The following is a 144179-nucleotide window of genomic DNA, read 5'->3' as shown; positions in this document are numbered from 1 at the left end:
AAATCTGAAATGTATTATGTGCTTGAAACATTTTAGAAGATCCATCTAACAATCTGATCTTTTTTAGGCCAATTGCTTGAATTAATTGCTAGGAATCTAATTGCATTATAGCCAGCCATAAATGGAAAGGTTAGTATTTTTCCAAAATAAAAATAAAAATCATTGCTATTGAACAACAAAGCGGCTGTGTCTCATTAGGTGTACGTTTTTATACTATTCAATATACTCTTGGGTGGCACCAACCCACCTTTATCAAGGTGGATCTATGATCATCAAATTCCATACTCCACTTGAACAGAATGGGGAAAAAAAAAAAGTTATGCCTCTTGGTGATTCCAAATGACCATTAGTAGTGAATCAGGGTGGAAACATATGGTGTGTTAAAAAATAAGTTTTGCTTTTCCGTAATTCTAGTGACCATTAGTTGTGAATCATGGTGGCTCTCGATGAATGTAGTCTTTATTTTATTTATTTTTTATTTTTTATTTTTTAATTCACATTACAATGGGGAGTTGCCATCAAACGAAAAGACATCATGAATATCTCTTTTCATGAAAGAGAAGGTGTCCTTTGTGAATTTATCAAAATCTATTTTTGTTTCATTTGGAACATCACAAAAATTGACTCTCTATATTCATCTGTACAATTTATTTTATTTTATTTCTTTATTTATTTTTTGTTGGTTTTCTAGTCTTTTTGAAAACTTACTGAAATTGTAAAAAATTCATCTACTAAATTATAAATACAAAAAAAAAATAATAATAATAATAATAATAATAATAATCAATGTGTAAACTACAAAACATAAATTAGTCAGGGAGTACAAATACAAAAATATGTTCAAAATACAAAATTTCAATTTTATAAACTATGCCCACATTTCTCCAATTTGTGAGAGGATGCTTATTATATATTGGAGGCAGATTTGCCGTAACATCTTATAATTTGGTTTAACCACCTATATGGTGCAAATCTCACCTTAAAGGACATTATAATATGATTTTAGCTTATGATCCTTAAACATATTTTTATTTAAAATTTTCATATCACGTATGCCATTCCTCTTTCCAAGGACAAATTCACATCTCTCAAATCCTTCGTTCAATAGCATTTACAAAGAAGCTATCAAAATTGTAATTTCCATTCTTATATTAGCTCATGTCAAGTGTTTCGCATATAAGTTGGAAAGAAAATTTGTAACTACATCTATTTCTAAAATAGGTGGAATCATAAGTTATTTAAGTAGCCTATGACGCTTGATACACACGGACTGAGAAACCATAGGGTGGCATATATCAACTAAAATTAAATTGACTAAACTGTGGAGCTCGTTGATGCTAAATCACATATCTAGAATCAAATTGTCCGAATAATGATTTGTTTATACACGTATGTTGAAATTGGACCGTTGGATATTCTCTTCATTTTTAACCGTCCACTAAAATGTCCACCAATCTAATGGTAAATAGTGAAATAAGCATGATATATCGAGACAATAATTTCAATAATTACCAGAGTATCAATCTTGAGCTGAGTATGCAGTTTTAAATAGGGCCGATGGCCCGGCCCAAAACAGTTCAAATTAAGGGCCGAGACCTACCCCTGACCTGGACCGTTGACAGCCAAAGGGAGGAGAGAGGTGAAGGCGCGTGGTGCTTTGAGGTGTATATTTAGTGAATGAACTTGCCACCTAAGTATGGGTCCCATAGGTGTGTCCAACGCTTCAGGGATTTATCCATGGGTCTTTTGACTGTTGAGGAATCTCTACCCGTCATTGATCTTGTGGCCCTTGGATGTGTTGATTGCATGATTTATGGATATGCGTGAGTGGAAAGTATATCACTGTATGCATTATGGTGTATGGAGGTGTACGTGAGGTGTGTACACGTGCCACACACATGTGGAGAAAACTATGGTGGCCCACCATAATCAGGTGGCACCATTGGTTAGCTCGCGTTGGTTAGGTTATGGAAAAAATACTATTTAACTATAACTATAATGGGCTTGTGATGACGGTGATTTGTCCTCCAAGATTGGTCACATATTTAATATACATTAAAAATCTTTCAAGAATATGTATCATACAACCAGGATCATGATAGCACAATAATATAAAAATTCAATTGCAATCATAACAATCATAACAATTATATCATCTATCTTAATCATACATATATAAGACACGTAGGGATTCACTCACCAGTTATTTATAGAGCCAAATCTACCGAACAATCGTATGTTTTAGAGTTCAAGACTCAAATTCCTATTAAGATGGTTTAAAATATTAAAAAAATGAAGTATTCATGTCGTGAAAGCTATTAGAAATGAGTTTCGAAAAGGAAAAAAGAAGGAAAATCGCAAGATGAAGAAAGTATGGACAAACATTTACAGTGGCACTATGGGAACTCTTAATGAGTCATGGTGGCACCGTGAAGTCCATGGTAGCACCATGTGACCCTGTTTCCAATTACACGGTTTTGCGAAGTTTGCAAAGTTTTTAGGGAATTTTGTTTATTTTCTTATTCGAATGCATTTCCTTCACACATGGGTCAAATCTAAAGTATCAATTTATTTCAACAATCATTAAATTCGAGAAAACACAAGATTAAGTGGATTTGGATAATTCATTGTTTGTTATACGACAAGATACCATCTTTCGTTGTGAGGAATCCAACGGTCAATTCATTGTAATATTCGGGGGCCTTATGTATTTTGACCTCAAGAAGTAAGAGATCTGAATGGATTTGAATCGACGTCAATGGATATCCCTACTTGGTCCTTACAATAAGAGGTTTCGCGCAAAGGCTGACTCCTCAAAACTTCCATAGATTGAAACAATGAACATAGGGTAGATCCACCTCGTTCATCATGTAGATTTAGAATTTTTAGAACAAAATTTAGAAATTTTTTAATAAAAGAAGTTAAAAACCTATCGGCAAAAGCTCTCTTGCTCCATGACACCCCCTTTGCTCTTGACTTAGAGTTTCTATAGGAGAAATTCCTACATCTTCCCTCCTTTTATAGAGAAAAGGCCCTGGATCGAAAAGCTTCTTTCGTATATATATATTTTTATTTTTTTTGCAAAAAGTTATTTATTGCGGTGCTAGGAATCATTCCTCCTACCTATCCTTCCACTGAGAGTATCCCTAACAACTATGAGAAGTGCTTGATTTTGTTAATAACAACTAAATTAAATTATTAATTTGGTTAGTCCAGTTCTTATATGGCTCATAAAAATGAGTGTCGCTACATTCTATACTCTAAAAGAAAATTCCGTCCTCAAATTTTAATATACTCAAGTTAGGGTAGTATGGTTACAAATTGGCGTGTCTTGTGCTGGTACTTCTTCTAATTGTGGTTCTTCGTATGTCTACGATGGTAATGAGTACGGATAATGTTGTTGGTATTTTCATGAGGTACAAGGTATAAAAGCCTAGTACTACAGTTTAAGCTATAATAGTTTTAGATGTGATTTTCAATGGCTATTGTTTCCTAAAGGTTTTAATTGCTAGTATGAGTGGTCATTGTTGTTTTCTATCTTTAATTTTATTGTGAGATAGTTGGTGTAATATTGTTGTCGACATCTTGGGAAGGGCTATAGTGCTCCCTATGAATATTGTGGAGATAATCTCAAGAATGAGGATCGTACTTTAAAGTAGGGTGGGGATGGTAGATAGTGACACATGTTACTAAGGTAATTTGAAAACTTAAAGACTCATTGAGATAACAGTCCTTGACTCTACGACTAACAAGGATGAGGCACGGATAAAAACTTAGGTGAGTCATATGACATAAAACAATGTGTGATTAGTGTTGGCGAAAAGGTGGATATAATGTAAGTATGGATAACTCATGTTAAAATCAAATGATTGACTAACGTGAGTGGTTTATGAAAATATTACTGACGGTTTAGATAGAAAGTAGATCAAACATGTGTCTAAGCATTCATGTATTTTAAAAGTGGGGTTTATTGGTTAGAAATTTTCAATGGTTAAATGATCACGTATAAAGGTGGTAGATAAAAAGATCAGGCTAAATTTATAAATAAACATATTTATAAGCAGACAAAAAATTTTCAAAGTCAGTTTTAGATGATCGGTCATAGACGTGCAATGACTTCGAACCTTTAATTGTAGTAGGCCTTCAGAACTGAATGGGGCAAATGATGCGGATTCTAGTGGTCTAATCCTTTAATCGATATTTTAATGCTTAACTACTTAACTCGTCCGAAATCCATCCTTAATGTACTACGTTTAGGCATTCTCTATGAGGCGTCATGATTTGTTTCATTATAATGAGAATGTACAATTTTGGAAGGTTCAATAAATGACGAGGGAAAGATTCGGTGGTCGAGCAGAGTATATATGAAGTAAACATAAAGTTTTCAATTAGGAAGATTTTCATATTAATTTAGTCATGAATGATTAGATGCACAGCTATATTCATCTATCTCTAAGTTTTAGCCATAAGGAAAAGGATTTGAGTTTAATAAAGATGCTTTCTATTGTCCATCTCTATTTAGTAGATCGTTGCAAATGAAAGTTTTAAATTTTATCTACGATTCAAGCTATCACATAACATACACACATTAGAAGGTTAGGTACCAAAAAAACTTGGTTTCTAAGATTGTTAGGCATAAGAATCAAAGGCGTAAATCCTAAGTATAGAGTTTTTTATTTCAGGGATCTACCAATTATGTAAGTAGGTATAGGGACATAACCAACACGTTACTCTAGGTTTAACGAGAGCCTCACTTTCATACCATTTTTTCATGCTCCAAATTTGGATACAAAGTATGCACCCTTAGACCCGAGTTATGGCGCATGACTCGTGCACTGAGTGTACTTAATTCCTTTCTTCATACATTTGTTTGGAGGTATAGTTTTACGGTACAATAAGTTCACACTGAATTACCATCCATACATTCATACAATTACATATTTTTTACATTACCATATCCACCACATTCAAAATCACATGATTAAATCCAAAATTTCAACTATGTCCACCTTTTGGGACTTAGTTGACTTGTGCATTGAGTGTAGTTAATTGCATTCTTCATACATTTGTTTGGAGGCATAGTTTTAAGGTATTCTAAGTTCACACTGAATTAACATACACAAATCCATACAATCATATATTTTTACATTACCATATCCACCACATTCACAATCACATGATTAAATCTAAAATTTTAACTATGTGCACCATTTGAGACTTTATTAAACTATAATATCAAACACCATTCAACATAATCATGCTCATAATCAGTTCTAAATCAAACCTAAACATCAGTAGAAATAATAAAGAAACTAAATCTCCTAATATTTAATCATATAAACAATTCATCCATCCATTGCAGCGAGTTCTTCTTTCACCAGATACAACCAATATTGGTCCAGTGGTTCATCCGCCAACCAGCCTAATTCTCTGGCACTTGATTTAGTTTATCTGTTTGTTCATCACTGTATGGTTGTCAATCCACAACATTAGCAGCCCAGGATAGTGAGTGAACCTAACATGATTCATATACAACACAATGTAAGATAACGCAACGAAAATGAAATGGTATGTATACAAGCATGAATATGAATGTTGAGATTTCATGGGATGCATGTAAAGTGGGATGATCCTCCACTTGCTTGGGTTGGATATCTGTCAACCCGAAACTGTACCTGTTAAACATCTTCCATTGGTAGCAATAGGTAATCACATATATACTTCGTGAATAGGCTTCCACTATCATGGGCATCTGACAACGAATCCACTAGGAGTAACCATACAGGGAGTGTTAATGCACTAATTTATTCACCGTATTTAACAATCACATGAATCCTTATGTCATGTAGTCAATTCAGCCCTTGGAAGTTGAAGATTGAAGATGTAAGTGAAGGTATATCATCAAGGAGCAAAGAACAAGTAAATGTGGAGCCTTTGTGACCTTAACCCTTTACCCAAAACAACCTAAACCTTAAGATAATCATAACTCTAGTAGGTAATTTTTATTTTATATCATCCCTTAAGCATAGGACTTAAATTGACCATCCTTGGAATGGCTTTAAAGGTATCGTGTTGCTGAAAAAAATTATATAGTTTCAGCAACTTTTGGTCCCACCGCACCTACTTAAGTCCAATCTAAAATGGCTAATACATAATAACGTGTTAGGAAAAAATTTTGGGTAATTCGGCTGCAACCGATTGTCATCTTCAGTCCCACCGAAGACCACTTTTGGTGTGAATGAAAGTGCCTAAATTTGTCCAGTGGTTTCCCTGTGTAATTCGGTGCAACCGAAGTTCAAACATTTTTGCTTATTTTATGACTGATGGAACTCGATTTCTTTATATATGAGATCTAGTATTTGGGAATTCAAGAGGGTTTTTTGTACAAATGAAGTTTAAGTGAATCCCCAATCATATCCCATATCCTAAGCCTCATATTCTATGAGATTTGATTAATCTTATTGCGCTTTACCACTTTAACAAGGTTCCAATGTCAATGTTGAAGATGTACTCAATCTCCAACATTCTTTAGAGTTTATACCCAACCTCTATGGAAATATTTTTGTATATATAAATCCTCTAGAAGACCCATTTAGGTGAATCCTCTAGGATTTACAACTCCCCATTAGTTATAGGAAGATTCACACTATCTCTCATCACCATGTCACCGCATCAGAGCATCGTATTCAAGGTGTTTGATCTTGGATCTGAAGCATTAGCAACGCATCAACATTATGATCGTGGGAGAAATTGAGGAGCGGATTCTAACATGGGAGAGCTTTGAAGACATGACTCAAGAACGAAGCATCAAAAGGGCTTAATTTAATAAGTAAGCATGATAAAGTGAGTCCATATTCTCTTTTCTTATGTAGGATTGATGGTAAGAGTTTGTGACCTAAACTCAAATATGTTCTTATGTAGGATCTATGCTCTTGTATAAGGTTGAATTCACCGGACGTGGATGCATACGTGTTAGTATCCATGGGAGCCTCTAGAGAGAGTAAATGTAGGTCCTTGAATTAAGACCGATATTGTTGGTTAGCTTATGAAAAACCAATTAAAGTCTTCTATGGGAGCCTCCGATGAGAGTGTGCATTAGTAGGTTCTTATGAAGGACTAAGATTCATAGCGAGCTTATAAAAAATGATGTAGAGTCTCTTGCGAGAGACGATACTTGTGTAAAATTGTAAAGGTTAGAGGTGGAACCTGATTCAAAACCTTTTATAATTCAATCCGGTACACTCATGGGTTAAGTATATTCGTTGGGAGTGGAGTAGGGAAACCGAACCACTATACATACTTGTGTTTGAGATTATTATTTAAGCACTTTTTAAATTATGCTTATGTGATTGAATATTTAATTTTATGTTTACATGATTAGATGAATGCTAGGAGTTGATAGGTAAATATCCCACACACATGTACATTATCATGTTTATAGGCTTGTTGCTTAATTTTCACATCCTTTGTAGTTTATCTGATTAGACCCTCTAATGGCTTGGAAGCCTTAAAGTTAATTGTCTTAGTTTAATTTGGATATTATTTTAAGTAAGCAATTGTGTTTTAATTGGCTAAAATTTTATTTGGTCCTAATCAACCCCCCCTCTAGGACATAGCTTTCATTCTTAAGCTTCAACAAGCTTCCCCGCATAGCCCGTGGGCCTGTTACACATAATTTCAATTGGTATTAGAGTGGGTAACTCTTGAAGGGTTTAACCAGCTTGAGTTTATCCAAGAGGCTTAAGAATGATGTCTACCCAAGAGGCGTGTGCTGTCACATGACCGTCATATTTTGACGAATCTAACTACGCTTATTTGAAGGCTATGATGAGGGCCTTTCTAAGATCCATTGATACTTTAATTTGGGCAATTGTTGAACAAGAATGGACAATACCCATGGAACAAGTCGTGGTTGATGGTATAGCCATTAGAGCTCCCAAAGATAAATCCAAACGGAGTGCTGATGAGAGAGCGCAATATACCTATGATACCAAAGCTCTTAATGCTATTTACTGTGTGATTTTTCTTGATGAATTTAAACATATATGCACATATGAAATGGGGAAGGAAGCATACGACATAGTGGAAGTTTCTCACGAGGGAACTAATATAATAAAGAGATCGGAGCTTCAACTCTTAATGACCCATTTTGAGAACATTAAAATGGAAGAGTTTGAAACTTTCATCGAATTTTACTTAAAATTGAATGATATTTGCAATTTCATAAAGGGTTTAAGAGAGAAGATTCTAAAATGGCGTATATGTTGGAGAATACTTAGATCCCTATCGGATAGGTTCACTTTCAAGATAAGCTCGATAGAAGAGTATATGAACATTAGTGAGATGAAAGTGGAAGAACTCTTCCGTTTCTTACAAATATATGAACTATACTTTAAGACCCCCTCTAGAGTAATGAAACTTACCATATTCAAAATATCTCATAGGCATTCACATAGGCTTAAGACAGTTAATTCTCAAAGTGATAGTGATGATAATAATAACGATTTTGAAGGAAAATTTAAGAAATTTCTCAAATTGAATAGAGGAAAGAGTTGTGACAAGAGGGACAAGACGGTTGAGAAACGAAAGGAAAAATCTGCTAAACAACCTAAGCAAGTCCAATGTTACAATTGTGAGAGTTATGGACATCTTGTCCCCAATTATCCCAGCAAAATAAGATCTAAAGGCAGGGCTATGAAAGCAACAAAGGATGATATGGAGAAGTCTAAATCCTCTTTAGAAGACTCTTCTAGTGTTGAAGACCTTAGCCACTTACATGTCTTAACAACCTACACCACCATATCCCTACTTAGAGATTTGAGAAACTATAACACATTACGAAGGTGATCATAGAAGGTCCTTTTGAGGTGAATTGTTAAATTTGAGGATCTTTGTCTTATATTATGAGTTTAATTAATGAATCTAAGAATTATAGTATCATATTATGCTTAATAGTTAAATCTGATCATTAAGTTTCCTTTATTTTGATAGTTTAAGCTTTAAAGTTGCTGAACTTCAATATCACATGTTTTTAGCTTAGACTATCATTGATCATTCATATTTTAATTGATATATCCCTTGAATGACTATAATTAGTATGCACTATGTTTTTAATGATTATATGCACCCTTTAAACCCCTGTTAGTATGTGCCTTCTAGTTGGTAAATTTATGACTTATAAACTTATTCTATTCTATGTTTTTGTTGGTATATTTATTGGAACTAACTCTTGGTAAAATACTGACAAAAAGGGAGAGAAATATTAACTCCCACCAAAACAACTTTAATTTTTTTTTTACAAGATTGGTTTGTTGTTTGCAAGAATTCATCAGATAAGGGGAGCAATTAAGGAGCATTATTAGTGTTACATGTCTCGAATCCTGTATTTAAATTTATAAATCATTGTAATCTTAGACATTTTATATTTTGTGTTGTTTTGTTATTTCATTGGTATGGACCATGACATGGTGTACATAGGTTTTTATCACATAATTGATAAAAGGAGAGATTATTAGTGCATTGATTTATGCAACTTATTTGTTGCTCACGTGAGTCCTATGTCATATAGTCGGTTAAGCCCTTGAAAGATGAAGATCGAAGACACAAGTGGAGGTAAAGCATTAAGGAGTAAAGAATAGGTAAATGTGGTGTCGTGGTGACCCTAACTCTTAATCTAAAATAATTTAAACCTCTAAATAATTTAAAACCTGATAGGTAAACCTTTTTAAATCATCCCTTAAGTCATAGAAGCCTAAATTCACCATCCTTAGATTGGCTTTAGAGGTCCCATATGGCTGAAAAAACTGCACAATTTCATCAAGCTTCGATCCCACCAAACCCACATTCAGTCCAACAAAAAATAGCTAATACAGGATAACTTGCTGGGGTAGAATTTCAGTTGATTCGGTTGTAACCGAATGCCATCTTCAGTCCCACAGAAGACCATTTTCAATGCGACCGAAGACCACCTTTGGTGTGACTGAAAGTGCCCAAATATATCCAGCAGCTTTCATGTCTAATTTAGTGCGATCAAACCTAAATTCATCCCATTTTATTACCATTGGAACCTGATTTCTTTATATATGAGACCCGATCTTTAGGCATTTGAGACAATTTTTGGTGTAATTGAAGCTTAAGTGAATCCCTAATCATATCCTACATCCTAAGCCTTATATTCCATGAGATTTGATTCATCTTCTTAAGCATTACCACTCTAACGATGATTTCAACCTTAATGTTGAAGATGAACTTAATCTCTACCATTATCTAGAGTTTAGACCCAAATTTTATGGAAATATATTTATCTAAATCCTTTAAAAGGCCTATTTTGGTGAATCCCCTAAACATTATAATTTTGCACCAGTTGTAGGAAGATTCACTCTAACTTTCATCACCTTGATCACTACATCATATCATCATGCGTAAAGTGTTTGATCTTGGAACCAAAACATTAGCAATGCATTGGCATCATGACCGGGGGGGTGGGGGGGTGTAATTGATAAGCAGATTCAAGCACGGTGCATCAACAAGGCTCAATTCGATAAGTGACATTGAGTGATTTCATATTTTCTTTCATTATGTAGGATTGAGGGTAAGAGTTTGTGATCCTAATTCAAATAGGTTCTTGTGTAGGATTTAGGCTCTTGTTTAGGGCCGAATTCACCAGACACCGGTGCGTACATATTAGTCTCTATGAGAGCCTATGGTAGGACTAAATGTAGGTCCTTAGATTAGGACCGAGATGGTTGGATAACCTATAGAAAACCAACTAAAGTGAACCTTCGACGAGAATATATGTCAGTAGGTTCTTGTGTAGGAACAAAGTTCGTGGTGAGTCTATAGAAAATCACATAGAGTCTCTTACAAGAGCTTGTCCTTATGTAAGATTGTAAAAGTTAGAGTTAAACCTTATTTAAAACATTTGATAGTGAAACTGAACCACTATACATGCTCATGTTTGAAATTGTTATTTGAACACTTGTTTAATTATGTTTGTGTGAATAAATTTATAATTTTATGTATGCATGATTTGATGAATGCTGGGAGTTGATAGGTAGCATATCCCACACACACATGTACACTATAATATTTACAGACTAGTTGCTTAATTGCCACATCCTTTGTACTCTATGTTATTAGACCCTTTAATGGCTTGGAAGCTTTGGAGTTAATTTTCTTACTTAGTTTAATTTGCATATTAGTTTAAGTAGATAATTATGTTTTAATTGGCTAAAATTTTATTTGATCCTAATCACCTTCCAGGATATATCCTTCATTCATTAACCCTACCAAGCTTCCATGCATAGCTCGTGGGCCCGTCACGTGTAATTTTAGGAAGATCCCCTGGGAACCTAGGCATGAGGTGTGCATGCGGTCATCTAGAGCATACTTCTAGGAATCAGTGTAAGAGTGTTATGGATGCATGTATGAATGTTCAATGTTTATGCATCAACATGGTTAGTCAACAAATACATCTCTCAGTGAGAGGAAACAACAAATTCATGCTATCAATGTTTGGTATGTTCACAGATTCAATATATGTCATAAATATTTGAAAAACATATATCATACAACTAGAATCATGATCGCACAACAATAACAAAAATTTAAGTGAAATTGTGGCTAGACCGCTAATTGAAGTATGAATTTATGTTTAAGTGTCCTAGAGGGGGGGGGGATAGGACTTTTAAAAAATTATTTAGCTAAAAAAATGATGCCCCAAATTAAATTGATTTACTAATTAAACTAAGGCAAAGTAACTATAAGGCGCTTCCAAACCAATAGAGGGTCCCATCACATAAACTAACTACACATGATTTGCAAGTAGTTAACCTATAATGTATATGAGTGTGTGGGATGTGATTCCTATCAATCCTAAACATTCGTTCAATCATGAATTATAATAAAAATTTTAAAACCACATAAGCATAATTAAACAGATGTACAAAGACAATCCCAAACATAGTGATATATAGTGGTTCGGCTACATGCCTACTCCACTCCTAGCAAACACACTCTCCTAGAGTGTACCGAATTTCACTTTGGGAAGTTTTAAATCAAACTTCAAACCTTTACAGCCTTATACAAGGACTTTAAAGTTTATGCACTACGAAAGAGCAAGGGTCCTACAGAAAAACCCAATGCTTTATACCCTACAAAAAATTAAAGGTCTTACATAAGAACTTAACAATTTAGGCCACACAGGCCAAGGTCCTACACAAGAACCTAACGTTTAAGTCTTACACAAGGACAAAAACATGTAATCTCTAGTCAGAGGCCTACAAAAGGTCTTAGCAAGTTTGTCAACTTAAACTCTGAATCTCAATCCTACACAAGGAAAGAGGTTCAGACTTGATGGACTCAATATACTTACAAGTAAGTGAGTGAGCCCCATTTCAGCACATGTTATTGAAGATCTTTCAAGTAGTGAAGAGTCTTCAGCTCCCTTGAACCACAACCTCTTGTAGATGCTCCAATCGAGGTACTGAGGTTGTTGGGTTTAGGGTGTGGTTGATCTACTTTAATTAATGATATGCATTTAAGATATAGAGAAGATTCCCATGAGCAAAGCCTTTAAAGATCCCAGCACAATGATTTGTATTTAAGAAGTGTTGCTGGATTATCAATGAAGGTCAGAATTCATTCTTCAATCTAAGTTATGATTATACCAATACATGCATTTAAGACTTAGATTGAATGATGAACTCCTATGGGCGGGAAGGATAATAACTCTCTCAAAGCTCTCTTTAATACTTGCTCATCTCTCTAAGAAGCAACCCAATTGATATATAAAGGTAAAATCCCAACGGTAAAAAAATGGGCAGAAATCTGTTTGTGTCGATGCCATTGAAGAGTCTTCGATTCCATCGAAGTTTCCTTCGATGTCATCGAACCTTCTTTGATTATATTAAAACTCTACACTGATTTTTAAATAAGTGCAGGACAGATTCTACTTAATGCTATCGACCATCCTTTGATGGCGTCGAAGCTTACTTCGATGACATCGAGAGATGGTTCAATGCCATTAGGATTTTTCATTTTAAAAAATACACTTTGGTTGCTGAATTAAATGAGCTCAGCTTCGATGACCTCGATTGTAAATCAATGGCATCGAGAATAAAAGTGATTTTCCCATTAAAGCTCACTCGATAGTTTGGACCAAAATTTGGTTCAATCGATAAACCTTCGATGCCATTGATAGGGATTTGATGCAATCGAGATATAAGATTTTCCTTGTAAGCTTGCTGAATAAACTGGTCCATATATCAATGTTATTGAACGATCTTCGATTGCATCGATAACTTACTTTGATGTTATCGAAAGAGGTTCGATCATATCGAAGAACACTTTTTGTATTTCAATATTGGTGGAGGAAAATTACCCAAGGTCGATGCCATCGAAACATAAGTTTCGATGTGATTGAACTACGTTTGATGCAATCGAAAATACCTAGAATATGTTCAGTATGTTGTTGGACTATTTAGGCTTGGATTTCGATGCCATCGAAGCCATCCTCAATTGCACTTCGATGCAATCGATAGGGCATGAAATTTAACTATTTAATTCATCTTTCCACTAAATCTAGAACCATTCTAAACTAATGCTTACCAAAGATTTTGAAAATACATTTTGGGTAAGATAATGTTTTTATAAGAGGGGTCATATACCTTAGGGGTTTGGTTAGGGAAGTGAGGTTTTGTTTACCTATATGAACACTCAAACTTCTTCAAACTGGCTAAATCTTTGGTTTTCTAGTCTTCAATTTAGGGCTTACTTAACTCATAGACTCAACATTCACGTGTATTAACAAATAAGGATACTTTCACTAAGTTAATCATGTCAATCATAACATTCACAACAGTCACATTATCTGTGAGACATGTTGGGATTCACTCACCAGTTATTGGTAGAGCTAAATCCATTAAGCGATCATATGCTTTAGAAATTAGGATTCAACGCCCTATTAAGATGGTTTAAAGGATTAAAAAGAATAAAGTTTTCATGCTATAAAAGCTATTGGAAATGAGTTCCGAAAGGGAAAAAGAAGGAACACCGTAAAACAAAGGAAGTATGGACAAACATCCATGGTGGCACCATGGAACTCTTCATGAGTTACGGTTGCATTGTGAAGTCCATAGTGGCACCCTGCATTTCTATTCCTAGTTGCATAGTTTTGTGAAGTTTGCGAAGTTTTAAGGAATTTTCCTCATTCACTTGTTTTAGTGGGTTTCCTTCACACATGGGTCGAATCTAAAGTATTAATTTATTTCCATAATTATTAAATTCAAGAAAACACAAAATTGAGTGGATTTGGATCATCCCATATGGCAAAATCTGGTACTATTTTGACTAACCATCGTTTGGTGTGGGTAGTCCAATGGTCAATTCATTGAAATATTAAGGGCTTTTATGTATTTTAGCCTTAGGAAATAAGAGATCCGAATGGATTGGAATCAACATTTTTGGATACCCTTACCCAATCCCTAAAACAAGAGGTTTCATGCAAAGGTCGACTTCTCCTTAAAACCATCCATAGATGGAAACAATGAACGTAGGGCTGATCCATGTTGTTCATTGTGTAGATCCAGGATTGTTAGATCAAAGTACAAAAAAAATAAAAATAAAAAAGAAGTTAGAAATTCTACTATCGGAAGCTCTCTCGCTTCATGATCTCCTTCTCTTTCTCCCTCCTTTGCTACCAACTTAGTGTTTTTGTAGGAGAAATCCCTACGCCGCACCTCCTTTTATAGAGAGAAAGACCACGCTCTAGAAGCTTCCTCCATATTTTGCAATTTTCTGCAAAAGGCTAATTATTGCGATGCCGTGAATCAATCCTCTATCATCCTTCCACTGAGAGTACCCTTACCAACTAACCTAAGTGCTTGGTTTTGTTAAAAAGCACTAAATTAAATTATTAATTTGGTTAGTCTGATTCTTATATGGCTCAAAAAAATTAGGGTCATTACATTTTGTATCTCTTTGAATTGATGCATAGATTGGTAGTTTTCTTCTATAATTAAGTTTAATAATTTTATTAAAGCCACTTATGCATTAATCATGGTGAATTTTTCATGAATTCTTGGCTTGACCCATATGAAATCCATCATTAGACAAATCTGAACCATTCATGTTGATGATGTGTTGATGGATTCAGGCCACCTAGATGGCTCCTATTAAAATCCATTTTTATTAAATAGGGCAATCGAGTGAGCTATTGGATTTTGGGATTTTCCAGGCATCAAATCCTATCAGTCTGGTAGAAACTGTGCCAACGTATATGGTCATTAGCCTTCTTTAGCAGAAAGAAGAGAAATTATTGTCGGTTGCCATGGGTGACGATAAACCATTTGACAAACATGTTACTAGCTTCACATCCAAACCGGGCAAAGTTTTTAGAAATCGTAATCATACCTTTTCTGGTAGCAGCGACATGGGTAAAACCCCATTTGGATCAATAGTAGACTAGTTTTCATCATTGCTGAGATGGAGCACAGGCAATTATTAATGGCGGACATGATGACCAACTACAAGGAAGGGATTTTCTTATCACTGGAAGAGGGGTAGCAGTTGTGGAACATGGCAACAATATTAACAAAAAAAAAAAAAAAACTAATGCTACCAATGGTGAGCTAGCTTCTTGCCACCAACAACCATGTATGCCATTTCCATTTTTATGGGATGACGACACCCAATGTTTTAACCACTGATGGGTTCTCAAGAATTGGAATTTCATCCATTCGGCTCTGCTTCTTCCTCATGGCCCGTGATTGAGAGATGTTTTAACGACAACCATGCATACTAGCAACATCCTTCCTCGGTTGATGCTTGCATCGGTATCAATGGGTATCCCGGCCACCTATAGCAACAAGCCAGAAACCATGCATTAGTATGCCATCGCCTCTTCATCACATTCCGGCGTACGATAGTTGGATTCCTCTTTTTAGCATCGGCATATGGTAACCAAATTCCATCTCCAATGGCATGTGGTTGTTGGACTCATCCAGATGCAGTGTCAGTGGTTAAGGATACGAATAAAATTTCTTTAGGCCTTTTTCAAAATGGTCCTTGTTTGTGCTTGGCACTTTTAATATCGAACGAGCTAGAGTTTAGGCTTGTTTAGGCCCGAAGTGTAGCAGAAGTTCGTGATTTTAAGTCGGTTTCAAATTGGTGCAGTATTTGCTTGTTTAAAGGGGTGTTTTGGATTGATCTAAACATGAATTAGGGTTCCAAGGCTAAAATAATTCTTAGGATGAGACATAGTGGGTATAACTCATACAATATGGTGGCCCCATGGTAATATTCAAGAGTAACATTCAACCTCCATACTTCTTGCATGTGTGGCTTGCCTAAACTTTAAGTCAGTTGATTTTTGAGTCCATAACTTAAAATGTTCTGATCTTTGGGGTACATGTGAAAATGGTCTAGGGCTGGACCTGTAACACCCTGTACTTTTCAGTACTCGGGTGTTACCGCATAACCTAATTAATATAAGAACATTTACCTTCATTAATTATAGCCGTGTCAAGGGAAATTTCAGTAGAATTGACCATGGATCTGAAGAATGGGCTATGCTTCTACACCATAACGACTAAAGAGATCAAGAAGGACCCAATCTACATCTATAAGAGATTTGACTTCTGAATTAAACCTATTATAAACATCCACCTCCAATCAGTAAACATGAAAGTAAGTTTAGACGGTTTAAACATTCCTAACCGTTGGATCAAGATCAAACTAACAATATTCATAGATTTGATCCTCAACATTGGGTCATATGACCCTAAAATTTATTGTAGACTATCACTCGAAATGGAGCCTAGAACACTTGGACTGTCGATGTTCAAATTTAGTTCCATCTGACCATTAAAACCACTAATAATTATCACCTAAACAAGTTAACAACCTTTTGTTTGGTGCAGAACGGATCTAAAGATGATCTGACCATTATATTGATGAGAATCCACTAAGAAGACCTAAATCACTTAGTGTGGCCCACCCGAGCTTCAGATCTACATCATCAATGGACTGTCAACCCTAATAATGTATGTAAAAGTGGGTGAATGGAGTAGATATCTTAAAAAAATTGTTATGGACCCCACGATCATGGTGCATGTCCACTAAGAGCGTGTCAGCACGCAGAACACGGGTTTAGCTGCCTGGTCAAACGAGCATTGATTCAATAAAAGAGGAAATTCCTCTCTTCACGTTTTTCTTCTGCCAGCAATAGATAGCTGTCTGCTATTTTGATTAGCGAACCACCATCCGTGATCCACTTCGATGATCCAAACCATCCATTATGTGTAGACCTCAAATTCGATTAAATCCATAAAATTTGACATGTTGGCGTAACTATACGTGTGAACAAGCTCGTGCACAAGATGAGTTGCTTGAGAGCAATCTTTCAAAAATGGAAACTCTCCGTTACTGCCAAGATGGCTAACAGCATGTGCGATTCTCCCTCAATCCTAACCATCGGTGCAGAACATTCCTAACCATCCATTCTCTCTATACGAGTTAGGGCTTCCATCGTAATGAAAGAACCACCGTAACTTAGAATCTAAGAATCCATTAATTTTTCGTGGCTGTCCATCTAAATGGTGGGTCCCACAAGGTCTTTATGACCTATCTGAACCTTCTAAACACATCAAATCATAGGAACATCCACCCATTGAAGAATTGACATTGACAGTGGAGTTATCTTCCCCGTCTGGCCGACAAATGTACCATCTGATCATGGACCCCATTCCTAGATCCAAGATGATCATTTAATGGGCCACTGACTCAGCAATCCATCCCTATGGTCCGATCACAACCATACTATTAGAATACCATCATATCGACTCAAATCCTATCGGGTTAGGCAACTGAATCTATAACTAATCCGTGATTAGTTGCCGATCCTTCTAGATGTCTAAGAGGGTATAAATAACCCTCTTTCCTTTTAGGGCAACGAATTCAAAAAGGGAGAAAAGAGAAAAATAAAGAGAGAGAAATAGAGAAAGAACGTTGTTCGGAGTCACATCGAGTCAACTCAATTCATTCCTGCAAGATCGGGCTAAGTCTAGTACTGCTTCCGATCTTCCTAATAGAGTGAGGTAGAAGAGAGAAAGGAGAATAGAGAGAGAGAGAGAGAGAGAGGGAGGGAGGAAGAAAGGAAAAAGGAGGAAGAAGATGGAAGGCGAGATGGGTGCCGAGTTGCTGTCAGGCCTAACTCAGTGGAACCGAGTCAAAGGTACTCTTTTCTAAATGAGTTGGTTCGAGCATGAGTAGGTTCTCAGTGGTTCAGAGAGATTGTGAGCAGAAAAAGAAAGGAAAAGGGAAGAAGAAGAAGAAGAAGAAGAAGAGAGGACTGTCCATCAGTTGCCACAACTGAGTCATTCGACTCAGCTCAAATCACGGCAGGTCAAGTCAAGATCATCAATCAAATTGTTGGACATTAATAATAGAGAAATGGGAGGTGGAAGGAAAGAGAGCAGAAGAAAGAAAAGAAAAAGAGATAGAGAGGGAGAGAGTGTGAGTCAAGCTGAGTTGACTCAGCAAGTCGACCCACCATTTCAACGTCAAGTCGGGCCTAGCATGGGTTGAGTCTAGTTTAGCTTAACATGTGTCATTACAGCAAGAGCATGGAAGTGCGTCACGATAGAAGCTATGCCAATGCCCCTTGGGTTTTGCCAAATCTCACCAAATCAAACCGAAGTGGATTCGAGTCGATTGGGTAAGCCATATTATATCATTTTAAGAATGGAATTAATTTATTAGTCTAAGCTTCTATGTTTATGTTGAATGTGGGAGTTAAAATCCCTAAGATTCAAACTTAGGACTAAAACATAGATGGAATATCCTAATTCTACTTGATTGAAGCATTAAGGTTGATCTTAACCGATTGTAGGGCGTAATGTCGTGGTCTAACCACACAATTCTTGTAATTTATGGTAGGATTCGACACCAAAATGAGAATAAGTAAATCTAACAATAATGAGAGAGGGATTCGACTCTAAGGTGAGGATCACCCTTCATGCTTTTCTACATTTTGATAGTTAGCGTAGCTCATTTATTTTATCTATTGCGTAATATAATACTCAATGCGATTGATGATAAATGCTTGTTTCTATTTGAGTATTTCGTTATAATGGTTAATGGTTAGATTTACATTCAAATATGAACATGCGATAGATCTCAAATATCCCTCTTTACACATGTAATTACTATTGACATTATGTTCACTCCCCAAGTATAGGGTTGCGATGTAGTAATAAACTCGGTAAGACCGAGGTCGAATCCCAAGGGACTGATACCTGTACGTTATCTGAAACTAAGTAGAACGAGAGTTAGATTAAGATGAAATCTAAATCGAATGATTTTTGAGGAACAATAGTGAAATATTACTCTAAAACTTAAGGAATTCAGAAGAAGGAAACCAGAGGATCCACTTGTAGAGATCAGGGAGATCTTATGCCTGCATCAAGAATCATGGAAATTAAACTGAACTTACTTGATCTAGTTTTCACGAAATGAAAGGTGTATGAATTAGAATGGATTCCATCACCAAACCATGCCCCGGAGACAAAGCAAACAATAGAATTAAACTAATTACCAACCAATCATCATGCTATGAAGGTTAGGAAGGGTACCGTCATCCGACCATGCCCAGGAGACGATGGTGAACAACATGGCTTCCTGACGTCATAAACATAAAAGGAAAGGAACATGCTCAAAGCTATCGCAGACCCATTGTAATTTCAGTCACAACAGACCATTAAAAACTAAAAACATTCCCTTAATAATCAAACCACAATCAAGCTCAATTCACAATTTAATAGTTAAATAAAAAAATAGAGTCTCCCATCTCACTACAAGCTTCACCTCTTAGCCCTAGCTAAGAGGTTTAGCCGATCATGGGCATGATTAGGCTAAATCCAAAATAAACAAAAAGAAGAAGAAAAGAAAAAGAAAAACCAAATAACTCTCTCTCTGTGCTCACGTCCAGCCGTAGATCCCTGCAAATTCCCACTGCCCCCTCACGAAATCTCCTTCTCTCCCTTATAAGCAGCAGGGAAGGTCAAGTGCCAAAGGCGATGGCTCAAATTTCCGCACTCCATGCGGAGGTTTTACGCAGCAAAACCTCTTATGCAAGCCGTTCTTGCACTGAACCTTGGTGGGGCCAGTTATTGAGCTTAGACGGGAGATCCACTCCCTTCACCTGCTTCCCCTCGAGATTTCGACCGGAGATGGCTAGTTTTGAAATGTCATTGACGTGGCCATAGGTAGTAATCACGCTACAATTGGCGTAGGGCTATCCGTTTGTGACCGTTGAAACTAGCACATGTGCGTGCATGAATGCACAAGATCAACATGTGTTTGACTAGATCGAGGCCCTCTGCACAATGGACGGTGTGGATCGGAGAGCTAGCTCGTGATGGTGGCCCACAAATAAAAATCACAAGCTCTGTTGCGAAACAGAGCTTCCGCGTCTTCGCTGTGATGGTTGGTGGGCCCCACATTGATGGTTGTGAAGAAATCCATGCCATCCAATAGGTTCCCCACGAAAAACCGTTCGGGAAGACCAAGTCCAGTTTGATTTCGGTGTGACCCACAAAACTTCACGTTACACCGTTCATCCTGCGTTTTGGATGAGCACTCCACACATTTGCTTGCATGGTGGAGAAGGGACACCTAGGCGTGGGTTTTGGTTGCCCCACGGGACAAATGAACGGTCCAGATTGTGGATTCTAATGAGTAGTCGGCCCCATTACTGAAAAATGGACGGACAACGTCCGTCCGCTGTTGCTGCGGAAGAAGAAGACGGGTCAGCCCGTCTTTGACCGGGCTGACCATCCGGCGCACGGCCCGTGCGTGTACACTATGTACACGCTCTGTACATGTAGGGTCCACTGTGATGTTCGTGAGACATCTGCTCCGTCCATTTGCTGTGTCACTCCATTTAAGGCATTGAGAACAAGATTGAAGCATTTTTAGATACCAGGCGGGCCCCAAATCACTGATTTATGGGCTGATCTGTCCGTTGGGCCACTTCCAGAGGGATCCAATGGCTGAATTTGACATGTACGGTTAGTTTATGATCATCAGGCCATATATAAAGTTTGGAGCTGATCAGATGGTGGGAACCCTGTGATCTTGTATTATGGACGTCTTTCAGGCCTGTTTGAAGTGAGTGGCTGGAATTTCTCTGATCTCTGGTGCATAAATCCTCAATCTTGGTCCCATGGAGTCCCGTCCACTGCCTTGGTGATGCCAGAGTATCAAATCTATACCTTTAGCATCCTTTTCAATCCATGCTCGTCAATTCTCCTTGCATCACAAACACGATTAAAATAGACCGTTAAGCAGTACCATGTTCATAAATCCAGGCAACAACTAGGGTCTGATATACAATATTTGACCCTCAACACATTGTGCTTGGCTTGTTTTGCCACTTATGGTTATTTAATGGTGTTTGTAGAAGTCCTTGAACTAGTAGCCTTCCTACCAAATAGATTAAATAGAACTTCCTTGTCATGGACTTACCATCTTGTGGATCGCTTGTGCCTTTGTGGCTTTTTTGAGACGATCCCTTTTATTAAACTCTTAAATGGACTATTTGCCTTATATGGCTTTGATTGACTATTTTTCCACTTGCGGCTTTTATGGATTATTTTCGTATAACTTTGTGATGGTAAGTTTCACTCATTAAACTATGATTGATCACTAGTTGAAGATGTAACCATTAAACATCTTTTTTGTTAGTCTCATGAGCCAGGGATAGTGAAATGGGACACTATACTTGAGTTATCGGCCTATGCTAGGTGAAAAACCCCCCATAGTGACCTTTGAGCTTTCTTAAAATGGTTGTTTAAAATTGGAATAATAATGGTTGAGCTAATCATGTATCTTCATAGCATATGGACTTTACGGGCTGTACTGTAGAGTAGTTTACCCGCTGATCCTAAGTTTTCGTTGCATGCATTCGACTACCATGGGTTGTCCTTTTTGCATGAAGTTTTTCGAGTGTCTAGTTTTCCTTGGACGTATCATAAAATACTTTTATAGGAAGCTAGCTTACCTTGGGTGTTCTCGTTGCATTGTCTTTTTCGGGTGGCTAATTCTCCTTGGGCGTACTTTTTTGTTCTTTTTCGGGTGACTAGTTTTCCTTGCACGACCTTTTTGCCAGTTGGATGTGCATGCATTCTTGCATTTAAACAAGATTATCTTTGTAGAATTTATCTGATAAATGCATATCTGATGAACCTTATCTGATTTTTATGATAATCATTATGAAATATTTGTTATACACTGTTCTTGATAGCTATGCTTAATTATCTTGATGATACGATAAATCTTGAGGGTTATTCCTCACTGGAACAGCCATTGACACTATCAAACTGTATTCAATATGCAGGATACACGAATGATGTATGAGTTGACCCTAGTGCGTCGCATGGAGAGATCGATGGCTATGCGGCTCTGATTTTTAGACTACTTTTATTATTTTGTTATTCAATCTTTAGTTATGAAACATTGGTTTGTATAAGTTTTCGGGTAACCACACAAATGTTTGGTTATGTATATTTGGACTCCCTCTTATACTTAATTTATTTTTATTCTGCTAAAATGTTAACTCTGAATAAAAGAAAAAAATGTACATGAAATTTGGGCCACTGTTAAAGATTAACACTGGCTTTTTGGAAAATGAGTAGTGTACTCAGGTTTCGGGAACCGGCGTGTTACAAGACCTCTTTAGTAAGCTTGCCACTTGGACAGTTTGGATTAGAAACAAACATCATGATGGGTTCAGATTTGGACTAGACTGAAACTTGTATACCCCTTTCCTCTAGGAAGTTGTGATCCTTGGAATAGGTTAGATGGCTCGCACTACGCCAAAAATGCCAATTTGCGATGGACCAAATCCATCATAAAACCAAATAAACAATGGATTTCGTCCGTTGCTCAGTTTGTCATTGTTTATTGAGTCGTTTTTTTCCCTGATGGATAAAATCCGTCGTTTAATCTGCGACGGATAATGTCCGTCGTTTCACAGCAACGAATAAGATCTGTCATAAAAAATAAAAAATCCGTTGGTAAAATTGAAGTGGTGAGTAAAAACATTAGCGACGGATAAGGTCCGTCACTAATATGAGTTAGCGACGGAGTGACGGACCACACATCCGTCGTCATTTAACACGTTCAGAAATTAGCGACGGATTTGATCCGTCGCTAAAATATCTGTAAATAAAACAAAATATCAATAAATTATTATTATTATTTTTTTTAATCTTGCACCTGATAGTCATTCAAAAAATAATTCACACTATTGTTTGATAAGAATCCTATTCACAAAATTGGTAGCAACTCAATTCAATAAAAGAGGAAATGACCCAAGTGACCCACTCCAAAAATTGACTTTTAACCCTCCTAACTAAACACTTCCCCCTCTTAAACTAGGACCCATACAAAAGAAATTACCTGGAACTTCAATTGTTGGCTATGCCTTGCCTTGAATTGGCTACTTAGTATCTGCTCTTGTTCAACCTTCTTTTGAGCCCTTCTTACATATATTACAAACAACCAAATTCAATCCAAGAAAAGAATAGTTTAGTCAACCCTTCATATATTACCAATAACCAGCTCAAATCCATGAAATGTGAATAGTCTTTATACGACATAGTGAAATGAGATCTACCAATCTAATGCATCACCTTTAAGGGACATTTGAAATAAGGGGGATTAAAGCTCTATTATTCCTTGCCACGACATAAAACTCGCCATAGAATGCTTACACTTCTATCTTGTTTTAGTTTCTTTCTTTTACTTTACTTGCACTTTTACCTTGCCTTATTTCCTTAAGTTTCCTATTTACTTAAGGCATATAGGCTAATATAGTACTAGTCAATTACATAATTTATTAAAAGACCCCTTAATCCTCTTTAATAACTGTACAACCCACTAAAGTAGAGACCATGTGTTGTGCGTGCAAAAAATGGTGCCTAACTATTTCTTTATTTTTGTAACTGAGCCCCTTACCCAGAATCAACGGTGCAGATCAACTTAGGAGTCACTTGAATTCTTCAGATTTTCACTCCTAAAGAGATTCTACGGACTCTAGCTGACTGTGGATTCTGAGTCCTTGTGTTTGGCTTGTGGTAACTCTAAAATGATCAAACTATCCAAATACACCATTTTGCAAACCTTAAGAAATGTATTACAAAACCAAAGAAAAAAAATGAATCAAACATATCCATTTCCCACCATCGAGAACAACATACATCAAATTTTGAATTGAATGGGCCGGCTGCCACGGTGTGCACAAGTGTTCACGATCTAAAATTCAAGTTGGCCATATGGTAGGAAACAATGGAGATTGAATAACGCTTGTTCGAACACTTGGAGCCCACTATGATGTTTTTATGAAATCTATGCCGTCTACCATCTTAGCCAAATAATTTTAGGGGTGGGCTCAACAATGAGGCAGATCAAACAATTAAGTGGGCCATACGGTAGGAAACACTAGGAATTGAATGTCCACTATTGAAACAGTTGTGAGGCCCACCATGATATCTTTAACAAATTGACCCGTCCATCCATTTCTCTATCCCCTAATATGGACTCAAATAACAAGGCAGATTTGAAAATTAAATTGGCTACATGATAAGAAATAGTAGAGATTAAATGGCTGTTGTTCGAACACTTGTGGCCCACTATGATGTTTTAGAGAAATCCACTGTGTCTACCATCTTAGCAAATGACAGGAAAAGCCCAAAAATCAGGCAGATACAAAACTCAAGTAGGCCACGCCACAAAAAAAAAATGGATATTAAAATGCCAACTATTGAAACATTCATGGCAGTCATGGACCCACAGGCCCACAGAAGTTTTGGGCCAGGGTTTTCAGTTCATCCAATTGGGAATGACCTTATCACGGCATTGATGGCATATAAACGACACCATCGCCCCATGAAGGTTTCAATGGTAGGCATTTTTCCTAATTGTTTCCTTTGTATGGCCACTTGACTTTGGATCTGCCTCATTTTTAGGCCCACCCTTTAATAAGAGCTGTGAAAATAGATGGACCAGGTGAATTTATCAAAAACACCTACGTGGGCACCAACATCACCAGTCACAAGTGTATGGTTAGTTCAGTAAGGTTGTTTTCGTCAATATGAAAATATGACCAAACCATGTATAAGACTAATGACCGGTGGACGGTGGTTGCTTGATCAATGGTTTTAAAGGTAGATCGTTCCATGAAAATGGTTCAAAGGTAGCCCGATTTCCATCAATAGACCAAAAGTAGGCCCCTAAATGAAAAAAAAAAAACCAAGTTTTTATGGTAGATGCCACCCTCGAACGTCTCCAAAATTTCTATTTGGTGTGTCCCACTTGAATTACTGATCAAGCTTATTTTTTTCATACATGCCTACCATGTGGAGATGTATCTAATGGACAGATTAGATGGTATGTAGCGGAGTGAAAATCCTGTGAGTATACGGTGAGAAATTTTCTGGATGATGTATCTTAAGATTTTCAAAATCTCGACGGATTTTTAAACATTGCGTTTTTAACCTGATGACATGGTGATATAAACTCAAAAAGAAAAAAAATAATATTGCAGAAAAATTAATAAAATTGTTATTTAAATGTTATTTAAAAATTTATATTAAATATTTTTTAGTATTTTATTTTCAGCCAGAATTTACTGATAATATCTCATGAAAACCCTCAAAAATTTTAAATATCACCCGGAATTGCTGAGAACGAGATTTGTCACTATCGTAAAAGTACGCAGATTGCTCACTAGGTAATCGAATGCCACAAACTGCTGTTCTTCTAAATAAAGAGGGAGCTGCCAGAGCACTTTTGGCTATTATTTTATTTTACTTTTTAAACTTACAATACTTTTGTGAGTAATGCAATGGCTATCAGTTGCCCACTCAGTGAATCTTCTGTTCTCGCCCAATGTTAGCACGGTGGCCATTGTGTGCCGTGTAAAATGTGGGGCCTACTGTGATATATGTATTTTATTCAAAACATTCATTTTACCAACTCATTTTAGGGAAAAAAGCCAAAAATTAACCATATCCAAAGCTCAAGTAGATCACACCATGCAGTGATTTGAACGCGCACTATTGAAAACTTCCTAAATGTAATGAAAGTTTTAAATCAAGTTGATATTTGTGGTTTTCCTTAATCCATGTCCTTGCAACCTTATGAACAGGTAGGAAGACAAATAAACATACACATAGGTTCTAAGAAGGTTTTAATGGTTGACATCATTATTCCTACAGATTCATGTAGTGTTAGTACAATAATTGGGATTTTTACCGGCACTTTCAAGCGCCGCTAAAATCCCATAAAGCGCCGGTATATATAATAGTGGCACTAACCAAGCGCCGTTAAATAGATATGTCGGGAAGGCGCTAGGTGATTTTCCGGCGCTTGTATGAGCGCCGCTAGTTGTTGTTTTCCCAACGCGAATAAGCGCCGGTAAAAGTCGCTCCAAGCACTGGTAAAAGTGGTTTCTAAACACTTTTTCTCACAAAAAAGCACCGTAAAATTTCTACACAAGCGCCGGTAAAGGCTTTTGTATAGATTTGAAAGGCCCTAGCATGCCAGTAAATTTTTTTATATTATATATAATTCAATCGAAACCTATATTTTTTAAATATTTGAAACATAAAAATGATGGCATACAAATAAAACTGAATATTAAACAAAATTTATATTACTAGACAATAAAAAAATTATAATATTTATTATAATAAATTGAAAATGGTTTTGAATATAAATAAATAAATAACAACAACCAGCTCTTCGACTCTAGCAAGGTTTGTGAGTCCATCTTTCATCTCAGTTGGGGTGAGGAAATCTTCTAACGTCATATTGCCTTCATGCACTAGCTAGGTACTTCCTATACGCTAATACTCTCATCATCTACTGTTTCTGAAATACGCAATGACTTGGCTGAGCACCGAGTTCGATGACATGCAACTTCGAAATAAATTGACCGGCATTCATGGTCTTTGATGCAAAGCAAATAAGAGTAGAAGGATTCTCATTTCCAGCAACCTGCATGGGGACAAGTGATAATATTAAAAGTATATAACAGGGAGCCTGTAGTAATCGTGAACCAAGTGAAAGAGGTTGTTCAGATGTATATTTTTACATGTAAAGGGATATTTGTGAAACTCACTTTAAATGTTGCAAAGGCTGCAGCATGTGCTTCTAAAGCTTGACTACGTTGCTAGTCTACGGAAAATAGTTGCATGTTCCCCTTAACAAGTTGTGGCCTCTGGACATACAAATATTCCACAGAATAATCATAAGTGTCGCTTCAACAACATAGCTTACAGATCATAAAGAGCAACATAAAAGAACAAATACAAACTTTCCTGAATGGAATGGATATTAGATTGTAAGAACAAATACAAAGAACAACTGAGAGAGAAATCTTTTCCCACTACAACATTTTCAACAGGAATACATAAATAACACGTTCTTCATAGATATACCTCAGGTGCACCAGGAGCAATGCCAATCATCACTAGAGAAGGAACCATATCAGAACTAAAAAGAGAAAGAAACAGCATGAACTACAAATAATAGTAAAGAAAGCTATGACCTTAAGTCTTCAAATCATTTGCATATAGTGCCACTTCTTAATTCTGCTTTTGACTAAGATACCTTGACATAGCTTCCATTAACTCTGCTTTTGACAGAGAATTGCTTCCACTTCTTAATATTTCTTTCAAAACAAATCGCTAAAATGTTCAAAGATTTTGGAGAGGATGACCTGTTTGATGTGGATAACGAACTTCTAGAGGTTGTTTGCTTTGGGATAATCTTACAATGCTGCAAGGCTTACTTGTATGTATTCTGTTAGCAAACAGAGAATATTAATCAATATTAAATAGACTGTAGACAATTCTGACATTGTTAAATTGAAGGACTAGTAAAACACAAACATATATCAAACACATGGAAAAATAGCCTGCTTCGAAAGGTGTCCATTCATCTCGATAGACCACATCTTCTGAATCAATCGAGTGGTTATAAAAAAACGTTGAGGGCCTCATGCAATATCTAGTAGGTGTTAAATGGTAGGCATCCCCATCCAAACTATTCCTTGCGGTGTGATTCACCTGCATTTTGTATCGACCTTATTTTTGAGTCCCTGCAATAAAAATAGGGGACACACATGATGGATGGATTGGATATCATGAACACATCACAATGGGCCCCACACATTCAAACCTACAAAGCTTTGAAGTGGTTCCAGCCTCAAAAGTTTTAAATGGTCTTTGTAAGTTGTAAACTTGCTCTCTTTTTTCATTATTAAGTGATCATAAGAAATCCACGAAATTCCAGAACGGTCATGTTATTGTATTTGAATCTAATTAGAGTCCTGTGTATCACATGACCATGAGCACAAGAAGCTATGTACCCAAACAATGGAAATCCAAATCCCAATGACATGGATTCCATGATCACTGAAAATGCTGAACCGACTTCTCTGACAGTGAAGACATGGATTCCACCACCCATTTGTTGCTACTTGTACCACCACTCTCACCATCCCTAATTGCCAAAGATGGGCCACTAACCTGATTTGCTTGGCCTTCCTTATTGATTAATGAGGTTATTGCCGCAACGACGACGACTGCAAAGTTCGGGTCCGAAGTGATTCCACTCATGTTTTCCGATAATGACTTCTCTTCTAAGATCTAGGAACTTAAAGACATCTGCATGCCATGGCTCCAAATACACAGAAAATGCACCTACAAGAAGCATAAAGCAATTAGAGATTACACTGTCAACAAAATTTTGGATCAACCCACTTCTCAACCTATGAAAATGCTGAAAATTTCAACATAGCATTGCTGCATTAAAGAAATATGGAAAAAAATGATACAACTCACCTTGATGATCAAGCCTTTCTCTCTCCTCTTTTACCGAGCTTGGGACCAGCAATGCAAATAGTTGCATTGGCGAAGTTAAAAAAGGGGCTTAAGATCCATTTGGTTTGATAAAAAATTATATTCATAAAGATTGATGTGATGACCAAATGGAGCTTAAGACTTATAATACTTACATAAATGTAGTTGTTCTCCTTCGCTTGGCTTCCATCATGTAACACTGCCTCAAAAAACATTCTAAAAAAGGTAAACACCCTCTTAATAATGTTGTAAAGAAACATGGAAAGAACAAGAGTTGCATTGAGTTATAAAGAAAATTGATAAGAACAAAAGTAAATCATGTTGGCTAACTTGTTGATTTAGTTACCCAACCTATCATATGCATTGGATCTTAAGTCAATCTAAATTGCAAAATTAGAGTTAAATACTTTCTATCCAAAACCAATCACACATCAGTTCTAAACCCATTCATAAAACATAAAACATTTAGAGGGCCAAATCACACATCAGTTCTAAACCCATTCATAAAACATAAAACATTTAGAGAGAGAGAGAGATCCTTTCATTTAGCTCAATCCATCTCTCCTTAAACCTACAAAACAAAGCAATAAAAATAAATTAATTAGTACTTGCATTCTTGTACAAGAAATTCTATTGTATATGGAAAAAAAAATCTGACCTTATACATAATAGAGGGCTAAAACAATACTCATTCCAATAACATCCCCAATTATTTTACATCGTCTATAAGGTCTTATTAAAACCTCCTCCCGTACTATTGCCACATGAATTAATACTTCGCAAAAACCAATTCCAAGTTCATGCCCCCTACTTTTGTGAGCGGATCCTTGCTCAAAACAATTCCTTTAGCAATAGTAACCCCGGGTTTGACAATACTTGTAAGAAGAACTCTAGTCACATCCTACAAAATAAAATTCACTATTTGACAAACTGTATTGTATTAAATAAACACTCATCTGTATACCACATATAATTAAGAACACAATAACATCAAAATATAATGAAAGAACTATTCACTTGGTATAAGGAATTACCTCAGCACTAGTGCAACTCGTGGTCTTCCCCTTATTCGTCGAGTGTTTCTATAAATGATAAATTAATATCAATCATTATATATCAACTAAACTATATATAATCTAGGACATAGTGCATATGTAAATAAATACATGTATATAATATAATTACCCGAGAGATCACCTAATGGCTTGATGATGAGGACGATTGGTTCATATTAGAACTAGCTGCAGCACCAAATATTGTGGGTGGGTTATTGTTTGTATTATTCATAGTGGATATCAATTTCATCAGAGTTTCTTTTAAGGAAGAAATTTCAGTATCTCTTGTGGATGAGATTTTAACCATAGTTTCTTTAATGGATGACATTTCAGCTTCTCTTGAGGATGAGAGTGCAAGTATATTTTCTTTAAGAGAGACTATATCAGCATGTAGTTCCTCATATCTTTCATCTCTCCTCTGATCAATGGAAGCCATCCTTTGTTGGCTGGATGTTGCACCCCATAAATCAGATGGAGATGGTCCTAACCCATAAGTGCGGACACGACCATACTTGTCCTCTCCCATGACTTGAGATAATAGATCATTCATTGCCGTGCTACTCTGTGAGGCCCCGGGTTGTTGAGATATTTCTTCATTAAGTTTTGTCTGCAATAATAATTATCACATGGTAACAGTTAATGTGTAAATACTCTAGCTACTGCTACACATTTATATGGAGCTCTTCTTGCATGTAAATACATTAACATACCATTACTACTGATGAGGCCTCATCCACAGGCTTTCCATCTTTGCATGTATGAGTTAAGATAAACATATCTGCCTAGCTCAGATCCTCCCCATTAGCCATTTTCCTCTATTAATATGTAAACAAGTTATATAATACAAATATACTAACATGGTTGGTTAGGTTATTAATAAAATTTACTTCTTCCTCGCGTATTCGCGCAAAACTCTTCGAGCCTGCCGCGTGGTTAATCAATTGTTTCTTCTAATTCTCTTTATTTATTTTTTTGAACAAGCCTATATGTGACACACTGACAGAGTAAATTATAAGATATCAACAAAAGATTTTGTATAATTCTATAATTGAATGAGGCATACCTTCCCCTCTTTAGAGTTTCAAAACTGAACGAGAGTCTTCCATTGATCCTCTTGAACCCACTCATCAAGATCTGTGAGCCGCTCCTCATCAGTCTCATGAGAAGAGTAGTAGAGTTTCTTTAGCTTGCCCTTCCATTCCCTCCATTTTTTACCAAGTGACTTCAGTACCCAAGCCTTAATATTACCGTCAAACTCAAACTTGGACTGCATCACATGTTAAAAGCAGACAATCACATAATGAACAAAAAAAAAAAAACTAAAAAAAAAGCATCGTAACCATTACCATGACAAGCCCCCACATATCATCTTTATTCACATTTGGCACCACCCTCCAATCATTAAATGTAAGGGGAGCATATTCCCCATTGCGTGCTATTGTCCCTATGAATTTGTCAACTTACTAGCACTATCACAATCAGGCTGCCCTAGATCGTTGATGGAAATAGAAATTTGTTGACCTTCACGCATTTTCCAAACATCAAAGGATCGTGTGGGGCCTTGAGTCTTTGTTTTCTTGGATGTTGAATCTGTTGAAAAAAATCATAATGGTACATACAAAATTAATTAACAAAAGCAAATTACATGGTAAAACACATATTGTCCACGGGAGAAGAACACATTTGGTTATACCACTAGTAGCCTGAGGTAGTTGAGGTTGGGTATGACCAACATTAGTTTGGGGCAGCTGAGGCTGGCTAGTACTATCAGTCATAGGGCCTTCAGATTGCCTAACCCTGCGTCTAGTACTCATGTTTAACACCTGTATATATCTAGCAATATGACAATATGATAATCAAATATTTTTCATTTAAATGGAGATTCATAAAATGAACAACTTGATTTGTGGACAGTTGCATATTATACAAGCCATACAAATTGTGAATCCCCATTATCAATGGAACATATTCCAAAATCATCATATCAAGCTAAAACAGAAGCACATATTCTAAAATCATCATATCAAGCTAAAACATATTCTAAAATCATCATATGGAAAAAGACATGTGAATTTCTCTTTCATACTTTAGGAGAATCTAGTGTATAAGAAATCAATTATTGTACATAATGTCAATTCCATCACGATCAGAAAACTCAGTATCATCTGTTTGGTCATCTACCATTGTCTGGGTGGGTCGTAAAGGTGTGATAATTGTTGTACCATCGATATTGTCATTTCCCAACTATCAATGTCATCACTCGAATCCTCCAAACTTTGATCATTGCATGGCGAGCTCCCCAAGTATGCATCAATATCATCTGCAAACTCCTCCCCATGCATCTCAAACAAGTCCATAGGTTTTGCCCTCATCACAACATGCCAATCCTTCTCGACAGGGCCTTGCACATAGAACACCTACTCAACTTGAGATGCAAACACAAACGGTTCATCAGACAATTGTCAACCAGAATGCAATAACTGTTTCAAATTCACGAGCGTGAACCCCAACCCATCCTTCCTGACACCCCTGCCCTGAGATAGAACATCAAACCAATCACACCTAAATAATACAACTTTTCGATCACCACAACTTTCCGATCTTGCATTTGATTCCCATGTCAAGTATCCACATAATGTGAGGATATTTGATATTAGAAATAAATATAAGAAACGTAACCAGAAAGAAAAGGACAGATACAACGCAGAATTAGCATGCGCATTTAAATCAGGGAACCGAAAGCATTCTAATCTATCCAACCTTGAATTATCCAAACGTGGGACAATTTAAGAATTTTTATGCCTCCAAAAGTACACTATATCTATGCTTGGCCACATAAAAATTTCCAAATGGGCAACTGATTGTCATATACTTAAACAATTACATAATCAATCACAATTGACATTCATCATCTAGCTAAATAATAACAGAATGAATTTTAAACTAAAGAAATGAATTTTGTTTTGATAACTTGACATTCAACCAACTCTATATAATAACTTGCAGCTTAACCTACTGGGAACCGTTATACACCGTAATATCTTACGACAGAGCGGGTTCTGAGGAGTTAAAAGTTGGGCCTCTAGGAAAACATATAAATAAAGCGACAAAAATATAAATTAAGCAAGATCAATTATTTATGGAAGAGATTGATGAATAATACCTGGCAAACAAATGGAAAGAAACCCGCTAACTTACTTTGTAAAGCTATGTAGGAAGATATTGTTTGCATTGGTTCTAAGAATCAAAGATATACAATTTGGAAGATCATGTTGAATTTCATCCGAAAAGGGAAAAAAAATCTATAGCTGAAATTCTAGAAGATACTAATATAGAACTTGGAAATTTGTTTGGAAATTTAACATATGGACAACAACTTTCAGTTTTGCTCTCCATTGAGCACCAAAAATGACAGAACAACAAATAGAGAATTGTAGTAATACCCATTAAAAGGATGCTAATCAGTTGACAGTCCTTTTTTAAGTCTTGAGTAAATCAATGTGAAGCTTTAAAGATTCTCTTTACTTGCATAAATTGCAGTTTTCTATTTTAATGTTGATTTTTGGATTAAGACTGACTCTTTGCAAGTAAATAACGGTGCTAACCATCAAGCTATATATAATAACAGTGCTAACTATTAAATATGGATGTCTCACACAATGCAAGAATGCTACATATACAGCGGCAAATACAAATAGCAAGCTGATTGACACCAAGAAAAAGGTCAAGATATGTAGTGTTTGATCTTTGGCATATGAAGATGCATCCCATAAAAGCGAAGAGCACTGAAGATGCAGCAAGGAGCGACATAATAGTGGAGAGCAGCAACTTCCAGCAGCAATCCAGAGCTTAAAACGGAGCAGGGGAGAGTAGCAACTTGTAGCAGCAAACCAGAGATCAAAACAGAGTAGGGACAACTGCTGGAGGGGCTGAAACTGAGGCAGATGGGGCCAGGGCACAGGTTCATCCCATGCCTTCTTATGGAAACTCTTGACTTTTTTTTCTTTTTTTTTTTTAAAAAAAAAACAACAAACCTAGTAAATTAAAAAAGTGTAGAAAGATCTCTCTACACCATTTTATTTATAATATTGCGGGTGAAAGAACCACTCTAATAATACAATCCAGGCCCACTTAATCTAGTCAAAAAAAGATCCACAAATATATTATAAATAAATAAATAAAATTGCAGTAAATAACAAAAAAGATGGAACCTGAAAGGAAAAAAATGTTTCATATCATGCAAAAGTCCTGAAGCACATGCCAGGATTCCATTGATTGGCATTCTTACCAGCACATAGATTCCAAAAACTAAAAAGAATGTTCCAAGTAACCCAGAAACTCATTGGATCGTGACCTCTTCATCCAAATAAAATCCACACATTCAAAGATGTGAGTGGTTCAGAAAAATGGGAAGAGGTATTGCATAAATAAGATGTTCTTCATGTTCAATACTTAAAAGGTGGAAATAATACTGATAATAGTACTCACAACAAACTATGACAGTCTACCTTCTAATAACTGAGATGCCGCATAGCCTTTTACAAAAATCCACCCCAGTATACACTGATCCTGCATTCAATAAGAAAAATAAATAATAATAATAATGTTACAAAAGTGTTCTCCCTGTAAATCAAATAGTGCACATATCTACTACCATTTGACTTTCTGTAAGACATACTTGCCATATTAAAAACATCCTCTGAGGAGAAAAAAATTCCAAACATATTTCTTTAATGTAGAACACTTGGATTTTGAAATGGAAATGCTATTGACATTTTACTTCTCCAAAGGAAAATTCCCTAGACAGATTTTTATTTTTTATTTTTTTTTTACTTTTTAAATAGCCATAACAGCCGATATGGCCATTATCATAACAACAATTATAGTGGTTGTTACCGTTACCGTTCCATGCATGTATGATCATATCTCTTAAGGAAGGGGTTGAATAAATGTTTCTGAAGATGACTCTTCTTACCTTAAAATTATTATTTTTTTTTTTTTAAAAAAGAAAGAAAGCAAGAAAAAAAAAAAGAAGAAGAACACACACGCATGGACAGAAGGGGAATGGATATTTGTTTTTGGTTGGTAGACTCTATTGTATTTTGGGTTTCTACTAGTTTGGGGCAGCAGAGTTTATCTTCTGTACTAGTTGGCTGGGTGATGTTGGTAGTAGGAGTTGGTTCTTTAGGCTTCTGTACTTCAGTTGCTGGATCATTTGAATCAACCATGCTGTGCTAGCAGCTGTATATTTGAGATAATGTCAGCTATGCTAGCAACCGTCCTTCAACTGTTAATTACAAAATTATAACAATCAACTACAAGAAATCTTTATTATAAGACTTGATAGGTCAAAAATAATTTCTTAATATGAAACTTGCAGATGTTGTTATTTTAGGGAAGAAAAACATTCAACATTCATCTTTATTATATTGCTTTGATACATGTCATGCACACAGGAAGACTAACGAAGAAGAATGATTTGTTTTCCAGAATGGACTATCTGTTGGTGATTCGTCTCAAATCCTAAAACAGTTTCAACAAAAATAATGGACAAGATACAGACAGGAACAATATATGAAGGTTTTAGCTAATACTATAAGCCCCGTATCCTAGACTGTACCATTCCATAGACTTCCGCAGTCTTCCCGGTTGAATTTCGGCAACCTTCTACCCTTAACCAGTATTTGCGTGCGACCCTGATTCTCATGCCGTCAACCCGAGTCGACTCAACCCAAGACTTGTACCATAGCGACCGCACCATCGCCGCGATTCCGATGCCGCGGCTCGCTCCCCGAGGCGATACCCTGGTCGGGAGATGTGGGCCAGTGTTCGGTGCGAGGAAAACGCCGCGCGTTGCAAAAGCCAAGAGAATCTCTACAAGATGTCACCTCAATCAATCAATCAATCTATCCCATCATGTCAAGTACACATCACCTTTCACCATTTCCCAAGCAAGCCCCAAAGTCAAAAAGTTCTTATACAAGCCTTACTTTTCTTACAACTTTTGCCACAAAAGTCAAAAAGGGCTCGTACACCCATCACTCACCACATCAACACATATATCACCCATCCCTCTCTCCTTACAAGTCTCTCTCTCTCATTTTCAAAGTCATTCCTAAGCAACTAAGAGCCTCACGTCCAAGCCCTCCCATGGTGAGAAAAATGCATGTGTGAGGCCCACCTTTTCATCCCTAGATCTCCCATCCTAGCCATTCATTTCTCATCTTCCTCCATCAAAGAGAAGCACAAGGAGCTAAGGAAGCCAAGGGAGCAAGAAGATCAAGCGGTGGGTGCTTTGATAGGGTAGTTTTAATGTTTTTAAGATGGGTCAAGTGAGGCCAACCGATCAATGGTTTGGATCTCACTTTGGACCCTAAGATGTGGCCGATGACCCACTTGGATCATCATGATCATTCCATGATGGGGCCATTCTCCATGTACCCCATCATGATGTTTATTTTCCTTACATACTTAGGGTCATCTAGACCGTCTAATTTAGTGGAGAAGGGATCTCCACCATTGGATTTTGATTTAATGGGTCATATGTAATGGGACCCACTTGATGTATGATTTAGTGCAAGAGAGGGCCCATAGTGCCGGGGTCCCTCCATCACGTGGGTCCCACTCTATATCTCTCTCTCCCTTTTATGTTTTTTTTTGTGATGATAATGAGGTTGTGTGGCCCACTTAAATGGACCCCACCATGAAGTAAGTAATTTATCCAAGCTGTCTATGAGTGGGGCCCACCTTATATGTACTGTACCCACACCATCCTTCATGAGGTGGCCCACCTAAGCAGGGCCCACCTCTAATGTATTGCTAAGTCCAGCGTCAAGGGATGCTGGACGTTTGTTGGAAACCACAAATATTAGCTTGGTTCCAAGCCAATGGGGGAGGCCCACTTATTTTGGCCCCACCTTGATGTATGTCTTCAATCCATGCCGTCCATTCCGTTCCCAACCTCATTTTAGGCGTTGAACCGAAAAATGGTGTCAACCTAAGGTCCTGGCGGGCCATACCGTAGCAAATGAAGGTTTTCACCACTGAAACCTTCTCTAATATTTTTATACGCTGAAATATGCCCAATATTGGACTTCTTTTGCTTGTTTGGAGCCATGGAGGGCCATTGGACGGAGTGGATTCTCTAGATGTGGACCCCACCTGTGAAAAACCATAGGAATCAGAAAAACAATATATATATATATATATGCACCAGCAGACGGAGGGACTGGCGGACGGCCAGTAACCCACGGCTGTAGCCATGGGCCCCACCTTGATGTTTATTTGTCATCCAATCCATTCATATGGTGGGCCCTCAGGGCAGTGGACCACCCTCCAAATTTCAGGTCCATCCAAGACTCAGGTGGCCCACATTATAAGAAACAGTGTGAATTGAACTCTACCATTGAAACCCCTTTTAGGTCCACAGAAGTTTAGGATCAATATGAAATTTGTTTTTTCACTTCAATCCAGGTCTGCGTGACCTTCTCAACAGGTTGGATGGCGTATCAACATTATGGTGGGCCCCACATGGAGCCCACAGTGATATGTGTTTTATTGCCACCGTCCAGGCAGACAGTGGAGCCCGCTGTGATGTTTGTGTTCTATCCCCACCGTCCAGGGACGGTGGGCGTGTTTGTGTGCGTGTGCGTGTGTGTGGGTGTGTGTGTGTGTGTGTATATATATATATATAATATTATATTATATATATAATATTGTATATACTATATATAAAATATATATTATATTATATAAAATATGTGATGGTTGGCCTTCATGTGGACCCCCCACCATGAGGCAGGTGCTACATCCAACCCGTCCATCCATTTTAAAAAGGTCATTTTATGGCATGGGCTTAGAGAATGGGCCAGTTCCATAGTCCAAGTGGACCCCAACTTGGCATGTTGTAAGGCCCATTAGATGCATTTATGGCCCATGGGTTAAGGCCCATTAAGATGTATTGGGGCCTATGGGTTGAGGCCCATTTGATGTACATATAAGGCCCAATTGGTGTGACCCATTTGATACACATAAGACCCATGAGATTAGGCCCATTTGATGCACTCTAAGGCCCACGGATTATGGCCCATTGCAATGTACATAAGGCCTATTGGTGCGGCCCATGATGTGGCCCACTTGATGAATATAAGGCCCATGTGATTTGGCCCATTTGATGTATTTAAGGCCCAATGGGACGTACCTAAGGTCCATTGCAATGTGTGATCCCAACATGGTTTATGTAATGATGTTTATGACAGTCGTGCCTTGGGAGCAATGTTGGTTTGACATCCACATTGCAAGTATAATATTGGTTAAATGTCCACATTACGACCCTCCCTAGGGCCCATTGATATGCCTGTACTCATTGTGTGTAGGCCGTCTAGGCCATCTGCGTTGTAAGGATAATGCATTACTTTATAACATGTGTAGTATAGCTCCATAACTCATGATCATACGCATCATATGTATGCTTGATATGAGAAGTGACTGATCATGGCATATGCCTTCGGGCAGATTGTTTAGGGGCTCCCGGATAGGGGGTGTTGCCCTACATGAGCGCATGATACGCGCAGGATTGCTGCATGACTGGATAGTGTGATTCATGCATTCGCATTGTGTGATATGGTTACTGTACGCCCTAGCGACATCAAGGCCGTAACCTCCACAGGCGTATCGTGGTTGGCAGGATTGGATACCGAAAATCTTGTTCTACATGAGTGCTATAGATATCCATGGGTGAAAGTCCATAAACCTTTATGGTACCAAGAGGTTGCTCTAATGTCTAGATCGAGTGGGTGCATGAGCACCGAGTGCCGATTACCAGACGGTTGCGCTTTCTACTGTGTTGTGGTCAATTGGAAGGGGGTGCGGCCTTACCCGCCCGAGAGTAGGGGGCAATGCTGGGCTGAGTCTGACCAGCTTGAGGAATGGGTCCGCTATTGACGAGCCGAGTCCGATATTGGCAGGTAGATAGTGAGGTCTTTTCCACTCACCTTATTGCGCGCGATGGGGCGACAATCTGGCTTGGAGTGTACTAGACCCTGGTGATATTCCAGATTTTGAGCCGTATCGATATGTGGACTTAGATGAGGATTTGTATGCTTGAGTTGCATTTCGCATTACATGGTCTTGGTATAGCCAACATTATTCATGTTTTGCACCGCATGGCCTTGGTACGACTAATGGTATTCTTGGCTTCTCATCAGCATGTTCCGCATTACTCTGATACTCATAACTGCATTACCACCTTGAACACATACTTTCACCACCCTCTAAGCTTTCTATAAGCTTATGCACGACCGTTGCGTGCAAGTGACGTTGGATCGCAGCAGCGCTGAGGCTTGAGCACGTAGCAGATCATTTTGGAGCTTTTGGTCTATCATCATTGTATTTCCCTTTATGCTCATTATACTTGTAAAGTTTTTGATCATAGTGAAAATGTGATGGAGTTTTTGGTTGTTATTAGTGGGTTATGCCTTTGGTTATGCTTATTATAAATCAAACTGATGTTGAAAATCCTCCTCATAGTATCCCAGGATCGGAACCTGGCGAATGGGCGCTGGGAGCCGAGAATGGGGTTCTACGGAGGCTGTCGGCGCCGGATTCGGCAATCGAAAATTTTGTGAGCCCGGTTTCTGAGTTTGGGGCGTGACAAATACCTTTGAACTTGTGAATCGGATCAACACCATCAACAACCCTGGTTCGAGAATCTGCAGATGTAATAAGCACTTCTAAATTAGGGATTCGACCATGCAAATCCCAAAAAATGGATTCGACAATGCAAATCCCTAAAAATGGATTCGACAACGCAAATCCCTAATTAGGAATTTGTATTCAACAAAGCATATTCCTAATCAAGTATTCTAAATTTCAGAAAGCAACAACAAGAAGAGAAGAGCATTACATCATACCTGAGAATCTGAGATTCACGAGCAGCAGAAGACCGAACTGCAGCAGAGGGTCGAGGAATAGGGTTTTGAGAGAGATAGATAGGGAGAAAGTCCTTAAAAATACATAAGAAATCCACAGATGAAAAATGGAAAAAGAAAAAACATCTTCTCACTTGAATTTTCTGAAATCCAAACCCTAGTTCTGGATCTAGTAAATCCCCACCATAACCAGTCAAAAAACCTTACAATGCACAGAAAATAGATCCAAAACCCTAGGAAACAAGAGAGTAGCAGATCTATATACTACGGTGAGATCCCAAAGCAGGTTGCTGCAGCTGGAGAGATCCCAAAGTAGCCATGAGAGAGAGAGAGAGAGAGAGAGAGAGAGAGAGAGAGAGAGAAAATAGGAGAGAGTCGCGCTGGCCAGTAGGTTTTTATTTTTATTTTTTATTATTTTTTTTATTTTTATAGTAAGATATCCGTCGGGTAGGTCTTACATAGCGCCGATGAAAAAGTAGAGCAAATGACGTGTAAATCTCTTTTTGTTGTAGTGTGTGAACCACTTGAGCTTTAGATATGCTTGGATTTTAGGGCCATGGCCTAAAATAATCTGAAAAAGTGAATGGACAGCGTGTATAAGTCATATACATCCATCGCATGCAGGCCCGTAGATTTACTCAGTACGTAGTCTGCTTCCATGCAAACAGCGGGTGAGAAATGAACATGCACCAATAAGTGCGCAATATATTGGCATTGCGTCCCTCTTCACTTTAAGTACAAAAAGTAAACTAGAAAATGATCAAGTGCGCCTTGACAGCTCGGACTTTATATAAAGGACGGCCTTTTTTGGCGCATTTGAATGAGGGGATATATCTCAAGAAAGCGGGATGAATGTGGGCAGCTCCCTCTGCCACTATCATTCTGGGTTGCAATGCTAACCGCTAATATGCGTACCGAAAAAGCTCTTGATAAGGTGGGCCGTAGTGCATGTTTTTTCTTGGGAAACTTTAGTCCATTTTGCTCGTCTTGTAGAATGTGGCGGTCCACTTTTGTAGATATGTGGTAAATACATGGGCCAGCATAGATTGCGTGCTGAGTAAATTGTGGGGCCTATTGTAAATCCGTCTTATATATTCATGTTGTCCATCCATTTATCCAATTCATTTTAAGGCATGAGCTCAAAATTAAAACATATCCAAAGCTTGAGTGGACCACCTTATAGGGAACAATGGAAATTAAAGGCCTAGCGCCTAGCATACAAAACTTTTTCTGGACCACAAGAATTTTTGATCAAGTCAGCATTTGTATTATCCATCAATGTCTGTCTGACATTATTATTATTATTATTATTTTAACAAATGCACTCACACCCCCACAAACCCATGCACTCACGCCACAATGTGTGCTCAATCCCATGATTCCATGTTGAAACTCCTGAAAGTCTACCAAAGGCATAAGGAGCCCTGTGTGACCATAATTTTGACCAGGTTGGATGACAAACATCACTATAATTTGTGGATGGATGCTAGCTTCATGACTTGGTGATCGCATTCATACCACACTGGCTAACTTTTCAAGCATGTGGAGTCTAGGATAGCGTGTACCACAATGAATGAAGCTAGGCCCAAGAGGCTATAGCCGATTGCGTCCTGCCCTATGTGGACGATAATCCGTCCAGGCATGGGCTATATGGGGCCCATCATGATGTATGAGTTTTATCCATGCCGTCCATTCATTTTTATAGATTATTTTCGGATATGAACTCAAAATAAAGTCACATCCAGGCTAAGTAGGCCATGATGGCACCCAACATTGAAACCTTGCTAGGGCACACTGAGATAGTTATTTGCCATCCAACGTGTTTATAAGGTCATATGGACCTGGATTAACGGAAAACCCAAATATCTGCTTGATCAAAAACTTCCAAGACTCTTAAGAAGTTTTTAATGGTGTGCGTTAAATCACCACTGTGTGCTCTAATTAAGGCTGGAATCTGCCTCATTTTTGGGTTCCTACCCTAAAATGATAGAGGAAAAATGATGTATGCTGTAGATAAAACTCATACATCACGGTCCACCCCAGCAAGGCTCTGTCTGGAAGGATTACCGTCCAAACTTATCCACTGATCAGGACGGCGGACGTGCGAATTGAACAGGGGCGTTAGTTATTTTATGGTTCACGTGCTACACAACTAACGAGTCGCTGACACACACACCGAGGTGGCATTTGTCTTTTCAGAAAGATGAAAGGGACACGGAGAAAAAACAAACAAAAAAGGAAAGAAAGATTACGATAGGTAAGACACGGTACCCCACATCAACGCTACTTGACTTCCTTTCGGAGACACGGATTGACTAATTATTAAGGGCTAGAATAAGGAGTGCGTTTGACATGCCTTAAAGGTTTCAATGTTTCAAATATCAGCCGATACGTATAGTGAATCGGCAGTGACCAATTCAATAAATCAATACTTATTATAAATCAAAGAAAAATAATTCGAAATAAATAGAAGATAAATTTATAATTACTTAATCCTTGAACTAGATATTAATGTCAAGTATCAATATATATATATATATATATATATATATATATATATATATATATATATATATATATATATATATAATTAAAAATAAATATATACCAAAATGTATATAAAATATTATTTCAATATTTTTTTACCTTAAAATTTTCATGTTAAGGTGATAGTATTATATATGCAAAAATGTGTATGAGTTTCCTTGCCAAAGAGATTGAAGGTGAGAGTGCTTTTACCGACTGGGCTAAGTGATTGGTTCTATTAATGGCCACCAAAACAATTTATTAATTTGGTTAGTCTCATTTTCACATGAGTTTGAAAAATCAGGGTAGTTACAAGGAAAGAGATAATGAGTGAGGAATCACATAGGCTCTAATTACACCAAAAACTCATCATTTTAATTTGTCCAAGGTTTGAATGGCTTTGCCTTTTATAAGAAATCGATTTGCAACATATATAAAAAGGGCAAATAACAACTCTATCGATAAGATCGAAATCCCTTCAATAAGATCAAAGAATTCTCGATTTATGCAGTTTTCTCACTGGTCAATTTTTACATGTTCTTAGATGTCATCGATGATGACCTTCAATAAAATCGAATCCTATTGATGGCCTATCGATAGGATGGAGATCCTATCAAAAATGCCTAACGTTTTATTATTTTGGGCTATATATTTTACAGTAGCTCTAAATCTTTAAATGATATCTAGGCATGATCAAACAAGGGCTTACCTATTGGATAATGGATCATTTAGAGGTTAGGTTGTTTTGGACCTAATAGAGTCTAAAATTAGGTCCCCAAGGCACCTCAATTGACCTATTTCTTAACTCCTCATGCTCTAAGTTTTCATGTGTCTCTGGTATTCAACTTCAAAGGGCTCAACCAACTCATTAAAACATTAACACATGTGATTGACAAATGAGTGCACTTACAATATAACAAATGACTAACATAAACTATGGACTGACTTTTAAACACCCATATAACAATCTGTCTTGTCTATTTTATTAGCTTATATATATATATATATATATATATATATATATATATATATATATATATATATGCTCTTCTAATAACAAGTCAAGAGAACTTGTGAGAACTTTTTGAGAACTCATCTCACATAATATGATCACAAAAACTAAACAAGTCATGTCATGAAAGGCCGAATAGTCCATCTCACATGATGTGAACAAAATATCTGAATGTTCCACTTGTTAAGTCACGTCATGAAACCCTTGAGTTCAAAGAGTTAGCTTGATCCTAAATTTTGGTGGTTCACAAAAAAGTGAGAGGAAATTTTCACTCTTGATTTTCACTGGCCCCACTTGAGTTACAAAACATTTTAATCTATTATCGAACCCTTCATTTAAGTTAGATGAAGAACATGTATGCCCAGATTGTATATACACATGACATGAGAAGAGTTTTCAAAAAGTCTCAAAGAGTTTTCATGGGAACCGGTTTCCCTCTCTCCTCTCTTGTGTACTGCATATTGGTTGTGACCCATACGGTATTGTTTAAAGAAAAATCACATGAAAATACATACATACATACATATATATATGTGTGTGTGTGTGTGTTATTTATGTAATCCTTAAATGAAATATTTATATAGTTTACCAATATACCAAAGGAGTTTTAATTGAAAAAACGAATATATACAGGATATAGTATACAGTACTGTTTTAATATTTTTACCTATAAAAATTTCACCCAGATATGCCTAATAAATCAATCATATTTTGTGTCGGCATCATTGGACACCAACAATGGATCGATAAGTTGCACAATGATTGAACCATGACACCAACCAACTTAGGAGTTTGTTTGTCACTGTTGGATGGTTTAGATCATCCCACTTGCACCATATCTTTTGAGGACACAATCTCGATATTTTGGAGAATATTTCTAAGCTTCGTCACCCAAAGAGAAAATGTGCCGAGTCAACTGCAATTGACGGGTAATCAGTTGAGACACTAGGAAGCTCATTACAAACATTCTTTATAAATTAGTTACGAAACACCAAGTTGGGTCGACTGGCTGGGTATCCATTAGTCCGGTTTTTGGGTTTTTAAAGTATCTTTTGGAGTACATCTATGTCATCTATATATAAAGAATGAGTGATCATCTTTAGTAGTAGTGCAAAACGTTCATGGTATTTCTGTCTTTTGAAACACTTGGTTTTCTCTAGCTATCGTGTGGAATCCTGAGCTTATATTCCTGTATGCTTCTTCTTGGCGTTCTTCTTTGATTCCTTCCTCATCTAACCCATTATTTCTCCACATATATTTACGCATGTCTTGATCGGTTTCTTTTCTACACGCAGGAAATTTTTTATAATTAATGGATTAATTTCTATTGAAGGGTGTTTAGAGGTTCATGGAGAAGTATCTCTATTGAATTTGTAGCTCCCCGAGTAACCATTGGTTGGAAGGTATGTGCTTGTTAGGTAATTCCATTCTGTAAAATGGTACGATACAGCCTGCTACATTTTATTCTGGTATGCCTCCTTTCATTGATGGACAAGTGTGATATCTACACCGGCTGGTTGAGACTGAGATTGTCTGCAGCCCTAAGCTATGTGGGCGTATTCTGATGTATGTGTTCCGTCTATCTATTTGGGAAACATGATCTTAAACATAATGCAGATTGAAAGCTCAGGTTGACCACACCACAGGAGTGGGGATTCAACGGGGGCCTGTTGAAAACTTCCCGGGGCCATATGAAGCTGATATTTGTTTGTTCCCTTTATCCAATTCGGAGTCATCTTGAAGGTGTTGGATGGCATACAAACGTCAAGATGCACACTGAAAAGGTCCCAATTGGTGGGTGCTTTTATTCCTAAACTGATCTGGGATATTACACATAAACCAATGTGCCCCACATTGCTTAGGACAGCACGAACCCCTGCAGGGATTTCTGCTGAAGGCTTACGCAGGAAATTACTGCGCAAGGACGCTGGTTGGGGCGCACTGAGTTGCTTGTGAAAATTTCATTTCAGTAGTCCGTATGAGAAGAAAGCTGGGATTCAGTGAGCTCCGTTGAAACATTCTTGTGACTATAAATATTTTGTATTAGGCTTTATTTGTAGGCTTTATTTATTGCGACCTTATAGACGGTTTGGATGGCATGTAAACATCACGGTGAAACCGAGGAAGGCTTCAACAGTAGGAATTTCTTTTCCCAGTTTTTCCTCTCGTGTAGACCACGAACATTTTTTTATCCATCTCATTTTTTATTACATCTCCTAAAATGAGGTAGAAAAATGGATAGATACGTGGATTTCTCTTAAACATCACAGTGAGCCCCACCCAACATCCTTATGCAGGAACTTCTCGCGGAAAGGCTGCAGGTAATCCCCATCCCTACACCCGATTTCCATTTTTCTTTTCTTTTTTCTGGTTGATTTGACAACATTTTCATATTTTGGAATAAAAGTATTATACCCGATTTTTAGATTTTTCTTGTTGATTTGTCTACACCCGTTTTTCATATTTTGGAATGGAAGTAGTTAGCATCCATACACCCGATTTCCATATTTTTGCTGGTTGATTTGCCCACACCTGATTTCCATATTTTGGAAATGAATTAGTACAGGAGTACTGCAAAAATGAACATGAGCAAATGCAAGTCAATTTGAGTGGAGATACCTCGTTTCAACACTTGAGGTCTTGTTATCTGGCGCAGGGGAGGACGTGAGATCGAGCACCCTCTTCCTCAAGAGGATAACTACTCCGAATCCACGGAGCTTCTCTGGACTCGTCGCAGAGACTTCTCGAATCCACGAGGAAAGAACGCAACAAAATAGAAATAAATTCTAATAAATTCGAAATTGATTAATTGATTAATAAAAATGAGTTTACAACCCTTTAAATAGGGGTACCAAGCAATGGGAAAGAAATCATAATCAAACTACAACTAAAACTCCTAGAATTCATGACTTACTATAAATAGTAAACTTACTATTTATAGACGATCGTGATGTCTACTAGTGCGCAAAGTTTTCGGCCAAAAATAGTAAGTGTCCTATTTGGCTTCACCAAACCGTTCTCGTAATTATTCTAAGCTCTTTTCACATTGGGTGCAACTCCTAAAGCCTGATGGATGAAGAGTTATAATCAAACTAAAACTTATTATTTATAGTAAAAACGAACAGGGAAACGACCGTCGATCAAGGGGTTTTTTGCAATTCCGGGCTGCGCAACCCGGCGTAGCAGGGTTGGTTGGCTAAAGTAACTCGTTCTACCCTAAAATCATATATTTTACGTCAGATAACTCATTCCGGATTGTGAGATACGCTCGATCTAAGGTCCGACGATCCGGATCACTTCTGTCGTCGACCGGGCCTTTCTGATCCATCTTGGCCATGAAACTATCCGCGACCCGCTCTACATCAGTCCCCTCCACTTCAAAAGAACTCGTCCTCGAGTTCTCATCCTGCGCTTGGTCATGATACTCAGTCAGGTCTGCGACGTTGAAAGTCTGTGAGATCGCCATGTCATCTGGAAGATCAACAATATAAGCGTTATTATTGATCTTTCGGATGATTGGTACGGTCTAATCTTTTTATTCTTTAACTTGTTGTACGTTCCGGTAGGAAATTGTTCTTTGCACAGATAGAACATTACTTGGTCGCCCACCTCAAATACCTTTTGTCGCCGATGCTTGTCCGCTTGCTCCTTGTACTTTTCGTTCGAGGCATGTAGCTTGGTTTGTACCTCCACATGAATGCCCATGATCTTGTCAGCCATAGGTTTTACTGCAATGCTCATGCCTAAGAGCTTGGGCAGAGAGACCAAGTCTAGTGTGAGGCGAGGTACTCGTCCATAAATAATCTAGAACAGGGATTTCCATGTCGAGCGGTTCACCATGTTGTTGAATGCAAACTCTACTTGATACAAAGTCAAATCCCACTGCTTTGGTTTTTCTCCTGAAATACATCGAAGGAGGTTTTCCAACGTGCAATTCATAACCTCAGTTTGACCGTCAGTCTGTGGGTGGTAGGCGCTGCTAAACTGAAGTCGTGTATCGAATCGAGTTCACAAAGTCCGCTAAAAGTGGCTTATGAACTGCGTGTTATGGTCAGAAGTAATAGTTTTGGGAACCCTGTGTAGTCGCACAATTTCTCTGAAGAATAGATTCACCATCTGTGTTGCATCGAGAGTCTTCTTGCATGGAATAAAGTGCGCTATCTTGGAGAAACGATCTACTACCACAAAGACCGAATCTATGCCGCGTTGTGTTCGTGGGAGACCAAGTACGAAGTACATAGATAAATCCTCCCAAGGGTCGTCAGGCACAAGTAATGGGGTGTAGAGGCCCGTATTATGAGATTGTCCCTTGGAGGTCTGACAAATATAACAACGTTGGACTGCCTTTCCCACATCACGTACCAATTGCGGCCAGTAATACTATTCTTCCACAAGAGATCGCGTCTTGTCTCGCCCAAGGTGTCCACTGAGGCCACCTCCATGTAGCTCTTGGATTATCTGTTCCATTAGCAAACTGTTTGGGATGCATAGTCGATTTCCCTTGAAAAGGAACCCATCTTGCATATGTAAGTCGTCGGGGTGACCTTCTTGGCATCTAACTCATGCGTCCTTGAAGTCGTTGTCATCGGCATATATGTCTTTTAGGCGCTCGAATTCGACAACCTCATTGCTCATAGTGACTAACAAAGTTGCACGGTGACTCAATGCATCTGCTACTTTGTTCTGTTGCCCTGACTTGTGTTTTAGTATGAACGTAAATTCCTACAAAAGCAAGATCCATCTAGCATGCACACAGTTAATATTAGCTTGGCTATTATTGAATTTGAGAGCTTGATGATCCGTGTAAAGTATGAATTCCCTTTGAATCAAATAATGTCGCCAGTGTCGTAGTGCCTGGACCACCGCGTATAGCTCGATTTCATATGTAGATCACTTCTTGCGTGCATCACTAAGTTTCTCACTGTAGAAGGCTACTGACCTACCTTCTTAAGACAAAACTCCCCCAATTCCGACATGTGAGGCATCACATTTGACTTCAAAGAGTTTGTCGAAGTTGGGAAGTACAAGAACCGAGGTCATGGATAATCTACACTTGATTTCGGCAAAGTTCTTGTCGGCTTCGTCAGTCCACTGAAACTGCCCTTTCTTCATGCAATCTATGATTGGTGACATAATGGTACTGAAATTTTTCACGAACCGATGATAGAATGTCCCCAGTCCATGAAAACTTCGGACTGCGCGACTATTTGTAGGAACCGGCCATTCTCTGATTGCCTTTACCTTTTCCTTATCCACCTGAATGCCCGTGTATGTTACAATAAAACTCAACAATAATAGGCTATTTGTCATGAAGCTGCACTTTTTAGCACTTGAAGGACCTTCTTGAGGTATTCCATATGGGTGGTTTCGTCTTGACTGTATATCAAAATATCATCGAAATAAACTACAATGAACTACCTAATGAAAGGTTTCAGAAATTGGTTCATCAATCTCATAAATGTGCTAGGCGCATTCGAAAGACCAAAGGGCATGACCATCTATTCGTATAATCTTTCCTTGGTCTTAAAGGCCGTTTTTCACTTATCACCCGACTGTATTCGAATCTAATGGTAGCCACTCCTTAGGTCCAATTTAGAGAATATTTTTGCACCCTCTAGCATGTCCAGCATATTGTCCAACCGTGGTATAGGAAACCTGTATTTTATGGTGATTTTGTTGATGGCTCGGCTGTCGACACACATGCGCCAACTCCCATCTTTCTTTAGAGTTAATAGAGCTGGCACAGCACATGGGCTCATGCTTTCTCGAATAAGACCCTTACGAATCAACTCCTCTACTTATCCCTACAGAATCTAGCATTCATTCGCACTCATTCGATAATGAGGACGATTAGGTAAATTGGACCCAGGGAGAAAGTCGATATGATGTTGGATATCCCTCATGGGGGGTAACTCATTGGGAAGGTCATCTGGTCAGATTTCTTTGAATTTATGTAGCAGGTTGTAGTCTTTCAGGGATGATGGTAGACTCGAGTTCTTCCCCTTTTATAATTAATGCATAAGTCTGTCTTGTTTCTTTAGATTCTTCCACGAAATCCCGTATGGTTAAGAGAAAATGGCCCTCCACTTTAGAAGTTTCAGGTGGTCCCTCTGGATCTATAGGGGCCAATATGGTCTTCCGGCCGTTCTTGATGAAGATATATATGTTATCTCACCCTTTATGAGTGACGTCACGATTAGATTGCCAAGGTCGACCAAGTAGTATGTGACATGCTTCCATGTCAACCACATCGCATACTACTTCATCCTTATAATGTTTGCTAATTGAAAAGGATATGGTGTACCATTTAGTTACCTTTGTTTTGCTGACCTTCTTGATCCAACCGATTGAATATGGAGAGGGATGACGCTTCGTTTTCAATTGTAATTTTTTCACCATGACCTTGGAGACAATGTTCTCGCTACTCCCACTATCAATGATCATGTCACAAACCTTTCGATTCACCGTACACCTAGTGTGGAAGATGTTATGCTACTGTGGATGCACTTCTTTTCTTGGCGCATATAATTGTCACCTCATGACAAGCGACTCGCCGTGATCTTGCTGAACTCAACCTGAATTATCTGCCTTATCCTCGGTGGTATGCTCCTGTTCTTCAATATTTAAATTTTCATAAGTATTATCAGCACTACCATCAGTGATGGCAAGGTTTGCCACTTTTCACTGGGGACAAGTATTTGATAGGTGGCCCGGTTGGCCACAACGATAACAGTTATCGGGCCTTTGCCGAGCATAGGAGTTCGAAATTCTACTTAGACCAGCAGCAGTCGATACGCCCCTTTGGGATTTAGCTTGCCTATTTCCCTGATCTCGGTTCTCAGATGTAGGAGGTTGAGTGCGTGCTCCTAAAGGCTCCTTTCCCTTGGGCTGTGCAGTTCCCTGGGGCAGACCTGCTACAGGAATCCTTGCAGTAGGATAGGTTCGTGTGTTAGGACGTTCAAGTTGTGTTTCTGCCCGAGTAGCCAACTTGATCGCACCATTCATTGTCCAGACGGACTGCATCTGGACCCGATCCTAGATAGCCATACGCAATCCACCGTTGAATCGGGCGACTTGCTATGATTTAGTCTCGACCAAATCGTTACGCGCCGCCAGGTGATAAAATTCTTCTGCGTATTCTCTCACTGACCGACTACCTTATCGACAATTTTGGTATTGTTGGAATAATACCTGATCGTAATCGCTAGGGAGAAATCGGGCACGTAGTAGCTGCTTCATCTGCTGCCAGGTGCGGATTGGTGCTTTTGTCTGCCTAGTTCGTGTGCGTTGCAGTTGTTCCCACCAAGCTGAAGCTCCTCCTTTCAGCTTGTAGGCCACAAGCTTACTTTCTTTGCTTCAGGGATGTCCATATAGTTAAAAAATTGCTCAACTTCAGAAAGCCAATCGAGGAAATCCTCAATATGTAGTTGGCCATTGAAGTTAGGAATATCAACCCGCATCTTGAATTCTCGATCTGTTCAATTTACTCGATCGTCACCATGTCTGGGGTGTTAAAAGATTATGTCATCGATTTCCTCCTCACTGGAGCCCCCTTCCTTAGGAATGACCCTTGAATGCATTGCCAGTACTATCATGCGATCGGGGCGATTACGAGTTTTAGCAATTGGCGATGGAGGATTACTACTAGGAACACGGAGTTGCCATAGGTTTTTCGCCAAGAGATCCACTATTCGGTTGATGGAAGCCTTCAGCCCTTGCATGACTTGCTATTTCTCTCATTGCGCTACTTCGAAAGATGTCGCCGTTAAAGGTAAATTCCCTGGAGCATCGCCCATGAGATTGTTGCCCGACCCGTTGTTAGAAGTCATCGATCCAAGGAGAAACCTCGCTTTGATACCAAACTGACACAGGGGAGGACGTGAGGTCGAGCACCGTCTTCCTCAAGAGGATAACTACTCCGAATCCACGGAGCTTCTCTGGACTCGTCGCAGAGACTTCTCGAATCCACGAGGAAAGAAAGTAGCAAAATAGAAATAAATTCTAATAAATTCAAAATTGATTAATTGATGAATAAAAACGAGTTCACAACCCTTTAAATAGGGGTACCAAGTAATGGGAAAGAAATCAGAATCAAACTACAACTAAAACTCCTAGAATTCGTGACTTACTATAAATAGTAAACTTACTATTTATAGACGGTCGTGACATCTACTAGTGCACAAGGTTTTTGGCCAAAAATAGTAAGTGTCCTATTTGGCTTCACCAAATCGTTCTCCTAATTATTCTAAGCTCTTTTCACGTTGAGTGCAACTCCTAAAGCCCGACGGATGAAGAGTTATAATCAAACTAAAACTTACTATTTGTAGTAAAAATGAAATTAAAACAGGGAAACAACCATCGATCAAGGGGTTTTTCACAATTTTGGGTTGTGCAACCTGGCATAGCGGGGTTGGTTGGCTAAAGTAGCTCATTCTACCCCAAAATCATATATTTTACGTCAGATAACTCATTTCGGATTGTGAGATACGCCCGATCTAAGGTCCGACGGTCTGGATCACTTCTGTCGTCGACTGGGCCTTTTCTGATCTATCTTGGCCATGAAATTATCCGCGACCCGCTCTACATCAGTATTGATCCTTAGCGAGGGGTGGCTAACATGGAGTGTGTACTGACATGAGTGTGTACTAACAAGCTAACCTCAGAAAAAACAAAAACAAAAATAAAAAAATGCAAGTCAATCATGGACGAGCACGTAGAAAATAGCATGGCTTTCAATCCTAATTATTGTTTGTTTGATTTTTCATGATACATGTAAATCTTGGTAAATAAGTAATTATTACTTTTTCATCTTGCTTGAAAATGTGAGAGTAATTCCACCTTGAAAATCGATATAAAAGTGTACATTTAAATTTATGGACACCATTGTAATGTATATGATATATCTATGTAATGTATATGGTATATTTGCACCGTCCATCTATTTTATTGGAACATTTTGGGGAATGAGCTGAAAAATTAGGTAGATCCAACACTAAAATGGTCCACACGAAAGGAAACAATGGCCTTAAGTCATCCACCATTGAAGGTTATTTCCTTCTCTGGGCCCACATTGAGATTTTTTCATCATCTAACCCGTTTATAGGGTCACACAGACATGGATAGGGGGAAAACACAAATATCAGCTTAATCCAAAACGTTTAAGGGACCCAAGAAGTTTTTAATGATAGGTGTTCGATTCCCGCTATTTCCTGTGGTATGGTCCACTTGAACTTTGGATCCACCTCATGCCCTAAATTCAGCTGGCATAACAAATGAGTGGTGTAGATAAGTCACATACATCATGATGGGCCCTACATTGATTTTATAAATTTTTCGATTTAAGTGTTAAAAAAGTAAGCTGTCACATCCGCATGGGAAAGATGTGGTAATTACCTAGGTAAATAATTATTACCCATTTACATGGTAATTACACTTGAGGGTGGATGAAAATAGCCTAAGGGCCGACCGACATAAATGGTATAGGTACTATTGTACCATATTTATAACTATTTCAAAAAAAGTCAATAAGAGGGTACGTGACATGTGACATTGTATGAGAAATAAGAGGTAAATGAAACTATCCTCAAGATATTTGGAGTATTTTTATGGAATCATAGCTCTCATAAATCCAATTTTACTTGTTATTAGATGGTCGAGGAAGTGATGTGGCCGAGTTATTTAAAAGTTTAATGAGCGAAAAGAGAATTGCAGTTGAGTAATTCAAGATATAGAAGGCGATCGAGAAATGAAACAAAGTTTGGCCGAAAGAAGATGAACAATCACAAAAGATAAATGTAAAAAGAGAAGGATAGAGAGAGTCCCTTCGACTACTATAACCGCTGGATTAATGAAAGAAGCTTCTGAAAAATTAACCTACAATAGAACTCTATAAATAATAAAGGAAACCAATAGAACAAGATATCTCACACGAATCAAACCAAACAAATCTATCAATTTACTTTATATCAGTTATCCTTGGACTAACGATAATTAAGTAATGGTAATTCTTAGCTATAGTCTTTTAGTTGTAATCTAGATCTATGTTTATATGCTGGGTTGCTGGATTTGTTCTTTATATCACATCGTTCTTTTAAGAGACATTCTTGTTATCGCGACCAATCACCAATTATGAGGTTTTTTTTTCCCCCATTTGTTTGATTGCACTAGTTTTTTTCAAATGTCCTTTCATGTGGAAGGCACAAAGCAACCCATCTTCGGATGAAGAACCCCACTCTCTGATTATTGCTTGATTATTATAAAATTCTACAAGTGGCTAAGTAAGTGGTCGATCTTCTCAGAATCGAATCATAAACATTCATATTGGACATATCTACTTATTTCGGTGCTTGGGGTCAAAGTTGATCAATTTGGATCAAGGCACTATATCGATTCTAGCATGCGCACACACATTACATGTGACAAGAAATAAACCGAGCGCCAATAAATTTGGCACGCCCGATGGGAGTAAAAAAACTACTTGGTTATCATCAATATTCATTTTGTAGTGATCGTGCAAAAAGAACAATTTTGGCATGCCCAGTGGAACTTAATTATGAAGTGTACTTACTAGTGTAGTAATTTCTCATAATTTTGAGCCAGAAAGGGTGATCGTAATGCTTCACCAACCGCTATTAATGTTTTTATAGCCAAAGAGCCTCCTACCCATGAGAAAGAGTTGCAAGTTCAATATGTGCCTGATTAAGTAAATCAACCACCTAGTGTGGTGCCTGTTTCAACAAATTCAAATAGATCATCGACATCCCGAGTTTAACCTTTCAAGATTATTCAACCATGATAGTTGATGTGCAATGGGGGATTCAATACATCACAGAATTATGGCAAGTTCAGTGTAACACCCTAGTTTTCAGAACTTGAGTACACGACTCGCAATCCAAAAACCCAGGAGTTAACTAATAAAAATGGTAATCCATAGGTAATTCAAAGTGCAAATGGCGAAAATGAAACATAGCATAGATATAATCCAAAATGTGAACAATATCCTGGCCCACTCAGCTGGGGGCCACATACAAAACTTCAAGTTCAAATGTAACAATTCTAAATAAACTATCAAAAGGAAAACTACTAGTTGAGGCCATAATATGCCGCTGCCTCCTAATACGGCTCCTCTTCGCAAGGCTCCTCCTCAGCTCCAACCTTCTCTTGATATACTGTGAGTCTATCTGCCCTTATATCCTCTGTATGGTTGAATATTGATGAATGAGTGGCCAGCTCAGTGTGATCTCCCCTCAAGATTACACACCGCCACCATAAACAAGAAATAGCATAAAACATCTAGCCAAATCAAAACATGACAGATGCAGTCTTATTATATGCATGGATGTGTGAAATGCAATCATCGCCCCGAGAATGCTCATCCGTACGAACAGTGGGCTCGTCACCCATGCAATCATCGCCCTGGGGATGCTCATCCATGCGGACAGTGGGTCAGTCACCCATGCAATCATCGACCTGGGAATACTCATCTAGTTGGACAGAATACGTACATCACGTACGATAGCAATAGATATTGATCTGTGCCATGTATGTATGATTAGCTAATTCGTCATTAGTCTAATTACACTAAGCCAATTTAATTAAGCTCACGGTCACTATGGGGAGCTCGTGGCCTGGCGTAGGCCGACGGCTCGGGCATAGTGTCCCATGACCACCATCCTTGACCCATGAGACTACCACCTTAGGGTGTGTGTAGTACCCACCAACACGTGGTCAATAAATTCAATGTGAAGGAGCCACCACCATTGCTAAGTGGGAATGAAATGTCGAAATTTCTAAGTATGACAATTAAAATATGACGACATGAATGGTTCAAAGACGAGTAAGCAGCGATATTTAAAAGGTTGCAAAGTTCATCCCAAGTCAGTTAGGTGAAACCACACATGGATGGTAAACCCCATAGTTAAATGCCAACAACCAAAACCTCCATGTCAGGGGCCTACTTGTATTGCAACCAGTCTAGTTACACCCTAAGTACGGACTCTCCTTTGTTAGAGTTTCCCATGGAGAGGTTTCAATAATGTGTGTATCATAACAGCAGCATGGATCCTACTATGAGTAAGAAATAGAGAACAATGCATGTATTCATTGACATTTCAATTACAGACTAAATGAGCTAACACATGGCGCATGTAATGAGTAATTAATTTAATCATTTGGATAATCCAATACACATGCTCAACGATCTAAACAAGTGTAAGGCATGGGAGTCATCAATTTAAATAAGTATATCAATTAAATGCAGTCTATTCCCACATAATTTATCATAAGCCTAACTAGCCAGTAAATCACTATAACCACTACTTTTAGTCTAGTAGGAAGTGGAAAGCCCATGGGGAAGAGAATCATTACCAGACAAGTTGTAGGGCGTCCCTTGATACGAATTCCCTTGAGAAGCTAGTGGTCCCACTCTGCTCAAATAGTTCCCTAGAGAAGTTTGTTTACATTAGACAGTAAGTTCTTAAAGCATCAAGTATATGGACAATTGGTTAATGTGGAAGGTTTCATGTATAAGGCTATCTGGGCCCGACTTAAGGTAGTTAGGCCCATTAGACTCTTGTTGAAACTGGTGACCCGGCTTTGGGCCTAAATGCATTATCCATTGAGAGTCAAACTGGGCTTAGGCCAGGTCCATCCACTAGCGTGTAGTAGGGACTCTGAAAAATAGGTCATTACTAGGCCAGATTTGGCCTGTCGACTAATAACGTGCGGCCCACCTACCCTTAGTGTGGTGCGGCCCACCTACCATTAACGTGTGGTCCACCATTATATATGGTGTGGTCCACCTATTTCAAACTGGTGCGGCCCGCTGTTATATATGGTGTGGCCCACCTATTTTTAAATAGTGTGCGGCCTGCTATTATATATGGTGTGGCCCACCTATTTTCAAATAGGGTACGGCCCACTGTTATATACGGTGTGGTCCAACTGTTTTCAAACAGGGTGCGGTTCGCTGTTATATATGGTGTGGCCCCCCTGTTTTCAAACAGGGTGCGGTTTACCAGTGCATGGGGCGTGGCCCTTCCATCAACATGCAGGGCCTGATTTTGCACAGGCTTGCCGCCTGATTACAAGCCCACCCTTAGGCTGATTTCAGCCCATTCCTAGGCCGTCTCTCAGCCCAGATGATGGCCCAGACAAGAGGGTTGGTTCTAGGCCTGCTTCACAGTCGGGTTGAGGCCAATTTTTAGCCTGATTGGGAGTCTTTAGAGGGCATCCCTCAGCCCAAACGTGGCTGCTATCAACCCTGATTGATAGTCCAACCAGGAGCTCTCATCGGCTCGTCGTGAAGTCCTTGGACATTGCAGCCATTTGATTTGCTAGGCACAACTGCGGCCCACTTGTGTTGCTGGAGGTCTGCGTCATCACTTGGCCAGACCGGCAGCTGCAATAGGGTCACTTCACAGCCATACGAAACCTGTTACAGTCCCAGGTTGAAGGTGATTTTAGCCCAACCTGCTTAAGTGTTTCACCCTAGGATGTGGGATGATTTTTTTGGGCCTACAACTTCAGCAGTTGGAACCATTTTCATGGCTTAAACTCTGCCTCCCTTCTTATCTAAATGTGAGGTCGAGCTTGGCCCAGGGCACCGGCAGTTTGAGAGCCGACTTTGGCCTAGTTTTTTGCACAAAACAGAGCTACTGTTAGGCTTTGTTTTTAGCTGCTATCTTAGGCCGTTCCCTACCACATTTTCAGCTCAGAGCTCAGCCATTAATTAGTTGGGTTCTAACCTGAACTACACCTATTGTTTGGCATGTTATCTGACCTCTTCATTAGTCTGGAATGTAGTCATCGCAAGCGCTAGAACTGGCCCTGACTTGTGTCCGGATGTGGCCCTAGCAGCTAGGTGCTATTTGGAATGGAAATGAGATAGGTTGGCACGGTTTCTCAGTCCCACACGAGGCCATTTCTTAGCCTGCCTGAGCCCCGAGACCAAGCTTCTATCTTGGCCAGACTTCAGCTCGAACACATCCATTGCTTGGCTTAGTTCCAGTCTGGACTCACTGGCTCTTTAGAGTTCGGCACGGCCTACCTTCATGGTCTGAAGGAGGTCGACTTTAGCTCCTCAGGTAGCAATGGTTGGAGAATATAAGGTGGGAAGGGGATGGCTCGTACCTGGCTAGCTCCCAACCCTCTATTTCTGCCCTCACTCTCTCCTTCCTTTCTCTCTCTTTTCCTTTCTCTCTCTCACTTGGGTGCAAATCCTGAGGTCTACAGGACCCTTTTTATAGCCATGGAGGAGAGAGCTCCAATGGTTGGAAGTGGCCCATCTTGCAATGCTTGTGATCTAAGGTTTCCCTTGCATGGGGCCCATCCACATGCTTGGATGGGCGGCTGATGCCCAGGCCCACTAGAAAAGTAATTTTTTAGGCCCTATAGGGCCCATCTCATGATTGAGTTTTGATTGTTTAATGGGGAAGATGAGAGAGCATTAATGTTAAGTTTCCAAATATAGCCTATTACTAAGATCTGGTCCATGACCAGATGAGATCTCTGATCAATATGGGGTCCACTTTTTGGGCCCCAAACGTTAGTTTCAAATCATCTCGTAAGAACATCCGATTTTCTCCGTTTTCTCATGAGATGAGATGCTCCCCTTATTCATCTCGTACTATCTCTCAAAGGAGGGCTAGGATCTTTCCACGTGGCTAGGAAATGGCTGAGATTGAGCCAACAATTGCTTCCCAAAAAGGGTAGTTCTCCTTTTTTACTTCTTTTGGTGCAGGCTATTGTTTGGCCATTTCTGGAAATGGGAGAGCACGCATTTCCCTGAAAAATGGACGGTTGGGATGGCACAATCGGTCAAATCGTGAGCCACCCAATCAATCCCAGATTGGTCCCACACCTCAGATCCTAGCCACTTATCAACCTTTGGACGGCTCCATCTAATCTTTCTTATCCCTTTGTATAGGCTTAAAAGAATATACCGTTTTGGTCAGATGAACCCAATGAGCTTAATGAACAGTTTAGATCTTTCGGAAAGTGCCCAGGGTGGGCCACTTTAGAAGATAAAGTTCAACAGATTTGAAATATCCGTCAGCGGGAAGGAGTTTTAGGAATTTTGAGTTTTGGGTTCGGTCAAAACCGGTTTGACCGGCTAGGTGCTCCCAGTGCACGTCGTGTACGAGCACACTAGGTGCACTCGTGCCTTGCGTGGGGTCCACTATGATGCTTGCGACAAATCTACTCCTCCCGTTCATCTTGGGATCCTCATGTAGGGGTCCAGGCCCAGTTTTAGGCTGATGGTGAGGCCCATGTGGGCCATATAATGCCCTTCAGGGCTCCACTTGGCCCATACATTGCAACCCAATGGTTGGATGGGTCTGAGACTTTGTTTTAACGGCTAAATGGGGATTTGAGGGGCCTTGAGTGCCTCTTTGGTCAGTAACTAATCCTCAAGTGTTGATAACAAGTGTGTTGTACTATCAATATCTTTTGATATAATGGTTTTAATTTGGAGTATTTGAATAACCTCACATTCTTGACTGATGTAGGGTGTGTTTCGGTTCCTAGAGATCTTGATGGATGGCCTCAATTTCGACTAAAAGTCCCAACCTGTATCGATTTGATTTATTAGTCGAGTGTTGGTACCCTTAGTTACGATTTAAATAGTAACACCTCTGTACCAAGAGTGCGGGGTGTTACATTCAGGCTGAACACTTAAGAGCTCAGACTGAAGCCTTTAATATGTGGATAGTCAGCCATACTTATAACATAAATCAGTTGGTGGCTTTATTTACCGAAAGAGCACCTGCTGTACCTTAGCAACAGGTTGATATTAGTTTTGTTGGGAATTTGGCACCTATACCACCAACCTAGCCAGTTCCACAGAAACTTCTTTTATCATGAAATACATCAACTGTTCCTATCACGGGTCCAATTCAAGACTTGTGAAATTTACCAATACTAGTAGATTTTAGATGTCGTGAATGTATTTCTATCCAAGACATGCGAACTTCAATACCGCCAATAGATTTCATGTGTCATAAATATGAGAATAAGAACTTAATCTCTAAAGCTAGGAATCAAGGCATACCTGGAGGGCAACTTGTGCCTAGAAATCAACCTTATAATGAAAAACAATATCAAGATGGTCCAGAAATACCTCCAGTTGTTGCACAATAATATAGGGCGTGTAATTAAATTTTGCAACTAATTCAAGAAGTGGTATGCCAAATTCTCGATTGAGCTACTAATCCAATTTATCATGAGCCATATCCTGACCGGATCAATCGGCAATATCCATTATTGAGGAGTTATTGACCTGATTTTACACTATTTACAGCTAACATAGGTCAATCAACCGCAGAACATTTAGGTCATTTTACCATACAATGGGAGAGTTCACCAATAATGGGTATTATAAGTTAAAACTACTTAGTCATTCACTTACACGGATACCTTTCACTTGGTTTTCTAATTTTCTACCAAATTTTATATAGAATTGGCAAGAGATGGAAGAAAAGTTTAATGATTAGTTCTTCTATAAGAACAAAGAAATTTCTATGCTCGAGCTTACTCATTTTCGGCAAATACTAGGAGAATGGGATGAAAATTATATTGCTCGGTTTAAGATAGTAAAAATTTGATGCAAGATAGTCACGACCATAGAAGAATTTGTCCATGGGCTAAAATTTTAGCTTTGAAAGAAGTTTATCAGGATGGAATTCACATATCTATATGATTTGACTAGAAAGTTATGTTGTTATGAGGCTCTGTTTTAGGAGTCAATGTGACAAAAGAATTTATTTGTAGAAACTTATTATTATTACCCTAATTATGATGATATAATGGTTGAAGTAGTGGTTAAACAACCATTCATATGCTTGGTATTAGTTAAAGCAAAGACAATGACATCTTTTAATCAAAATGTTCAAAGAATGTACACCTTTAATATTGCTAACACTGATGAAATATTTGATATCATGTTATTCAGAAAATTTATCAAAATTCATATTAATCATAAAATTCAAACAATTGAAGAATTGAAGAAAATTAATTACTATAATTGTCATGAAACTCGGCCGTATTCCAGTAACAAATGTGTTGTTTTCAAATATGTTATTTAAGATAACATCGATCAAGGGTTATTGAAATTCCTTGAAATAGAAAAAAAAAAACCTGATGTTAATCAATACTGATCCGTCTTCATCAATACATGGAGATCAATATGTCCATCATTAATCCTTAAAGACTGGTTTAGCCATGATAAAAATTAATATTGGAATACAAATAGATCAAACGAATAAATGAAAGGATGGCAAAAGGAGAATGAGGCCTAAGCCTACTGTCAAACAGACTGAAGCATGTTTGTAGGCAATAATTTCAAATAATCATTACCTTTATGAGAAATGTACGAGGCCAACTCGATCAAACTGAAGATTTTATTGACCAATATATCAAGCAAGACAATCAATCATTTAAAGCTACAAGGAAGGAAATTCATTTTACCCATAAAAGGTTAAACATGTCAACGATTACCCTGGACCTATCATAGGATAAAGGATGGTTAAACCTTAGCCTGTTAGGGAAAGAGTTCAGAAAAGTCTGAGTCAACCAAAATTCCTAGCAATACAAGAAGAGATGACTCATACTTATAAACGACGTTAGCAAAGGTAGTAGGTAGCGAAGAGAAGATAATTGGCCACTATATGGGATGAATCTCGAATGAAGTACCTGCCAACCTGATCAAGATTGATAATACCAAAGTTAAACGAAGAAGAACACATATCGGTTAATATGGCCGAACTTCATGTGAGACTTGATTTAGTTAAAAATCATAATTATGATAAGGCAGGATTGGATGTGGAAGGATCAACTAATTATTTAGGTGATGAAGAGTTTTTGAAAGATCTTCTGATTAAAAATTTGCTTGCAAAAGAAAGAACATTAGAACTAACCTCTTTTAAACCAAATGAGAGAATAAAAAATTAAGCTGCAAATAAACTGGATAAGCAACCAAATTCAGAGACACCTAGGGGAAATGTCTGAATTTAATAATACAGTTTGGCTCATTCCACCAATTTCTATTGGATAGTAATATAATACTAACACTGCCATTTGTTTTCTAAGGTAAACCATCTCAACTAAACAAGATGGAAGGAGATGTGAAAGAGTTAAGTCCTATAATTATACAACATTGTTCCTTGGACTCCGAGTACGAAGTACGAAGCCCAAAAGATATCGAACATTATGATTGAGTTAGGATCTCCTTTTATAAAAATAATTATTAATATTTCGACTCTTATAATGACCTAACACTTGAAGCCATTATATATTTCTGTACACGTGGAATGGTGTTTGATCACTTGAGTTTTGGTTGATAATTGAGTTGCTTTTAACATTCTCGTAACCAGAATGATGGTTAAATTGGGAAAAACTAAAGATGACCTTATTCTGATCGAGGTCATAGAGTAATTTTACTAGAGGAGTAATGTATTTGCAATTTGTTTTACTAGTTGAACTAATGGTGGGAGCCAAGTGTTGGCCGATTTCTTTGTGATTGATACTTTATGAAATTACAATGCTTTATTTAAATGAGATTGGATTCATTTAGTCTTATGCATTCCATCATCACTATACTAATATATAATCTTCTAGAATCAAGACACAATAGAATTGCTTTTGACTGATAATAAACCATTCTTAGCCATGTTTAACGTGGCCGAGGCTTATTTCTATGAAAATGAGATTAGACCAATATGATTTATAGGACAATATAAGAATGGAAAATCAACTGGAATTGATGCTAGACTTAACCCAAATAATATCGTACAACAAATTGATACCATGACTTGATTAAACGAAGAGTTATCAAAGATTTTAATTCATTTCCGTTTGACTACAAGCTACACAATAAAAGAAATCCCACGATTGGCCCATCTTTAGTCAAGGTCATGTTCACAGCCAAAGTATCATAGCTTGAAGAGAGCTTATGAAAATATGATAATGGATATTTTGTTGATATGGCCAAAATAATGGTATCAAATGATCAGATAACTGAAGATTGTATTAAATGAAGGATTTGAAACTAGCCCAAGAGAAATTAGGGGAATCTCAAGATCAGGTTGAAGATCCTCTTATAAAGATTAATTTGGGAATGGAACAACACCATACGCCTATTTTTATAAGTGGATTATTAGATTTCCAAATACAGGCTAAACTTATTGACTTGCTTAAAGAGTTCACTGATTATTTTAGTTGTAGTTATCATGAATTGCCTAAATTAGACTAAAATATACTTAAACACAAGTTACTTATGTAAGAAGGTTATCAGCCACATAAATAGATGCCTAGGTAGATGACAGGCAAATTGACATAAAAAATAAAGTAATAAATTGAGTAGCTTTTGAAAGAAAGTTTTGTTGAAGCGAAAATTTGGGTGACCTTCCCGTGACCTTTAAGTACCTGCATAGTAAGCGAACAAAGGAGACACTGGCTGCTGCAGGGGACCCTCCAATGCCTAAGTCAGGAAATCTGGGTCTGGTCATAAACAAGGTTTTTGGTCTTAAGATTATGTACCTCTCACCATTAGGGACCATCCTATTTATAATAGGAGAGGGTAATGGAGTAGGAGGTGGTCTCCTTGTTTAATAGGTGCGTATTACAATGGGATTTAGATCCCAAGCGTATTGTGAGGATCTCTGAGATCTTTGGCCGAGATCTTGGGCAGATCCGTGTTGTGGTTGTCTTCCCAGATCCTTGGTTGGAATCTCAGGTGGGCATTATCGGGACCAGGTTGGAACTAGTCAAAGAAGAGTCACGCCAAATTGGGGTTATGCCGACCTGGGGTTATGTCGAGCTAAGGTTATGCCGACTTGGGGTTATGCCGACCTGAGGTTATGCCGACCTGACTCCTTCAACGGGCTATAGATGACTTCTTTCTTGGATTGAGACAATAAGTAGAATTCTCGATCTCCCACTGATATCAGGAAGTCAAGTCTGACCTCGATCGTTTCCTTCTTGATTTTGGGCAGGAAGTTGGGCCTTCAAGCATGTTGGTTATTGGCCGACCTGGCCAAGTGCATAGAGCCCCGACCCGACCTTATCTTTTTGGACGATCTATTTTCCCCATAACAATTAGCCCCCCTAATTTCAAGCTTACAAAGCGGACTTGAGAAGTAGGTCGGTCTAAGTCAGGTCGAACCATCTTGTACCTGGGGTGTTGAATTTTCTTGTCATTAATGTCGAGTAAGGCGGTGTGCATAGGAATCAGAGCGTATCTGTAATCATAGTAAACTGCGCTTGAGGTGGCGTGTCACGGCTCGAGGTCCCATGCGCTGTTAGGGAAACTTATTCGAACCTTAGTTTATAGGGCACCGACACATGGCCTATCCTTGGTCATGGAGCTGTGCGATGAGTAGCAGTGCTCCACATGTCCAGGTGGGAGTGTCGAGGAGCCGTCCTTGGTTGTACATTAAATGTGATCATTGAATGCCCACACGAGTTGGCTCGCTATAAAAGGGGTGAAGCCCTAATCGTGCAATGTTTATTTGCACTGTTTCCCTACCCGTTTCTCTGCTCTCCCTTCCTTAGTCAATTTTAGTGTGATTTCCGATGACCTTTCGGGTGTTCTTCTTTGGTAGCCTTCATTTTTGCCCTTATACCTCCCCCACTCTCTTTTATTTTCTTTTTCCTCTGGTTTTCGGCTTCTGGTGATCTTCCTGCCCAATGGATATGTTTAGATCATCTGATCAATGAGCCGGGGGGGGGGGGGGTGTAATAATGTATAAATTGGATGCTGTAAAAATTGCACCTTATTTTTTTATCATTTAAATCACATCCAGATACGTTCACGAGAACAAAATCGACTATATTGATTATTTCATCAAAGTAAAAGAATTTAGTAAATAATCAAATTCCCTCTTAATGAGAGCTTATTACATTTATCGAGTTTGTAGCAGAAGTATAAAACTAAATCATAAGACTATCGTCCTATTCTTTAAGTATAATCTTCTATAGGGAGATGACCCTCTAGTAAATTTTCAATCTGTACGTCACCTACATCATCTGTACGGTTGGAGAGGGTCAATGCTCTAGTCATAGTGATGGTTATCCTTTAAGATTAACATTAATTTAAGATATTCATAAAAGTAATATAAGGGTTCTGATACGTCACGTACTCCGTAACTATAGGAAGTATTAGTATGCATAAACAACTTACATGAGATGCATGCTTAGCAAAGTGTGTATGGCTCATCATATGCAGTAATCATCAGAATGTGGAATACAATTCATAGAAAATCCGATTTAGCCCGCATCTCATAACTACGGATATTCGCCGGTATGACTAAAACTACCGTAGATTTACGTGAACACCTCAAGGTGCATAACATATGAGTCAGATGAATTAAGTTACACGATTTGTTCATGGAGCGACTATTTGTGACATTCAATCCTGGAAGTGATGTGACACTGCATTTGCGAATTACACCCAAGGATTTGTGCACCACTACCCAAAAACTCATGGAATTACATGACGACCAAGAGGGTCTCTACCCAGAACATATTACGTCCATGATATAATAATTGAGTCACAAGTTGTGATAACTCTTAACACATCACTTGCACTTATAGGAAATATAAACTAAATCACGAGGGTTTTAGAATATCAAGACATATTCACAAACCTTAAAGATAAACAACACAAGGCTTAAAAAAAGGAGAGTAGCAATGTCTAATTCAATATAGAGAAGAGTGGCAATGGCCAACTCAACAAAGAGGAAAGTAGTAATGACTAACTCAACAAATAGGAGAGTGGCCAACTCAATAATAAGAAGAGCGGCAATGGCTAACTCAATAAATAGAGGAGTGGAAATGGCCAACTCAATAAAGAGAAGAGTAGCAAGGGCTAACTCAATAAATTGATGAAGGTAAGAGCAAGGCTTGTATCCATTGCCTCACGTAAATTCATGAAGATCATGTGTAATATCGTAGTTCTCAAAAGGTACATAAATGATAGTAATAAATCAATCAATTGAAAGGATAATTCTCAGTAATATGTAAATATGAAAAGGCAGGATAATTCACATCAATTAAATCAAAGTAAGCTTAAAGGATAAAAACCCCTACCTTAGTTATCTTTTTGGATGCCAGGGACACCTTACAACCTAACTTTACTGTAATTCAAATGTTTTGAATTTGTTAAAGGTAGGCTAAGTCCTGACTTATGATAATGTTAGATCTAACTAATTGGAATGGGAATACTGGTTGGGGTTTGATTGAATGTGCTATAAGCTTATATGTTTCGTCTCGAGGTCATGAATTTCGGTGTTTCCTGAAAAAGCCGAGCTCTAAGTCCTAAGGGGGGGGGGGGGAGGGGGGGGTGAATAGGACTATGCCAAATTAAAAAAATAAATACGGAATACAAAGATATATAGCACAAATAAAAGCAACCTCAAACGCACAAGTCTTGAGAGGTTGATACAAACTGAGTTCTAAGGACAACCTAAAAAACCAAGGCTTATGGTAGGACAACCTTAGTAGAACGTTGGTAAGTATCAAAAACTCAAACTTAGAAAGAGGCAAAGGAAATAAACTAAGTTATTATAACATTCACCACAAGTGCATAAAAGGAAATTACAATATTCACCACATATACATCAACATCAACCTCGACCAAACACTAGGAATTATAGTGGTTCGTGTGTGTACACCAACTATTCGTAAATAGCCACACAACTATTCCACTCCCAATATCCACGCTCATGGTATATTGGCTTTCGCTAAGAAATAAGGTTTTTCAAGTTTCACCTTAAACCCTTCACAATTGTGTTTTTTAAATGGGCTTTATACAATTACAAAAACCCCACAATGAGTTTTTCCTAACTGAATCTCACAAACCAAAAATGCAGAAATTGAAATTGTACTTATTTGAAGACTCTTCTTCTGATGTAGCTCAGTAGAACCATTTCGATGTAGACGAAGATTTTCAAAGTCCAATCTCACAAATGAAAGGGTTCTAGTTCTAATAGATTTTAAATTAAATTAACTTGGGCGAGCTTGATTTGATTTTGATCTCAAAAGGGTATTTACAATTCCCCTTTTTAATATAATAGAATTGAATAGAGATTACAAAAATCAAATATAAAAAGCTATAAATAGAATCTAAAATGAATAAGTAATAGCTTCACAATTGCAGAAACTTATCTCTCAGAGGGATGGCTTGATTAGGCTTGGAATGAATGAAAAACTTTGAGATTCGTCCTCTATTTATACGTTAAAATTCTATTCTCTCGACTGGTTTAAAGGTCAGTTTGACTGGTCGAAGCACTAACCAATTTTTAAATTTTCTAGCGTGATAAGATAAACTCATTACTCAACTGGTCGAGTGGCCTGCTCGACTGGTCGAGTGGGACCAGATGAGGTTGCTGGAGTTCGAGTCGAGCACTGTTCACTCAACTAGTCGAGCTACAACCAAAAATTCCCAAAAATTCTCAGCAAATCTTGGATTGGTCAAGAAATACTTTGGATTGGTCAAGCCAGTGCTTAGACTAGTTGAACAATGATTAAGACTAGTTGAAGAAAAGCCTATAAACTTGCACATTGACCCAAATTCAATATGCAATCAATATGACCTATCCTGTGGTCGATCTAGGGTCATCCATACCTTGTTTGTGATTTTGAAACATCGAAACATCGATCGCTTTACTTGAAGTACATGAAGCTTCTCCTTGAAGTGTTGAACTTGAGATAGACTTAAGATAGTAATCTTGAACTTTAGCTTGAGCTTCGAACTTCTGTTCTTGTACTTGAGTTTGTAGTCTTGAACTTTGTCAACGTTCTTCAACTTGAATATGCAGAAAAGTTTGACGATGATGTGGACAACTTAAAATGCATGAAGTTGATCTTTCCAACTTATCAAAACACAATACAGATTTTAAATGGTTTGGCACAACAAAATTTGACAAATCCGGGTGCTGGATTTCCAATATAGCACTTACGTGTCCTTCCATCGAGTCGACCCTCTGACGACCGAGTGGAATTCCATACCTTGGTTGCTGAAAATAGAAAGTAATAGAAGGTGAAAGAGATGGAAAGAGAAAGTAAGAGAAAAGAATACCTATGAAGCTTGGACTTGGACTATTATGGATAGTAATTTGGAAGGTTGTTACGTCTAACTTCTACTTCTTCCCCTTTGTTGCTATTGGTCGGTCGGAGTTGTTTCGACAGCCAAGGAATCCTTTTGCTGCCATGGCTAGCTGTCACTCTCTCTCTCTCTCTTGTTTCTCTTCTTCTCCTCTCTCAATTCTTCCCTTTTTCTTTTCTTTCTTTCTCCTGGTGGTCAGATGTAGGGGCTTTTATAGCCTTCAGTCCTTACGAAAGGCCAAGTTTCGGATCGGACAAAAATTTGTTCTCAACACTCTATTTACGCAAGGGACTGCACAACAAACTTGTGCATGGGTCTGAACTACACTCCTTTCACTGCAACAGATCTGATCGATCAATTGGGGCAAGTTTCTTTGATGGACGGCCATCGGGTGAACGTCCCCGATCTTCTTCTTGATCATCTGTTCATGTCTCTGTTGCCCCGTGCTTGCTCGAGTAGGTGAACATGGTTTTTTAATAGTAGATCAATCCACAGCTTCCCTTGATTTGGATCTTTCTTTTGGACGGTTTGTAGAGGCCTTCCGATGACCATTGGCCCATTGGTTCTTGGTCTGATCACGTTATTATCTCGCGAACACGATGTTTCGAAGTTTTTGGAGTTATGGTTTGTGTGAGTGAAAAACGGTGGAATGCTATATTCAACTCCTCTTAGAGTTCCTTTTAAATGGCTTGGGTGGAACCAGAATCTCTCTTGAAGTTCCTTTCGAATGGCGTGGGTGGAACCATAATCTCAATCTTCTAGGTCTGGATGGCACAAATTAGTGGATCTAATTATTACATCACGATGGTGGGTCCTCTTTACTTTCGCAAGCTGTTTCCTAGTTCAAAGCCTCAAAGGCGGAAGCATAGAAAGTGGAAGGAGATATATTTGTTTTCTTGATTTGGGTTTGGAGTGAACTGATCTAGGATTTCGTCAAATTCATTCCACAAGTACGATAAATGGTTTAGATTGTCCATCTAATCATTGATGGTGGGCCCCAACACATCCCACACAGATGTTGCTCGTCCATTGCGACCGAGAGTTTTTGAAAAGGAAGGAATTTCCTTCCTGGCTCGAGTCAGCGCCTTGCAGACCACACTTAAAGTATAATGCTCTGAAGGGGTGCGTGCGCTGTGTGCGCACACCACTCAAGGTGGGATCCATAGTGGTGTTTTTGAGGGATTTACTCCGTCCATCTATTTTTCCATCTAATTTAAGGGGTTAATTCCAAAGTTGAAGCATATCTTATGATTAAGTGAATCATGCCACATGAAACAACGGGTATTATGGTTTCCAACATTGAAACCTTTCTATGCCCTTCAATGACGTTTATTTTCCATCCAACCTGTTCATAAGATCATACAGACATAGATGAAAGGAAATAGCGTACTACGACTATCCGTGCCCTTTCTAAACAATTCTTACAAATGAACTCACATCTAGATCATTACGGAGGAGTTATTTGTCAACTCATTTAAGGAAAGGTACATATGTTAAATCACATGATGGAGGGTCTTATCTTGAAATCAATGGTCAGATGGCTTGATCTATGGAATGGAGGTCATTCCCAATGGTTGGATTCGTGTCAGGGAATAGATGTAAGGTTAGGATAGTTAGTTTGGTATCATACACATGTACGTATTATGTTAAATTTCATGGTAACATTCGAGAACTTTCAATACTCGGGTATTGAAATGCTCGAGGTGTTACAGGGGGTCTCGACTTGATGGTGGGTCGGATGATCTCCACCTTATGCTAGACCCATCATCACCGTTGATGATGATGAGTGACAGAAACTTCCGGGTGTCCTATGAGTTGCAGGTGGTGGAACGGTCCTCGGCCGAGCGGCCGGAGGATGCAAAGGCTGTTGCCCTGGCAACAAAGGAGGCCAGTGGGTCCTCCTTGGAGGTTAAGGAAAAGGGGCAAGTCGAGTCGACGTTAATGGAGGCCGACCTGGTACGAATCAGGTCGGGGAATCACATTCAAGACTTTGTGATACTCTGAACTCCTGTACTTAGCAAGCTTCTAAACGAGCCTTAAGAGGGAGAGGTGGCCATATTTCTGTTCGCCCTCTAATGTGGGTTGGGGCTTTCTCTACAATGTATAGTGAGGAAAGTCCTCTTGTATATGGGGTTAGCTCTTGGGCAATTAATCCCCAATGTCTGAAGGGCACTGGTGGGGTCATTCATCTTCTTGTCCGAGCTTGACCAACTCGAGCTGACCATGAGTGAGTTTCTCCACCTGTACCAGGTAAAATTTAACCCCTTCCATGAGGGCTAGTATTAATTTGCTGCTTGGCTAAGGACTAGTAAGGCCATAATCACAGACACCTCGATCTCCAATAAGAATTGGAAGATTAAGTGGTTTTGAGTGTCGGGGGACTAGTAGGCTCCAGGAACTTCCAGGCTGCACTCTTGGGTCCCAACCTACTTCACAAACGTAGGTTGAATATCCAAACTGCTTTTCACTTAATTGATTTTGCTTTCTTAGTTTTTGACCAAGGTCACCTTTGGCAATTTTGCCCAAGTATCCTGCTGAGGTAGGCGAGGACGAGCGTGCTCGGATAGCCGAAGCGAGGTTGGTAGATGCCAAGCTCAGGTCTTGGAGGCAGTTGATTACTTTTGAGTTGCTTCTCAACTCAGGTCTTTCTTTATTCCCAACAGCTATACCCTTAGTAGATGGTTGAAGATTCTTTCTCCCTTATGTGTTTACTGACTACTTCCTTTTGTCATGTAGAGATGCCTGAGTAAATTCGATCTACGTGAAAGGCTCCTTCTGCTGTCAAGATGGCCCAAAAGAAGCAGAAGCATGCTTCGAAGAAGAAGGCTGTTGCTTCCTCCATAGTTGGTCGACCGGACGTGGCTGCCAATCCCACCACCATTCCTACTACTGCTCCTTCAGACCAACTAATGGTCCTAGGAAGCGTCGAGACTGTCGCGGGGGTGACCTTTACTGTTGAGGCCCAACCTTCCAAGGTATAGGAGAATTTTGGCTATGAGGTTCAGTCCTCTGCACCTCAGTTAGACAACCCGACTGGGGGGCTTCTCAAGTCAGCCACCACCACGACAGTGGGCCTCATGCCTTGGATAGCTCACCATGTCTTGGATGATGAGTTCACCATGGTGATGGAGCTACATCTGGGGCTGTCATGGGCCAATTGGCAACACTTTTCTATAGGGTAATTCGTCTCTTTTATGATGAATATTTTCCACTACTTAGTAATTCTTCATGTCTTCTAACGTGGATTTATTTCCAGTTCTTCCCCTCCCTTTTGAACGTCCATCACGAGATATTGCATAGCGAGACGAAGTGCAAGGAGGTGGAGGTGGCTCTACTGCAAAGAGGGTCGAGTCTGAGTAGCTCCGCTCAGAGAATGTCGCTCTGAAAGTCCAGGAGGAGGGGGAGAGAACCGAGCTGGAGGCATTGAGGACGCTTCTTAAGGAAGCTCTAAAGAAGGGTGCTCAGTGGAAATCTGAGTTAGGTGAGCTGAGGTATAGCCACAACACGAAGATGAACGAAGTCCAGGTGGCCATCCTGAAGGCCAAGGCAGCGACCATGGAGGAGTTTAAGGCCTCCAAGGAGTGGGAGAAAGAGAGGGATGCACTCTATAATGCTGGGTACGACAAGTTCCTAGAGGACATTAAGGAGGTGAACCCCGAGCTCGACCTGTTTGCTTTCGAGGTCATCCCTACTGAAGGCTCCATCCCGACAGAGGTTAAAGACCTACCTTTCGAGTAGCCTCTTCCAGTGGAACCCTAAACATGTTTCCTGCTCTTATATTCTTTCCTTTTTTTTTCTCTCGCTATGTACTCCTTTTCCGTTTCGTAATGAAAAAAGAGTTTTTTTTGCAGTAATGATTGTTTGTGCGAATATTCTAAGTAGACATCTTAAATCACTTTATTGTTAATTGAAAACTCGGCCTAATCGGCGTAGTTGCAATGGTCACCTCGTGAAGGGTTGAACGGTTCACTTTGGGGGACTACTTCCCCTCTTCTTTAGGGATTATTTATTTGTAGATCGTATAACTCGAGTAGTGTCATTAATTAGTGGTTTGATCTCTTCATTAAGGGTCAAACGACTGGTGAAGATTGTTCTTCCCTTGTACTAAGGGAAGTCCTCAGTAGGCCATGTAGTAGAATTGATTAATGGTCCGATCTCTTCTTTAAAGGTTAAACAATTAGTTAGAGGTTATTTTTTTCTTAGCTTAAAGGAAATCCTTAGTAGACTATGTATAGTAAACCAAGGTAAGTAAAAACTTCCCAGCCTTGGGATTTTAAGGCAAACTCCGAACAAAAACATGCAAACTTCGACCTCATAGGTCGTTCATTGTAGTTTCCGGGCATTGGGCATGTAGGTTTCGAATTAATGTCTGGTCATCCTTTACGGAAAGTAGATCTTAATATGTTCGACATTCCACAAATGTGGCAGAGATTGTCCTTCCATGTTCTTGAGTTCATAGGTTTTAGGTCAGGTTGTACTCATCACATTGTAAAGTCCTTCGTAGTTCAATCTGATGGTTCCCGAGCCGAGCTCCTTAGTGTTTTGGAAGGTTCTGCGGAGGACCAAATCTCCTGCTCGAAACCTTCTCACCTTTATGCGAGAATTGTAGAATCAGGCGGCCTGCTGTTGTTTTGAGGCTGCGACCTTGAGCTGGGCCCTTTCCCTTTTTTCTTCGAGTAGATCTAGATTCAATGTCATCTACTCAGCATTCTGAATTTCGTTGTAAGAGCGGGTTTGAGCTGTTGGGAGTCTGGTTTAGACTAGGACGATGGCCTCAACCTCGAAGGACAGGGAAAAGGGGGTTTCTCCTATGGTCATTTGGGACGTTGTTTGATATGCCTAGAGAATATGGGGAAGCTCCTCTGCCTAAGCTCCTTTAGCCTTCTTAAGCTTGGTTCGGAAATGGTTCTTTATGATTTTGTTGACTGCTTCGACCTGGCCATTAGCTTGGGGGTGTTAGGGTGTTGAGTACACATTCCGAATTGCGAGGTTCATAGATATATTTCAAAATTAGTTGTTGTTGAACTACTTTCCATTATTAGAGACGAGCTTGTGAGGGATCCCGTAACGACATATGATGTTCTTCTAGACGAAGTCAGTAATTTTCTGCTTGGTGATCTTAGCCAGGGTCTCAGCCTTGGCCCATTTAGTGAAGAAGTTGATTGCAATGACAACGAACTTAGTCCGTCCTTTGCCAGTTGGTAGAAGATTGATGATATCGATCCCCTACTATGCGAAAGGTCATGGCCTGATCATGGGAGTCAGTTGCTCAGGCTGCTGATGAGGTATTTCCATGAATAGTTGACACTTGTCGTATCTCCGAGTGTATTGCTTGGCATCTACCTGAATGGTTGGCCAAATATATCCCTACTGGATGACTTTATGGGCAAGGGTGTAGCTGCCGGAGTGGTTGCCACAAATGCCTTCATGAATTTCTCTTAGGACGTACTTGGCCTCATCAGGTAGGAGGCCCCTTAGGTAGGGGAGAGAGAATCCTTTTTTATACAAGGTGTCCCCAACAATGATCTATTGAGCTGACTTGCATCCCAGTCTGCGTTCCTCTAGTCGATCTTCTAGTAGCTTACCCTCCTGAAGATAGTGCTCAGATCGGATTCGGAGTCCATCCACCTTGGCTTCACATCTATCGAGTGGACAATGCTCGGATTGGATTCACTGATGCTCAGCTCGGCCATGAACTCGATTGGGATTGACTTTGATATGTCATCTTCGGCCATTGTGGCTAGTTTTACTAACATATGCTTTGGAATTTTCTGACCTAAGGTTTAGGCTAATGTTGCATTTAGGGAATTTATTGATAAGTTCTTGGGCCTTTTACTGGCTATCATTCTCTCTTCTTTGGCCTGGTATTCATTCGTGATTTGGTTGAGACAAGCCATGAGTCACTGTGGACTTTCATGCTCTGAGTTCCCATTGCCATTGCTAACCTGAATCTAGCCAATAATGCTTCATATTTTACTATGTCGTTTGATGTTTGGATTACAAATCTTAAGGCATATTGTATGTAGGTCCAATCAGGAGCTTTAAGAACTATCCCGGCCCCGCTACCTTTAAAATTAGATGAATCGTCGACACATAGTGTTTATGATGGCAAATTTAGCTCAGCAGTCTAATTTTCAGGTTGATCGGTCCTTTTACTCGTACTAGCCTCTCGATTTCTTTCGCACACGAGCTAGACAATGAAATTAGGCACCGTTTGGCCTTTCATAATGGTTCTGGGCTGATATTTAATGTCAAACCTGCTGAGCTCGATTGCCTATTTTGTAAGTCTACCTGATATGTCAGGTTTCTAGAGTACCTGGTGGAGATGTTGGTTGGTCAGGACTACGATGGTATGTGCTTGGAAGTAAGACCGAAGGTGGTGGGATGATATGACCAAGGCCAAGGCGAGCTTTTTGATGTTCGAGTACCTAGTCTCGGTTGGGACCAGGGCTTTGCTGACATAATACACTGTAGCTGCTTCCTTTTCTCTTCTTATACAAGGGTCGAGTTGATTGTTGTGGTCAATACTAATAAGTATAACAGTTGCATCTCTCCTTGCTCGGGCTTTGAAAGTAGTTGTGGAGATCCCAAGTACTGTTTAAGCCATTGGAAGGTTAGCTCTCAATCTTCGGTCCACTCTGTCTTTTGTTTTCCTTTCAACTATTTGAAAAGGGGACACATTTGTCCATGGCTCGGGAGACAAAACGGTTGAGGGTGGCTATTCATCCTGTGATTTATAGAATTTCTTTAGCTATCTTAGGCAAGCTCATATCTAGCAGAGCTCGAATTTTATCGAGGTTCGCCTCTCTCCCTCTCTGGTTAACAAAGAAGCCGAGGAACTTTCCCAAGCTGACGCCGAAGGCACACTTGCTTGAACATATCCTCGAGGTCGGCAACGTGGTTTGTAAATTTGATGCTTTTGACGAGCATGTCATTAATTTAGACTTCCATAGAGTGTCGGATCTGCTGGGCAAACATCTTGTTGACGAGCCGTTGATATGTGGCTCTGGTGCTCTTCAGGATGAAGGGCATGACTTTGTAGCAATAAAGCCCTTTATTAGTGACAAAGGTCATCTTCTGCTTGTCGTAGGGGTGCGTGGTGATTTAGTTGTAGCCCAAGTAGGCAACCATGAAACTAAGAAGCTCGTACTTGGGTGTGTTTTCGACCAATTGGTCGATCCGTGGGAGGGGAAAACTGTCCTTAGGGCAAGCTTTGTCCAGGTCAGTGTAATTAACACAGACCGACCACTTGCCATTGGACTTTTGTACTAAGACGAGATTTTTGTGAGCCAAAAAGGTAGCATATCTCTTCAATGAAACCTACTCTGAGGAGCTTGTTGACGTCTACTCCGATAATGGCGTAACGCTCTGGTTCAAAGGCTCGTTGCTTTTGCCTCACAGGTTGGTGGTCAGGGTTCACTTTCAGCTTATGGACCATGACTTCTGGGTTGATGCTAGGCATGTCCTGATGGGACCAGGTGAAGATGTTAGCGTATTTTTAGAGGAGGCTCGTAAGCTCACCCTGCAGAGATGGAGCTAGTGATGAACTGACTTGAATTGTCCAGATTGGGTCAAAATCGGAGAGGGGAATGGCTATGAGATCCTCGACTGGGGTCCCTCTTTCGATTGATTCTTCCTGGGGATCAAGTGAGGTGATGAACATCGTCTGATGTTACGTCCTTAAGGCGGTAGAATAGCATTGACATGCTTGTTTCCAATCTCCTTTGACCATCCCCACGCCCTGCACGGTCCAGAATTTCATCGCAAGGTGGTATGTGGATACGACAACGCGTAAGGTATTAAGGGATGGTCGTCCAAGGATGATGTTGTAGACATAGGGAAAATCGATCATAAGGAAGTCAACCATTTTTGTTGTCCGATTTTTCCATTCCCTGGCCATGATAAGAAGCAATATGGACCCCTGGGAGGTGACCCTGCTGCTTGCAAATCCAAGCAAGGGAGTCTTGACAGGTCGGAGTCGGGATCTCTTGATTCCCACCTTGTCAAAGGCTTCAACGAAGAGGATGTCAGTTGAGCTGTCAGTGCCCACCAGTATCTAAAATACCTTCCTATTAGCTATACTCATGGTTATAACTAACGCATCATCGTGGGGGTGGTGGACACCTCGAGTGTCCTCTTCGGTGAAAGTTAGCTCACAGAGGCTACTTTCTACTCTTTCGGAGGCCTGCTAGTGACATAGTCATGATGTTTTGAACTTTTATGGCTAATGTTGTATGCATGAGTTCTTCACACTCAATTCGAGTCTCTTCCTCTCACAGGTCCGTCGAAGATGGTGTGGATTTTCCTGGTGGCTTCGTTGTTGATGGGCTGTTCGGTCCTCCAATTTGACCATTCTTCCTTTTTGTTGATGCACTCTCGCAAATGCCCTCCTCGGATGAGGGCTTTGATTTCTTCCTTGAGGTTAAAGCAGTCGCTTGTGGAATGTCTGTGGTTATGGTGGAAGTGGTATTACTTCCGTTTATCCCACTTATCAGTGTTGGACTTCATCTTGTTTGGCCACTTGAGGAGCAGCTTGTCTCGGACTTCCATGAGGACTTATTTGAGAGTGGCATTGAGAGGGGTATATGAACTTAACCTGTACTTGGGTTGTCTGCTCAGACACTAACCATTCATCGAATCGTCGTCTCGTCTTCGCTTGTTGTCATTGGTTGAGGCAGGTTCTTCCTTAAGTCACTTTTCCTTGGTTGAGTTGCCCTTATTCCAAGTAGCTTTTCACAAACTGAAAAGCTCCTCGGCATTGAAGTATTTTTTAGCTCAATTGAGGAGATTGGCCAATGTTGTTACCAGGTTCTTGCTAAGTGAGAAGAGGAACCTCCCCTCCCTTAGGCCTCCCATCATGGCAGCCAGGGCGATCTCTTCTGAGTGCCCCATTACTTATATCATTTTCAGGTTGAAGCGTTTAGTGTAGTCCTCCAGCAGTTCGTCTTCTCTTTAGGTGATCGTGAGGAGGTGAGTAATGTGTTTGAGCCTTTCCTTTCCATCGATGAAGTTAATGATGAACGCTTTGTTGGGTTGTGTGAACGAGCTGATGAATTGTGGCTTTAATTGTCGAAATCACTTCCGAGCTGGTCCTGTTAGGGTTAGGGAAAACACTCAGCACATAATCACAATTGATGCACCATGAAGTTCCATTCAGGCCCAAAACTACTTTAGGTGTTTGGTTGGGTCAATGGTTTTGGAGTAAGGGGCAATCTGCGGCATTCGGAACCTGTGCAAGAGTTGGGCATGCATGATGTCGGCGGTAAACAGGGGCTCAATTTCTTCTAGTATTGCCTTTACTGAGTTCGGAGCATGTGTGCAGTAAGCCTGCCGGATATCACCGATCTGGCCCCACAACTCATTGAGCTCAATCTCCTAGGGGTCTTCGCTCTCGGCTACTGCCTCGGCCACAACTTTGGGATCTTTGTTGTGTCTCTTCTTCCCTAACTCATGACATAAGTTAAAGGCAGCCAGCACGACAATGTCTGAGACGTGGAAGGGTGCCGACCTTGATACTCCGATCTGTCAGCTTCTTCAAGAGTAGGCGGGCACTTCAGATGGTGTGGGGATTTATGTTACTGCTTGAGGTGCTGCTTCCTAAGCCCCCTACACGGGGGGAGGGTTCTGTTGCATTAACATTCATTTTATTATGTCGATGTGTTAGTTAATGCTTCAATTTGCTGCTCGAGAGAGATAAGTTGACCTCCCAATTTCGGGATCATTACATTAGTCCTGCGGGTGCAAAGTCAGCCTGAAGTTGAGAAGATGATTCTCAGTGGTTAGAAGACTGCTCTGGCGGCACAAGATCGGGTGCAGCGGTGGAGGTCTGAGCATTCTTCCTTCCCTTTTCCATCGTTAAAACACCACAGATGGGGAGAATGATTTTCACTGTTATTCCTACAGTTGACATCAAATTGTTGAATTGGAAATCTAGGTGACCTTCCCGTGATCTTCAAGTACCTACACAGTGAGCGGGCAAAGGAGACCCTGGCTACTGCAGGGGACCCTTCGATGCCTAAGTCAAGTAGGGAATCTGGGTCTAGTCGTAAATAGGATTTTTGGGCTTAGGATTGTGCATACATTTCACCATTAGGGCCCCTCATATTTATATGTGGGGGAAGACGGTGGAGTAGGAGGCGGGCTCCCAGTTTAGTAGGTGCGTATTGTAGTGAAATTCAGATTTCAAGCATATCGTGAGGATCTCTGAGATCTTCGGCAAATCCGTGTTGCGGTCGTCTTCCCAAATCGTAGGTTGAAATCTTAGGCAGACATTGTCAGGACCAGGTCGGAACTATTCAAAGAAGATTCACACTGACTTGGGGTTATGTTGAGCTGAGGTTATGCCAATATGGGGTTATGCCGAGTTAAGGTTATGCCGACCTGGGGTTATGCCGACCTAAGGTTATGCAGACCCGGGGTTATGCCAACCTGACTCCTTCAACGAGTGGTAGATGGGTTCTTTCTTGGATCGGGCATATCAGTAGAATTCCCAGCTTGCCGCTGATATTAAGAGGTCAAGTTTGACCTTATTTCCTACTTGGTTTTGAGGCTAGAAGTTGGGCCTTTAGGTGTGTTGGTTACTGGTAGACTTGGCCCTGACCTGACCTTATCTTATTGGACGATCTATTTTCCCCATAATAAGTTTTATTAAACATGTTAAATATGCCGAATGGATTTCGAATACAGTGCATGTTATCAAGAAGAAATGGTAAGCTTGGAGTATGGATTGACTTATGGAATTTAAATCAACCCACACCAAAGGATGAGTATCATATGCTTATAGCCGATTAATTGATTGATTGAGCTCCTGGACATCAAATGGTATCCTTTATGGATGACCATTCATGATATAATAAAATAAATATTGTAGTAATGGATGTCCCAAAGATAGCCTTTAGATGTCATGGTCCTTGAGGTATATTTTATTGGATCGTAATGTCATTTGGGCTAAACAATGCCAGAGTTACTTATCAAGGAGATATAAATGCCATTTTCCATGATATGACTAGCCAATTCATGAAAATTTATATCAATGATATGGTGGTCAAATTGGCTAATTCAACTGAATATTTTGACCACTTATGAAAGTTATTTGAAAGAATGATGATTCATAAATTAAAGATGGACTCTCTTAAATGTGCTTTTGGTGTATCAGTAAAAAAAATTGAGATTCATGGTACATCAATGAGGAATTAAAATTAATCAACATAAGGTACTACCAATAATAGAATAATAAAAGCTCGGCTTTCAGGAAATAAAACTAAGTTACATATGTTTATTGGCATGGTTAACTTTATGCGGTGATTTATTTCTAGCTGTGCTGGAAAAAAATAATGTATTTTCTCCTTTATTGGAAATGAAACAAGGAGAGGAGTTTAGATGAGAGGTATAACATCAATTTGCTTTTGACAACATTAAAGATTATTTGTCCATACAACCAGTGTTGATGCCACCAGTAAAGGGTCGATTGCTCATGTTGTATGTGGCGGCTTTTCTAAAATTAGTTATAGATCTGTTAATACAATACGACAATGACTGAAAGGAGCACTCGATTTATTATTTTAGTTGAACATTGTTAGATATTGAGAGACAATATTTCATTGTAGAAAAGTTCTGTTTATTATTATACTCCACAACTTTAAAATTATGATATTATTTATTTGCCAAAATAGTCAATGTGATTGTAGTAACTAATTTAATAAAATATATGTTAAATCGGTTGATTCTGAATGACCGAATTGTCAAATGGGTTCTTGCATTATCTGAGTTCAATATAATATATGTGTCAAAAGGACTATAAAAGGCCAGACTACAACAAATTTTTCTAGTTGATCATCCTTTAGACATAGAAAGTTGACTTCATTTTGAAGCATTAAACTTATATGTGGTCTCTTGATCACCCCAGGACTGATATTTGATGGATCGAGCACCAACAAAGGATTGGTAGGAGGAATTGTCCGAATCGATATAGATGGTAAAAAATAAGAATTTGCATTTTAACTTGAGTTTAATTGCACCAATAATTAAGTCAAATACAAAACTTTGATAATTAGTTTAGAGATGTTGGCTGATTTAGGAGCATAAGATGTATTGCTATTAAGCGATTCATTATTTATAATAACCAATTAATTGGTTTGTTTAATTTTATAATTGTTGCTCTATAATTATATCATCTTTTGGTGACACAATTCCTAAGTAAATTTGAGAAAATAATATTGATGTAAATGAAATGGCATAGTTAGCATCGGGGCTTAAAATTTTCAAGGGATTTGAAGGAAGAATGGTGATTATTAAAAGGAAGTCATTACCTTTGGTTTTTTATGGGGAACTGACCGATGAAATTTGCCAGGTCAAGAAGAGCAATGATGATTGTAGAGCTCCAATCATAAAATATCTTCAGTCCCTATAGATAAAGGTCGACAGAGACAGTAGAAGGTCGACTATAAATTATGTATTGATCGATAAAGAACTATATAAAGAAGGGACTGATGGAGTATTATTGTTATGTTTGATAACAAAAATCTATGTTAGCTATGGATGAAGACCATGAAGGAATTTGTGGAGCACACCAGGTTCGAAGAAAAATGAGGCTTATACTTCGATGTTATGGGTATTTCTTAATGAGCATGTCAATCAATTGTAATAAATATGCTAAAGGGTGCAAAGTATGTCAAAAACATGTGTCGATTCAACATGTGCCCGCAACTGAATTGCATTCTATTGTTAAAACCTGGCCATTCTAAAGATGGCTTATTAATGATTTGATAGAAAAATTTATCTTCCTTCATCTAAAGGATATACTTTTATTATTATAGCGATGATTACTTCATAAAATGGGTAGAAGTAAAACCTATGTTAAGAACATATCATCAAGAATTATTGAGTCCATCAAGACTCATATATTTTATCGGTATGGAATTTTTAATTCAATCACTATGGACCGAAGAGAAACATTTTCATCTAAGTAGGTCATGGCAATGGTCGATCACTATAAAATCAAACTATTGCATTCATCACTTTATTATAATTATGCCAATGGCTATGTCGAAGCTAGTTACAAGGTCATCAAGAACTTTTTGGGAAAAATGATTGATTGAAATGCCAAACAATGGCATATTAAATTGTCAGAAGCTCTTTGGGTTTATCATAACTCGTTTCAAACAATCATTGGGATGAGTCCATTCAAAATTGAATATGTATATGATGTTGTGTTACTGTTGGAGGTGATTGTGCCATCACTATGGGTAGCCTATCATGCTAACTTGACCTCAACCAATTTCACAAAGGATATGTCGGTTGAACTTAAGGACCTAGATGAAATACGGTTAAAAGCCTTAAATTCCATTATGACAAACAATGATAGATTTGCTCGAGCATATAATAAGAAATTAAAAAAGAAGGCTTTCAAACAAACCGATATATTTTGGAATGTGATATTACCTCTCAACACCAAGGATGTTGAGTTCCTTAAATGGTCACGTATATAGGATGGACCAGAGTGATAAAGGTTCTCTATGGAAGAGCTTTAATCCCTCATAATATTGATGAAAAGATATAAAAAAAAATTAATAAACTATCAATTTTTAAAGGCATAGAAAGATCAGGCTAAGCGATGGTTAGAGTAGTCACAAATGATGTACAAGAACCAAAATCAGTCAAAAGATAGAAGTAAGAAAACATATATATCTTATTATAAAGCCAAGAATAGTAACAAAATGCGACCGAGGGGCCAATTACATATCTTTATTTAAATAATAAAGGAAGAAAGTGAATAGGAATGGCTCCGCCGGAATGTAACTTAGGCACAATGTAACACCCTGGATTTCGAGGGTCGAACAAAGATCAACCCTTAAGATCTAATGTATCACTTATGCAACATGGATGATGATGTTTAAATGTTGTCCGTATCAATGCATTAGTCATGAGTGGGATTATACTAAAACAACATATCATACTCCAGATATAACTAAATTGAGCAAGTGGAAGACTGAAACATATATATATCTGAACAGGTAAATGTTTTACCACTTCCAGAGTATGATTATGTAGCTGGGCTGAATATGTACATGTATTGTTTCAAAATAGATAAAATATCAAGTCCAACTAATCCTTGTGTCCCTGTAATCCCATCGAATCAGTGCGAGGTCTACATAGACCCGCCTGATAACTGAACATAGGAGAATTCCTCCTCCTCATCTATGAAGTCCAACTTAGCTGCATAGACTTTATCACCTGCATCTACAATAAAGTCTGGTTGGTGCTTTAAAACACCGTCCTAGAGTGGGAGTGAGTGATCAACTCAGTTGTACTATAAGACAAAGGTTAACATGTTATCAATTCAATCAAGCAGTAATGATAAAGTAGTACAACAATCATTCCCTAACTACTCTTGTTAATGTAGGGATGATATGCAGTAATAATGTATGCCCTCACACAAAGCTCCCTCACAAGTGACTCCGACAACCAAGTTCGCATATGACAAACTCCCTAAAGTGAAACTTCCTTGCTAAAGCACATGCAATGCGGTGCATGGTCGTGTTAGCCGAGTACTTAATTAGGCTTATACTCGCAGTCACTATGGGAGGCTCGTCACCTCAACATAGGCTGACAGCTCGAATATGGTGTCCTATACCACCATATTCGGCTCACGAGTTTTGGGTTGCTCACTGATCACTACGGGGAGGCTCGTCACCCTAACGTAGGCTGATAGCTCGACCACATTATCCTATACAACCATGCCTGGCTCATGAGTTTTAGTGGATCATGGTACCATGGTTAAAACAGGTCTTTACATTGGTAAGTGATACCTTAGATTCAAGCAGTAGTGTCCATACATGGTAAACATACAATAAGCCAATCGGTTTATTAGATAAGTTTGATTGGTACGAGCGCACGCTGAATTAATCGATATGGAGCACATAAGCATCCCACGTTGCCTAACCACTGTCAACAATCGTCGTACGACCCGGATTCACCGAATGTATCAAGTGTGGCAAGACTAATTTGGTCACTCGAACGGGAATTGTTATCAATTGCCTGGACTATGTTGTGGTCCCAATCTTACTCAAATCTGAAAACTAAACATATGTGATAATCATGTCAACATTCAACAACCAATCCAATTACAACCCTCATTTGAGCATCTTATTAAACACATCGAACATGTCACCAAGCACTTGCATTTTATCCATAAATTGCGTTGCGGCAAGTATGATTTCGTAGAAGAAACTATACGTGTGATTAAGGTAATTGAGAATCCTATCTTAATACACTTAATAAATACAATTCATCAACAATTTCTCATTCAGACATTTTACCAAACACTTAGACTACACATTACTAAATACATAGACTAGATTAGTTACGACATGAACTATAGCATTTCGTTACATAAAGAGATCGTCATACATACGACAAACATGAATCCTGGATTTACAATTATGACAAGCACAAATCACAATTTCATGTTCATTCAAACATTTCAACAAACACATGGAATGCATCTCATATTCAACGTAGTTCACACATGTATAATATATCGAAAATGTTGTAACTAAGATCATATGGCATCAATCAAGTCAGACATAAATCATTAATTGACATTGAAAGTGTTAAAAACCATAACCTAAACATTTATAGTCTGCACCTTTCGTCAGAATACTTGATTCGGACTCGGTTTGAATTATACGTTCTTGAAAATGGAACATCGGGCACCTAAGCAATTAAATAGGTTAGCTATTTTGTTGATTACTCTATTTAGATCCTTAAATCAAGTTAGGGTTAGGAATTCTTATCCAAATCATAGCTGAGATGGATCATGTAGCGTAACAGGAAGGCGATTCAGTGCGTGGAGTTGTGGAAAGGAATCCCAGCAATGATCTCCTGAACTCTCTCTTCTCTCCTCTCTCTTTTCACTTCTTTTCTCTCTTCTCTCTCCTAAGGTTAGAGAATTTCGTATGGAATGGGAATGAGGTGGTTTTATGGCTTTATATAGGCCCAAAACTAGTGTAAATGGCCTTAGGGCCATGATATACTTAGGTTATAACCAAAGGGCGTCTGTTTCGGGCAGATAGGGCTCATCTAGAGGCCCATTATCTACTTATGTCATAGGATAAGTTCCCTGACAATGGATATATGCTAGGAAGTATTTTTGGTGCGATTGGATAAGCGGATTGACCGTGAAGGACCCGTGTCAAATCAACGGTCGTTCTTGATCAATCGGGGCCAAAAGTATTGGGATATGTGCATGAAAATTTTCTTTTTCCATGGGTGAAGTTTGGTCAGAAACTAACGGTTTGAAATCCTCAATTTCGCATGTGAGCGAATGACCCAATTCACTTAAGTTTCAATACATTTTCTAAAGATATTCGCGTTTCTCACACACTTTGCTCAGGGCTCAAGTTGTATGTTTCTGGATACTATTTGGGCTCGATTCACATGATGGTTGTCAAGCCTAGTAAGACAAACATAACCCTATAGTTTCGCGGTCATCGAATTTTCGACGCACGGTCCAGATCCGATACGGAGTTTCAATGTGCTCCCGAGAGCGACAAGCTCACGGGATTTCTCCTAGGTTTTTAAGTAGTGGTTAGTTAGCGATTTTAATGGTTTTGGGTCTTGCCATTTGTGTCAACGGTAGTTCAAGCTAAATCCACCAATTAATCCAGTTTAGTACTTAATTAATCTTCGTCTAATTTCTACAGAATACGGTCCTTAGGGATTTCTGCCTGAGGTGGTACTTGGGCCTTTGTATGAATTTTTTCGAGACGTTACACACAAGTAGCCTTCATCTCATCAAATCTTGTGGCGGAACATTCCCTGATGAGTTTCTGTTTGCCTTTCAAGCCTTCCATGACTCTCCACTTTCCAGAACATGATCGAGAAATTGCAAGACTTGGTCAATGTGGTGACCGATAACACCTACTTTATGCTTTACTTCTCTCTTCTGTTTGCTGCTCTCGTGCGACCAAGCTTGATAAAGATCGATATAAGATTTAATGAAGTTCATAGGAATCTAGGTGTAATTTGAACACCTTCCAGGGTAGATGCACTCAATCTCCTGGAGGTCTTCATCAACTTCTTTGCATTGAACCTACAAAGTTCTCAACATCATTTTGTTAAAATGATGTTGTTGAGTCCAATGCATGTGATTATTCTAGGCCTACTCATATTGATCAGAGAATGTTCGTTTCCCTATGAATGGCAACACGCTCATTTACATGAGCATTGAGAGTTTTTAAATCCTTTGTAGTAACAAAGTATTCTTCTCCAATACTTTGGAGTTTGGTTAAAGCATCTAACATTTTGTTTAAAGGAACATCACTCCTTGTAATTATCTGGAGTTTACGAATGAAAGGATAAATGTGTAGGGAAGGAATTTCCCTCAAGAAAGCTTAAGTCTGATGGTTGAATTGGAAAGTAAAGAAATTTACGTGTGTAAGGGAGAAGGCACTAAGGATTCCTTTATATAGCCACTTAGGGTGGATAGTCATGCCTGGAGAAAAGGCGTCATAATGGTTGAATTGCCCCATTAATGACATGAAATGTTCCTTAGGAAGAGGGAACAAATGGGCGCATAACTTCTCATGTATGTGCCATGTCATTAAAACAGTGATTCCATGCATGTAGAAAAATAAAAAGAGCTAAGTACTTAAGATTATGTACGACCAGATGGAAAGAAAAATATTCTAACTGATTGTATTAAAGATAAAGATAAAGTACATACCAACAACAAACAATTACAAAGCAATAAAAATTCAAAGGACGAAAAAGATGCAATCACTTCTTAAAGCTTCAACTACTTAGCTTCCTTCCGATGAAGAGTAACCCTAGCTTTTGCTTTTCTCCTCTTCTTACAACACTTTCAATTTATTCTACATTGTCGAGATTTGAGCTTTTCGATTGATCAAAATTGCATCTAACTAATTCAGGTTGTTGTATACAATGGAAAGTTGTTTTCTAACAGTTGTGATCTCAGTCATTTTAAGGGAGATGACTGAATGCTCAACTTGAAGTCTATCTATCGCAACAACTGTATCATGATGCTCGTGAATCAAACTCATAAATTCATAGGATGCATGCATTTTAACTGAAAGAAACTCATCGGATCGAGTAAGAGTTTGGTAGCGACAAATGAGAAGGTTGAGTCTCTCGATCGATCCTGATGAAATTGTGTCAGCGACATAAGAGTGAATGAAAACTCATAATTCCTCTTTAATCTATTAGATCTTTAAAGAATGTATAGGGAATTCAATTATTGCGGGGAAGGCTTGATTAAAAGAGGATAAAATATCTTCCCCAAGAAGTAGCTCTTTTGAAGAAGAAGATAAGGCATGCAAAAAAAATAGATCGATGCGACCAAAGAGGCAGAGACGTCAACCATATTAATCTTTGTAGCTTGAATATGAGAGAGTTAAGTTTGTCAAAATTTTTTCTCTTTTAATACTTCTATTTCATCCAAAGGAACCATTATGTGTTCATCGACCAGAGTAAGGACTACTTGATCTGTTGGTTTTATGGATGGAGCAGGTTGAATGGAAGATAAGTTTATTGGTGCAACCGATTTCACAACTTCCTGATCCTAATAAGGTGCAAGTGATAAAGTTATAGATTGTAAAAGGATATTAAAGGACTTTATGGGCTAATATATTATTACCTCTTCTTGAGTTTGACCTTCTGTCTAATTTTCTAATCAATGAATTCTACTCATAATCTATTCTGAATAAACCAAAACTTCAACTCTTTCTATAGAAGACTAAGCAGCATTGAATGAAATGTCTATAATAAATGTCTCGGCTCAAGGAGGTGGCACAAGGACCATCTTCAAAGGTCGAGAGAGCTCTTTAGTTATTATGAAAAAGAGGGGAGAAAGTAAGATATGAGGATTGTAAAATATTTAAAAAGAAAATGAATAAAATATTAAAATAGCATCCACCTAAATCTGATCGAACAACAATGATGGTAAATTGGTTGATTGCTGATGAAATTTTGGAAGAATCAACAACCAAAGCCAGATCTCGGTTGGAATAAGGAATTGGGGGAAGATTAGGAAGATATATCTTGACAAATCAATCAAAAGGAATATTAAGAGCATTTAATCTTTTCTTTTCAATTTGTCATGTATTAAAAGCCCTATTGTAGTGAGCATATTGGTCTCTTATACACCTCTTCCATCTCCCACAAATATTTTGAAGGGGGAATACCTGACCAGAATTTGGTTTTGTAATATTTTTCAAAAGCTGCGATAGCTTTGGTTGAAAAAGAAATACTCGAGTTAGATTAACCAAAAGTTACAAGAAATATAAGATGAGGGGCAGAGGGAGGCTGAAGCTCAGAAATCTTCAAAATGATTAGAGGAGCTATAGGTGCTGGGATTGAAGCAGTTGTCGAAACCACCTTAGATGGACCTACAATTGTGGTCTTTTGACACTTCGGTTCAGGTTGAGTTGTCTTGACAATTCTTATTAACATGAAAGAAGGTTCGATCATCTTAATTAGTGTTGGGGATGCGATAGTCAATGCGACTGAAGTTGTCTTCCTTGATCGTGTTTTCCTCTGGATAAGAGAAATAATTGATAGAGGTGTAGTCGATTTTTGGTACCTTCTTGAGTCATCTTCTTATTTTCGGTTATAGGTTTCTCCACTTTGGATGAAGGAGAGAACCGGCTAATGATCAATTCATAGGACCCACTAATCAAAGTCTTATAATAATTTTTCCACTGGGGGTAAAATGACTCTAGCTGTTGATGATAGTTGGTAAAGAAGAGAAGCATGAAAAGAGAGCTTATAGAATCATATCCTCTGTGGAGAGTCTGAAATGTGCATACTAGATTTATAACTGGTTGATGAGTTGGAGGCTAGTTACAAGTTTGATGAATAAATAAAAATTGGATACCTTAGGAAAAACCAAATTGACGAGCAAGAATATTAAGACAGTATTGTTTGATTCTAGGCTTGGCATTAACACGTGTACCTACTATGTTGCGCAGGTCTCTGCAGATCAAATAACTTTTCAAGCCCTATCTCTTAGGCTTGTCATCTCGATATTCGTCAGCCCGTAGTCTTTTATAAACTAGGTTGAGCCAAATTCTTTATCTTTAAATGGACAGAAGGAATTGTTAGACTTATCAATGGTAAATGGAAACAAAAAAACCCATACACTCGGTAAACAAATAATTAACTTTGAGGCAAAGAATATTACAGTGGCCGAAAGAAGTAAATTTCACGTTTATTGGAAAAGATTTGATGAATTTTACTCCAAAATATTCATAGAACCACATCTAAATAAGCCAGACAGGCCCATTAAAGTTGTAAAAACACTTTGTGGATTTCTAATGTAGTGTCAGTCATGGTAAGCATTAAGTTTACATCAAATTTATAAATCTAAATCAAGCCACACCAAAAGATGAGTTTCTAATACCAATGGGCAATCAACTGATTGACTGAGCAACTAGAGATTAGATGGTTTCCTTCATGGATGACCATTTAGGGCAAAACCTGAAATTGCGGTAAAGACCGCTTCAGTTGAAGTAGGAATATGCCAATAGGTCCTAGAGGAGGGTGAATAGGACTTTTTAGTCATTTTATAACAATTTAAAATCCTATTACTCTAATCCTTATAACAAGCATATATTAGGATTACTCAAAAACAACTCTACTGGTTTCTAAGCCTGGTAGAGGATCCAATCACAAACTATTTGAAAGATGAACAACATGTGAACTAGTTTATGATGGATATGACCGTTGGGTGTGTGAGGTATGAGCTCAGATAATCAGATATGAAAGTATTTAAGGAAATCACATAAACAAATGGAAGACAATAACAATCTCAAACACAGTCATTTTTATAGTGGTTCGACTACTTGTCTACTCCACTCCCGGTAACCGCACTCAACCCTTGAGTGTACTGGATTTCACTAAGGAGGTTTCACATGGTTCACCCCAAACCTTAGGTTTTAAATTAGGTTTACCTTTAACCTTTACAACCTACACCTAGGCTGACTGTTTATGCTCCCACGAGCAAGGGTCAACACATAACATCCGATTTTAGGCACACTGGCCAAGAATCCACATAAGGAACCTCACTGTTTATGCTCTCATGAGCAAGGGTCAACACAACGCACCCACTTTTAGGCACACTGGCCAAGGATCTTCTACAAGACCCTAACTATTTATGATCTCCACAAAGTAAGGGTCAACACAACACACCCACTACGGACACTCCTGCTGGAGGTCTCTTAGAGGACTTGCAAGGGGTGAGAAACACCTTAGACCCAATCCCAGAAAGGAATGATCACAAGGGTCCTCTGGACTCTGATAACTTACAGATAAATAGATGAGTCCCTTTCAGCGCATTATTAAAAATCTTGTCCTTTGTTGATGAAGAATCTTCTGCTTCCTTGAACCGAAACTTAAAAGATATACCAATGCATGACGACGGATTGGGTCAAGGTTATGATGGAATCCTACTCTCCAAAATATTTTCGTATAAGGAAGATAGAGCGATCCTAATCATCTATGTATTTAAAGCATCCCAGCTTAATGATTTCCCATTAAGGTGGTAGCTGGAGGATCCTTGAATACAGAAGTTCATTCCCCAATACACTCTATTAAATATCAATGATGAGGGTGGATTGGAGGATGAACTTCCTTGAGAGAAAGGGCTTTGGGTAAATGATTTAAGGTTAAACACACAAAAGCACTCTCTTCTTTCTCTACCAGCAACTAAAGACAAACTCTCTACATATAGGCAAAAAGTTTCAACGGATATAAAACGGTCACATTTATGATAGAGTTTGATATCATCGAGCAGGGTCGATATCATCGAGCGTATACTCTCGATTGCATCGACTGGCCGCTCGATGACACAAACTCGAATGTCATACGCTTTTGAAACATTTTGCCAGCTGGTCGAGGAAATCGAACATTCATCGATATCATTGGATTTCGAACTCTAATATCATCGACACGAGGTTCGATTCCTCAACATTTGAAAATGAGAGAGACATGTCTTTGAAATATTTTCAGGTCAAGGATATGATCGAGGTACACTCGATATCATTGGAATTTGAATGTCGATGATATCGATAGTCATATCGATGCATCAATAAATCTAAAGGATTTTCGAGTTAAGCTTGCTGGACAGTTTATGTCCATTCTCGATGCAATCGATCCGACCTCGATATCATCGATATTTAAATATCAATTCTATTAAGTGACCCTCGATCCAAGATAAAAACCACCTGAAAAAATATTGCTGGATAATTGTGTCCAAGATTAATATCATCGAAGGCCTTCTGATATCATTGATTTTTTAATTCCGAGGATATCAAGGAGTACTTCGATATATCGAAGGACTTCATGATTTTCTTTAGAAAACAGGGACACAAACTCTCTGCTATCAATTTTATCAACTTCAATAGACTCGAGTTTCAAATTTTAATGATATCGATAGGGGTATCGATACATCGATAATTCCGTCTAGAAGAATATGTGGTTGCTGGACATCCTTGGTCCTCATTTCGATGGTATCGATTGATCATCGACGACATCGACCGCACTTCTCGATTATATTGATCTGTCTATTAATAAATCGACAGAGGTAGAAAATTTAGAGATTTTCTGAATTTTTGAGAAAAAGTTTTCTAACTCAAAAACCTCAAAAACCCTATGATATTCTAATTAGTTTTAAGGGTTTTAATTACCTAGCTTTTTGGGACATGGGATGTGAGACTTAGATTTACCTGTAGCAAGTTCGGGCCTACATCTGATTGAGGCAGACGGTTGTTTGATCTTCCTATGGAGCTTCTTTGTCTAGTGGACTCAACACTCATGCTAATTGACAAACTAGGGCACTTTCAATCTCCCCCTTTGTCAATTACTTGACAAAATACCAAAACACCCTAGAGCAGCATATAGACAAACACATCCTAAATTGTGTGTACATGTATATTACACAATTTTACAATGTCTAGTGAAACCATACACATAATTAGTAGCTGCTTCCCCTAACAGCATTCTCCCCCTATCGTGGTGCAGCTGCTCCCCTTAACACCTGCATCACCATTCAAGTAGATATACAATTTTCCTTTCGAGGTGTTTAAACTTGTTCTCCCCCTTTTTATCAGTCATTGACAAAGATAAATGTAGCGGTTGATATTTGACTGAAGTTTGAAGAAATTAAGAGAACCAATCATCCAGAGAACATACATTTATAAAGGATAGATGTATAATGATCATTGATTAATCAGGCATTATTGTCAGAAACTATGTATGCATAGCAGACCAAATAGAGCAGTGATATAAGTAGATAGAATAATGATCAAAACATCACATGCATTCTACACCAATTAAAACAGGGAAGATCATCATGGCTATATCAGGCAAAACCATTACAGAGATTTTCTAGCAATCTCAAAAACCAAAAGCAATTAATCAAAATACTTATCTTGAAGATTCTGCTTGATGTAGCTAGTAATACCGCTTCACTTGTAGATGTAGATGTTCAATGTCCAACACACATATAGAAGGGTTCTAGGTTCTAAATGAATTTTAAATTAACTCAACCTTGGGCTACTTGATTGAATTTCTTGGATCTTAAAGGGTAGAGAAGAACTCCCTTTTACAAAATCAGATTCAAAGCAAGAGATCAAGAAATTACACAATCAAATAAGCTATGAATGAATCTAAATTTTTTGGACAATAGCTTGATAATGACAGGGGCTTTTCTCTCGAAGTGAAGCCTTGATTTAGCTTTGAATGAATGAATAAAGTTGAGAAAAGACCTTTATTTATAGGCTGAAAAATGGTTCCTTCGACTAGTTTAAGGTCACTTTTGACTGGTCTAAGGTTCAACCAAATTTCAAAAATTCAGGTGCGATCAGATAAAACCGACCCTTGACTAGTTGAGTGGTCTGGTAGATTGGTCGAGTAGCTGCTCGACTGATCGAGTGGGTCCAAAAAACCTTATTGGAGTTCAAGTTGATCCCTACTCCACTGGTCCAGCCAGTGTCTATGACTGGTCGAGCAGGGTGCTTAACTGGTCGTGGCCCTACTAGAAAATTCTGAAAATTTGAAACAAATCCTGGATTGGTCGAGGAAAACCCTAGACTAGTCGAGCCAGAGCCTGGACTAGTTGAGCATAGACTAGTACTAGTCGAAATAAAGCCTATAACAAGTATAACAACCCATACTAAATGTGAAAATGAAATGACCTAAGCCTAATGTCTTTCTAAGGTCATTTATACCTGAATCATTGAACATTGAACTTAACTCTTCAGAAGTTTCGGTAGATCTTCTACTTGATATACTTAACTCTTCAAAAGCTTATGTAGATCTTCTACTTGATACACTTGTACTTGAAGCTTGATCTTGAACTTTACTATGAAGTGCACTTGAACTATGAAACAAATCTTCATATGAAGGTGAACTTTCCATCATTCTTCACTTGAAGGTGAACTTTCCATCATATGAACAAGTCCATCATTCTAAAATGGTTTGTCTCAAAAGAATTTGACAACAAAGGGTGCTTGATATACAACACAACACTTACAATCTCCCCCTTTGTCAATTTCGTGACAAAACCAACTTAGAAGAGTATAATACATTACAAGTTAAAAAACTTCACAGCACAACACTCTTTCACAACATATACTCCCCCTCAATCTGAGCTTGGCAACTTGCATAGTAGAGTACCTGTATTAGCAAATACATATTTCCAAAAAAAATTCTACACACTCTACAACTACACAATCAAACCAATCAAACTTATAACCATAACCACAAATCTCTCCCCCCTTTTGTCACAACTTGACAAAGAAAGACATAAATTTAGAGATAGAGTATAATAGTGATTATGAGAAAAGAAGAGAATAGCAGAAAATGAGATATAATAGTAATATGATAAACAACTAAAAAGTGTCATCCAAAATATAGTCATACAAATCCAATGAAAAGTGAAAGTAAAAGTAAAAGATACACATGCCTAGAATAAAAACTAATCTAAACTAGAGGAAGAAGGAGGTGGAATGGATGGGTCAATCTGATGGAGTCCTCTAGTTATGCGATGAAAATACTTACGCATATATTTCATAGAATATTTGTGACTCTCATGCAGATTTTCCTAAGAAAACTTCAATTCATCCACCTTCTCCTCCAAAGCATGAAGGCGCTCATCAAACTGAGGTGGTTGATAATCAGGGTCAACCTCATCATCTTCAGATTTAAGTTCATCAAAAATATTGTGCATCATTGTGTCGGTTGGCAAAGCGTCTTCTTCTTCAACTTCCATGTCTTCCTCATCTCTTTGTCTAGGATTGAACTTCAGGTTCATCTTATTAATATTCGAATTATTGAAAGGAAGAAGCACAATAGGTGCCTCACCAGGTGGCATGACCACACTACAATGTAAAGCGAAAGTGGTCATCATATAGGTAAAGGGAATATATCCAAGGCTCGGATGAAGACAAAATTGAATAATAATGTAATAAAATAAGGATAGAAGACAAATAGGAATGCCCGACACAATGGAATGAAGAATGCAAACCATGAAAGAAGTTAATTCGGCTTTGTGGCCAAAATGAGGATATACATTAGCAATGAAGAAGCGATGTACAACCCTGTTCTTGGGCAACATTTGATTGGCCCAAAGCGCATTACCCGCACTCCATTCAGTGTCAATGTGACATAATTTATGGGTTAGCAAATGTCATTCCGATTCTGACATTTTCACAGCTAAAGTTGGTATCAGAATACCTTCATCGTTAACATTTACATCTAGCAAACCCAAAATTAAATATCGATCAACCTAAAATGTACTCTCTCTAAAGCTAATAGAGAAAGTCAAATCTTCTAGTGGCACATCCTTAATGGATGCAAACATCCCTTGTGTAATAGAGCGATATGTCGGTCTACCCCAATTCAAAATGTTCTCCCAACCTGCAGAGAAAAGGATGAGAAGGAGCTGAAATTGAGCTAAATGATTTGCATTAACCGGATGCTCAACTATAATCTTATGATTTTGAAGATCCCGCACATACTCCGGGTCTTCTTCATGAGGTCGTTGGGTTCTCACCCTAAGAGGAGTAGTTTGAGAAGAGGAAGCATGAGTTGCTTTCTTCTTAGAATGACCTTCCATTGTAAGACAAAAATGAAGAAACATAACAATGGAAAGAAGTGTTTCAAAGAAAACAGATTTTGAGCTAAAAACTTTTAGAAATCAAAAGAAAAACCCAAATCAACTTCACAAAGTAGAAATGCAAGCATACAAGAACCCAAACATGGAAGGAAAATAGAAATGAAGCACTTACAATGATGCTATTAAAGATGGGTTAGACTAATCGAAAGGGGGCCGGATGAGGAAGAAGAGAGAAATGAAGAAAAAGTGTTTTTCATGCTATTTAACATAATATTGGCCATCTCTTGTAGCACTCTATTTTTTCTTTCAACAAACCTATTTTGTTGAGGTGTTTTAGAAGTAGAAAACTCATGCAATATGCTATAATTGTTACAGAACTTCTCAAAATTGCTATTTTCGAATTCTGACCTATGATCACTTCTGATCTTAATAATATTCATTTCTTTTTTGGTCTGAATACGCTTTAATATCCTTTTAACTTCATCGATAGTCTTAGATTTTTCTCTCATGAATGCTACTCATGTAAATCTGGTAAAGTCATCCACAATTACCAAGAAATACTTCTTACCACCTCTACTCTCCATTTTGGTTGGTCTAACAAGATCCATATGGAGAAGTTCAAGAGTTTTGGATGTGGCAAAGGAGTTCACTTTCTTGTGACTACTCAGTGTTTGTTTGCCAATTTGACATGCGCTGCATATTTTATCCATTTTATTTAATTTGGGTAGACCTCTAATAAGATTGACTTTGCTTAGTCTATACAGATTTTAATAGTTAAGATGTCCAAGGCATTTGTGCCATAATTTAGTGTCATCGGTTTGGACTACGTAACAAGATAATTTAGACAAGCAAGTCTCATTAACGATATAACAATTTTTAGATGTTCTATGGCCATTTAATCTTATACAACCTTTCTCATTTGAGATCTTAGATCCTTGATTTGTAAATTTAACATTATGCTTGTTATCGTAGATTTGAGATATACTCAAAAGATTGTGCTTCAGACCTTTTACAAATAAGACAGTTTCAAAAGGAGGAAGGTTAGAAATTTGTACCGTACCTTAGCCAATAATGTTGCAGTTGCTTCCATCACTAAAAGTGACTTATCCATCAGTCATTTCTTTGTAGTAGGTGAACAAATATTTGTCACATATCATGTGTCTTGAAGAACCACTGTCTAGGTACCACTTTGACTAACTAGAAGCCTTGAAGGTGGTGTGGGCAACAAGACAAGCAACTTTAGAAACCCATTTCATTATTGTTTTGGGTTTTAGAGCACCATGGGTTTTCCTTCGCTTGAAATTATCAACTCTATCAACTCTAATATTAGAGTTAGATTTGAGAAGTTCTTTGAGTAAGTCCACAATTATTTCAGTTAAAGGGTTGTAACTTTGTTTTCTAAACCTGATGTTATTTGAATTGACTTTAGAAGCTTGAAAAGATTTAACATTTTTAAAGTTGTTTTTATTATTGTTTTTCAAGCTCTTTCCTTTTGAGTTTGAGGATTCTTCTTTGACAAATGTAAGAGAAACATTCTTATTTTTCAGAGGTATGTCTTTGACATAGCCCAGACCCAATCTATCCCCACATTTTCTCGATGTGGTTAGTAATTTTTCAAGTTTAGGGTCTTCATGGGCATACCTCCAAGTATCCTTAGAACTCAATAGGGAAGAAACTTCAAGTTTTAGTTTCTCATTTTCTATTCTTAGTTTTTCAAGTTCAGAAGTTTTGAAACTTAAATCGCATTTTGCTTTTTCAAAATAATCAGAAAGATGAGATTTTTCTATAACATCATTTTCATGTTCTTCTTTTAATTTAAGAAAATTTTCTTTTTCAAGTTTTAACTTGACAGCAATCTTAGAACTTTCCCCGTATAGGGCATTATAGGCATCCTGAAGATCATCTTCATTTTCATCAGGGTCACTCCTTAGAATTTTATATTCAGATGAATTGCAACTATCTGTGGAGGTGACTCTGGCTAATGTCATTAAGAGCCTTTACTTCATTTGAAGTTTCTAGTTCTAATTCATCCGACTTAAAAGAAGCTTTAGAGTTGGATGATTCATCCCAAGTGGCTAACATGCCTTTTCTCTTTGGCTTGTCCCTTTTTGGACACTTATTTGCCAAATGCCCATATTCATGGCAGTTGAAACACTGACTGTCTTTTAACGATTTTCAATTTTTAGATTTACCCTTTTTCTTCTCAGAGGGTTTTTGAAAATCTACTCTTTTCTTACTTTTGAAAATCCCGTAAAACTTTTTAGCGAGTAAAGCCTTATTATCCTCTGAGTTTTTAAAATCAGAATTAACATCACTATCTTTTAAAATTGATTTGGATGATTTAAGGGCTATGGACTTACCTTTGGGAGCTTTGAAATTTAACTCATAAGTTTGAAGTGAACCAAACTTATTTGGTCTGTGTCTCTGAGCTCCTGAATGATAATCACGTTAGAATTAAATCTCTCAGGAATAGGTCACAGTATTTTAGCACAAACTTTGTTTTCTGGGATATACCACTAGACCCCACATAGAGTTGACTATGTCATTTAGTTTCATATAGAAGTCCATGAAAGATTCATTTTGGTTCCGTACGAATTTCCTCAAACCTAGTGGTGAGGATCTAAACTTTAGACTTTTTACTATAGTTGTTCCCTCGTGTGTCATTTTAAGAATGTTCCAAGCTTGTTTAGCCATATAACAGGAAATGATTCTTTTAAATTCATCATGTGATAGAGCACAAGTGATTACGTTTAAAGCCTTAACATTAGCACTACTTTCATTTTTCTGAGGTACAATCCACAAATAGAAAGGGGTTTCTTTAAGGGACTTGGTTCCATCACTACCTAGAACCTCAGATACTGGTGGTTTCCATTTAGTCATCGTGGCTTGCCACACGCTTTCATCAATGGATTTCTAGAAAATCCTCATTTTGGCTTTCCAATAAGCATAATTTGAGCCAAAAGGTGGTGGCCTAGTAATAGATAGACTATCGAAATTTGACATAATGAAAGCTCTAGATCGATAAGCTCATGAAATAAATCCAAATGAATGAGCAACTTAGCTCTGATACTACTTGAAAAGGGTGAGCTCTCAGTCCTAAAGGGGGGGGGGGGGGTTGAATAGGACTATGTGAAATAAAAAATAATTACGGAATAGAAAAATGATAGCTGAATCAAATAACAATCTCAATAACAACAATATTGAGAAGTTGATTCAAATGTTGTTTAAAGGACAACCTTACACCAAAAACTAATGTTTATGGTAAGACAGCCTGATTTCTGGAACTTTGTAAGGATCAAAATCCTAAACTAAAACAAGAGGAAAATAAAGAAATCTATTTATTACAACGTTCACATGTACATGAAAGAGATACAATCATTCACTAGACATTCATCACATACATCATCATCCACCAAACACTAGAAATTATAGTGGTTCGGTGTGTACACCAATTGTTTTCAAATAGCTACACCTACTCCACTCCCAATAATCATAACCCATGTGATATTGGCGTTCACTATGAAACAAGGTTTTCCAAGCTTCACTTCAAAACCCGTACAGTTGTGTTTTCAAGGGCTATCACAATTAAAAACTCCGTGCTAAGATTTTCTGGCTATCTCAGTCAAAACCAATACAGAGATTTTCTGGCAGTCTCAAAAACTAAAAGCAATTAATCAAAATACTTATCTTGGATATTTTTCTTGATGTAGCCAGTAGAACTGCTTCACTTGTAGATGTAGATGTTCAATGTCCAACACACATATAGAAGGGTTTTAGGTTCTAAATGAATTTAAATTAACTCAACCTTGGGCTACTTGATTGAATTTCTTGGATCTCAAAGGGTACAGAAGAACTCCCTTTTACAAAATCAGATTGAAAGCAAGAGATTAAGAAATTAAACATTCAAATAAGCTATAAATGAATCTGAACTTAACGGACAATAGCTTGATAATGACGGAAGATTTTTTCTCAAAGTGGAGGCTTGATTTGGCTTTTAATGAATGAATAAAGCTGAGAAAAGACCTCTATTTGTAGGTTGAAAAACGGTTCCTTCAACTGGTCTAAGCTTCAACCAAATTTTAAAAATTTTAGCGCGATCGAATAAAACCTACCTTCAACTGGTTGAGTGGGTCCAAAAAACCTTACTGGAGTTAAAGTCGAGCCCTACTCAACTGGTCGAGCCATTGTCCACAATTGGTTGAGCAGGGTGCTCAACTAGTCGTGACCCTACCAGAAAATTCTGAAAATTTAAAACAAATCTTGGACTGGTAGAGGAAAACCCTGGACTGGTCAAGCTAGAGCCTGGACTATTCGAACATAGACTAGGACTAGTCGAAATAAAGCCTTAAAAAGTATAACAACACATGCTAAATGTGCAGATGAAATGACCTAAGCCTAAGGTCTTTCTAGGGTCATTTATACCTGAATCATTGAACATTGAACTTAACTCTTCAGAAGCTTTGGTAGATCTTCTACTTGATATACTTGACTCTTCAGAAGCTTCGGTAGATCTGCTGCTTGATATAGTTGTGCTCAAAGCTTGATCTTGATCTTGACTTTGAAGTGCACTTGAACTTGAACTTGCACTTGAACTACAAATCAAATCTTCATATGAAGGAGAATTTTCAAGCATTCTTTACTTGAAGGTGAACTTTCCATCATATGAACAAGTCCATCATTGTAAAGTGGTTTGTCTTAACAAAATTTGACAACAAAAGGTACTTGATATACAGCACAGCACTTACAGAGGCAATGCCCATGAAGGGAGTCAGCCACAGAGAAATTATCGATTTTATAAAGACTCGTATCATCCTTAGATTTGGAATTCCTAAATCCATTACCATAAACTGAGGTGTCACATTTTCATCTAAAGAAATGAAGGCGATAGTCATGCAATACAAAGTCAAAATATTACATTTGATGCTTTACTATGCTCAAGATAACGTCCAAGTCGAGGCTTATTACAAAATCATAAATAATATTTTAAGAAAGATGATCGATGATAACCTACATGAATGACACACTAAGTTATCCAAACTCTTTTGGGTTTATCAAAATTCACCTCAGACTAGTACAAGGCTAAGTCCTTTTGCACTTACTTTTGGACATGATGCAATATTACTCATAGATGTTACTATGCCATCTCTAAGAGTCATATATCAAGCTAGCTTAACCCTAGCCGAGTTTATAGAGGCTATGCTAGTCGAGTTAGAGGCATTAGATGAGATGTAATTGATAGCCTTGGATTCCATTATAGCTAATAAGGCTAAGGTTGCTCGAGTTTATAACAAAAAGGTTAAAGGAAAAGCCTTTGGGGAAGGAGACATGGTTTGGAAGGTATTGTTAACACTAGAGTCTAAGGATGTTGCTTTTCCAATGTAGGTGCCTACCTAAGATGGACTATTTATAGCCGTACAAGTTCTCCGAAGTGGATCATACATCCTTCATGAAATGCAGGGAAAGGTTGTGAAAGCTCCAATTAACGAAATGTTTCTGAAGCCCTATTATCCTAATATATATGAAATAGTGTAAAGTCAGGCTGAGTAAGAGTATTCGCAACAATCAATCCTTGCCACCTAACAAAGACTGGGGTCTAGCATGGTTGAAAAGAGAAAAGCTACTATGAAAAGAAGGAAATATTTTATTGATGTGGAAAGGAAGGAACAAAAAAGGGCCTCTGGCCGATTATAATAATTTATTTTTTTTTTAAAAAAAAGAAGAAAAAAAAAATAGAGGCCCGACCGAGTTGACATTTTAAGCATGCGCTACTTAGTACTTCCTATCTTTCAAAGATTGTCCCGCGGCTACAACAAGGTCAAGGAGGTGCACAACTTCATCCATGCAATGACCGAGGACAAAGGTGTTATTCTCTACCTTTCTCTTGTGAGTGTTACGTTCCTGTGACTGAGCTTGGAAGATAGTAATTCAGGAGTCCACGAAAGCTAGAAGCTCCTCTAGGTTAGTGCAATCTTTCTCACCGCAGTAGCACTCCACCTCTATGATGTCGGCCATATATCCTCACGCTGGGTTTGGAGAACTCGCAACATTGTTTTGTCGAATTGATGTTGCCGAGTCCAACAAAGGTGTTCATTCAAGGTCACCTCGTACTTCTCAGGCTAGTCATGGGTTTCATTTTGAAGGGATGCCATTTACTTCAAGAAGAAGCTAACCTATTGCCACTCAAACTTCGCCTCAAAAAAGGTATTCCCGAGGTGGTGAAGTGTTCTCAAGATCTCTAGGATCTTTGCTAGAGCTAGATCGGTTAGAGCAAATTTTTTACTTTTCCCAATGAAGGCATCAATGTCAAACAGCAAAGAGGAATGACCGTAGAAGGCAAGGTCGTCTTAGAAAATCTCCTTCATGTAGGTCTTGGCTTGGGAAACATTAGAAGTTACAATAAAAGACATGATTGGCCAGGAGTTAGCGGAAAAGGAAGGTTAGTTGCAATAGAAATCTGAGAATGTGAAGATCTAAAATGAGAAGTGTATTTTAAATAGGCATCAAAGGGCATGGATCATTCCCACATTCATTGCATCATGGCGGGGATTATGCATAGTAATGGCATACAAAGCACCGTACCACCTTCCGAGAAGTTGGGACGTGTAATTTCTCCTAGTGTTTCCCATCTCCTCATGGTAATTCTTCAATTTCTCTAGTTTCTCCTCTCATGCTACGATTTTGGTAGCAAGAGAGTTTTTCTCTAACAACAGTGACTTCCATCACCTCAAAGGTTGCGTCCAAATCTTTAGCCTGATCCTATCGACCATAGCATTGATACCTGATACTCTTGCACAAAGTCCAATAATACCTGAAGTCTATGCATTTTGGTAGAGAGGGCCTCATCCAAGTGAGATAACACTTTATAGCAATGAATGACAAGTGTAAGTCTCTTAACCGATCTTGTGGAGATGGTTTCAATAGCTCCTGAGCATAAGAGCTTGTTATTCATCTTAGAGTTGCTGAAGTTCTGAGGAAGGGAGTGGAGATTTGACCATGGTGATGTCATTGTTGAGAGCTAAACCAAGGGAAGAAAGCATTTCTTCAACAAGAAATGCTTTCTTGGGTGTTAGAGAAGGTGTTGTTGACATTTTAATTAACGGAGGAAGTAATGAAACAATAATGTCATCGATCACGAGAGCTTCGATAGTTGGTGCTCGGCCAGGAGAAGTATCTAACATAGTAGATGGTTGAGATGGTTCTTCTTCTTCGTCGTCTAAGACTAGTTCGCGTCCCTTAGTAGCTATGCTGGGGACAAGTTGTTCAATGGGCTCCAAAGATGGCGTAAAGTAGCCTGTTCACAACCCCTGGGGACTCCTATTTATAGTTGTGCAACACCTCATTTCGCACCTCTTTGGAAAAATCTGAAAACTGCTTCAAATTTACGCAACTCTCGTAACTCTGTGTAACTTTGTGCGATTCATTTAATGTGTCTTTTTCTATGCTTTTTTAGCTTCATTCAGACTATGTGACCTTCTATGTCATCAAACCTACCTTCAATGTCATCGAAGAGGCCTTTGATGTCATCCAAAATTGTTTGAGGAATCAATAATGTGTCTAAAACAATCTAGAGAGTTATTCCAATTTCTTTAATAAATTCGATGTCATAGAAGAGACCTTCATGTCATCGATCAGATCTTTGATGTCATCGAGGAGTGCTTCGAGAAATCGAAAATGGTGCCCAATATGTCTAGCGAGTTTTGATGAAATTTCACGAAAAATTCCATGTCATCGATTAGGTCTTCGATGTCATCGAACAAGTTCTTGAGTCATCAAAAAACGTCTTTAATTTTTCTAGTGATCAACTTAATTTTTCTTCATAAATTTGATGACATCAACCTGTGTTCGATGTAATCGAATGTGTCCTCGATGTCATCGAACGGTGTTTAATGACACAATCAATGTGTATTCTGCTTTTGTTCTTTCAGCTTCATTCCTTTTACACTTGGTTTTCTTGAATTTTTGGACCTTAAAATCTTCAATCTTTGCCTCCTAAGATCGATTCTTTGCCTTGACGATCTTTGAGCGTAAAATCCATGCTTTTAGCACCTTTTTCAATCCAAGCTCTCAAATTCACTTGCAACACAAACATGAGTAAAATAGGACATTAAGCAGTATCATGTTCATAAAACCAAGATATAAAAGGGGTCCAATATACAATATTTGACCCTCAACACAATTCTCAACCAGTATTTTGCTAGTCCCAAGCAAAGTATGCATAAAATAAATCTCAATGCTTAATGTCAGAAATCTCTTTCAAGAAATAATCTTTTGTGCACTCAAGGATGAATGGTTATAAATAAGATACGAAAGTGAGATTTTGAAAACCTAGAACTAAATCACATAAGCAACCCATCAAATAAGTCCTTTGTCCATTAAATCGAGGCATAATTTGTATATCAGGTTTTTTCAATGTGCTCAATGAAAGTCAAATTACTTCTCATATGAATACTATCAATTCATCCTATTAGATATGCTCATCACTTCAAGATCAGTTTGAAATTTAAGTATTGATTATGAACTTATCCCCTTTTCCTTATTTTTTCAGTTTTTGATTTTATATTGACGGTCAGTTTTTATTCATTCTTTTTATTTTTGCATTCTTTTTCAAATTTTTAATTCTTTTTCATGACCTCTTTGTCGATCTCCTATTTTTTAACTGGTTCTTTTCTTCTTTTAAGGTTGATAAAATTCTCCAGACTCGATTCTCGCCATATATCAATGATTCACATACTAACAATCAGAAATTCTAGTGCATCTTACCGAAGGTAGATTAAGTATAATGTGTCTTGTAATTTGAATTAACATGATATTCAAACTATCTCTTAATTAATTAAGTGCAAGCACTTAGATAATATGTTACTTAGATAATTAGACTCACAATCCCTTTCTTATTATACTTAAAGCATTCTTAAGTACATAATTCATCACTTCCCAAATAGATTTTAACTTAAAACATTGAAAATTTTCAAAATTTTTTGCTTAAAACTGAAAAAACATTGATTTAGTTACCTAATCCCCCATCCCCAAATGAAAAATCTACATTGTCCTTAATATAAAAGAATAAGCATGCAATGCAACCAAGGTAATGAAAAGAAAAAGGAAGTGATGGAAAGGTAATATATGAAGAAGCAATTCTGAGGCGTTCCCAATAATCTTAGTGTGAAGATAGGTTAGCACCAACAAAACTCAACAAAGTATAAGTAAACTATCTTAAAACACCGGAAGTAAACTACCCTAGTCCTATGAAAGCAATAAACCTACCTACACCTCCATCAGACTAAGAGATCAATCCTAGTACACAAGATCAGTCAGAGGAATGGATATGTCCTCTGAATCAAATTTATCAACAAATGGCTTTAATTGATGCTCGTTTACTTTGAATTCATTGTCATTATTTGGATTCTTTATCTCGATAGCCCCATGAACATTAGTAATAGTGAAAGGGTCGGTCCAATGACATTAGAGTTTTCCGGGAAAGAAATGTAATCGAGAATTGTACAAGAGGACTTTCTGACCTATTGTGAATGGTTTTCGAAGAATGTGTTGGTCATAAAACACCTTCATCTTGTCTTTGTAAATTCTCAAGTTCTCGTATGCATCATTCTGAATTTTTTTAAGTTTATTTAACTGAAGTTTGCATAGCGAGCTAATGTTGTCTAGATTGAAATTTAAATTTTTAATAGCTTAGTAGGCTCTATGTTCTAACTCCATAGGAAAGTGGCAAGCCTTCCCATAGACAAGTCTAAAGGGCGACATTCCGATGGGGGTTTTGAATGTAGTATGGTAAGCCCATAAGGCATTAGTCAATCGAATCGATCAGGGTTAACCATCTTTTTCAAGATGTGTTTAATTTTCCTATTGGAAATCTCAACTTGTTCACTTGTTAGTGGGTGGTATAGAGTGCTCACTTTGTGGGAGATGCCATATTTCTTCATTAAGTTCGCAAATGGCCTATTACAAAAAATCTGAACCTCCATCATTAATGATGGCTCGAGGCTTTCTGAACTAGGAAAGGATGTTCTTTTTTAAGAATTTAATGACCATTTGATGATCATTGTTCTGGTATGGGATTCCTTCGACCAATTTAGTGACATACTCCATGGCGAGCAAAATATAGAAATTCCAGAAAGATTGGGGGAATGGTCTCATGAAATCGATGCCCCAGCAACCAAATGCTTCAATGATTAGAATGAGGTTCAAAGGCATCATGTTTTGATGGGACAATGCTCCCAATTTCTGACAATGCTCACAAGCTTTGCAAAACTCATGAGTCTCTTTGAGAGTTATTAAAAGCCGCATTACAGAATTTTAGTCGTGGTCTTTTTAACAGAAAAGTGACCACCAAAGGCCTAAGAATGACAGAAGGAGATGATACTTTGGTGTTCATTATCTGACACACATCTCCTTAAAATTTGGTTTAAAAAATATTTAAACAGATATGGATTATCCCAAAAGAATTTGCGTACCTCGATAAATAACTTTTTGTGTCATCGTGAAACCTATAGCAAGATAATTAGCAATATCTGTAAACCAAGGTGAATAGGAGACTTGAAACAGTTGTTCATTAGGGAACATGTCATTTATATGTATCGTCTCAAGGGAGTTAGAGAGATCAAGGTGGGAAAGATGGTCAGCCACTACATTTTCTACTACCTTTTTATCTTTTATTTCCAAATCAAATTCTTGGAGTAGGGGGATTTATCTTATCAGGTGAGGCTTAGCATCATTTTTAGAAAGAATATACTTGAGCGTCGCATGATCTGTGTAAATGATGATCTTAGATCTGATCAAGTAGGACATAAATTTGTCCAAAGCGAACACTATGGCTAAGAGTTCTTTTTTCTGTAGTAGAGTAGTTCACTTGGGCAAGATTTAGAGTTCTACTTGCATAATGAATAACGTAAGGAATCTTTTCTTTTCTCTGGGCTAAAACTGCCCTAAAAGCATAGTCAGACGTGTCGTACATAAGTTTAAAAGGAAGGATCCACTCAGGTGGCTACATGATAGGTGCAATGATTAATAAGCCCTTGATCTTCGTAAAAGCTTCCTGGCATTGATCAATCAACTCGTATGGGATATCCTTTTGAAGTAGATTATATAAAGAACGAGAGATGTGACTAAATTTCTTTATGAATCTTCTGTAAAATCCAGCATGTCCTAAAAAGGATTGCACATCTCGTATGTTCTTGGGTGAAGGTATGCTAGCGATAAGATTAATCTTATCCTTATCTACCTTAATTCCCTTGGACGAAATGATATGTCCAAGGACAATCACCTTACAAACCATGAAGTGGCACTTCTCCTAATTCAGTACTAAATTATTTTCCTCACATCACTTCAGCACACATTTAAGATTCTCCAAACAATCACTGAAGGATGAACTAACGATAGAGAAGTCATGCATGAAGACCTCTAAATTTTGCCCCACCATGTCAGAAAAAATACTCATTATGCATCGCTGAAAGTGGTGGGCGCATTAAATAGTTCGAATGACATCCTTCAGTAAGTAAAGGTGCCAAAGGGACATGTGAATGTGGTCTTTTCTTAGTCTTCAAGGGCTATCTCGATCTGATTGTACCTCGAATATCCATCAAAGAAACAGTAATAGGAATAACCAGCTAGCCTTTCAAAATTTGATCGATGAAGGGCAAAAGAAAGTAATCTTTCCCTGTGACAGCATTCAATTTCCTGTAGTCAATGCACATTCTCCAACTAGTTATAGCTATAGTCATCATGAGTTCATTATTGGCATTAGTTACGATGGTGGTTCCGATTTTCTTAGGAACCACCTGAGTTGGACTCACCCATTGACTATCGGATATCGGGTATATGATACCCACATATAATAGTTTAAGAACCTTAGCCTTAACCACTTACTTCATGTTCGGATTTAATCTACGTTGTGGTTGCCAGGAGGTCTTCACATTAACCTCTAGATAAATGTGGTGAGTACAAATCGAAGGGTTAATTCCCTTGAGGTCAGCAATAGACCATCCAAGGGCTCCTTTATGCTTAATGAGAGTAGAGATAAGCATACTCTCCTGTTCTTGCTCTAGGTGGGAAGAAATCACCACTAGGTAAGTCTCATCTTAACCTAAATAGACATATTTCAAATCAGAGGGCAAAGGTTTTAGGTTAAACTTCGGTGCCTTGAGGTTAGATGATAGAGGCACTGCATTAGTTTGGGGTAATTTTCGAATCGTAGCCTTCACCAGTTAACTTCAAGTACCGGCACGGTATCTAGCATGGTCCCCATCTCCCTAATCATATCATCATTAAAATCATGAGAGTGGGCCAAGCACATCTCTAGAGGGTCAGAGGATAAGGTTAAAAATGTTCTATCTACCACGAAAGAGTCAATCATGTTAATGTCATGGGAATTGTCATCATCCTCTAACTGTTTTCCTGTATTGAAAAAGATATTCAATTCCAATGTCATCTTCCCAAAGACAAACTCATGACTCCATTCCTGTAATTAATGATTGCATTTGATGTGGCAAGGAATGGGTGACCAAGAATGACTAGAATTTGAGTGCTCATGTTCATGATGGGTTGAGTATCTGGGATGATAAAATCTACCAGGTAGTAGAATTTTTCAACCTGGACCAACACATCCTCAATTATCCCTCTCGGTACACGAACTGAGTGATCGACAAGTTGTAATGTGGTTCAGGTGGGTTTCAATTTACCCAAACCTAGCTGTTCGTAGACCGAGTAAGAAATTAGATTTGCACTCGCTCCTAAGTCAAGAAGTGCATACTCAATGCGGTAATTCTCAATTACACAAGCAATGGTTGGGCTACCAAGATCTTTTTATTTCTGTGGCACATCTTGTTTTAGGATGACACTCACTTTTCAGTTAAGAATATTCTTTTTTGAATATTTTACCATCTTTTGGTTATACACAAGTCTTTCAGAAATTTGGCATATGAAGGTATTTGTTTAACCACATCCAGTAATGAACTATTGACCTTCACTTGTTTTAACACCTCTAGAATGTCCTAAGAGTTAGAGAGAGGTTTTGGTGCAATCAACTGTTAGGGGAATGATGTAATCAGTTTTCTTTGGAGTTCCAGTTCTGACTCTTGTGAAGTGTTGCTAGGTCTATCAATTTCATATATTTTCGGGTCCTTAGACTTTTCAGCCCTTATCGGAATAGATTTGTCAGTTATCTTCCCACTCCTAAAAGTAGTGATAGATTTAGCTTGCTCTATTTGATTTGAAGAACTTAGATCACATAGTTCGTATTGCGGTTTAGGATTGGGGAAAGGTTAGATGGAAGAATCCCTTTTTTGTCAATTGAATTTTTTGTCTCAGGCCCTTGTATAGCCTTTAAAAGGTCTTGAAGGTTTTGCAATATACTTTAATTGATAAACTCTTAGTTTTGAATATGTTTGCAGACTAGATCCTCTTGAGGTTTCCCTTAATTCAAGAATTGATTAGGGTTCCCTTGAGAAGTAGCAGTTTGTCCATTCCTCCAACTAAAGTTCGGATGATTTCTCCAAAAAGGTCTTTGGTAGTTGTTCACGGCATTTGATTTCTCATTAAGTGCCTCTTGAAACGCAAGTATCGTTGGGCATATGTATGGTGCAAGCACAGATACCACAAACAACTTCCTTGGCCTTATCCTTCTTAAGTTCTATGGCCTCGACCTTTCTTGGGAGACTGGCCACTTTAGCATTTATATCATCATCCTCTTTCAGCAAGTATATCCCACCTCTCTCCCTTGCTTGAGTAAGTTTAGATGTGGTGCTAGATTTTGGGGAGATGTCCCATGATTGTGCGGTTTCAGCAAGTTTGTCAAAGTAATCCCACACCTCATTGACATTTTTGTTCATGAACTCCCCATTGCACATCGTCTCGATAAATTAGCGCATGGAAGATGTTAGTCCATCATGGAAGAAAGTAGTTATGCACCACATTTCAAAACTGTGTTGGTGGCATGAACTGACGAGATCCTTGAACCACTCCCAACATTGGAAGAATGTTTCATCTTCCTTTTGAGTGAAGTTCATGATCAACTTCCTGATCATGTTCGTCTTATGGTATGGAAAGAATTTTTTAATGAACTCCATCATGTCATTCCATGTACCTATAGATCATGGATGTAGAAAGTGCAACCATGTCTTAGCTTTTTCTTTCAAGGAGAAAGGGAAGAGTTTTAACCTGACTGTGTCCTCAAATACGTTAGGAAAGTATAAAGTGGCTATAAACCTCATCAAATTCTTGCAAGTGTAGGTGTGGACTTTCAGATTCAAGGCCAGGGAACTTTGGAAGGAGTTGGATCACTTCAGGCTTGATATCCATATTTCCTGTGTTTCCTGGAAAAACCATACAAGAAGGAGTGGTCACCCCCACCAGTTGTAAGTAATCTCATAAAGTACGAGGTGGGGGTGCATGGTGCACCTCATTCTTATCCTGGACTTCTGCAACTCAAGGTTGCGACTGATTCACTGGTTGATTTGCAGCCATAACCTCAATTAACTCTAAGGATCTTAAGTAGTGTATAATCCTGTGACGGATAGATAACCCATCAACTAATCCTACTTCACTCAAAAGACGTCGAGTGTTGTCACGGACCCACTTGGGCATGAAACACTCTCAGCCCTCAATTTTAGATTCTAACTTAGGCCTAGAAGAAAGAAGGGAAATAGAAATCTAGAATTAGAGAGAGAGAGAGAGAGAGAGAGAAGTTACCAAATCAGAAGGTTTTATGTTAGGATCCAGCAAAAGAAAAAGAAAGAAGGTGAATTAGTTTCTAAAAAGGAAATAAGAAAGTTTCTAAAAAAAAAATACAAGGATGAGTTAGTTTTTAAAACTACAGAAAGGGAAGTTTTTTAAAAAATAAAAATTCCAAACCTAAAATTAGAAAGTAGTTTGTAAAAACAGAAAAGGAAAGTTTTTAAACCTAGAATTAGAAAGAAAAGTTAGTTTCTAAAATAATTCAGAAAAACCCTAATCCTAAAAATAAAAAATAGAAAAACCCTATTCTTAAACTAATTCCAAAACTAGTTAATATCATAATAAGCAACCGTTAGTCCCCGGCAATGGGGCCAAAAACTTGTTTACAACCCCAAATGTAGGGTCGCGATGTAGTAATAATCTCAGTGAGACCGAGGTCGAATCCGTAGGGACTAATCTCGTGTGTATTCTGAGAGCAACTAGAAGTAGAACTAGAAGAAGATAAAAACCTAAATCTGAAAGTGTAGAGAGTAATTGTGAGAGATTTAATGAAAAACTTGAGAAATTCAAAGATGGGAACTAGGGTTTTCAAGGATCCACTTATAGTAATCAGGGAGATCTATGCTTGATTTAATGACACAACTGGAATTAGAGTCTCATCTTATCCAGTTGGAAGATATCTTAGTAAAACCAAATCTGACTTCCTTTTACCTAATTCTTGATGGATAAAAGTTGTGAGAATTGGAAGTGATTCCATCACAAAACCTTGCCCAGGAGACAATGGCTTATAATAGGATATGCCAATCTCATAACCAAACATAAGAGAATCATGAAGATTAGAAGGGATTCCATCATCCAACCATGCCCATGAGACAATAGTGAATAAAAAAAATTTCCTAATTTCACAATCTCAATACATGAAAAGAACATACTCAAAGTTATCGCAAATCAACAGTAATTTGAGTCACAATAACCATTAAAAACTGAAAGTATTTCTTAAGAATCAAATTAGAGTCAAAGAGAGTTCAACATAAATATAAATCAAAGCAATAGAAAACATCCCATCATGCTACAAGCTTTACCTCTTAACCCTAGCTAAGAGGTTTAGCCAATCATAGACATGATTAGAACTAAAACCCTAAAAGAAAGCATGAAAAACTAAGGAAGAAGAAGAAGAATGCTTGGCGACGGCTCTCCGCACTTTTGCTCCACTCCTCAAACCTTAGATTGATGCCTAGTGATGTCCTGTGGACTCCTATTTATAGTTGTACAACACCTCCTTTCGTACCTCTTTAGGAAAATCTGAAAACTGCCTCAAATTTACGCACTCCGCGTAACTCTGTGTAACTTCGTGCATTTCGTTCGATGACATCGAACATGCTTCGATGTCATTGAAGGTGTCTTTTATACGTTCTTTTTCTGTGCTTTTTTTTGCTTCATCCGGACTTTGCGACCTTCTATGTCATCGAACTTACCTTCGATGTCATCGAAGATGCCTTCGATGTCATTTAGAATTATTCGAGGAATTAATAATGTGTCCAAAACAGTCTGGAGAGTTATTCCAATTTCTTTAATAAATTTAATATCATCGAAGAGACCTTCGATGTCATGAGCAGATCTTCGATGTCATCAAGGAGTGCTTCGAGAAGTTGAAAATGTTGCCCAGTATGTCCAATGAGTTTTGTCAAAATTACACACAAAATTCAATGTCATCGATCAGGTCTTTGATGTCATCGAACAAAGCTTCGAGTCAGTGAATAAGTTCTCGAGTCATTGAAAAACATCTTCGCTTTTTCCAGCTACCAACTCGATTTCCCTTCATAAATTCATTGTCATCGACCTGTGTTCGATATCATCGAATGTGTCCTCGATGTCATCGAACGGTGTTCGATGACATAGTCAATGTGTATTCTGCATTTTTTCTTTCAGCTTCATTCCTTCTCCACTTGGTTTTCTTGAATCTTGGGACCTTGAAATCTTCAATATTTTCCTCCTAAGATTTATTCTTTCCCTTGGCGATCTTTCAATGTCAAATCCATGCTTTTAGCACCTTTTTCCAAGCCAAGCTCTCAAATTCACCTTGCAACACAAACATGAGTAAAATAGGACATTAAGCAGTATCATGTTCATCAAACCAAGATATAAATGGGGTCCAATATACAATATTTGACCCTCAACATGGCCAAAGGATGCATATGCAAAATGGGAAGATGCGACTTTTTTTTTAAGAACTCTATAGTGTCACTATAATAGGCTCATCATCTTTTTAATCAAGAGTGATCGTAGTTGCCCTTGTAATGGATGAAAACAAGAAAAGGTTCCATCAACTAGGCAATTTCTGTGTCCCCTTGAGCTTTATCATCAGGTCTAGGGACATTACTCGTAGTCACTTCATAATCAGAGACATTGAGTTCTTCTTTTGGAGTGAAAGGTTCATCAGCAACAACAACAATAGTGGCTTTTTCGAGTTACTGAGGTTATGGTACTGTAGAAACAATTTGTTTTTCAGTAGAAAAAAGTTCCCTTGTCATTACATAAATGAAAGGTTTTAGAGGAAGAGGACAACATAAAGCAAGAAAAAAAACAGAGAGAAAACATTCACCTAAGTAAGAGTGAACAGTAAGAGTGTAGTATAAATTGATCATTGATTGATTTTTTGTAAGATCAACTATAAGTATCACAAGAGGACTAGCAGAGATAGGAAAAGGCGGTGGATTTAGTTGATAAGGTTTAAAATATCGATTGAAAGGGAAGTTGGGATCATTCAACCTTTTCTTTTCTTTCTCCCATTTATTCCAAGCTTGATTGAAGTGGGCATCTGCATATCTTTTATGAGCCTCTTTTTCATTTTCCAATAATATTTTAAAGGTGATATTCCTGACTAATGCAGTGTTATAATATTTTTTGAAGATAAAAACAACATTGGCTATAGAAGAAATATGTGGAGGTTTCCTCATGGCTCAACCAACCTAAGCCGTTGTGGAGGAACTCTTTGGGATAGTTGGAGTAGTAGGAGGTTTAAGGATGGGACTTGGAAGAGGTCCTAGATCTGAAACCCTCTTGAGAATGAGCAAGGATCTAGATGTTGGGATAGGTTGAGTCGGTAGTTCCATACTGACAGGGCTAACAGTTGTAACCTTATGACGCTTTAGCTTGGGAGATGTTGGATCCATGACATTCATTGTTGCTGAAAGAGGGATGGATAAAGTGGATGATATTGTTCTTCATGACCATTTCTTTCTTTGACTTAGGCACACTATTGGTTTCGATACCGTTGTATTTTTGTTACCCTTGGTCGCTAATTTCATCTTCTAGGCCATAGGTTTTTCTATCCTTCTTAAATAAGGAAAAAGGCATGCGATGATGAGTTTGGTGAGTTTAACGACCAGTCTCTCATAATAATTCTTCCACCAGTTATAGAAAGTGAGCATTTGACAAGGACATATGGGGAAGAGAGGAGGTTTAAAAGCAGAACCTATGATTTCAAAGTCGTTGTGGAGAATTTAGAAAGTGATGATTAAATTCATGAGTGATATTTTGGAGTTCATTACAATTTTTTTGGGTGAATGGGTAAAGAATGCATTGAGCTAGTCCGAATTGGCAAGTAAGAAAATTAGGATAGTATTATTTGACCCACTTTAGCATTGATACCTATCTCCATGATGCCTCCATAGGGGAGATCTTTGTAGATTAGATAACTCTCCCAAGCTTTGTCTCTGAGCTCGGCCATCTCAACATTATTTACCTCGTATTCATTTGTGAACCAATCTAGATTGAATTCTTTATTGCTAAAAGGACAAAAGGAATGGTTGGGTTTGTTTAGGCTGAGAGAGAAGTAGTTCATATAATCTGCAAATAAATGAATAGATTTAGGGTAAAGGATGTTGCGCTGGCTGAAGAAAGTATAAGAGCCGGAAGGAGTAATAGGTTTTTTTTTTTAAAAAAAAAAAAACAAAGGAAAAATATTCACAAAGCCATGTCTAAAGAAGCCATAGAGGCCCACCGTGATGATAAAAAAGCTTTAGTGGTTACTTCATACATGTACGATACAGATGGCCGAGTACGAACTGAGCAAGAACTAGATGTCTACCTTGGGCTAGCGTCTCGGCCTAATAGACATTCTTTTATGATATGTACATCACTCATGCAAAGTAAATAACTGTAAAACCACATCGATAGAAATGTTGTGTGCTCCAGATCAATAATGATAATGTGGATCTTGCATAGCAGGAGCATAAAGTTGGAAAAAACTTTATCATTTTTTTTTCTAAAAGGATGAATTAGTGATCGTTGTCGTCCTGGGTGAAGTTGGTATAGACCAAATTGCTAAAAGGGAGAAGATGAGGGAAAGCACAGATATCCATGATCATTGGACAAGTGAGACCAAATCCAAAGTAGGCGTTGGTCGATCGACTCCAAAAAGATGAGGTTGCATATTTGTGCAGAGAGAGACTGATGCATTCGTAAATACCAAATTGTTTCCATTAATCATCAAATTATTTAGATATGCGGTTATAACATTCTAACCATCCTTTGATGGGTCTCAGCCATGATCTTGAGGCTTTAAAGGTGTTTACAAGTTCTATAAGATGATTGAATTGAATAAGAAGTTTTTCACTCGTGCAGCCTGGGAAGAATTGTTCTACCGATTGAAGTTGCTCGTGGATAATCTCATGATGGAAGGCTGGTCCAAGCGTAAGATATGCTTTATTTGTATCGACAAGGGTATAAAAGACGATGTCATTGAAGACCATAGGAGAAAGAGCATCTAGCTCTCTTATGAAGTCTTCCTGTTAGAAGGTTGGAAAACCAAAAGATGAAAAAGCAGCCATGGCAATAGTGGAAGCAAGTTTCGGGCAACGAGGAAGAGACATAAAGAACAACAGAAGAGAAAAATTCAAAACTAATTCAAAATTGCATATATATATATATATCGGTGAGGAACGTGTGCATTGACAAAAGGATAATGATAACCCCTTGTATGATTCGATTGTATGCAACATGTTGCAATGATGACCATGGAAAAGGAGGAAAACCGTTATTTGATTTTTGTTTTGGTCAAGCAAAATCAATAGAAAGTTGACACGTGGAAGAGAGACCAATTGCATTTATTACATTGAACAACAGAACATTGTTGCTTTCACCTTTTTACCCAAAGACGAAGCAATGTGGGGGGCAATGTTGTACCAAATTTTCGGTAGTTCCTGGAATAGCCAATTAGGAAGGGACGTGTCATTGCACAAGAAGTATAAAGCATGTCTAAGATCTTTAAGGACATTTTAAGAGCATGTTATAGAATTATAGCTGGCGCCAATTAGGGTGCTGCAAATCAATAGACGAAGCATGATTGAGAAGCTCGAATGCAAGACGTGGTCGAGAGAAAAGTTGTGTTGAGGTGGTTATAAGGAGAGTCTGAAAAGTCACAGTGGTGCTGAAGTGATGCTATCATCGACTGAACGTGGGAAAGAAGCATCTAGATGACAATCACAAGGAGATCTATAAATAGGAAAGGAATTTAACGAAGCAAGACGTTTCGTACCAACCCAATCAAATTAAAAAAATCAAATCTATATATCTTTCAATTATCCTTTATGGTCCTTAGCATAATTAGTCTTTTATGTTGTATAGTATAACTAGTAGCCTAATCTTACATTAAGAGTGACAGTAATCAAGTATCCTTTATGGTCCTTAGCATAATTTGTCTTTTATGTTCCATTGCGTAATCGGTAGCCTAATATTACATTAAGAGTAGTAGTAATCAAGTAGATGCAATCCAAGTCTACACTCATACGTTGAGCAAGTCCGGTAACAATATAAGCAATTCTACTTTTGTAAATATGTAATATGCTTTTAAAGTTACTCCAAGATTCTACTGTAAGTGTTTTTTTTTTCTTTCTTTTTTTTTCTTTTTTTTTGAATTTGAAAGTCCTTTCAAAGTGCAACCAATTTTGGAGGACGAACCATATCCTCCAATTATCTGATTATTTTAAACATGTTACAAGTCGCTAAATAGGCAACGAAATTCTAGCCACATGGTTAACTCTGACATGTCTGTCTATCTTGGCGCTTGGGGTCAAAAGTTGTTTGGTTGGATTCTAGCCACAAGGTCAGTTTTGGTGTGCCTGCAGATGTTATGTTCACAACCCCAAGTGTAGGGTCGCGATGTAGTAATAATCTCAGTGAGACCGAGGTCGAATCCACAAGGACTAAACTTTGTACGTAATCTGAAAGTAACTAGAACTAGAACTAGAAGATGTAATTTAAACAAGGAAAATTAAGAGAGTAATTGTGAATAGATTAATTAAAAACTAATAAATTTAACGATGGTAACTAGGGTGCCAAGGATCCACTTGTAACAATTGGGAAGCTACCTTATATTGATTCAATGATACAACTGGAATCAGATTCCTCTTCTATCCAATTAGTAAGAAGAGATTTTTCAGATCTATGAACTTCTCATGGATCTAATCATCAGTGGATACAAGTGGTGAAGATTGAAAGTGATTCCGTCACCTAACCATGCCCACGAGACAAGGCAAACAACAGCAATTTACCAAACCCACAACCAATCTTAAGAGAATTGAGGAAGTTAGGAAGGATTCCGTCACCCTACCATGCCTAAGAGACGATGGTGAACAACAAGACTGCCTAATTTCACCATCTCAATTCAAGAAAAAGAAGATATTCAAAGCAATTGCAGATCCATTATAATTTGAGTCACAACAAACCATTAAACACTAAAAATATTCTTTAATAATCAAACTAGAATCCAAGAAAGTTCAATAAAACATGAATCAAAACAAAGCAAACATCTTAATCACGCTACAAGCTTCACCTCTTAGCCCTAGCTAAGAGGTTTAGCCTATCATAATCATGATTAAACTAATCTCTTAAAGGAAGGACATAAACAAAGATAGGAAAAGGGAATAAAAATAAAGAGGAAAGAAGAAGGAGAAACTCTTGGTGCCAGCTCCACGCTATCTCTCTCTCGCCTTTGCTCCCACTCCCCAGGATATATCCTCTACACGCCCTCTCTCTCTCTCTCTCTCTCTCTCTCTCTCTCTCTCTCTCTCTCTCTCTCCTTTTATAGCCTAAGGTAAGTCGGCTGGGTGGAGTCAATCGGTGGAGAGCTTTTACGCAACTCTGCGAAATTGCAACGACGTGCGCAATGAAACCTACGCGAAAACAGCTACATTTTGTCGCATTTTTGGGATAGTGATCGTCCCAACTCTCGGTTTTGACGTCATGGCTAGGCTCATGGCCACCCTATATCTCTTCTGAACGGTCCAAATCACAGATTCGGCCGTGATCGTGGTCGTACAACTGCCTGAAAATTCTGGTTTTCCCGGACATGTGTAACCTTACGCAAGGAGTTGCACTGAGCTCTTGGTGGGCCCCACAATGGAGTTTTTGGAGAAATTAACCCCATCCATTGGATTTATGGCGAGATTTTGATCGAAAATGGTTGGTTTTTCTAGAGTTTTGGTGCGGCCCACTATATCAAATCATGTTGCCATTCATCCTGCGTTTGACGGTGATCTTCCTGTGTGTGCTTGCATGACGGCATTTGGACTTCATGGATATGGTTGGCCCTACCTTCTGGTTCGAGTGGACGGTTCCGATCACCCGGATGATCGACGGTGGTGGACCACAACCACCATAGTGGATGAACGTCCACTCACTGGCGAGATTAGTCGGTTCAACCCGACTTTGAGCATGAGTCTGGTCCGGTGCACTGCGCATTCCGTGCGCTGTGTGCACATGCGACCTAAGGTGGGGTCCATTACAATGTTCATGAGATATCCAGTCCTCTCATCCGTTTTTCCATCTAATTTAAGGGTTGATACCAAAATTAAAGCATATCCAAAGATTAGGTGGGCCCCAAATCAGTGATTTATGGGTTGATATGTCCTTTGGACTACTTTCACAAAGATCCAATGGCTGAAATTTTATGTGTATGGTTACTTTATTATTCTTAAGTTAGATATAAAGTTTCGAGCAAAACAGATAGTTGGAACCCTGTGATTTTTCATTCATGACGCTTTTCAGGCTCGATTTTTTGGCATGTGAATTCTTCAATCTTAGTCCCCTAAGATTTGTCCCTTGCCTTGGTGATTCTTGAGCATCAAATCCATGCTTTTAGTACCTTTTTTCAATCCAAGCTCTTAAATTCACCTTACAACAAAAACATGATTAAAATATAACATTAAGCATTATCATGTACATAAAACCAAGTAATAACTGGGGTCCAATATATAATATTTGACCCTCAACACAATCCCCAACCAACACTTTTCTAGTCCTGAGCAAAGTATGCGAAAAATATTTTAAGAATTACAGGACAATTTCTATAAACTCGAGTGATTATTGGAAAACAATCTAGTTAAAAGAATTCCATGATACATCAATGTTGGGCATTTCCTTCTCGTAAGCTCAAGTGCACGATAAACTTCATAGTCAAGTTCATAGTATTAATCTATCAATTAGAACAATTCTAAACATTGAGTTCCATGGGTGTATAATACAACCTGAACTTATCGTAATCAAAGGCTCAGTTCTTTATTTTCATGATAACATTGATAATCAAAAGAGCATTCAGGATAACCATAACTTAAACCAAAACTTGTCTTACAGTTCATCTTTTCATTCTTCCAGCTTTGATTTTTTCATTGATGGCTTTCACACTATGTTCAATCTTTCAATGATGTTTAATAGATAGCCCTTTTCAACGACAACCGTTTTTTTTTCCAGCTGGGTATTCTTTTTCTTCCTTTTTTTTTCGTTCTTTCTTTTCTCGTAGAACATGACGGATAAATTCCCCAGGTTGGTTCCTTCCATGCTTAATGATCACTAAGTTAACAATTCAATATCAAATTAAAACCTTAGCGTGTAAGCTAGATGTGACGTGTGAAATCATGACTCAAGTAATCTTTAAATTTTTTTAATCAAAGATTAATAATTCGACCTTAACTATGAAATCTAACAGATAACTGAATCCAAAAGTCATAAATTACCAACATTACGTATCTTATACTTGTAAATCAAATATGGCCTTCAAAATCACTTCGAATTCACAAGAATTTTTAGAAAAAATAAAATAAAATCAGAATTTTTTGCACAAGACTAAGAAAATGCTGATTAGGTAACCTAATCTCCCATCCCTAACCTAAAATCTACATTATCTTCAATGTAAAAGATATACGCATACAATGCACGTGCGACAACGAAAATGAAGGAGAAGTGATGGAAGGATAAAACCTGATGAAGGAGTTAAGAGGCTTTTTCCAAAGTGATCTCAGCATGAAAGTGGGTCAGCACAAGAGTAAAACTAACAAAAAGCAAACTATCCTAAAGCAATTAGAAAGCAAACTATCCTAACGGCATAAAGCCGACTATCCTAGAATGACAAAAAGTAAACTACCCTAGTCCTATGAAAGCAGGAGAAAAGTTACTCAGTCATGCCACAAGGTTCTTCATCCGACCAATATCGTGATAAATTTCTCAGTACGTTTCTCAACAAGATCATCTAAAAGCCCTTTTTGTAATAGGCTTGGATGCCCTGGAGAATGAATTTCTAGAGAAATTTATGGACCTCAACATAAGGTTTTCTTTTAATCTCCTGAGGTGTCTAGAGTATATATGATTCGCCTGTTATAAAGAAATTTTCAGAGTTAGTACAACATGGTGAATCAGAGAACACACGTAAATAAAATTCAAAAAAAAAATCTCAGAAAGCGATGTAGTCTCGACACATTTTGAAGTTTCAGACTCCGGTTCAATTTTCAACTCCTCCTCCTTTAATAGTAAACATTCAAGATCTGGGGAAGGAGAGGCTTTAAAATAAGGGTTCTCTCGGTTAGTGAGAACTATCGAGGTTGTGTCTTGCAAGGCATATACTATTTCTTTTATTATAGGATCGTTTGAATCTACAAAGTGTGCGAAACAATCGTTCAAAGAGTTGAAAAATTCAGCTGAGAGTGGCTCATTCTCCACATTGAAGTGTGTGATGATCTGTCCAAGGATTTCATCGTCTCTGGAAGTGGATGGACGCATGCTCTCTTACTTTTGTCATGTACAAACAAATCAATAGAGGAAACATTGATGTGAACACTCCGTTCATTAAAGCTACTTAGTAGAGGCATTGAATTGTCAAAAGTGTACAGCTCAGATGGTGGCCTCGACTGGGTGGTTTCAAATTTCAGAATCATATGGAGCAACTCGTCCTTCTCCCGAATCATATCATTATTCAATTCAAGGGAGTGGTCCAAACATAACTCACAAGAGTTAGAAAGGTCGATTGAAAGGAGCTCATTCTCCACATTTAAATCAGTCATGTCAGATGGGTGGAGTAAATCATTATAGTTAACCACTTCCTATACCCCTTAATCATTGACCTGGATCAAACTTGAGATTGATTCCAGAGGAATTTGGGCTGCACATTCATGATCGTCATCCCAATACTCGTCATCTTCCAATTCAGTGCAGTACACACTTGGGATGGGATTGCTTCCCTCACATTCTACTCCTAAATTGGGTTGAGGGTCGAATAAACTAACCTCTCCCTCATCATTGAAACTAAGTCTATCATGTGAGTGAAGTGTGTCATTATCATTATATTTGAAAGACACTAATGTCTCTTAATCATTCTTTTGAATAGTTATTAAGATCAACTCATTGGGAAATTAAAGTGTATACTCATTAACGGAATCCAACTCCTTATTCCAAATTCCAGAGTTCTCCACAATCGCATCATGTGAACTCCACTGTTGAATATCTTTTCTAAGTTCTTGCAGTCTTTAGAGTGTATTTTGCTAGGCTCTAGATTTTGGAAGAAATTTTGAATTGAATTCTCTTGGATTGTTTCTGATTGAATTTCAAAGGTAGAGGACCCAAGAGAATTATCACTATGATGCATTGCTGGTTCATCTTCCCAACGTTGATGTGTCCACTGATCATAGTCATACGGATAATAGGTAGGAGAATCTAATGGTTGTTGATACATATTATCACCCATAATATAGTCTCTCATTGTTTTCTTCTTGTTAGATGGTTGATTATAATTCTCACTCCCATAAGTTTGATAACCCCAACATTCACCTATTGTTTCCTTAATCTATGGAGTATAATTATTCTCCCACGTATGATCACATAAGGACTTCTTAACCGGTGGAGCATTGTATTCTAGTCGGTGCTCATTGATGGTTTTAGAAAAATTTTGAGACATAAGGTTGATTTCTATTATAATCATCATACATTCCTCCCCAATATCTCTTATCCATCTCAGCAAACTGACGTATCCACTCTTGGACGGTGAAACCCTAATCTTGAACCTAATAGAAAAATCGTACAACAATATGGAAAGTAAGAAGAGGAAAAGTTAGAAGGAAGTTACTAGGTTGGAGGAGATCTATGTTAGGATCCTACAAAACAGAAAACAATGTTAGTTTCTAAAAATAAAAGAAATCCTAGAATTATAAAGTTTCTAATAATAGAAAATAAAATCTAATCCTAAAAATAGAAAAACCCTAATCGTAATCCTAATTCTAAAACTAGCTAATCCCAGAAAAACGCAACCGTCATTCCCTGGCAACGGTGCCAAAACCTTGTACACAACCTCAAGTGTAGGGTCACGATGAAGTAATAATCTCGGTAAGACCAAGGTCGAATCCATAAGGACTGAACTTTGTACATAATCTGAAAGTAACTAGAACTAAAACTAGAGGAAGATGTAATCTAAACTAGAAAAATTAAGAGAGTAATTGTGAATAGATTAATTAAAAACTAATAAATTTAAAGGTGGTAACTAGGGTACCAAGGATCCACTTATAGTAATTGGGAAGCTACCTTGTATTAATTCAAGGACACAACTGGAATCAGAGTATCCTATCCAATTGGTAAGAAGAGATTTGTCAGATCTCTGAACTTCTCATGTATCTAATCATCAATGAATGCAAGTGGTGAAGATTGGAAGTGATCCGTTACCTAACCATGCCCAGGAGATAAGACAAACGACAATAATTTACCAAACCTACAACCAACCATAAGAGAATTGTGGAAGTTAGGAAGGATTCTGTTACCCTACCATGCCCAAGGGACGATGGTGAACAATTGGACTGCCTAATTTCATAATCTCAATTCAGGAAAAAGAAGATATTCAAAGCAATCGCAGATCCATTGTAATTTGAGTCATAATAAACCATTAAATACTAAAAATATTCCTTAATAATCAAACTAAAATCCAAGAGAATTCAATAAAACATGAATCAAAGCAAAGCAAACATCCCAATCACGATACAAGCTTCACCTCTTAGCCCTAGATAAAAGGTTTAGCCTATCATAATCATGATTAAAATTATCTCTTAAAGGAAAGACATAAACAAACTCAGGGAAAGGGAAGAAAAATAAAGAGGAAAGAAGAAGGAGAAACTCTCGGTGATGGTTCCACGCTCTCTCTCTCTCTCTCTCTCTCTCTCTCTCTCTCTCTCTCTCTCTCTCTCTCTCTCTCTCTCTCTCTCTCTCTCTCTCTCTCTCTCTCTCTCTCTCTCTCTCTCTCTCTCTCTCTCTCTCTCTCCTTTTATAGCTTAAGGTAAGTCGAATGGGTGGAGTCAGTCGGTGGAGAGCTTTTACGCAACTCTGCGAAACCGCAACCATGTGCGCACGAAACCTACACGAAAATAGCTGTGTTTGGTCACGTTTTTAGGACAGTGATCGTCCTAACTCTTGGATCTGTCGTCATAGCTAGGGTCATGGCCACCCTCTCTCTCTTCTGGATGGACTGAATCACAGATCCGGCTACGATCGTGCTCGTACAACTGCCCGAAAATCCCAGTTTTCCCGAACGTGCATAACCTTACGCAGGGAGTTGCACTAAGCTCTCGGTGGGCCCCACAGTGGAGTTTTTGAAGAAATACACCCCGTCCATTAGATTCCTGGCGAGATTTTGGTTGAAAATGGGTGGCTTTGCTCGATTTTTGGTGCGGCACACTATATCAAATCACGTTGCTGTTCATCTTGCATTTGACGGTGATCTACCTACGTGTACGTGCATGGCGGCATTTGGACTTTATAGCTGTGGTTGGCCCCACCTTCTAGTTCGAGTGGACAGTTCAGATCACCCGGATGATCGACGATGGTGGGCCACAACCCACCACAGTGGAAGAACGTCCGCGCGCTGGTGAGATTAGTCAGGTCAACCTGACTTTGACTAGGAGTCTAATCTAGTGCACTGTGCATTCACGTGCGCTGTGTGCGCACGCGACCTAAGGTGGGGTCCATTGTGATGCTCATGAGAAATCCGCTCTTTTGCCATCTAATTTAAGGGGTTGAGACCAAAATTAAAGCATATCCAAAGATCAAGTGGGCCCCAGATCAGTGATTCATGGGTTGATCTGTCTGTTGGACCACTTCCACAAAGATCCAACAGTTGAAATTTTACATGTACAATTACTTTATGATCCTCAGGTCATATATAAAGTTTCGAGCCAAACAGATGGTGGGAACCCTGGGATTTTGCATTCAGCACGCTTTTCAGGCTTCTTTATCTTCAATTACTTGATTTTCTCAGATTTTTGGAATGTGAATTTTTCAATCTCGCTCCCCTAAGATCCGTCCCTTGCCTTAGTGATTCTTGAGCATCAAATCCATGCTTTTAGTAGCTTTTTTCAATCCAAGCTCTTAAATTCACCTTGCATTAAAAACATGATTAAAATACAATGTTAAGCATTATCATGTATATAAAACCAAGTAATAACTGGGGTCTAATGTACAATATTTGACCCTCAACATACTACATGTGACCGAATTCTGCACATGAGAGGACAATAGAAACTATGGTTCAAGTTGACGAATTTGATATGTTCTGAGGCATCGAGGTTCCAATTCCTCAACTTGAAATAGTTTGTTCACTTCGTCTACAGCTCCATGTGATGATTGAGATTGTTCACGGAGAAGGATGGGCCACGCATAGAGAAGTACTTTACTCATCAGAGATCCTCAATATGAAACTGTTTGTTCTTGCAAAGTTGTTCCGAACTCACTTTTTTATCGATAGTGAGAATCTCTAGTCATCTACATTTTCTAATGGCCCATTACCGGAGGGACCTACATGATGAACGGTCTGGATCATCACGTGGAGGGTCTTTTCACTGTTACATTCGAAGCAAAAATAAAATGCCTATTGATTTCTGTAAGGTGTGTGGCAGCCCGATACATTGTCAAGAGAGAGGGAACGAATTCAAGATAAGGAATCTATGGAGTCGGGTGACCAAAATCTGAACCCGTCGATCAATATTTGCCAAAACGATTATTATGAAAAATACGAACCTATCTGGAAAGATCTCTATCACATCATTAAGGGTGATTATGACAGAGCGGCATATGTCATGGTACTTGTCTTCTCCAGCATTTTGCTATTCGCCATCGTCGCCTTCTTTGGCTCATACAAGCGTCGTTCGCGCAACAAGTTGCTCAAGGGGGCCCTATGGGCTGCCTACTTTCTTCCCTTCTACGTCATATCAAACACCCTTGGACTGATGCAATCACCACCGTACCATAATCAGATGTATGCAATCTGGGCCGTGCTTTTCCTCCTCGTTCACGGATGCACCAACACCACGATTTACAGCATCCAAGATAACCAGCAAGGAAAGAGAGGCGCCTTGCAGGAAATCATTCTCCTCTATTTGGCTTTTTGGTTGTATTATCTGCATCATAATGAAAGAGTGTTTGAATGCCCACTTCTAGTGATTCTGGTAGTTACCGCCATCAAGTTTGCTGCTCGAATGATAATAGTAAACTCTAGGTACTCACCATCACTTGAGTTAAAAAGGACAACTAAACTACTTTCCGACTACTACATGCGATGCGACAAAGACAACAACAGCGCGGCAGATTCCGTCCACATGAAAGGATGCGACGAAGACAACAGCAGCGAGGCAGATTCCGTCTACATGAAAGGATGCAAGTATTTGGTCATGGGAGAAGAGAAAATGGAAATGGCAAACAAAGGGAAATGGGACAAGGATAGAATTGTCACTGTCGAGAAGATATGGGACTGCCGACAGATGCCACTTCTCTCCGAAAGAGGTGATCGAGATGGTCATTTGAAAGACATGTGCCTCTCATTTGCCTTGTTCAAGATGCTCGTACTTCGATTCAGGAGATACCCTTTGCATGAATCTCATCTTCCGAAGACTTGGAACTTCGTACGGTATGGGCTCCTCTCAAAGAATGATCACGAAAGAGCCTTTCGAGTCATCGAAGTAGAGCTATCATTCCTTTATGATTACTTCTACTCTGTGTTGCCAGTAATATTTAATGATAGGAGGTCATTCTTCACTAAGACTGTACTCTATGTGATCTCAAAAATCCTTGTGTTGGGAGCTAGTATTTGGATTGCAATACCTCTTATCAGTTACGCACCACCTGCCCGAGAATTTCTCGACTTAAAATACTGCAAAATAAATGTTGATTTGAAGAACGATTGTTACATGAGAGGTGAAAAATGGGCAGACAAATTCTGTAAAAAATTTCTGGTATATCCACCTACCCATGCAGATGTTTTGGGCACCTGTGTGGTGATAGGCATGTTCCTCGTAATGCAGATTTTGCAATTCCTCAGTGTTGTTTTTTCAAATTGGACCAAGGTATGGTTGGTGTGCCAATATGTCCGGAAGTGCTTCTTGCAAAAGAGTAAGCTGTGGGAGGGAGTGCTGGTGTTCTTTTGTCATCCTCCGCTTATGAGATCGAAACATTGGAGAAACAAAATGAGTCAGTACTTTCTTCTTTCTTCTTTCAATTACCGCCCTACACGATGCTGCTTTCTGTGTCATGTTTTTATAGATAAGCGTAGGAGAGGGCAGAAAGCCAGTGACTCTGTAGAACTGTCTACGCATGTGAAGAAAGCTGTTATTGATACATTGATAGTTAATGGCCGTCGATTGACAAATGGGGTGTCTTCTTTGCGGAAAAACGAGGTAGAAGCAAAGCTCTCTTGGGCATGCAGCTTCGATTCAAACACATACACCATCTTTGTTTGGCACGTCGCTACCTCCTTTTGTGTCATGGAGCACGATGCCGAGTGCAAGAAAAAGGAAAAGGATTCAGGTAAGGTAGAACGAGATCGTGCTGTCGCCACCAGCATATCTGGATATTGTGCCTACCTGGTAGCTTTCGCTCCATCGTTGTTGCCTGATCATCCTGATGATACTGAATTATTATTTGATGCAACAATATCAGACACGAGAAAATTACTTAAAAAATGCAGAAAAGGGTTGTACCAGAAGTTGAAGGACATGGAAAATGGGGAAAGCATTGTAGAAATGGGCGTCAAACTTGGGAAGCAACTGTTGTCACTACCAGATGAAGGGCAAAAATGGAAGGTATTGGCAGAATTTTGGGCAGAGATGATATTGTTCCTTGCTCCATCGGATAATGAAATGGCCCATGCCGAAAGTCTAGCCAACGGTGGAGAATTCATCACACATTTGTGGGCTTTGCTTACTCATGCAGGAATCCTGAAAAGAAACTCCGATCAGCTTGATGTAGAGAACCCTCCTGGAGCTTCTTCCAGTCAATAGGAAGCAGCTTTGGCTTCTAAGCACATGGAAGAGCGCTAGAATTCGGTTCTCTTTGGCTCCAAACTATCCAATAGAAGCTGAACATCACCTATGTTTGCTACTTGTGATATGAAACCAGTACTTAAAGGTGTCATTGGTTTGAAATGGGTGTGATATTTAAATTAAGTTTGTTTGTTGCTTGTTCTATGAAACCGTTACTGAAAGGTGTTATGTATGTTATTTTGCCCACATCATGACTAGGGCCCAAGGTTTGAAATGGTTTTTCTATGTAACTTAAGTTTGTTTGTTTGTAACCAAAGTTTGTTTGTTGCTTGTGCTACGAAACTAGTACTGAAAGGTGTTATGTATCTTATTTTCCCCACATCACAACGACTCAGGCTCATCCAGCCAATATTTGAAATGGGTGTAACACGTAACTTATAGTTCACCTCTGATACCATTATGTATCGCCCTGTATCAATCTGTATTGGGCTGTGTTTCGGCTGATACAGGGATGAGACACCAGTATCGTTCATGGGCAATACCAGTACGTATTGGGCAATATGTACATTTTTTGGATGATACTTTAAACCTTGCATCATCCATCATAAATCATGCAGACATCCATGGTATCTTCAGGACAGGACTGTCCACCTTCTTGATTTTTTATTTTATCGGTCACATTCCATAATCTGTTGTCTGAAATGGTATGTATGAGGAAAATGGATTCTTTTTGTGGTTCTCATTCAACTTCAGAAATCAGGGGTCAAGAGTCATCCTCTCATTATACAATTATTGGGCCATTGTTCATCACAGAACTATCCAGAAGACTGCCGGATCCTCCATGATATGTGCATCATGCCCTAGAATTAGAATACCTTCAGGTAAATGCATCATCAAAATATATAGCCTATGTGGATAAGAAAATTTTGAATACTTAGCTGGGTATAGCTAGAGAGAAATGCTGTGAAGGCTCGTCCAACGTAATCAACAGGTTGGATGGCTAATCATCATTACGGTGTGCACCAAGAAGTTTTTAATGATGGGGTTCAATGCCTCCCGTGGCGTGGTCCACCTGAGATTTGGATATTTCTCTCGTCCCATAAAATAATGATCTAAAATGAACAAAGGGCATGGATAAAACACATATATCATTATGGGACCCACGGATCACACTGGCGACGTCCCTGCTGGCAGTCTCAGTACGCAATCCGCGTCCTAAATAATTAAATCCATGACATTGCTGTGTACCATAAGCTTAACATAAAAGAAACGTGTGGCGCCCGAAACGATGTTTTTATTACATCCAATCCATCCATCATGCCAGCCACCTAGCTAATGTTCTCATCAGGACCAAAAAATCAGACTGGTCGAACATTGTTGTGGATCACACCAGAGGAAAAGTGGAATTTAGATCCCCGACCATTAAAACCTTTCATTTGTGTGTGAGGCTCACAATATTTTGCATATGCCATCCAATCCATTAAGAAGATGCCCCCAATCAAGATGAGTGGAGACTCCAAATGTTAGGCCATTCCAAAACTCAGCTGGATTAGAACATGTGATTTTATAGGTTTTAGGCCTGATTTACATATTGTGACCCACCTGAGTTTTTGACTGACCTGGTTTTTGTGAGCGAAGAGGACTGAGGGTGTGCATATGATGGACGGGTTGGATATTATGTATAGAATCACTGGGCCCTACACTTTGCTTTTGGAATTTAAGCTGGTCGTACAAAGTTTTTTAATCCATTCCATCTAAATAATCAAAAGGGTAAATTTTTGGTTCATGGAGTATTCCGCAGGGGATCATTAGTTGGGACTACTTAATTTCAATTACTTGCAAGTAAAGTCAGCTCCAAAGTTTTCATTGCTCTCAATCCAATCGGATTAGGCTATCCTTATATATATATATATATATATATATATATATATATATATAGGCATGCTCACCTACGCACCTATGCACATGCGCACCTTTGTACACGTGTCATGGGTGTTGAATCCGAACGGTCCATAAGATGCGGAATCCCATGAAACCTTTAGGAGTGAATTTTCACCATGATCTAAGATTCTGGTGGGCCTTAGCAAAGAGAAATTCAAATCAAGGGAAGAAACTGTTTACATTTTTCATGGCCCACCAAAGTTTTTCTTCAAAGTAAAAATTTGTAACAACGGGTTTCATGAGGTTCTGCTTCATGTGGACCGTTTAGATGTTCGAGACTCATCACATATGATGAGTTATCAAAAAAGTTCGTATGTTTTCGATGTATATATATATATATATATATATATATATATATATATATATATAAAATAAGTAAACCGAGTAGATTAGATGTATGTAAGTTGCACGTGCGTGCTAGAGTTTACTAACTCAATAGAGGATTAAATTGTCGTGTCCCCTGCATTGACACAAGAAAATTGGAGACTGAACCGGTATCCAGGTTCCTTTCAACCACCGATATTGCACTCTGTTGAAGGGATTTGTGAAAGGACATGCATCTAATCCTTCTTAATGAGTTTATTTTGCCATGTGACAATAGATGTTAAGTGTGGGGACTAAAGGACTTTATTCTTTCACAAACATTTTAAGTTTAATGTACTTCTCAAGAGAATAAGGATGCACAGACAAATTAAAGAAGATAAAATGTTGCCGATTTTATTAATATTTGGAAATGATGCTCATAACAATTAACAAGTTATGAGACAAGCAAATTAATAAACAAAATGGGAAAGAATAAATACCCGATGTGCCTATCAGAACAGACAATCAAGGCAGGTGTAATCAAGTAGATCAGAACTTAGATGATCATGGTTCTACAAATTAGGCTAGCATAAATTTACTTCTACTCTTAAGAAACTATAGTCGGACCAGTTATGTAGTAGCTATGTAAAACTAGGCCATGGTAGGCTTTACTAAGAAACATAAATGAAATATAAATTAAAAGATAAGTTGATGTGTTTGGCGTAGGGCATCGAACTCTTCTTCAATTCTCCTTTTATAAATTTTCGAGGTGATAAACTCTTACTAGGGTTTCCTTGTTGCTTCTCAATCTTCGTGCTCACGCCACTGTTCTAGATATGGGAAGGACTCTAGTCAAATTCGAACACCCTGGCTTCTCTGATCTTCCTCTCTTAGTTGATCTATCGCAGGGATGTTCGTGGCCCACCTAAGACTAGGCCTAAATATGTTAAGATTTCAAAAATTAAGTTAGCCGGGTCAAGGGCTATATCCCGATCAATCTCAACCACCCAACATCTCTAGTGATGGTCAGCTAGGCCAGGAGTCATAAAAGAGGTGTCGGATAGTCTATATCAAACCTCATCTGGCATTTTCAACATTCATTATGGGATAATTTAGAATGTTGAAAGAAAATAGAAGGATAGGATCCATCACATCCTAACCTCCTAGATTCTTGATCTCGATGGAAGTTTGGCTCTAGGGGTGTCTAGGTGCTTCATCCGTCTCTTCCTATCTCCATATTGTTAAACAGACTGGATTTATCTGATGTGCTATCATCTGATAGACTTGCCTTCTCATCCATCTCTCCCATCCCATTTAATCTAATCAATGAACGGCTTGGGATTCGTTAATGAGATTCTCTCTCCCAACTTAGGCTCAGTCCCAAGCCAAGTTGACTTGGACAAAGTTCCGATCTCCTGATGTTGGGAACCTTCTCAATTATTGCTGCCTCTCCGAATGTTTATAGAAAGATCTCTCAGTTTGGAAGGATTATGAAAGATAACTTTGATGAGGATATCATCTCTAGATTCATGATAGATTCGCTCTTTGATGGGTATCTTATAGAAGTGCCTGGTATGTTGTCTCATAAATGGACACAATAAACATTGCCACATGGCATGCTTTGATTCACCCCCTCGAGTAAGGGTATGTGTCATCGCATTAATCTCAAAATGCATATCATCGAAGGGAAATCAACCAAAGATCTCATCAGGTGTGAGTATGTCTCTCATGTATGATAGACATGTAGTGTCACACCCTGCTCTAGAAATACGAGTTCGCTTGACTTAGTCGCCAAGTTGAGGGTGTGACTCAATGGGGAGGGGATAATATTATACACATAAACATAATAATTATCACAAATAGTTAAATTAATTAATCATCATGCATTTAATCAAAGTATCAATTATCTACTGGCCGATATCCAACACAAGTTCATACATCATTATTTTAAAAAAAAATAAACGTAAAATGAAAAATTCTTTATTTTTGCATCAAATCTCCAAGAGTACGCCTTTCAAAGTTATCACTCCACACATGGAGATTCCAGTTCATTTCTCGGTCGTGGATTATTTTCAATTAACAGAATGAGCTAATAGCCCAACAAGTAGTTATACGCATGATTCACAACATAAGCATGATACAAGTGCATATACAAGAATCTTAGTATACCGCATTACCACATAAACAGTTTCTTTAGTGAACAACCAGGGCCATGGGCCATAGTTGCGCACAGCGTCCGGCTTGCCAACACCCATCCAACCGAGATCCATACGAGTCCAACACGTGTAGGAGTTTACTCACATCCTACGTGAACGCTGACTTGAGGTATCTCACGTACCGTGTGTAACTGTATAGTCTGGCAATAACTGGCTCACTTTAGAGATGGCCAATCTCTTTCTCCAGCCTCAACTGTAGTCCAATGAGGAGGCCCTATTGGCACTAACTTAGGTTCTAATTGGAACTCTACCCGAGAATTTAAGGGATAACTCGATCCCCGAGTTGTCTGGTGTTCTCAGAATGACATACCAAATACAAGGTGGTTGCATACTTAAACAGATATCAACAGATTATAAAAGTTAAGCAAAATAAGCATATAATGTTATGCAATGCATGCGAGAAAATTCATCCATGATAGTGACTACTAACTTAAAACGTTCATTCCTTATTTGACCATTTTGACCTTTTGTTCATTTATTTATGGATCTGATGACTGCACTCGGGTCTACGATCAATAGAAAGATTCATTTTTTAGTTATGGCTAGAATACAAGTAGCAAGTTAAATATTTATTCCTTACTTAGTGTCTATTTTCTTAAAATATTTGTAAATTTGAGTACGATCCTAAGATTGTTACATTATTTCATTAAATCGGTCAATCAAGTCTCAAATTTCTATGATCAGAGCCATAGATAGTCCATTTAGCATGTTTCTAACAATAGTCCAATGGTCCTGATTGATCTATACAATCCGATCATTTATTTCCTTATTTTCCACGATGTTAGTCCAATGGTCTTAATTGATCTTTAATCAAATGATCCGATTTGACATTATATAAAGTAGATTTTTATCTTTCTTAAATATAATCCCTTGATTAGTTTATTAAACAATTGATCAATGGTTAGATTGGACCCAATTGTCGATTTAACAGTCTGGATCATTATTATGATCTTTCCCCTATTTTTAGATTTATCTTAAATTCATATTTACACTTAATGAAAAAGATTTCTAAAGGTATAATTAATTTTATGTGGGCCCTCTTCACACTAAATGTCTATAATGGATTTTTCGCTTATAGGATTATAACACTCTATAAGATATGAAAAACATAAATAATTTAATATATATGGTAGACAAGATCTTGCAATGGTGCCGCTTAGATTTAATTTAAAACATTTAAGAGATATAGTATTAAAGCACTTATTTGATAAAGGGTTTGGATCAGAAGGAAAGCTCACAAAACTTCTCTTTTAATCTCCTTCTCTCTCCTTCTCTCTGTGAGTACTTATAAGAAGTGGTTTGGCATGCCTTATATATAGGAGCTAAAGCCCTCTTACATTAATGCCCATGCACATGCAACATGTGATAAGCATATGTAATATGTGCTAAACACATGTTAAGTGCATGTAACTCTCATCTTTATGGTGAGAGGTTTTGTGGTGAATAAGGATGCAAACAATATGTGCACACATGCTATGGAGATGTGGGTTCCATAAGTACAATCTTCTGGATCTAAGTGCATGATTAGATTGTTTATATTTTATGCCATCTTGTAAAAATAATTCATTGATCAAAATGACCATGATTAATTGTAGAAAAATTACAACTATTCATAGAGGCGGTAGTGCACCAAAGATTGTACATATGCATTCATATGAAATAAGGTGTATAAATCGAGTATGTACATGCCACGATCGTGTGGGCCATACCAAAAGTTTTTATGTCCAATCATTATATCAAAATGAAGCTTTAAAATAAAGATTGTGGGAAAAATAATTTCAAGGTTAAAAAAAAGTGTATAATACTATGAGCCATGCTCAAATGTATGGTTATAATACATATGGATAATTTTTATGATTTTACATATGCTAAAATATTTTAAAATTATGGTATTGAAGATATACTAGAGTCATGAAATAAGAAGCTAGTATACTTAAGTAGGGTCCCCAAAATATGCTAAAATTAATGGTTAAAGAATTCTTGGCCTTAGATCTCAGCTTTTTATCAATATTTAGGTTAAGAATTTTATATGGCATTGTTGATATTGTGTCTAGGCACATATTAAACAGTTGTCTATAGAAAGATCAAGTGGTCCAATGGGCAATTCTCAAAATATTGATGATACATCTATTAGATGATAGTTTTAATGATATATTTCTTTGGACATTCATACTCAAGGGCATCTAAGCCTACTATGAAAAGAGCTTTTGATCTTATTAAGAAACCTACTGAGAAATTTATTGAGATACTAGCCGGATGAGGAACCTTACATAACTAATTAGTTTTTCCTTACTTTTCTATTTTAGGATTAGAATTTATTGCATTCCTAGGATTAGTTTATTTTATTAGGTTTAGTTTGGTTGCTGGAACATCTTTTGAAAGGAAAATCTCACTAGCCTATTTGTCTATCGCCTTCCAGGTACTTTTTCATCTACTTCTCTTTATTTTCGTTACTCTCAATTTTGCTCTTATTACATATGTTTATACATTGAGGACAATGTAGATTTTAGGTTGGGGGGTAGGTTTCCCTTGAAAATTCTTCAGATTTGAGCAAAATTATTAAAATTTTGAGTTATAAAAATTTTACAAAAATTTTGAAAATTTCTGTTAAGTTAAGTGATTTTGAAGATAATCCAGAGATTAGAATGATAAGATACTTATTATTAACGATGGTTGAAATCTGAATTTTAGTTACTTCATAGATTTCAAAGTTAAGTTTGACTTATTAATTCATAATTAGAAGTTCTTAAACATTAATTGAGTTATGATTTCACATATCACATCTAGCTTACACATTGCAGTTTAAGTTTAATATTGAATTGTTAACTTGATGATTATTAAAAATGATAAGAACCAAACGTGGAGAATTTCTCCATCATATTCAATGAGAAGAATTAAAAAGAAAGAAAGAGAAAATGAAAATGTCAACTAAAAAATAGTTATCATTGAAAAGGGCTACCTATCGAAGTTCCTTAAAAGGACTGTTGAAAAGAAGAAAAATGTGAAAATAGTTTGAAAGCCATTGATGGAAAAATTTAAAGGTAAGAATAGAGTGTTGAACTGTAAGACAAGTTTTGGTTTAGGTTTGAGTTATCTTGAACTCTTTTGATTAACAGTATTATCATGAAAGTAGAGAATTGAACCTTTGGTTGTGATAAATCTAAACTTCACTACACACTCATGAAACTCAATGTTTAGAATTTTTCTAATTATATGATTAATGCTTTGAACTTGATTAGTACATTTAACAAGTGCTAGAGTTTAAGAGAAAGCATTACTTAACATTAATGTATTTTAGATTTCTATAATATGGATTGTTTTTAGAATCGCTTGAGCTCGTGGAAATTATTCATTTGTTTTCGAAATACCTTTCACATGTTTTGCTCGGGACTAGCAAAATGTTGGTTGGGGGGTTTGTTAAGACTCAAATATTGCATATTTAACCCTCCAATCGCATTAATTTTCTTGGCATTTAAGTGTTAATTTGATTTAATTATATTATTTTTTTGTCATGCGAGGTGGTTTTGGACCTAAAGATGAATATGTGCTTAAAAAGATGGATTTAGATCTCAAAAGAAAAAAATGAAGAATTAGAGATTTTAAAGTCATTAATGAAGAATTCACATGCCAAGGATTCAAGGAAACCAAGTGACGAATGAAGAGAACCGAAGACTTAAAGTGAAGAAAAGGAATCCTGAAAATTGGTCAGAAAAGTCATATTATGAAATTTCGAGTCTAAAAAGAGAAGTCTTGAAATAATTCCAAAAACAGACTTTGGTTCGACTAAAGCCAACTTCGGTCCGACAAAAATTGCACAAAATAGCCCTGCGAGAATGTGAGATTTTCGGCCTTAATTCGATCTGACCGAAGCCAAGTTCAGTACCCTCGAAATTAACTTCGGTTCCACCCAAAATTGACAGATTCTGCAAATATTTTTCAGATGCGACTTCGGTTCAACCGAAGCGTAACAAAAGTGCGTAAATCCATGGTCAATTTGTGAAATCTCCAAGTCAGTGAAAAATTTGGAGTTCCATAACTATAAATAGGATTCTCTAGGACGTCCAAAGCATCTTCTAGTGTTTGGCAATCGACAGAAGGACAAGGTGGAGCGCCGGCAATGTTTTTCCACTTCGATTTCTTCACAACTTCTAGTTGATCTTTTGTTTTGCTTCTAGGATGTTAGTCTTCTCAGGCTAATCTCTTAGCTAGGGCTAAGGGGTGAAGCTTATAGTTTATTTTGATGTTTATTTTACTTTAATTCAAGTATATGTTGAACTTCCATTAAGTTTATAGTTTGAATTAAGATATATTTACATTTTTCTATGGTTTATAGTGACTGAAATTACAGTAGATGCTGTGAAAGCTTTAGATATGATCTTATTAGCTTTAGAATTATGTGATCTATACAAGTCGTTATTCGCCATCGTCTATGGGCATGATGGATGGTTGAATTCCTTGAGATCATTGCAATTAGACGAATATTTGGGAACTATACTAAGGAAAAGTTCGGATTCTATTTTAACTGCTCCATCAACTGATTGGATAGGATAGGACTTTGATTCTAATCGAGTTATCATTGAATCAAGTAGATTAATATTGAAATTGGTATAAGTGGATTCCTAGATCTTTAGTCTTTTATCTTTATTATGTCAAAACCTTTTTTTCTAAATCGCTGGGTTAGAAACTGAGACTAACCAAGTTAGACTTAGATTAGTTTTAGACCGTGTTCTCCATTCACTGTGGATTCGACCTCATTCTCACCAAGTTATTAATACATTGCGACCCTTCACTTGGGGTTATGAAGAGTAAACAATTGAATTCAGTCCCCATTCATCAATTAAATAATAGAAAGTGTTCAACGTCAATTTTTGATTGTGCTAAGTGAATCTCGACTCACTTTCCCATTAAAGATAACTATCATTTCATAATGTTAGTCATGCTCATCACCTTAAGGTGGTCAGATCAACATAAGTACTGATTCCAAATCTATCTCCTTTTCACTTCATTTTCCAGCCTCCATTTTTTATATCGACAACCTTTTTCATATTATTTCCAGTCTTTTCAATTAAACACATATATGTATAACCTTATTGTTGATCTTACTGTTTTCTAGCTAGTTTTTCTTCTTTTACCAGTGTTTTTAAGGTAGATAAGGTTCTCCATACTTGGTTCCTAATACTTTTCAGTGATAGACATGTTGAAATAAAAAAATTCTAGTATTCTTCATAAAATATGATTCAAGTGTGAATGGTGAACTAGATTTAATAGATGTTTAAACTTTCTTTTAATTAAATAATTGGGAGAACTTAGGTAATAGTTGACTCCATTGATTAAACTCTAAAATTTTAAAAATCTACATCTTATCATAGTACGCAAAATAACTTGATTACACAAATTTTCACTTTCTAAAGAAGTTTTGAAATTGAAAATTTTCGAAGATATTTTTTTTTTCAAAAACTATAAAAATGCATATTAGTTTACCTAATCTCACCCCACAACCTAAAGTCTACATTGTTCTCAATGTAAAAGATGTAATTAATTCAACCCGACATGAGACAATGAAAATAAAAGAGGAGTGATAGGAAGATAATACCTGAAGAAGGAGAATTGAAACATTTCCAAAGTTCTCATTATGTAAAAAGAGTTAGAATTAAAACTAAACAAAACAAAATATCCTAATCCTAAATCCTAAGAAAGAAATAAACATAACTATACCTCCATCAGACTAGGAGGTCCACTATAAGAAACAACGCTTCTACCGATAAAATTGTTGTTAGACCTGTATCCTAGTTTGTACTGTTCCGTCAACTCCCGCGATCCTTCCCATCGAATTCTGGCAACCTGCGATGTATAATCGATGTTTGCGCGCGACTGCAAGTCAAATCTCATAGATTTGAGTCGGCTTAATCTAAGACTTGTACCATTGTGACCACACCGTCGCCGTGGTTCTAACACCGGGTCTTGCATACCGATCCGATACCCTAGCAGGGAGATGTGGGCCGGTATTTATTTCGAAGAAAATGCCGCGCATTTGCAATCCCAAGAGAATCTCTACATCAAGTCCCATCAATCAATCAATCACTTCATGTCAAGTACACATCCCCTTTCACCCCATCCCCAAGCAACCACCAAGTCAATTCTTTCTCACCCTCTCTCTTACACAACCATACATGTCAAGTACACATCACACATCACTCACCCTTTCACCCATCACACCCATCCCTCACTTCTCTTACAACCCTTTCTCTCTCTCTCATTTCTCAACACAACTCCTAAGCTAGCAAAAAAAAATGCACATTCATGCATTCCAAGAGAGAAAAATGACTTTGTGTGGCCCACCTTTCCCATCCCAAAAACCTTCATCCTAGCCATTCAACTCTCATGACCCTCCATCAAAGTGAGCACAAGGAGACCGGCGTTCCAACGGACCGAGAAGATCGAACGGTGGGTGCTTCTATAGGCTAGATTGTCATGTTCTTATGATGGGCCAAGTGAGGCCTACCAATCGATGGTATGGATCTCTCTTTGGACCGTAAGATGTGGCCGATGGCCCACCTTGATTATCGATATCATTCCATGATGGGGCCATTCTCCATGGACTCCATCATGATGTTTACTTTCTAGCTTGAAAAGAGGTCATCTAGACCGTCCATTTTAGTGGAGAAGGAATCTCCACCGTTGAATTTCGATTTAATGGGCCCACATACAATGGGACCCACTTGATGTATGATTAGATGCTTAAAACGGAGGGCCCATAGTGCCGGGGTCCCTCCATCACACGTGCTTATTTCTCTCTCTTGCTCTCTCTCTCTCTCTCTCTCTCTCTCTCTCTCTTTCTCTTTCCCTTTTTGTGATGATTTGGTTGTGTGGCCCACTTGGATGGACCCCACCTTATATATGTGTTGTATCTACACCATCTACCATTTGGTGGCCTACCTCAATGCATGTGTTATGCCCAACCGTCCAGCGGAACTGGGGAAAACGTAAATATTAGCTTGTTTCCAAACTTATGGGGAGGCCCGCTCATATAGACCCCACCTTGATGTATGTATTCAATCCACGCCGTCCATCCTTTTCCTCAGACCATTTTAGGCGTTGAGCCGAAAAATGGGGCCAATCCGATCTTCTGGCGGGCCATAGCTTATAAAAAAATAGTTTCTACTATTGAAAACCACCCTACCATTTCTATACACCGAAAAATCTCAGATATTGGGCTTGTTCGGCTTGTTTTGAACCATGGAAGCCAGTGCGCGGGGTGGATTTTGCCCTTGTGGGCCCCACCTGAGAAAAACCTTAGAAAAACTGTCTTTTTCAAATAAAACAAAACAAAATATAGGCAGCAGCATTGTTGGTGCTACTATCAGAGGTACAGGCAATGCCTGTTGGCGAGCGGGCGGGCGGACGAGCAGGGACCCACTGTCCCAGCCATGGGCCCCACCATGGTGTGTGTATGTCATCCAAACCGTTCATTAGGTGGGCCCGTACTTGAAGTGGGCCCCCTCCAAAAGTCAGCCACATCCAACACACAGGTGGCCCACATCAGAGGAAATAGTGGAATTGAACGTCTGCCCTTGAAACCCTTTTATGGGCCACAGAAGTTTGGATCAAGATGAAATTTGTTTTTCCTTTTCATCCAGGTCCGTGTGACCTTACCAACGGGTTGGATTGCAAATAAGCATTATGGTGGGCCCCACGTGGGACCCACAATGATGTATGTGTCTTATTCACACTGTCCAGCTGGACGGTGGAACCCGCCTAAATGTATGTGTTTTACCATGCCGTCCAACCGTTTTGCTGGGCTGCTGGACGGTTGGTGGACCCCATGATGTATGTGTTCTGTCCACACCATCCGCACATGGTGGGACCCACCATGATGCATGTGTTGCATCCAAACCGTTAATCCATTTTGCAAGCTCATTTTTAGGCATGAGCTAAAGAATGAGTCAATCCATCCACCTATGGGATCCATCATGATGCATGTGTTGCGTCCAAGCCTTCCAACCATTTGGAAAGCTCATTTTATGGTATGAGCTGAAGAATGAGGCAGATCTAGGATCAAGTGGACCACCTAGTAAAAGTAGTGAGGATTGAGTTCCTGCCATTGAAATTCCTTGTTGTCACAAAAGTTTGGATCATTAGGAAATGTGTTTCTTTCTCTTAATCCAGGTCTCTGTAACCTTATGACCAGATTGGGTAGAAAATAAATGTTATGGTGGGCCTTGGGAATTTTAATGATGGAAATCATTATCACCACTTATTTTGGGTGTGGCCCATTTAATATATATATATATGGGGCCCATTGGCGTGACCCATTTGATACATGTAAGGCCCATGTGATTAGGCCCATTTTGATACATTCTAAGGCCCATGGGTTATGACCCATTGCAATGTACATAAGGCCCATTGGTGTGGCCCATTGATGTGGCCAACTTGATGAATATAAGGCCCATGTGATATGACCCATTTAATGTATTGAAGGCCCAATGGGGAGTACCTAAGGTCCATTGCAATGTGTGATCTCAACATGGTTTTGTTAATGATGTTTATGGCAGGCTATGCCTTGGGAACAATGTTGGTTTGATGTCCACATTGTAAGGTAATGTTGGTTAAATGTCCGCATTACGACTCTCCCTAGGGCCCATTGGTAGGCCCATACTGGTTACGTGTAGGCCGTCTAGGCCCATCTTCGGTGTAAGGATAGTTCATTACTTTATAACATGCTTAGTACACTTCCATGATTCATGTGCATGCGCATCATATGTATGCTTGATATGAGGAATGTTTGATCATAGCATACGTCATTGGGCTGAGACATTTACGGGACACCTTATGAGACGGAGTGCCCCACATGAGCGCATGGTACACGCGAGATTGCTGCATGACTGATGGTGTGACTCATGCATTTTGCAATGTGTGTCGTGATTCACTGCACGCCTTAGCGACATCGGGGCCATGGCCTCCATAGACAAATCGTGGATTGTCGTATGGGATACCGAAAATATTGGCTCTAGCATTGTGGGCACTTAGATTGTCCTTGGGTGAAAATTTCAGAACCTTTTTGGTACCAGGAGATGCTCCAACATCTAGACCGAGTGGATACACGAGCGCCCGAGTGTCGAATACCAGTAGGCCGCATCTCCCACTGTGTCGTGGTCGGTTGGAAGGGGGTGTGGCCTTATCCGCCCGAGTGAGGGGGCTATAAGCTAGGCTGAGTTTGACCAGCTCGTAAATGAGTCTGCTATTGACGAGCCGAATAGGTATTGGCAGATTACTGGTCAGGTGGATAGTGTGGTCTCTTCCACTTACTTGACTGTGCAGCTCCGAAGGAGGCAGTCAGTGTGAGATGCATTAGACCCCAGTGATATCCAGAGTGGAATTATACTGGTATGTGTAATTGATGAGGACTGGCATGCTTGCTTTGCATCTCGCATATGATATTTGGCTACATAGGCCTTGCATCGCATGACTTTGGAATAGTCGATAGCATTCATGCTTTGCATTATATCATTTTGGTATAGCTAATTGCATTCATTGACTTACCCACATTTTCCATATTACTCTGATATTATATACTTGGCACTTATCTTGCGCACATACTTACACCACCCTCTAAGCTTTTGTAAGCTTATGCACGATCGTTACGTGCAAGTGTCGTTGGACAGCAGCAGCGTTGAGGCAGGAGCACACATTTGATCATTTTAGAGCTTGTTGATCACCCTGTATTTCCCTTTCTGGATTATACTTGAGGTTTTTAATATAGTGGATATGTGGTGATATTATTTTGTGACTTGGTTATGCTTGTTGTTATGCTCCATTATATATAAAAAGATCATACTGAAAATCCTCCTTATAGAATCCTAGGATTGGAATCTGGCATGTGAGTACCGGAATCCGAGAATGGGGCACTACGAAGGCTGTCAGCGCCAGATTCTATGATTGAAAATTTTGTGAGCCCATTTTTTGAGTTTGGGGTTTAACAGAAGCTAGTATCAAAGCATAACTTGGAAATACTTGAGGATCACATCACATATCTACTATAAATAGGTTCCGAGTCCGAATGACTTAACAATTTTTTGACATAGACCCTTAACGTTATGCCTTTGAGAATTCTCAAGGCTAATAGGCCCTTGTTCCTTCTTGTAGGACGTAATAGCTAAAAGAGCGACCCGAGAAAACTCCGCTCCACCACCTGCGACTCCTGCTCTACCACCTGCGACTCCCATTCCACCACCAGATATTCCTTCTTTCTAGTCTGAGGGTGCTACTCCTTTACCTGAGACCGGTGCGGATCCGACCGTACCCATGAGTGCCGCCCAACTTCAGCAGATGCTACAGGCGATGACCGTTATTCTTCAGGGGCAGAGCAGGCGTCCCACTATTACACCAGCCGAGGCTGAGTAGGAGCATGCGAGCGCCCTTCTTAAGGACTTCTGACAGCATGATCCTCCACGTTTTCGGGGCGAGCCTGACCCTACTGCAACGGAGATATGGTGCTCCGAGGTGGAGAAGATATTTGACACCATGAGATGTACGACCCAGCAGCGAGTCCCATTAGCTGTATTCCTTCTCCAGGGTGAGGCTCAGCATTGGTGGGCATCTGTAGCCCGATCGGTAGCGGCCGATTTTGAGTGGACCTGGGAGGACTTTGTAGACCGGTTTGACCGGAAGTTCTTTCCCGAGCATGTGCGACAGTAGCGTGCATTAGAGTTTGAGACTCTGGTCCAGGGAGACATGAATGGTCCTAGTATGAGGCACGTTTCGTCGCGCTGTCTAGATTCGTGACATACCTTGTTGATGATGAGGGGCGGAAGGCCTGCTCTTTTGATAACTGTTTGCGTCCTACCCTTAGGAGTCGTGTGATCAGACATATGCTTCTGACATTTGAACAAATCGTGAAGAGGGCACAGATTTATGAGTCAGATTGGGCCAGTTTGCGAAGAACCCGTGACTAGAGGAGAGATCAGAAGAAGAAGGTGCCCTCTAGTAGTTCCCAATAGCAACAACATCGTTCACAGCAGCGACGCACAACTAACCCAGCATTCCGAGCATTGACAGTACCCCCAGCACCACCTTTAGGACCATTTATAGGCACTTGCTTTGGGTGCGGTAGGATAGGACATCGCGTGCACGAGTGTCCCCATCCACAATAGCAGCCGAGGACACCGCGTCAGCCTCCACGACAACCACTACAGTAGCAGCAGCGACCACAGCACCAGACTTCGGGGCCTCCCCCACAGCAGCAGAGGCAGCAGATCAGGCCGTCACAGCGGCAGCAGCATCAGAAGAGACCTCAGAGGGGACTTGCACCTCCCCAGCAGCCCCAGGGCAGATTTTATGCCACACAGCAGGACCCTCAGTCATCAGGAGGGGTCGTCGAGGGTACTCTCCCTATTTCTACATGCATTGCACGTGTATTGTTTGACTCTGGCGCATCACATTCCTTTGTGGCCGCTGATTTATTTCGATCGACTGGTTTGCCGATGGAGTCTGCCCGTGAGTGTTTATCAATATTAACGCCCTTAGGGAAGACTGCAGTATTAGACCGATTTTACTCGTCTTACCTTGTTCTGATTGGGGATATATTTTTACCTGCGGACCTATTCGTATTGCCGATATCTAATTTTGATGTTATCCTGGGCATGGATTGGCTCACCGAGTACAATGCTATATTGGACTACTTCGCGAGGATAGTCACGTTCTGTATACTCGGCATGCCAGATTCCAGTTTTTTGCCAAGCCCAGGGGAGAGAAACTTTCTTGCCTATTATCGTGTGTCATTGAGGAGTCAATTTCTTTGAATATCAACCAGCTGCTGGATGTTTGTAATTTTCCTGATGTGTTCCAGGAGATTTCGGGGTTACCATCTCGTTGGCACACTGAGTTCCAGATTGATCTCATGCTTGGTACCGCGCCTATTTCGAAGGCCCTGTATCGTATGGCATCGTTGGAGTTATGGGAACTACAGAAGCAGTTGGACGAGTTACGTGAGTTAGGCTTTATCCGTCCAAGCAGTTCGCTTGGAGAGCACCAGTACTTTTCGTGAAGAAGAAGAATGGCTTGTTGAGGCTTTGCGTAGATTATCGTGAGCTCAACAAGGTCACGATCAAGAACAAGTACCCGCTCTCGATGATTGATGATTTATTTGATCAGCTGCAGGAGGCGCAGTTCTTTTCGAAGATAGACTTGCGGTCTGGTTATCATCAGGTTCAGATTTGAGATGAGGATATCCCGAAGACAGCTTTCAGGACGCGCTACGGTCAGTTTGAGTTCCAGGTCATGTCCTTCGGGCTAACCAATGCGCCCGCAGTGTCCATACAGTTGATGAATGAGGTCTTTCATCCGTATCTCAACCAGTTTATTGTGGTATTCATCGATGACATTCTGATATATTCGAGGACCCGTGAGGAGCATGAGTGGCATTTAGAGATTACCTTGCAGACCCTCCGTACACACCAGTTTTACGCGAAGCTAGAGAAGTGCAAGTTTTAGCAGGAGGAGGTGAAGTTCCTCGGTCATGTGGTGACGAGGCAGGGTGTCGCCATAGACCCCTCGAAGATTGATGTCGTGCGTTAGTGGGGCCACCCCAAGAACACATCCGAGATCCACAGTTTTCTTGGTTTGACGAGCTACTACTGACGTTTTATTAAGGGATTCTTTCGCATTGCAGCCCAGTTGACCAGGTTGACCTGGAAGGGTGCCGAGTTCGTGTAGAACGACACTTGTGAGCAGGTGTTTACGGAGCTGAAGGACCGCCTCACGTCTACTCCTGTCCTCACTCTTCCCTCTAAGAGTGATGGATTTGTTGTATTTACCGATGCCTCGCGAGTTGGTTTGGGTGCTGTCCTGATGCAGCATGGGAAGCCAGTGGCTTATACATCTCGTCGTCTTAATGTCCATAAGCTGAACTACCCTACGCATGATTTGGAGCTCGCAGCAGTGGTTTTCACACTGAAGGTGTGGAGGCACTATCTTTATGGGATGAGGTTCGAGCTCTTCTCCGACCATAAGAGCTTGAAGTAACTGTTCTCTCAGTCCGAGCTGAACATGAGGCAGAGGTGTTGGATGGAGCTCCTGAAGGACTATGATTTTGATCTCCAGTACCACCCGGGCAAGGCGAATGTGGTGGCAGATGCCCTCAGCCATTAGCCACGAGGCCTGGTGGCACACATGATGATTTAGGAGTGAAGGATGCTCGAGGATATAGCAGAGTATGACTTTAAGTTTAGCCTGTAGTCCTCTATCATTCAGCTATCGAGCCTGTCGATTCAACCCTCTCTTGTCGCAAGGGTGATCGAGGCTCAGTAGACAGACGAGTCGTTACAGGATTATCGAGCAGAGGCAGCATCTGAGAGTCAGACAAATTGGTAGATTAGTTCTGATGGTGGACTTCACTTCAGAGGCCGATTATGTGTCCCAGATATTCTCGAGTTGCGTTGAAATCTTATGACAGAGGCACACCGATCGCGGTTCTCTATCTACCCTGGCTCGACGAAGATGTATCACGATATGAGGCGTTAGTATTTTTAGTCGGGGATGAAGCGTCAGATATCCAGTTTTGTGGTCGAGTGTGACACATGCCAGCGTATCAAGGCCGATCATCAGAGACCTCCTGGTTTATTGCAGCCATTGAGCGTCCCGATGTGGAAGTGGGAGCACATATCTACCGATTTTGTCATGGGTTTGCCGAGGACTTAGTGCGGTCATGACGCTATCTGGGTTGTCGTGGACCGTCTGACGTAGTTGGTACACTTTCTTATGATTCGTGAGACTTGGCATATAGACCAGTTCGCCAAGATATTTATTGATGAGATCGTGAGACTGCATGGTGTTCCTGTCTCGATCGTTTCAAACCGAGACCCGAGGTTCACGTCTCAGTTTTGGAGGAGCTTTCAGAGAGCGATGGGGACTGATTTGTAACTCAGCACCGCGTATCATCCACAGACCGATGGCCAGACGAGTGGGTCAACCAGATCCTTGAGGATATGCTTCAGGCCTGCGCGATTAATTTCTTGGGTAGTTGGGATGAGCACTTGCAATTGGCTGAGTTCGCGTACAATAACAGCTATCAGGAGACCATTAACATGACTCCTTTTGAGGTATTATATGGCAGATCGTGTAGATGTCCGAGTTGTTAGACCGAGGTTGGAGAGCAGCGTTTCTTAGGTCCTAAGCTTGTGCAGTAGACATCAGAGACTATCCACATCATCAGGCAGAGGATGCGCACAGCTCAAAGTCGGCAGAAGAGTTTTGCTGATCGTCGGCGTTATCCCTTAGAGTTTGCCGTTGGGAACCATGTGTATCTCAAGGTCTCACCCATGAAGGGTATGGTTTGTTTTGGAGCGAAGGGCAAGCTTGCTCCGAGATTTATAGGACCTTTCGAGATCACCGGGTGAGTTGGCGCTGTGGCCTATCGGCTTGTCTAAATACCTCAGTTGTCTGGCATCCACAACATTTTTCACGTCTCTATGATGAGGAAGTGTGGGTCAGACATCGTGCTTGTTATTGATTAACAGCCGTTGGAGGTTCATGACGACGCTTCTTACATTGAGCAGCCAGTTCGTATCCTCGATCGGAAGGAGCAGATCCTGTGGACCAAGGTAATCATCCCCTTAATGAAGGTGCAGTGGGGCCATCATAGTGTCGATGAGGCGTCTTAGGAATGCGAGGTGAAGATTCGAGAGCGTTATCCCCATCTTTTTTATGTTTAATTGTATGATGTATTGTGTTTTGATTATATATGATGTTATGTTTTCTATTCCCTTATGAGTTATGGTTAGTTGTGATGGTAGTA

At 38.7% G+C, this 144179-nt stretch overlaps 1 protein-coding gene and 2 long non-coding RNA genes across 3 annotated transcripts; 1 reads left to right on the top strand and 2 right to left on the bottom strand.

Moving 5' to 3' along the window:
* Positions 1-26630: 26630 nt before the first annotated feature.
* LOC131220538 (uncharacterized) lies at positions 26631-27539 on the bottom strand. Its single transcript, XR_009158673.1, has 3 exons — positions 27504-27539; positions 27185-27283; positions 26631-27060 (listed from the first exon to the last, which is right to left on the bottom strand). It is a non-coding gene; the product is annotated as an uncharacterized LOC131220538 (long non-coding RNA).
* A 2098-nt stretch (positions 27540-29637) lies between these two features.
* LOC131220537 (uncharacterized) lies at positions 29638-31385 on the bottom strand. Its single transcript, XR_009158672.1, has 5 exons — positions 30871-31385; positions 30694-30798; positions 30114-30590; positions 29963-30010; positions 29638-29829 (listed from the first exon to the last, which is right to left on the bottom strand). It is a non-coding gene; the product is annotated as an uncharacterized LOC131220537 (long non-coding RNA).
* Positions 31386-44770: 13385 nt separating this feature from the next.
* Positions 44771-125223, top strand: LOC131221420 (uncharacterized). The gene is made up of 2 exons (XM_058216674.1): positions 44771-44853; positions 122571-125223. Exon 2 carries the CDS (start codon positions 122619-122621, stop codon positions 124944-124946), a length of 2328 nt encoding a protein of 775 aa, XP_058072657.1. The 5' UTR covers positions 44771-44853; positions 122571-122618; the 3' UTR covers positions 124947-125223.
* Positions 125224-144179: the final 18956 nt, after the last annotated feature.

This window comes from Magnolia sinica, chromosome 12 (genome assembly GCF_029962835.1).
Source record: "Magnolia sinica isolate HGM2019 chromosome 12, MsV1, whole genome shotgun sequence".
Classification (NCBI taxonomy): Eukaryota; Viridiplantae; Streptophyta; class Magnoliopsida; order Magnoliales; family Magnoliaceae; genus Magnolia; species Magnolia sinica.
The sequence above is the reverse complement of the archived record's forward strand: the minus strand, read 5'-3'. Positions and strand labels throughout refer to the sequence as shown.

Coding starts and splice junctions, on each gene's coding strand:
- LOC131221420 (XM_058216674.1), top strand. CDS start 122,619: ATGGAGTCGGGTGACCAAAATCTGAACCCGTCGATCAATATTTGCCAA.